The 144179-nt window shown below is 45.0% G+C and overlaps 2 protein-coding genes, 1 long non-coding RNA gene and 1 other non-coding gene across 7 annotated transcripts; 3 read left to right on the top strand and 1 right to left on the bottom strand.

Moving 5' to 3' along the window:
* Positions 1-6614: 6614 nt before the first annotated feature.
* Positions 6615-7749, top strand: RPS20 (ribosomal protein S20). The gene is made up of 4 exons (XM_022556899.3): positions 6615-6764; positions 6940-7039; positions 7307-7380; positions 7532-7749. The coding sequence occupies exons 1-4, from the start codon at positions 6762-6764 to the stop codon at positions 7712-7714; spliced, it is 360 nt and encodes a 119-aa protein (XP_022412607.1). The 5' UTR covers positions 6615-6761; the 3' UTR covers positions 7715-7749.
* LOC115803740 (small nucleolar RNA U54) lies at positions 7174-7240 on the top strand. Its single transcript, XR_004024517.1, has one exon. It is a non-coding gene; the product is annotated as a small nucleolar RNA U54 (small nucleolar RNA).
* A 118-nt stretch (positions 7750-7867) lies between the features above and the next one.
* LOC111165867 (uncharacterized) lies at positions 7868-41521 on the top strand. Its single transcript, XR_016388565.1, has 4 exons — positions 7868-15243; positions 26892-31162; positions 33632-33706; positions 36485-41521. It is a non-coding gene; the product is annotated as an uncharacterized LOC111165867 (long non-coding RNA).
* LYN (LYN proto-oncogene, Src family tyrosine kinase) lies at positions 40842-118327 on the bottom strand. 4 transcript variants are annotated; one of them, XM_022556895.3, is made up of 13 exons: positions 117957-118327; positions 96846-96982; positions 93572-93617; positions 92636-92741; positions 90733-90831; positions 90509-90612; positions 89039-89188; positions 87608-87760; positions 76203-76385; positions 74072-74148; positions 52910-53063; positions 50140-50271; positions 40842-42146 (listed from the first exon to the last, which is right to left on the bottom strand). In XM_022556895.3, exons 2-13 carry the CDS (start codon positions 96975-96977, stop codon positions 41944-41946), a joined length of 1539 nt encoding a protein of 512 aa, XP_022412603.1. In that variant the 5' UTR covers positions 96978-96982; positions 117957-118327; the 3' UTR covers positions 40842-41943. The 4 variants fall into 4 exon arrangements, with proteins under 4 accessions (XP_022412603.1, XP_022412605.1, XP_022412606.1 ...); XM_022556897.3 differs by having other exon boundaries at positions 96909-96982; positions 117957-118326; XM_022556898.3 differs by lacking the exon at positions 96846-96982 and having other exon boundaries at positions 117957-118324.
* Between the last annotated feature and the right edge of the window lie 25852 nt (positions 118328-144179).

The following is a 144179-nucleotide window of genomic DNA, read 5'->3' on the forward strand; positions in this document are numbered from 1 at the left end:
TGACTAAAAAAAAGGTTAATGTTCTTTCTATAAAGAACACCTACAAATAAAAGTGAAAAATCGGGCTTCCCTGGTGGCGCAGTGGTTGAGAGTCTGCCTGCCGATGCAGGGGACACGGGTTCGTGCCCCAGTCCGGGAAGATACCACATGCCGCGGAGCGGCTGGGCCCGTGAGCCATGGCCGCTGAGCCTGCGCGATTGGAGCCTGTGCTCCGCAACGGGAGAGGCCACAACAAGTGAGAGGCCCGCGTACTGCAAAAATAAATAAATAAATAAAAAATGAAAAATCATCATGCCCTAATAAAGAAATGGAAAAAAAAAATCTTGAAAAGTCAATTCACAGTAAAGAAAACAAATTTAGGGGACAAATATGAAAAAGAGGAAAATGTTATCTCACAAGTACTAAGAACTGCAAATTAAAACTAGGGTGTCTTAAAAGTACATACATGCACAAAATTCTTAATGCTAATGAAGTTGTGGTAAAACAGGATCTTCCGTACACTGCTGCTGACACTACAGAATACAATTTTTTGGAAAGCAGTTGCAGTTTAGCAACGTATATCAAGATTCTCGAAAACATTTATATTCACTGACTCAAAAATTATGTCTCTGGAAATCCATCTTAGAAAATACTACAAAATAAGCATTTTAATTAACAGAATGTTCACTAAGGGTCATTTATTCTGGAGAAAGATTCAAAACAAGGTAAATGTCCAGAATGACTAAATAAAGTACAACACACAGTTGATTTAAAATATTATGATGGTGGTAATAACATAGAAATACCTGTACTACATTGTTAACCGAACAGGGCAGAATCCAAAACTTCGTATCAGTTTGATTATTATCTTTTTTAAATAAACACGTTTTTCTTAAAACATACAGAGAAAAAGACTGAAAGCAAAGTTTTGTTTGTCTGCGGGACTGTGGATGTCTCCTTTAGTTCTTTCTTTTCTGAACTTCTCTTTTTTTCCAATTTCTAAAAATTCTTTATAATATAAACATTTAAAAATGAATAGTTCCAAAAATCACTTGCATTTCTATAGATTAACAGTGAGCAACCTGAAAAGGAAATGAAGAAAACTCCATTTATAATACATCAAAAAGAACAAAATACTTAGGAATAAATCTAGCCAAGGATGTGGAAGACTTGTACACTGAAAACTACAGAACGTTGCTGAAAGAAATTAAAGAAGACACAGATAAATGGAAAGACATCTCATGTTCATGGATTGGAAGATTTTAATCTTGCTAAGAATGTCCACACTACTCAAAATGATCCACAAATTCAACACAATCCCTATCAAAATCCAGATGGGAAATTTTCAGAAATAGAAAAGTTCATCCCAAAATTCATAGGGCATTTCAAGGGACTCCTAATAACCAAAACAATTTTGGAAAAGAACAAATTTAAACTCCACCAAAGCTGCAAGGGGGGGGGGCCGGCCAGCAGGGCAGGGGTCAGCACCTCAGTTAATCTATTCATGGAAGTGACAGCCCAGAGCTTTCCCTGAATTCTAGTCTTTAGAAGCAAGTCCGAGGTTCCCACAATCAAGAAGAGGGCGTGAATCACCAGGACAGGAATCACAGGTGGTGGAGGCATGGGGTCGCATTTGAGGGTGTCCACCACATAGGAGCAGCACGTCAGAATTCATGTGTGGTGAAGACCAGGGGCTCCGAACTTCTCACGAAGGACGGCAAATGGTAGGAATCTTTTCTAAAAATTGTACGAATTCTATATAACATGGGAAGCAGAAGTCCGGGAAAAAGTGGCTGATAGATAAATATAGCCCTGGCTCCCCTGCATGACATCAGAATCAAAAAGTGTGGCCGCGGAAATCCTCTGCAGTTTACCTGTGAAAGCTAGGAAATGGCATGTGTAATTCTTCAGGTTGTATATTTCAAGGAACCTTAGAATCTCTAGGCCCACAGGCCTGGGAATAGGAGGATTATAGTGGGGGAGGACAGTACTAGGAGGCCTAGAGGGCCAAACATTCAGCTCCACCCCTACAGAGAATTTCGGGAGCTCGGCAGTTAAATATGATTGAAAAGTACCACCCCCATGCATGCTGCATATGGATCACTCTAGGCGAAAAGATCTTCCTGCGTCCCTGGTTCTGTTCCATTGCTCACTTTAGTGAGCAACGTTAATGAGCAAATAGAGTTAAGTTGACTGTGGGTCTACGGAACTTCAAACTCAGATTGAAAGAGTTAAGAAATGGGGATTCTATGGATAAAGAAGATGTGGTACATATATACAATGGAATATTACTCATCCATAAAAAAGAATGAAATAATGCCATTTGCAGCAACATGGGTGGACCTAGACATTATCATACTGAGTGAAGTCAGTCAGACAGAGAAAGGCAAATATCATGATATCGCTTACATGTGGAATCTAAAAAAATGAACTTATTTACAAAACAGCAATAGAGTCACAGATAGAACTCTAGAAAACAAACTTATAGCTACCAGGGGGACAGCAGGGGACGGGGTGGGGAGGGATAAATTGGCAGATCGGGATTGACATATACACACTGCTATATAAAAAATAGATAACTAGTAAGGACCTACTGTACAGCACAGGAAACTCTACTCAATGCTCTGTAATGGCCTATATGGGAAAAGCATCTAAAAAAGCGTGGATACATGTATATGTGTAACTGAGTCACTTTGCCGTACACCTGAAACTAACACAACACCGTACATGAACTAGACTCCAATAAAATTTTTTTTTAAAATGGGGATTCTACCTTAAAATGAACACATATTAGTAGCTCAGTGAAATTTCTGATCCCAACTAAAGTGAAATCTATAAAGCCCTTCTATGTCATTTTATTTAACATAATAGGATTTTAACCTCTCAGATATACTAATGCTACTAGTGATAAAGATTAGACCTAACATATACTGAGAAATAGTCTAGCATAGTGGCCAAGACGCAGGCTCTGGGGTTCAAACACTGGCTTTTCCTGTGACCTTCCTGTCACCTAAGCTCAGCTTCCTCATAGATACAAAACATGAATCCAAGGTTGACGCGAGGATCAAACAGATTGAGGTTAACACAGGTAGTCCATTTGCAACGGTGCTGGCTATCCTATGCTCTAATCCTCACCTAGGAAAGCCAATGAACTGCCTCTACATTTCACCCCCTTAGCATATGGCACGGGTGGGCACAAGAGAAAGTTCTTATTCTTTTTCTTTCTGGCTTTTATTCTGAAAGTTCACACTGATGAGTTTTCCCATCAATTTTATTTAGATCAAAAATTATACAAAAAAATAGTGTCTAAGCAGACTCATTTGACAATCTGTCTTTAGCATTTTCTTCATACACATATACATGCGTACCATGAATTGAGTCACTTTTAACTGCTGTTAATTTCCTTTTGGAAGTGTAATAGTTTGATGACACTGTCATTGCAGCGAAAGACCAGTAGATGGCTGTCCACAGAAAGACACAAATACCTGCAGTAAAAGGCTTTACCAGATACTTTTCAAAGAACTACAAAAATTAGTGAAGGAAGGATATGGATACAGATATTGAAAACAAAGACTTTGTAATGGTCTGAAGAATAATTCTTAAACAGATGTGTGGTTCCCAAGGGGAAGGGGGAGTGGAGAAGGAAAAGATTGGGAGTTTGGGGTGAGCAGATGCAAACTATGATATGCAGGATGGATAAACAACAAGGTCCTACTGTAGAGCACAGGGAACTATATTCAGTATCCTGTGGTAAACCATATGGAAAAGAATATGAAAAAGAATACATATATTATGAATCACTTTGCTGTCCAGCAGAAACTAACACAACACTGTAAATCAACTATACTTAAATAAAAATTTTTTAAAGAATATTTTTAAATTTTAAAATGAGACGGAAATTTAATTCTATTTTTCACACTGAAATCTTCACTGCACTGCTGGAAGAAGTATCTATTGGGGCGTAACCTTCCCAGAGGGCAATTTACTTAATACCAAAGTATTTAAAATATGCTTATTCTTTGATGAAGCCACCAAAGAATAAGTGTATCTAGTCATTGATCTAAGGCATTAAGGCTGGGTTGAAAGATGTGTCTACAGCAGTGGTTCTCATCTGGGGGTGGTCTTGCCCCACAGGGGATATTTGACAATGTCTAGGGACATGTTTGTCACAACTGAAGGGGAGGGACTGGTACAGGCATCTAGTGGGCAGAGGCCAGGATACCGCTAAACATCCTACAATGCATAGGAAAGACTCATGTGTCCCCAAATGTCAACTGTGCTGAGACTGAGAAATCCTGGTCTAGAAGCATGTACCTCATGGTACTGTTTGTAAGAGGTGAAGCGGGGAAAACACCTTAAGTGTCTAGAAACAGAGGACTAGTTCAATAAATCATGAATGACCCATCCATACGGTGCAGTCATTAAAAGGAATGTTGCAGAAGCATATTTATTGTGCAAAATATTCTGTGGATAAAGCTTACCAAACTGTATATACAGTATAATCTCACGTTTTAAAGGGATATGTATGTATCTGAAAGTGTAAACAGGTGGTCTATCTCTAAATGTGGGGTTCTGCATTTTATTCTTCTTTTGTGCTTATTGTTAATATTTAATTTTTCTCCAGTGAATATTTCACATCTAATGTTAGAATATTACATTTTTAATTGAAATCTGGGGACTACCGCAGTTGATAACTTTCAAGAGGAAAATATGACAAAATGTTTGAAACGAAATATATAAACTTCAAAATAGTGATCTTTTCATTGCATTTGTCTAATATCTCAACCAGCTGTTTCCTTAGCACTAGTCGCATCAATCATTTTTCCCATAAATGCTGGGCCATATCTTGCCTTTTACTATGCTGAAGTTCTTTTTCTATAATCAAGGAAACCTAAGAATAGATGCACCAGATTTGTTATTGAAAAAACCCCACAAATGTACTTCTCAAGCACTCCACCATTGAATTTCTGGCTGTCTTTTGAGCACTGGTAAAACCTGAATGCTACTCAAGTAAGCTTTCTCTGAAGATTCGTACTCGGTATTAATGCAGCCGTGGTTGATCACCGCCCAGGGAGCTTGGGCAACTGCATTTTTGTCTGTTTGTGGCTGGTAGCCATGCCAAGACGTGAAAGCCCTAAGTTTTGAAGTCTCATTGAGGTTACAACTAGTAAAACAAGAATGCTGGTTTTCGGACTTTCTGCTGCAAATTCTACTAATAAAGTATTTACAGCCAATGCATGACATTTTAAAATAACTGAACTGGAAAATATCCAAATTTTGACATTTAAGTGTTTTTTTTTTTTGCGGTACACGGGCCTCTCACTGCTGCGTCCTCTCCCGTTGCGGAGCACAGGCTCCGGACGCGCAGGCTCAGTGGCCACGGCTCACGGGCCCAGCTGCTCCGCGGCACGTGGGATCTTCCCGGACCGGGGCACGAACCCGCGTCCCCTGCATCGTCAGACAGACTCTCAACCACTGCGCCACCAGGGAAGCCCTAAGTTATTTGTTAAATGGAAGCAAAATCTAGTGGATATTCTTTATGAGCCGAAGAAAGCCAGGTATTAGCTGTGCCTGATCATCACCAAATAAGTAAGTCAACGGTATTAGTTGATGTACGTTTTAAGTATAATTCCTCTCTAAGGAACAGAAGTGAAAGGCTCAAGAAAGGCCCCTAATTGGAGGGGTCAGATCTGTGGCGCTGAACAAATAACTCTTCTGCCCTCAGGTTCACCTGTAAAACCATACGGCGTTATTTACTCTTGCTTCTGCCCCATATCAAAGCCCAACTCACCTATTTCGTCCTACGTAACCACTCCGTCATCTTTAAGGATATGTGTCCTCATCTCTCCTGGCCACCCAGGTCAGCTGCCCGCTCTCGGTCTGTCCACTGTACTTTGTCCTAGTATTAAGGAGTATTAGGGAGGTCCTCAAGGGTCTCATCCAACATCACTTTATCCGGAGATAACACGCTTTCGAATTAGGTGGAGAGCCGGGGTCTCCAGGCGGGGCCTGGGTTGCACACCCCGGGGCAGGCGCGGCAGCCCGGCGTGTTCGCCCTCGCGTCCCGGGAGGGGGAAGAACCACGCTCAGGTGCTTTTAAGAAACAGACCGCACATGCTTCTGCCGGTCTGGGAAGCCAGAAGATGAAATACCGCGAAGGAATGTTCCAGGTTATGAAAAATAACTGCTAATTTAAAGAATAAAAACTGACCCAGGTTATCAGTCATTTCCCCTAATATCCACGTGAGTTAACTCAGAAGAGTTACCCGTTTGTTTAGAGCACGAGTGATTCGGTTTGTACGGGAAGAAGCTTTGCAGGGTAGACTCCACAAGCACAGGAGTCGTTCTGACTCCGCAGAAGCCGGCGGTCGGCGCACCAGGACGGAGGAGTTTGTGGAGTTTTAGGCCAGGTCGCAGTCTCCCCATCATCCCCGCCAGGTGCCCTGAGGACCGCGGCTGCGCCTCACCCGACGGCGCTCTGACACCGCCGGGCCAACAGGGGGCGCGCGCGGCCGCACCTGGCCGCCCCTCTGCTCGCGCCTCCGCCTTAGAGCCCGCCAGGCGATTCCTCTTCCGGGGCAGCGCGGAGGGGCGTGCGGGACCCGGATGCAGACGCGAGCGCGGCTATATAAGGGCCCGGCAGGCCGCATGCGTGCCTCTTGGAGGAAGACGCGGTAGCGGCTGTCGCAGGGTTTGGGGCATTTCTCTCCGGCCCCCGCTCCTGACTCACCGCTGTTCACTCTCGCGGAGGAACAAGTCGGTCAGGAAGCCGCACCGCAGCCATGGTGAGTCGGGGCGTCCCGGTCGGGTCTCGGGGGGGTGGGTGCGGGGGGTGCCGGGCTGGCGGGAGGAGACGGGACTCGCTTGTCCGGGGAAGGGGGCTGGTGAGCGCGCTCGTACCCGGGAGGTGATAGGCTGCCTCCAAGGTGCTCCTTTATGTTTTCATCTGTGGGACAACAGGCTTTTAAAGACACCGGAAAGACTCCCGTGGAGCCCGAGGTGGCGATCCACCGGATTCGGATCACTCTCACCAGCCGCAACGTGAAGTCGCTGGAGAAGGGTCAGTGCGGTGGCTCCGGGCGGGGGGGGTGGGGGACGGGCTCGGGCGGGAGCAGCGGCGAGCTGGGCTTGTGAGGCTCGAGGAGGCCGAGCAAGGACGGCCCCTCGGCGTGGACTGCGCCCTCCCCCCGCCGCTGGCGATGAGGAGATGCTTACTGGGTTGAGTTGCGGTGATAGTCGCGTACGCTATTCTGAGCCGGCGGCCTTGGAGGCCGGTAAGGCCGCCCCTGTCGTGAGCGAGGGCCCAGACGCTTTTCCCTGCTTGTAGTGTGTGCCGACCTGATCAGAGGCGCGAAGGAGAAGAATCTCAAGGTGAAGGGGCCGGTGCGGATGCCCACCAAGGTGAGAGCCTTGGCGCTCCGGGGCGCGGGGGGCCGCCGGGCGGCTTCGGGCCTAGCGCGCAGCCCTGCTGTTCGGAGCGCCCCGCCGGGGGCTTGCGGAGCGCGGCGCTCCCGCAGCCTGGGTGCCTGGTGTTCTCTGTCTTCTGCTGCAGACCCTGAGAATAACGACGAGGAAAACCCCCTGTGGGGAAGGTTCTAAGACTTGGGACCGTTTCCAGATGAGGATCCACAAGCGCCTCATTGACCTGCACAGCCCGTCCGAGATCGTCAAGCAGATCACGTCCATCAGCATCGAGCCCGGAGTCGAGGTGGAAGTCACCATTGCAGATGCTTGAGCCGGCGGCTCTAATAAATCGATAATCGGCCGTTACGCTTCGTGGGCTCTCATTCCTGACCCTGACGGGCCTTAGGGAGGGAGTCGTACTCCGGAATTCATTGCACCTTGTAAGCAGGGTGTCGAGAAGTAGGTGGGTGGCCTGGGTTCCGCTCTTCCTCGTTGCATCTTGCAGGGCCCACTGAGTCAGTTTGCACGTGACGTTTGAACGCTGAACTGCATTAGCTACAGAACGTGTGAGACCTTGCGTTGGAGGTGAGTACGCACAGCTCTGGCCGCCTGTGGGAGCCCTTCCCAGGAACACGTGTGGGCGTTCTACTCTGGGAGACCTGACTTGATAGATACGGGGTATTGTCAAAAGTTTCTGGGGCGATTCTCTTGTGTACAGCCATGGTTAAGAGCTTGACACACTAGAGGGCAAGTAGCTCAGGGAAGGTAACACCTTAGGTTTCCAGCCCCGGCTCTGCCGGGTGGTCATGGCTCCTTTTAAACTTGGCAAATTTTGAAATGTTTTTGAAACTTTGTTGATTTTATAGACGCCGGTGCCTTGATATTTTAGATTAGAATAGAAACGATCCCAGTGCTTAGATTAACGTTGGGTTACATCTGTAGACGAGCTTTACATAATCTTCCTGGAATTATCTTTCACTGAATGTATGTAGGTCGTTCAGTAGGAGGCTACATTAACGTGTAGTTTGCACATAGATATTAGCTTCATAAATTTACGTCAGCCTTAGGCCCGAAAAGCACATCGCATAGGTCACGTTCCGTTTATTCAGGCCCCCGTTGGCACAGTAGCGGATGACACTGCTTAACTACCGGGCTCTGCTTATGTGTTACATCTTCTTGAATGTTCCCATTTTGTAGACATAGGAACTGGTTTTGAGGTTAAACTTGCCCGGCGTCCTAGGCTTAATAGCATAGCTGAGATTTCAGTGGGCCCATGGGTTGAGAATCCATCTTGATGTTCCATTAAAAGTGTTAAATTTTTGCTATTAGTTTATAATCCGCTGGATTTGCTAAATACGTGTTTTTTTGTTAGAGAAAATTTCAAGAAGTATCTCTGACAAGTATATAAGCATTTTACAAATGATAAAATTCTCCTCAGAAAATGTTCTCCTATTTGCTACTCTTAGTAGAATCACAGTAATGAGATTCCCGCCTTTCCTCTGGGCTGGGGTCTAGTCCACTTTGGATTGCCTTGTCCACTGGCTTCAGTTACCATCTGTGCAGTGTTCAGATTTCTGTATACATCCGGCTGTGTGCCACGCACCAGCGCCTCAGCGCCCACAGACCCTCCTGTTGTGTCTTCTCTCCCAATGCCTGGCCACCACGTGCCACACAGCCGCTCAAAATGGCACTTCTCATCCCTTAACCCTCCCCCTACTGTTCTTTCCAACATCCAGGTCCTTTTGATTCTAATTTTTTCTCTTAGCAGGTCTCCACAAAACATGGGATTTTGAAAAGGGATTTCAGTGGCGCAGAACCTGGGAAGAACTATGCTAAGGTTAACCATTTGTAACAGCGTTAAGCCAGATCATCAAGTTTTATTAAACTAATTAGCTTGGGGAAACAGGAAGAATTGAAGGTTTCATTGTAACTGTTCTATAGACATTGGGCTGTAAAGACTTCAGTAAGAGTTAGACAGGAGTCTGCTTCGGTCCCTCAGGCCAGCGGCGATCCATTCTCCTTTTCTAGAGAAGCTGGTGTTCTGAGTTTAACTCTAGAAGTTGGGAAGAAAATGATCAGCCTGGCAGCGAAACAGTACGAACTTGTCCTCTAGCCCAATGTTAGGATTCTTTGCACTAGAAGTGCAAAGAGAGCTGTTATGGTAGTGGTTAAGATCATTGTAAAATTCAAGTACCTGGTAACGTGTGGCCCCAGATGGAAATTCCAACAAGCTTGTTTCAGTACTCTTAAGGGTATTGCAACTCAGAAGTCTTTGGAGTATGTGATCAATATCCTGAGAACTGGTTGTAAAAAGATCTCAGTTCTGTGAAAACCAAGCTACTTAAGGCTAAAGAGTAGATTATTGTGCAAAATATGCCATCATTAAGTCAAGGTATTGAAAGAACAGCCTGAAGGCTTTCACACAGTTCTGGAGTTTAGCCGATGGCATGCCAAAGTGACTGATGCTTCACAAATTGTAATTTATCACACTCAAATAGTTGGAGTTGTATTTAAGCTGTAAGCAATACTTAGGGCCTTTAATACAGCTAAAATACGGCACTTAAGATTTGGGGAACTATTACCTTCAATCCCTTAAACACTCAAAATGCCTGCTTGGAAATAAAACCCCTACAGGGCCTTCAAGTGTTACTAGTAGCAAACCAAAGTAAAGGTAGTTTACGTAGTGGCGACGATGCCAGTGATTCTGTGTCGTAGGCCAGCTTGTATGGGTTAGGGAGGGAGAGGAAGGTTGAAAATGGGAGGCCTCTGCGGTCCTTACCTCATTCCCTTTAGGGTCACAGAGTACTTCGCTTCTAGACATGGTGGCTACACGAAACGCGGCAGGAACATAAGGCTGTGCGTTGCTAGATCAGATTTTTTCACCTGACATCCCTAAGTATGTATGTTCAGGATCTGGGATGTCAAGTGAATGGGCAGGAGTGTAGAATTCTTGGCCATGCTGTCAAATCTGTTCCAAAATTAATTGCCTGGATATGTGGGCTTGATAAGATACCTCTTGGAGCCTCAGTTCTCATGTGCAGAATGAAGGTACTTGTATCTATCTCGAGGGCGTGTTGGGTGTTCCTTTGTCTCTCTGGGAGACATTTTCCAACAAACCCAAGACTGGTTTGCCAAGTGCATAGACTTCTCCCACGGGGACCTTGATTCCCACAGGATATGTGGTACACTGCTGACCAGTGGTATTGGTCAGATTACTTACAAGGGCATTTTGAGAAGTGTACTTGAATCCCCAGGGGCCTGGCCTTTCTAACTGCATCCTTCTTCACCAAAAAAGTGACTAAGCTGGTCTAACTCTACCGGAGAACCTGGCAGAGCCAAAATTTCAGCCTTTTGAAAGTAAGGAGCTAAGTCCGTTCTTAACTTCCTTCATTCTCTGGACAGTATATTTCACTTTCTTAGCAAATTAAAGTTGCAGAATGAAAGAACTTGATCCTTCTGTACATTCTGTCCTATAAAGTGCTTTCCTTTATATAGAACCCATCCCAGAAGGTATTGTTAATACTATATTCAGAACTTTTCACGTGAATATAGTGTATGTGATTTTTATCTATCTCCTCTTAGCTATATAAAATCGACCTCCTTTTTAAAAATACAAATGAGAATACTAAGCATTCTGCAAGTTATTTTGTCTTTACGTGTCTGGGAGATGTTTCTATATCTGCACATACCTCATTCCTTTCAGTGAGCACTGCGTTGTATGAGGGCGCCTCAGTTCATTTAACCGGACTCTTCTTGACGGACTTAATAGACACTTGCCGCTGTTTTGCTATTAAAAGCACTTCAGTAAATACGTTTTTAATATTTGTTCACTTGTACAACTATATAAGATACGTTCCTGGAAGTTGAATTTCTGAATTTTGATTGAATTGTAGATATTTATATATAGTGGCTGATATAAAAGAATTAGAAAGTCATGTATTAAAGAACATTTACTGTGGGTGTGTATATGAATGTTTTTCTAGGTTAGATAAGAGAAACTTTAAGATACTATCAAATGGATGCCCTCAAATGACTGCCCATTTATATTCCTACCAGTAGTGGAAATGCAGTAATGTCCATCTGCTGGACAAAAAAAATCTCATTATTTTAGCTTTGCCCTCCATTTGTTTATTTTCTCTTTCTGAGGCTCCTATTGATTGGATAACCCTTCTGGAGGTCCTGTGTGTCGCTTTCTTTCATATGCTCTTTTAGTCTTTTATTGTGTGGGACATTTCTTGGACTTTCTCATCTAGCACTTTCATTGATTTTTTTTCATGTTGTCAATTTTTAAAAAAAAATTCCCTTATTCTGGAAAATTACAAACGTATGCAGAAGTAGAGGGAATGGTATAATGAACCCAGTCGGCTTTAAGAACTGTCAGCTGATGCCAGTCTTATTTCATGTATAACTCCATCCTCTCCCCCAATCAACCCTCAAATTATTTTGAACTTAATCCCAGACATATTTTTGATGCACATTTATTTTTCAGTGTGTTCACTTCGAAAACATAAGGACTCTTCTTTTTTTTAACGGTTCAGTAGTGTTGAGTATATTCACACCACTGCAAAAGCTCTCCAGAACTTTCCACCTTGCAAAACTGGCTTTTTTTTTTTTTTCAAAACTGGCATTTTATACCCAGTAAACAACAACTCCCCATTTTCCCCTCCCCCTAGCCCTGACAACCACCATTCTAATTTTTGTGTTTCCGACTTCATGTAAGTGGAATCCTGCATAATGTCCTTTAGGTTCATCCCTGTGCCGTGAGATTTTTTTCTTTTTTTAAGGCTAATTCCGTTGCACACATATATATACACACACACACGCATACATATGTATACATACACCACATTTCTTTATCCCTTTATCCCTCGATGGACATTTGGCTTGCTTCCACCTCTTGACTTGTGAATAACGCTGCAGTGAACACAGGAGTACTAATACTCTCCAAGATCATTTCAGGTCTTTTGGATATATACCCAGGAGTGGGATTGCTGGATCATAGGGTGTAACTGTATTCTTTTATTTTTTGAGAAGCCTTAATGTTTTCCTTAGTGGCTGTACCATTTTACATTCCCACGAAGGGTTCCAGTATCTCCACATCATCATCAACACTTATTTTCTGATTTTTATTTTTGTTTGTTTTTGTTTTTTTTGTTTTTGCAGTACACGGGCCTCTCACTGTTGTGGCCTCTCCCGTTGCGGAGCACAGGCTCCGGACGCGCAGGCTCAGCGGCCATGGCTCACGGGCGCAGCCGCTCCGCGGCATGTGGGATCTTCCCGGACCGGGGCACGAACCCGTGTCCCCTGCATCGGCAGGCGGACTCTCAACCACTGCGCCACCAGGGAAGCCCTATCTGTGCTCTCTTTTAGCTCATCGACCACCTTTTATTATTTTGAATTAATTGGTAATTCATAGATCTCTCCTTCTCTAGGGTTGGCTTCTGGAGATTTTATTCTGATCAGGTGGTTGGGCTGTGTTTCCCCTTTTCTTTGTGTGCCATGTAATCTTTTATTGGGAATTGGGCATTTGGAAAAACAGCCACCTCTCCCAGTCTCTGGACTGGCCTCGTATGGGGGAAGTCATCTCAGCTAGAGATTTGGGGGACCTTTCAACCCTTTTCTGGGGATGCATCTTCTCTGGGCTTGTGTGTATGATTTCCTAGTTAGACTTGCCACTGTTTTCTTCTCAGGAGCCTGCAGTCTCTTACTCCCTCTGGTGTCTGTCTGTGGTACTGCATTCCCCACGGTATAACTTGGACAGAACATGACTGTTCTCAAGGGCCCCCCAACCTGGCATCCTTCCCAAATCAGTGTCCTGAGTCAGAGAGACAGAAACTAGTCTCTTAGGCAGCCCCTCAAAAAGCCAAAACTTTGGACTCATGTGTCACTCTTTTTTTTCCCTCCCAGGAGAGAAGCTGGGAGTTTTCTGGTCTTCTGTCCTCACTGGGGGAGTGGGAGGGACTAGGGCAGGCAAAATGCGAGCAACGTTCTTACATCCTGTGTGGCTCTTCTTGGCTTTGTGCTCACCTGGTGCTGCAGCCTCTTACCTGGTTTCTGGAGTTCTCACAAGGACACTGGTCTGTGTGTCCCTGCTAGGTCGTTGTCTCTGCGTGGGAATGAGGGTCTGGAGCTTCCTATTCCTCTGTCTCGCTGACGTCACTCTAAGGACTCTTGCTGAAATATAATCAAATATCGTTACCACTAAAAATAGCAGTAATCTCTTAATATCCTTAAATATCCAGTAGTAGTCAAATTTCCTTGAATGTTTTTATTGCGTATTTATTTGAATAGGGATCTAACTGATTGATGTGTTCCTCAAATTTCTTTCGATCTAGTGGTTCCCCTTCCATCTAAGAAATCATTTAAATACACACAGGCCTCACTTTGCATGGGACCAGAGAAAGTAAACACGCAAGCTGAAAACATGGAAAATGGTCCTAATAATCAATAGGAAAAAATTATGATTGTTCTGTGCCTGTAAAACTTTACAAAATATTAAGTCTTTTGCTTTCAGTTATAACTGTAAAGGGAAATGTAAAATAGTAGAACTTATATTCAATATACTATCACCTAAAACATTAGTAATATTGAGAATTAAAGTATTCTGTGTCTTTGTGAAAAAAGAAGAAAGCAAAAAACAAAAACTCAATAGTAGTTTGAACAGTGCTTACCTTCTCATCACATAACTTACAGGCATTTTTTTCTGTGCCTTGGTGAGTTGTCATATTTCTAACTTTGGTCATGAGACATTTCTGGATTCTTTTTAATGTGTAGCTTTTTAATGGTATCCCTCCTCTGGGACATCATCGTCCTTCTCATCACAGCAGCTTTCCTTATTCATCTCAGTAAGCCTGTCTTCACTAAGTCCCTTTGGCTGCATCTCTGAGCCTCTCAATGTCGCACTGTCAACACGCCCATGGTCCACTGTTTGTTCCGTAACGCCATTTACATTTGATTCAAACTTCACTTCCATCGTTCTCACACTTTGTTTCTTTGCTGTGCTTTTGTCTTTGTTGGCCAATTTCCTGTTCTAGCTCTCCATTTTTGTAAAGTGTCACATGGGTTTATTGCTGGGAGACACAGCAGCAACACAACTACATGCTTTGTTGTCTTTGCTGCCTCTGTGAAGACTGAATAACATGTGCTTGGTGACCAATCACTAGACTTTGAAAGAAATGACGTTCTCTGTGTGTGTGTTATTTACTCGGTGAATTGTGGACTGAAGAGCTAGCCACAGAGTTTATCCTCTGCAATTATTCACAAATGATACACTGTAGTGGCTGTTAACAGGAGCTGTGTTCGTGGGGACTGCTGGTGTCTCCCTCAGCTGTGATAACCAAAGCTCGTGCTTACCAGAACCTTGCAAAGCCAAGACAGCCTGCACTTGTCTTAGAAGCATCTCTTATTTCTTGGGGGCAGTTGTCTATTTATTTTGGCTTTTCCTTTTGAAACTGTGGGGAGCTTTGTTTTCTTTTATTCATAATTAAGAATTATAATTAAGCTTTTCTTTCTGGTACTGGTCTGGATTTTCCCTCATACGTAGATGGACCTGGTCCTCTGATATGCCTTTCTTCACCATTAGAAGGATGTCCATGGACTGGAATTCCCAGTAGGGTCCACCTGTAGGGAGTCAACTGCTATACTGGGGACCCTCACAACAGACACCCCTTAAGTGAAGAGCAACAGTTGGTCACACTTGATACTTTATCTTTTCCCAGGCGTCATCCGACTTACAGATTCTTCCTCATCCAGGACACACCTCGTTAGCAAGAGAGGTGGAGTAACGTGGTGTGGGGCAGAGGCTCCTAAGCAAGGCTGTCTGTCCTCAGCAATTGAATCTGCTCTTTCCTAGCTGAGACTGTGAGTTATTTATACTTCTGTATCTTAACTTTTCTCATCAATGAAATAAGAGCAGCAGTAGAAAATGCCTCATGGAATTGTTTGAAAATGACATGAGTGAATAATATACATAGGACAATGGTTGGGACAGAGTAGGAGCTGTTTAAGTGTTTGAAAATGAATAGCTTTGAATTTCAAGAAATGAAATGGATCTGAAAATATGGCCCCTTTAATTTCTTGTCTCCACATCTGGAACAGTTCCCTGAATACAAGGAGGTTTAAGAAATTTTTTTTCCTGATTAAAAATCAACTAGGTTCCGTGGTGACTGCTTTTGCAGTTAAGTAGGCGGTTAATAGGAAGTAAATGTATAAGTTTGAAGGACTAAGTGTGTCCCTGACAGGCCACACAGGCATCGCAGTAGCAATTAAAATGAATTTATCGTACAGCCAGCGAAGAGAGGGACAAGACACAGCAAAGGCAACTCGGTGACACGATTCCAAACATCTGTTTGCTTCTATTTTGGGTAATCATTGCATTCTCACAGTACTTCAGTCAAAGCTGGAGGAAAGCAAGAACACTACGTATTTAAAGCCCAACAAAGAGACCATAATAAAACATTCAGCAAAAGTTCTAACGAGGCTGTATTAAACAAAAAAAGAACTATGGACATTGTTGTCCTGTAAGTGCTTATCAGGTGTTTTTAATCATATTTATTATTTGTTCACTTATGATTGCGCATATTGTATATCATCAAGTGTCTTCATTTCTAAAAGCATCAACACTGAGCAGGAATCTTTTTCAAGGACAAATCCCATAAAACTTTCCTTTAAAGAAAATGAGGGAAAACCCACGAGAGCAAGAAGTAAATTGTCTTTTAAAACAGGAAGGAGAAATAAACCAGTTACACTAAAATTAGGAAGCCTCACTGATCCCAATTCAGTCAGTTGTTGCCATGATGTCAGAAAATGATGTTGACAGATGCATGGTCCTTAAAGATGTTGTTTTTCCTTTGAAACAATCTCAAACTTGTATGAAAGCTGCAAGAACAGTACAAAGAACATTCCATCAGCCATTTGGGTGACAATTATCAACATGACATCATCATCCAAATACTTCGGTGTGTATTTCCCCCGCACACAACCGTAATACAGCCACCAAAATTAGGACGCTCACCTTGACCTCATCCTCACGTCTCCTGCAGGTTGTGCCAGTTGTCCTAATTTTGCTCTTTAGAGCACAGTATCCAGACCAGAATCGGGCATCTCGCAGAGTTAAAGGCCTCTTTAGTATCATTTAGCCCAGACCTGTTCCTCAGTCTCCCTTTGACCTTCATGACCTTGGCACTTGTGCAGGCTACAAGGCGGCGTAGTTTGGACGCCTCCCTTACCCTGCTCAGGCTGCAGCACCACTCAGGACTGCTTCCTGCAAGTGTGCCCCCCTTCTGCCCTGAGACCTTCCCGCGCGGGCGCGACACGCTGCAGCAGGCCACTGCTCCCGCTCCCTGGGTGGAGGGTGGCACCCATGGCTGAGTTGCTCAGGGAGAGAGGGATAAAGGGGAAAGAATAGAAGGAAGAGCCTTAAGTAGTCTAGAGAAATTGGTATTTGTCTAAACGTGAATTGTAGCAGACAACTTCGAACCCAGTTCATGAAGGCATTCCAGGCAGAATCACAGATTTTAAATACCTTTCCGTTTATGTCATGAATCTCAGGACTATTTTGAAGGGTTAAAAAGTGGTCATATTTGACTGATTATTCACTCGGTCTTAAACGTTTTATGTGTGTACCCCAAAATGATATTCAGTCTCTTGCCCAGACTGAAAAATGAAATGGGTAAATTGTATAGAACATTTAAAGTAGTTATAGGTTATTATGAAATTTGGGATTATATTCTGTAGTGATGTATTCAGGGTTCTCCAGAGAAATAGAACCAATTATATATATATATATATATATATACACACACACACATGTAATATGAAATTTATTGAAACAAATTTATTGAAATGTATGAAATGCATGATAAATTGTCTAGTGTGATTGTGGAGGTTGCCGTGTCCCAAGGTGTGCAGGGTGAGTCAGGGAGCATGAGACCGGGGGGGGGCTGATGGTGTAGCTCCAGTGTGAGCCCAAAGGCCTGAGAACAGGGGAAGCAATGGTAGAGTTTTAGTCTGAAGACCAACAGGCTGGAGACCCAGGAAGAGCCAATGTTTCTGTTCACGTCTGAAGGCAGGAAAAATCCATGTCGCAGCCCAGAGGCAGGCAGGCTAAGAGTCCTGCTGCCAGGAGAGTCAGGCCTTCAGCTGCCTGGATGAAGCCCACCCACATTAGGGAGTGCAATCTGCTTTACTATCTACAAATTTAACTATTAATCTCATCCAAAAACAACTTCACAGAGACCCCCAGAATAATGTTTGGCCAAGCACCTGGGCACCTCATGGCCTAGTCAAGTTGACACATAAAATTACCATCACAGATGGCAAACTGCATGTTCCCACAGGGAGTCCTCCTGTGACCCCTGTAACTACTAGCGCATGCCACCATCACTTCTTTGTTGTTTCTTACACCTGTAACAAAATTTAGCATCTTAACTGTTTTTTTTGTTTTGTTTTTTTTTTTAATTTTTTTTATTTTTCGGTACGCGGGCCTCTCACTGCTGTGGCCTCTCCCGTTGCGGAGCACAGGCTCCGGACGCGCAGGCTCAGCGGCCATGGTTCACGGGCCCAGCCGCTCCGCGGCCTGTGGGATCTTCCCGGACCGGGGCACGAACCCCCGTCCCCTGCATCGGCAGGCGGACTCTCAACCACTGTGCCACCAGGGAAGCCCATCTTGACTGTTTTTTAAGTCTATGGTTCAGGGTGTTAAATATATTCACATTGCAATGAGGCAGATCTCCAGAACTACTTCATCTCGCAAAACTGAAACACGATACCCATTAAACAGCAGCTTCCTTTCCCCACCCCTTCCTCAATCCCGAGGCTACCACTCTGTTTCTCAGGGTCTGACTATGTTAGTTGCCTCACATAAGGGAAATCAGACAGTATTTGTCCTTTTGTGACTGGATTATTTCACTTAACATCCTCCAGGTGGTTGTTGTAGCATGTGACAGGATTTTCTTCCTATTTAAGGTTGAATAATATTCCATTGTACCTATACCACATCTTTATCTGTTCATCGATTAGTGAGCATTTAGCTTGTTGACTTGTTTCCACCTCTTAGCTATTGTGAATATACTGCTGTGAACATGGGTGTGCAAATATCTCCCAAGACCCTGCTTTCAATTCTTTGGGATAAGTATCCAGAGGTGGTGTTGCTGGACCACGTGGTCTAGCATCACTTTTTTACCTGGGCTATTGCAGTGGCCTCCTTGCTGCTCTGTCTCCCTGCTTTCACTCTCGTCCCCACCCCCAGGTTCATTGTTTTTTTCATGAGTGTTAAAATTATTTTTTAAATATTTAAAACAGATCATGTCATTTTTCTGTTTCGACTTCTCTAATAGAGACTTCCAGTTTCTGCTTGGGAGGTACAGGACTAGAAAGTCACTCCCGCCCTTACAGCAATAAGTAAAGCTAAACCTCAAGTTCATGACTTTTCTCAGATTCATCAGGGAGCTGAAGTCTTAAGGCAACCAACTAACCAAATCTGAGGAGAGACGGGTGTCTTCTGGCAGAAACAAGATGCAAGCACTTGCTTACCTGGGGCAGATAACAGCTGCCACGAAGAATCGCACACTTTTCGTCTTATAATGTCTTATTTACTTATTAATTTGACTGCGCCGGGTCTTAGTTGCGGCACACAGGATCTTCGTTGCAGCATGCGGACTTAGTTGCAGCATGCATGCGGCATCTAGTTCCCCGACCAGAGATCGAACCCAGGACCCCTGCAGTGGGAGCGCGGAGTCTTACCCGCTGGACCACCAGGGAAGTCCCCTTTCATCCTTTATAATTTCTGTGTTTCAGAAATACCTCAATTAGAGAATGTTGCATTCAGAAAAATAATTTGACAGATAAAGTTTAATCCTTTAATTTCCAGAGCTTTTCTTTTATTCATTCTTGGTGGAACTCTTCTAAAATGTGCTATACTTTCCCCTGCTTTATTAAATAGAATATATCAATTGTTTAGGCGGACCGCTCTGTACCTCAGGTGCTAGGAGACCATCTGTCCTCAAGGGCCACTGCACCACGAGGGGCTCTTGAATTCACTTAAAGAGATGCTGCTCTAGCTGTTCTCTTCTTTCGGGAGAGCTCCTCAAGGCTGTCTTTCCAGTGGCACAATGCCTACTGGAAAAGCTACTCTTTGGAAAGAATAAAGCCAAAGTTTAATTACCCTAGCTCTCAGATGGAAGGTACCAGTAGGCTGAGTAGGAATGGACTGGAACCCATCTAGGTCTCTGGTCGGTCTTGTACCCATATGATTGTATCACCTGCCCTTCCAAGGCTTTGAGAGCATATATGAGGTGCTATGCACCCACTAAACTCCAGAGAGTGTGCCCGCCCATCTAGGTCTGGTTATAAGGCTTTCCTGGAATTCTGCATGATATTGTACCATGAGCTCTTATTTGACAGAGAGCTCTTTGCTTAGGAGCTTTGGATCTCTAGACATCTGTGGATGGACTCCAGTGAATTCAGTTTGAAACTATAGACAGAATTTTGCATGTGCTTATGCCTGACCTTTCTGGAAAGAAGATCCGACAGTTTCATCAGATTCTCAGAAGGAATGAGATGGGCTGAGATGTTACCCCTCTTACTCCTAAGAAAAAGAAGTGATGAAGTGAGGTAATTAGTCTTCTGGACAGGCTCAGTCTGAGATGAGCATCTGGTATAAACAAGCCGATAGAATAAATTGCCAGGGTTACCTCTGTAGAATGAGCCCCTGAGGCACCCAAGTATGTACATCACACTCAAGCTACAGTGCTCTCTGTGCCAGGTCCTGCACCTGGCTTTCCTTCACTTACGTATCATAGACATCATTCTATTTTTGCTTATAGAACTATTCTAATATTTAAGAAATAACCACATAAGATTCCATTGTATGGCTATACCACAATTTATTTATCTGGCACCCCACTGATAGATATTTAGATTTTTTATTCTAGTTATTCTGGGTCATAAACTGCTGCCCTGCATATCTTTGTACATATAATTTTGCATAACGTACAGCTGTGCCTTTTTGCTCATTCCCTTCCAGTGCAGGATATTATGCTTATCTTTTTTTTTTTTTTAATAAATGTATTTATTTTTGGCTGAGTTGGGTCTTCGTTGCTGTGCGTGGGCTTCTCATTGCGGTGGCTTCTCTTGTTGCGGAGCATGGGCTCTAGGCACGCGGGCTTCAGTAGCTGTGGCTCGAGGGCTCAGTAGTTGTGGCGCACGGGCTTAGTTGCTCCGTGGCATGTGGGATCTTCCCGGACAAGGGCTCGAACCCACGTCCCCTGCATTGGCAGGCAGATTCTTAACCGCTGCGCCACCAGGGAAGCCCCTATGATTATCTTTTGAACATTTTCCTGAATGATAGGTGAAGGCTGTGTCTTTTAGTTTTGCTATTTATTCTCTTAAAGGTTTTCATATATTTATGGATTATCTGTACTTGTTTCTCCATGAAATGTATGTTAACATTTGCTGCAATAAATGCAGTCTCTCTATAGTGTTAAGTGTTATAAGTGCAAAGCCCAGAGTGTGAGGGGAATGGCCCCCATTCACCAATGGATGTGTCATTCGATCCTGCTCTAGAACAAATCATCCATGTCTCTGCTTTCTCTTTTCGATTATTTTTTGCAGGATCTGTTAAGGACAGCTGGAAATCTGATAGAAAAGTTAATCGCCAAAAGAGTAACAATGCACTGATGCACTAAGTAAAGATTTATTAATATCCAAAGTGATATTACAGGATGTAATAGGAACGGAACAGATTAGGAGGTAAACAGTTCCATAACATGACCCCAACTGGAGCTGACTATGAACCTTCTTAAGGAAATGCTCATAGCAATCGTCATATTACTGGTTTTTTAAAGGTAATGCCTTGTTGTAACCATAGATCTCATTAGTATCTATAGAAAAATAATTTTATGTCCTATAATGAAAACTTATAAAACTTCAAAAGTGTTGTGATTTTTAAATGCAAACTTTGAAGTTTTATTCCTCGAGTAATCTCCCTGCAGGTTTTTGGAACTTGGTCTGTTTCTTTTAATGCAGACTTGCTTCTTTAAGAGTATGTTAAGACTTTGGTTCCCTATGAGGAAGAGGCCTGAGCTCTGTGCCGAAGGCGATGCTTGGTAAATCCTGTGCTTTTCTGTAAATTTCAATGTGGCTCTGATAAAATCGTGGTTTCAATTCAGTAAGTATTTGTTTTATTACCTGCACAGCTCAAAGCTAGATGTTTCACCTAATCAGATTTTAGAGTTTGCCAGGAGCCTGTTAGCATGTGAAATAAACGTCAGAATAAATTAGATTGTAGATAGGGGCAGCAGGTAGGGGGAGTGGGGGAAGTGCCAAGGAGGAGGAAGAAAATAGGTGAAGGAATGTTTCAGGCAGAAGGACTAGCTCACAGCTGAGAAAGAGCATACGGTGTGGTGAAGGGACGGAGAGAAGTTAGGTGTGGATGAAATATCTAGTCTGGGGTTCATGTGAGGAGAGAGGTAAGGCTGGCGAGGGAAGAAAAGTCAGGTCATGCAGGGGCTTTACTCTGTGCTAAGGGATGTAGACTTTATTTTCCAGCAAAGGGTAGAACGTTGGAGGGTTTGGTCAGAGGTGTAAGGTGATGAAGTACACTGTTAAGAATGAGAGGGAGAGGGAAGCCTGAAGGCTGGCAGACCATTCCAGGTGTCCAGCCAAGGCACGAATGCAGCTTGAACTAAAGTAGAGGGACTGGGACTGGAGAAAGTTCTATTACTATGAGGATTTTCAGAAGGAAGACTCTCCTGTAGTTGTGAACAGGTTGACTAGGAGGAAGGGTAAATCAAAAGTGAGGCAGTGTCCTGAGCATTGAATAGCTGACAGAGTGCTTACAGAGAACACTGAAGGAGGTTTGCAGGGCTGGATCTGACATGCTGAAGTGGCCATGTGACATCCATGTGCAGATACTTGGTAGATAGCTGGGATCTAAAGATTAGGAGAGGGGTCTGAGATGGAGAGGCAGACGTGGGAACTTCAGCACGAAGACGGTAGTTGCAACTATAGAGATAGGTGAGATGGTCCAGGGAGCACGAGTCAAGTGAGACAAGATGGGCTGGATGGAGCCCTGGAGAAGACAAGTCCTGAGAGGAGGGGAACCCATAAGCATGGTCAGGAAAACTAAAGGACCATAATGAGGGAAGCCAAAAAAAATTATTTCAGGAATGAGGGAGGTGTCAACTGGACTAAATAAGACACAAACCAAATAAGATGAGTCCATTAGAGTTAGCAAAAATAAATAAACGATAGCTTCACAGATGTATGGGGATGTGAGGCAGATTATAGAAGGTTGAAGAGGGAGAGTGTGAGAGAATGGAGACAGTGAGCACAGACAAATCTGGAAAGTTTGGCTCTAAAGGAGATAAAACAGAAAGAGCAAGAGGACAGCAGTGGTGGTTGAGAGTGGACTGTTGTGGTTTTTCAGAAGAACTTAAGGTATGTTTAAAGGCTGCTGGGAAGGAGGCAGTAGAGAGGCAAGACCTGAACACATGGGATGAGAGATGCTGGATGACATCATGGGAGGAGATGATGGATGACATCATCACGGGAGGAGGAGATGATAGATGACATCATGGGAGGAGGAGGTGATGGATGACATCATCGTGGGAGGAGGAGATGGTGGGTGACATCATGGGGGAGGAGATGATGGGTGACATCATCATGGGAGGAGGAGATAATGGAATGATGGTCCTGAGAAGGTGGGTGGGAGGGAATTCAGAGACAGGTAGAGGGATTCGAAGAGGAGGGGGGACACCTTACTCCTTTTCTATTGTAAGTAGAAGGAAAGAGGTAAGGACATGGTTTATTGGCAGGTAAGTTCACTTGTTTAGTCCTGAAGTTCAGTAATTTCTCAAACGTTAATTCCCAGTGTCTCTGTGACTTGGAGAAAGAATCATGAACACATGAGTAAGGAGGGAACTGGTGGGATCCAAGACTGGAAGGGAAGAGAAAGTGAAAAAGCTTGAGGGAGACTAGGAGAGAGAGAGAGCTGACCAGAAAACAAAGGATTACTAGGGTAGTAGGACCTTGATTTTATAATGACACCAATCTGAGTCATTTTATTACTTTTTCTCTAGTTTCCCTTGGTGATCAAGATTTTAAAATGGGGAAAGCAAATGGTTATGTTGATTCAGGATTGGGGTTTGTCAGGTCATGACAATGGTGGAAGACATGACAAGGGAGTGGAGAATAATAATCAAGAATATCACCAGTAGAAAAAAACCCTGATAACCCAATTTGAAAATAAGCAAAGAACTTGAGTAGGCATTTTTTTCCCAATGAAAACATATAAATGGTTAACAGGCATATGAAAAGTTGCTCAGTATCACCAATCATCTGGGAAATGTGATTCAAAACCACAGTGAGACACCACCTCACACCTGTTAGGATGGCCATCATCAAAGAAACCAAAAGACAGCAAGTGTGGGTGAGGGTATGGAGAGAAGGCCACCCTTGTACACTGTTGGTGGGGATGTAAATTGGTGCAGCCGCTGCGGGAAACAGTATGGAGATTCCTCAAAAAATTAAAAATGGAACTACTGTAGATCCAGCAATTTCACTTCTGGGTGTTTATCCAAAGGAAAAAAACCCACTAACTTGAAAAGATATCTGCACCCCTATGTTCATTGCAGCATTGTTTACACTAGCCAAGATATAGAAGCAACCTAAGTGTCCATCAATGGATGTGTGGATAAAGAAGACATTATATATATTATACATTATATATATACACACACACAGTATATTGATAGTATGTATATATATACATACCATCAATCACATCTTCTTTACCCATACACACACACACACACACACACACACACACACAGGCACAATGGAATATTAGTCAAAGAAAAAGAAGGGAATCCTGCCATTTGCAACATGGATGGACCTTGAGGGCATTACACTAAGTGAAATAAGTCAGAGAAACAAAAACACTGTGATCTCACTTGTATGTAGAATCTAAAAACAAAAACAAAAACTGAATTCATAGATACAGAGAACAGATTGGTAGCTGCCAGAAGGTGGGGGTGGGGTTGGAGTGGACAAAATAGATGAAGGGAAACAAAAGGTACAAACTTGCAGTCATGAAATAAGTAAGTCAGGGAGATGTAATGGATAGCATGGCAACTATAGTTCATATACTATATTTTATATTTAGAAGTTGCAAAGAGAGAAGATCTTAAAGTTCTCATCACAAGAAAAAATATTGGTAACTGTGAGGTGATGGATGTTAACTAGACTTACTGTGGTGATCATTTCACAATAGATACATCGAATCATGATGTTTTATATCTGAAACTAATATAAATTTCTATGTTAATCGTATCTCAATAAAAATCTGGTTCCGGCCCTCCTCTCCAGCCATCAGCTCTGGTCAAGTGACCTTCCCTGCTCCTGTATCCTATACTTATGTCTCTCTTTCCCATCTGAGTCTGTTATAATCCTATCACTTCTTCGAGGTTTGTCTCAAAGAACACCTTCTCTGTGGAGCCCTCCCTGATTGCCCAACGTCGCCCTGTTCTCACCCACCTCTGAATCCCCATAGCACTGCTTGCACCTCGCCCCTCCAGCCACAGGCACTTATGAAGCACTTGTTTCTGTGCCAGGCAAGGATGCACAGACATGGCCTTGAGGAGCTTGTGTCTGGAAGGGAGAGAGACACTTGAACAGGTGAATTGTATGACAACCTGATAACTGATGCGTCAGAACTGAAACGCTCTCTCACTGAACCCCTGATAGCACTCTTGGGTAAATGGCAAATTCAGTCTGGTCCTGAGTTAACTTGGGTATCTCCCACACCTCCTCCCGCCAGTGGACCGCAGCTGACTGCTTTCTCCGGGCATGTGTTTTACTCCATCTGACCCATGGCAGCAACTCACGCAGTGCCTGGCACACAGACATTTTTTGCATTCAAATGAGTTCCAGTTGGAATAGAAGGGACAGAAAGTCCTGTTCATCTCCAGTGCACATCCTGCTAGCATCCCCAGTGGCCTAGGAGACCCGGGTTCACCTCGTTCTCCAAGCAGTAGAAACGGTAGGGCTTGACCATTTCTAGGGGTACTGGATAGCCTCAACCACAGCTACATCCCTGTCTGGATGTGAAAAGCTTCCCTCACAATATCAGACTCTACTAGAAACGATTTTCCGCAAGCCCCAAGGCCTTCAAGGCCTTCAAAACAGGAACAGGTTGCAAAAAATGAAACACGGGAAACAAGGAACAAAACTAGATAATCACGTCGGAGACAGGACATAAAATATTTAAATTCCACAATACTGGCATGAAGTAAAATCAGAATAAAAATAAAAACAGTCAAACGCAGGGGAGAAAAGAATTGTGCCTGTTTGTGGATGTGGGGAGTGGGAAATGGAAGTTGCTAGTGAAACGTATAAAATGTCAGTTATGCAAGATGAATGCATTCTGGAGATCAACATTGTGCCGATAGATAATAATACTGCATCAGACACTTTAAAATCAGTTACAAGTGTAGATCTTATACAGTCTTTTTACTGTAATTAATATTACCAAGTGATAGACCAAGAAATCCACAAATGAAATGGAAGATGTCCAAAAAAGGAAGATTCTGGTCATTACATTCCAGGCAGCATGAAAGCCAGAGTCTGTGATGAGAATCTCACAGCAGTGGGCACGCCGTGACTACGTATATGCAAACATGCACACACCGTGGAGCTGACAAGTGCACAGGACTTAGTATCGGGAGACGTGGGTTCCAGTTCTGCTATTCCTTCTTGTTTGTCCTTGAGCAAGTGATTTGACCTCTCTGGGACTTAGATGCCTGGTATATAAAGGTTGAGACTAAGTGAGATCTCAGCTTTGAATTCTAGAATTCTATGATTATATTAAAGAGAAATAGTTTTTCCCTAACCCTAAATGGATGTGATGCTAACTTCCTCCCATGACTATACAGCACCATTAGTAGGAATGGTGTTCTACTCCATAATTATAAGAGGACTCTATTGTTTTAATCCTGACTAAAGATCTGAGAATACTGGCGTTGACAAGCTTGGAGAAGTGCCAGGATTTTTATTTGAAAGTGGCTCCAGTAAAGAATCTAGTAACACTCAATAAAACAAGTTTTTTTTGTTAGAAAGCAGCTCTAGCAAATAACAGATGCTAACTTATTTTTCATCTTTAAATAAATGTACACAGTACTTAAAATCCAAGGAGATGCACGAATTTTCCCCGTGTAATTAATGAAACTGCTCCCTTTTACTCTCAAAAATGTCTGAGTTTGGATGCTAAATTACAAGGTCACCCTACTGTTAGGAGATTCCTTTCTGCTTTGCTTAATTCCAAATCCACTTCAAAGATATTCTTCATCTGGTTCTCAAATGTTTCTTCAGATGGGCCTTATGAAAATCAATTGCAACCAGAAGAGTAGATTTTCCTCTTTCTCTCTTTCTAATTTCCTAGCTGCGGCCTTAGTTAAGAGCTGTGTTTGCCAAGGTGATCCAGAATGCTGATGTGATTTCTGCTCTGACAGGTGAAGAGTTCAGAAGTCGTTATTCCCCTCCTATGACAAGAAAAAGCTGGACACGTGGCAAAACGAAGACTTTCCTTGCACCCATCTGAGACATGCAGCCACAGGGCAAACCGTCCTCCCCAAATCTGGAGAGTTGGTCACAACCAGAAAGATCCTTGGGGCAGAAGCTACGGGATGCCAAGGTGGCGGGAATATTTAAACCAGCCCTCAGGACCCTCTTTGCCCTCTCTCCCCACCCTGCTTCCTGGAGAACGTCCCTTCCGTTCTCCAGAAGGTTCCAGAACACACAGCACAATATATCTTTATGTGTTTTTATTAATCCCAGGGACTCAGGATTGGCATGAAACTTATTAGAGCGAATTTAAAGCATTGCAAAATTTTACTGCAACTTTGAAGAGATTCCTGAGGGATTTTTTTTTTTTTTACTTGAAAATTTAATAAAATAACCCCTTGGTCATGAATCTTTCCCCGGGGAAGTTGATGGGGAATTGTGTTCACACCTGCAGTGACGTGTACTCCAGACTCGATTCAATCATAGATCTCTGTGACCTCAACTCACCTACAGATGGCACTGAAAGGCATGAAAACGGTTCAAATCTATTCTAATTACAGTGACGTATGCAATTCTGCAAAGTCAATGAACAATTCCTGAAGCTGCCACACAGCAAAATGGCGAGGAGTTGCACGAAAACCGAAATCCTACTTCATTCAATCAACAGGGAAATGTTTTTATTGTCTCTAATTTTCATTTATTTTAAAATCAACTTATAAGCATTGTGAATGGACCTCTCTCAGAGAAAATTCAACTAAACTCACCATCCCTTTTGCTGTTGGCAGTTTTAGGGAGGGGTGCACTCTCTCAGGAGGACACAGAGGGATGCATTCTGTCTTCCTAACTGAGGACCCACTACCCTGCGAGAGAACATCTTAGCGCAGCGAGAGGCTGTTCCTTCCCAGCACCACGAAGACTCCAGCCCGCTCCTGTTAAAGCCCCGGCCAGGGTCATTCTGTGTCTGTTTTTGCTGGAGGTGATCTTGGAGGCAGCCCCTCCTCCCGGTGCTTTGTCCCGGGAAAAGCCGCCTCTCCTCGGCCTGTCTCCCACCCTCTCAAAGTCCCGAGACTCTCATGCTAGGAGACCCTTAAATCTGTGAAAAGCAACACAGTGCAGAGCATTCACGGTACAGACCCTGAAAGGAATGCACGGATTCCCAGCTTTTATTAGACAGGTAACAGCAGCTCCAGTGCTGTCTTTGTAACATCCTAGAATTGGAGGAGAAAACAGCAAAATCTTCAGAATCATAAAACCTGTGTTGCCATAAAATAAACGCCTGTCCGTCTTAGATCATCGTAAGACCCAGGCTCTATTCTTCCTCTAGGGCCTGGGTGTCAAAGGTGTTTTCCTTCGTGTAACAGGGGCCGGTCTTGTCTCCCAGCTGACCTTGTCCCACTTCAGCCATGCACCCAACGTGACGGTTGTTCTGATCCGTTCCTGTCGTGAAAGGAAGATGTGTCCGAAGGACTTCAGGTAACTGCCCAGAGCGTGTTGGCAGGAGGAAGCACCCGGCCCCTTGGGCCAGAGCTTCTGGGGCCTTCTGCTCGCCACCCTGTCGCGGCTCACCTGTTGGTCCTGGGTCTCCTCTTTAGCCAAATCCCCTCTGTTTGTTTAGAGCCCGGTGGGCAGGTGCCCAGCCCAGGCCAGAGCAGCTGTGGGATCAGGCCTCTGACTCTGTTCCTAACTCCTGGTTTCTGCTCCAGACTCATCCCTGGGTGAGGCAGCTTCGCGTTCTGTTCATTTCTCTCGCCAGGAAAAGCGTTCTGGACCAGGGGGAGACCGCCTCTGTTTCATCTCCTGAGTGTCACCGGGTTAGATGCAGCCCAGGGAACATGGTGTGGGCTCAGGGCATGGGGAGGCTCCGGCTGGGCCTTTGCAGCCGGATCCCAGGTGAGGGCCCCGCACAGGAGCCACGGTGCCCGGCGGGGCACACACGCTTCCCGGGAAGAGGGGGGCAGTTCCCAGCAATCACAGGGCCGACTGAGCCTCAGGGTTTTGCCCGAATCCTTGTGCTGTGCTGTATTACCATGCAGGCTGAAATCTCTCTTCAGGAGAAAATAACCCACGCCTCTCTGCTCTGTGTTTTGCATTTCACTGTTGGGTTTTGTTTGTTTGTTTGGTAGCTGGTTAGTTATAATATTCCCAGGGGAAAAGACATCAGCTATTACGATGGGGTAAATTACCAGCTGTCGCATCACACCTCAGGTGCCATCCTTTAAGGTGGACAGTCAGTGGCTTGGTGTCAGGAAAATGATTAAGCCCCAAAGCTCAGGGAAATTTCTGTGTGAAAAAACAAACGGAAAAAGCTAGAATCAATTATAACCTGGATAAATTGTTAACAGGCCCTTTAAGTTCTCTCTTAACTAAATCTTAGTGAAATCTGAAAAACAAAAGCAAAAACTAATCTTAACTGGAAGGTGACTTCTTTTTTATTTTTTAAATTGAAGTACAGCTGATTTACAATGTTCCAGGGTGTACAACAAAGTGACTCAGTTATATATACATATTCTTTTTCAGATTCTTTTCCATTATGGAAGATGACTTCTTAACCCAAGGACATACCTCTTAATCTAAGGTATGACAGACAGAAATAATCACTTCAGGGGCCTATCTTAACATGCCTTTGTGGTCAGAAGAGGGCAAAGAGTGTCAATCAAATTGATAAGTGAAGTGGAGTTTTTCCCATCTATTCTGCATGCGAAGCACATAGGAAATTAGGGTGGGGAATAAACTTTGGTCGTTTATATTCTAGGCAAACTGCTACTTCGGTTATTTGCAGGTGAAAGGTGCCAGTTATCTCAGCTGTGTTTGCTATGACACATTTTGAAAAAACATTCAGGTTTAAAACCAATATCTGTTAATTAACCATTTGAGGTTTTTTCCCTTGAGACGTTTTAGACCATAATCGACCCCATTTTTCCTCTTTTACTATTTATTCTTAATAAAGGTATAACTTTATGAATAACAATTTGATATTAATATAAGCATGGACTTATTAAACAAGGAAACTTTATGTAAGTGTTGGGTTCAATGACACAATATTAACATATACCTTTATGGTTTTTAGAACTGACACTTGGAATTGAGAGCTGCTATCTTATAAAGCTTACTTTGTAACTTTTAAAAGCAGCTATATTATTACACTTTTTCATCAGTTTGTATTTCTGATATGATCTCTTTCATGCTCATTATTAGTGGACTGAAGTTTTGAAAATCAGGCCTTTATCTTATAAAAAAAATTCTAGGCTGAGGTTATAAATGAAACCAAGTTATTGCAGTTTTATTACTCAAGTCATTTGGTATTAAAAGGACTTATGGGAGGGATGGGGGAAATGTGCTTCCATTTCATTTATCTTTTCAGTTTTGAATTCGGATTTAAGGTAACGTACAGCCGACGAAAGAGAAGTAACCAGAACCACCACTGGTTCATTCATGTGACAGAACACTAGGTGGCGCTGTCTTCCGCAGGAATTGGCTAGAATTGACCAAGCGTTTCTTTAAACCCATTTGTCAGGGATATGTGTGTTACTTTGTGTTTTCCAGAAGTCAGATAAAAATACTCCCTTCACTTTCTGTTCTTAATGAAGTGTTAACTTTATGAATAAGCACCTACACTTGTAACAAACTGGACTTCTTGAATAACGCAACTCTGAGTAAATGACAGGTTGGTGACTATGGCTTCCGGGTACCAAGACTCAAGGAACTTGTTTACCTTTCAGTTGTTGTTGCTAATAAACTTTAGAACAGTTTTAGATTTACAGAAACATGTCAAAGCTAGTACACCTTGCATCCAGTTCCTCAGTATTAACATCTGGTAACACTTGTCACAGCCGATGAACTGATGTTGATAACTTACTATTAACTCAAGTCCAGATTTTACCCCGATTTCCTCAGTTTTTCCTTAATGTCCTTTTTCTGTACCAAGATCCCATGCAGGTGACCGCAGGACACGTGGCCGTCCTGTCTCCTCTAGTTGATCTTGATGACCTTGACGGTTCTGAGGCTACTGGCTGCGAATATTTTAAGATGCCCCTCGGTTTGCATGTGTCTGATGCTTTTCTGGTGATCTAGCCGGGTTACGGATTTGGTGGCAGAAGACCACAGAGGTGCCGGGCTGTTTCATCACCTGGTGTCACGCAGTTGATATGACCAATCACTGTGCATGTTGACCTTGGTCACCCGGCTGAAGGGGTGCTTGTCGGGTTTCCCCACCATCAAGGTACCTTTTCCCTCACTTTCTATACTGTTTCCTTGGAAGCAAGTCACTTTGCATAGTGAGCACTTAAGGGGTGTGTGTGATGCTTCACCTCTTTGAAGGCCAAGTATCTACATTAATTGTCTGGAAATCTTCTGCATGGGAAAAATGTCTCTTCTCCTCCATTTATTTACGGAATTATTTATTGATACCAGTGTAGACTCATGACTATTTATTTTACCCTTTGGTTTATAACCCAGTACTACTTTATTTATTTTGTTACTCAAATTGTTCCAGCTTTGGCCCTTGGGAGATCTTTCAGTTGGCTTCTGTGTCCCTTTGACATATCCCCATCAGTGTGGTTTTTTTCTTTTAAGCAACTTTTAAACTTTTAAATAGATTCTGTTCAGTCTACAAATAGGATTTAGCTCCGTTATTCTGTGAGCATGTCTCTTTTCCATTATTGGAGTAATATGTTAATAATGAAAATTGAAAGATACATGAAAGTAGAAAGGAAAAAGCCCAATTCAATCTTTGTTATTCGTGTGTTCCCTTAAAGTGTTTCTTTTCTCATTTTTATTATTTTGCATACTTTTTTTTGCGGTACGCGGGCCTCTCACTGTTGTGACCTCTCCCGTTGCGGAGCACAGGCTCCGGACGCGCAGGCCCAGCGGCCATGGTTCACGGGCCCAGCCGCTCCGCGGCATGTGGGATCCTCCCGGACCGGGGCACGAACCCGTGTCCCCTGCATCAACCACTGCGCCACCAGGGAAGCCCGCATACTTTTTGACATTTCCTCCTTAAAAAACGGCTCTACTCATTCTTTGTAAATACTTTCGTATTCTGATTATTTCTACTTAACAATGCGTCATGGATATCTTTCTATCTTATTACGTACGTATCACTTTAAAAGTCCTCCATCGTTTGATTAACCTTGGCTTTAGCGTTGAATTGGCTCGTAAGTATCTTCAGTGCATAATTCTGGATGCAGAGCAGGCCTTTAACACATAGGGACTGAATAAGTTATCTAGTGAAATGATCTGTTTCAATATTTTGCACTTATATATAGCGATGAAATGAGTGCACTTGAGCCTATAAGGTCTTTAAGCACTTTTACATTATTCACGTATTTAAGAATTCTAGAAGTTGAGCTAGGTCCGATAAGAGCAGCAATATTTTTGAAGCCCTTGATTCATAATTAGATTTTACAAAATTGGGCAAATTGTATGACGCTAACCCAGGGAAAGAAAGGGGAAGATATCGTCCAGACTATGCAAATAAGGCAGGGGTCATTGGTTGAGAAGCTAAAAAAATGAGCCGATTATTAAGAAATAAAGCTTTTCGTAGCAATGACGTCTGATTCAGAGCCTGGGTGTCACCCTTCTCAGCATGAATTCTCACTGCTTTACTGAGAAATTAGGCAACCGACTTAACTCAAGAAAGGACGGGAGGAGGGGACTCCTTATCCTGAGTGGCACTCGTCACCTAACCCTCTCAGGAGCTCTCGTAAGTGGGCAGAACAGTGAGAATTCATACTTTTCCCTAAGATCTCTGCTTAATTACACTACACTGCTATCCAAAATGTCCATTAAAAGGTTAACACAGGTACCCGAAAACACCAGAAGCTAGACTCCTACATTTGAAAGGAGGTTGTACATTAAAAGAATGAAAAGAAATCTCTCTCTGTCACTCTTTGTTTCAAAATGATTTTCCTCTCAAAGGAGAGCATCCAGCCGTTGTTTTGCATTACATGGTGTAATAAACATGGGAGTTTCATTATGGGGATTCGCATTCAGATGTTAAGCCTCATGCACATTGTCGATGGGGCCGTGTGTCTGGCGGGGAATCCTCACCCCTGATTCTCCTGTGAGGAGCCTGTGGGGTTTCCACTTCTTCCTGCTTCCGTTTTGTCCTCCTGGAGAGGAAACCCTATTTTCTCATCCACAGCTCTTGTCCCAGAAATTTGTATATGTGTGAATTCACTCCTCAAAGGGGCTTCTTTGGCACACTATTGACTAACAAGGAGAAAAATATTTATCCTGATGTGATTCTTTTTTTTATATAAATTTATTTATTTATTTATTTTTGGCTGCATTGGGTCTTCGTTGCTGCGCGTGGGCTTTCTCTAGTTGTGGTGAGCGGGGCTACTCTTCGTTGCGGTGCACGGGCTTCTCATTGCAGTGGCTTCTCTTGTTGCGGAGCACGGGCTCTAGGCGTGCGGGCTTCAGTAGTTGTGGCACGCAGGCTCAGTAGTTGTGGCTCCCAGGCTCTAGAGCGCAGGCTCAGTAGTTGTGGTGCACGGGCTCAGTTGCTCTGCAGCATGTGGGATCTTCCCGGACCAGGGCTCGAACCCGAGTCCCCTGCATTGGCAGGCGGATTCTTAACCACTGCACCACACCACAGGGAAGCCCCTGATTTGATTCTTTGGAGTTGAGAGTTTTCTTCTGATTTTTAAGTTTTTCACACTCTCTTTTTCTTTATTTCCTACTACAGGCCCGAGCAGCCCTTTGGAGTGTGGCTGGGACATTTTCAAAGCTGTTGACAGATGGGGAGCTGCTCTTCAGAGAGGTAAGTGACAACGTAAATGACTGCGGGGTGGGGGGATGTTCTGGTGAGCGGGGTGGGGGGATGTTCTGGTGAGCGGGGTGGGGGGATGTTCTGGTGATCGGGGTTGGGGGCTGTTCTAGTGGGCGGGGTGGGGGGATGTTCTGGTGAGCGGGGTGGGGGGATATTCTTTCTGGTGAGCGGGGTGGGGGGATGCTCTGGTGAGCGGGGTGGGGGGATATTCTTTCTGGTGAGCAGGGTGGGGGGATGTTCTGGTGAGCGGGGTGGGGGGATGGTTCTGGTGAGCGGGGTGGGGGGATGTTCTAGTGAGCGGGGTGGGGGGATGCTCTGGTGAGCGGGGTGGGGGGATGTTCTGGTCCGGGTGTCCTCAAAATGAAGCACATTCCAACGAGTCCAGCACCCAGCATGGTGCCCGGCACAGGGCAGGTAATCGATAACTAGCCGTTGATTGAACACGTGAATGAAGGGCTGGTGTTTTATTGGTATACGTTTCCCATAGTGGAGATTAATTCATCCTATTTCCCATCCACGAGTTCTGGCTTCTTTAGGAAAAGGAACTCATTTTAAATGATGACATCAACAACAAAATACTACAGTTTCTGAGGACTGTGGCAAAAAATAATAGGAAAGTGTTCTGTCTCCCAAAATAGCTATGTTTCGAAAAAGAAAAAACAGCTTGGCATACTTACACGTCCCTTGGAGTAAAGATGCAGTGGAAGATGACGGCTTCCCACGATAACTACTACCTGTGTGTGTGCGTGTGCACGTGACCGTGGACAGAAACCCACGTGCTCCTTGCGTTTTCCCATCACAAGAAGCAAAGATGCCCCGAGGTTATCACCTTGGCTGCAGGGCCCACTCTGTCCAGTTTGCTCCTCCCTCTGGGGCTGTTGGGCCCTGGGTGGGCTCAACGGGCACTCCCTCACCTGGGCTGTTCCTCTCCTGCCCTCTCCTGCCCTCTCCCGCCCTCTCCTGCCCTCTCCTGCCAAGCCCCACACCCCGCGTCTTGGTAAACTTGGCTCACAGCGTGGTCTGTCTATGCAGTGATTCTGGTGACAGCCTTGCCTGCTGACCCCAGCACACAGTCCACTGCGGACTGGGATGTGCTCGCCTCCATGGCCCCGTGCTCCCGGCAGGGTAGGACTGGGGGAGCCAAGGCTCTGAGAGGCTTGGGCGTCCTGGGTTAGGTTGGATGGGCGGTGCCAGCCGCCAGGCCAGGCTGTGCGGGGTCCTCGGCCCCTTGGCAGCTGCAGGAAGGGCCCGCGTGGTGAGCCAGCTTTGACGTGTCCCAGGGAAGCCTGGGTTCATAACCTGCCTCCGCACTGGGTGCAGCTGGGTGTCATCTGTTCTCCTTTCTAGCTCATGTTCTCTATTTCCCAAGACTGAGTGTTATGGCTGGTTTGTGTCCCCCGAAATTTCATATGGTGAAGTCCTAACCCTCAGTAACTCAGTGTGTTTGGAGATGGGGTCTTTACAGAGGTAACGAAGTTAAAATGAGTCTGTGAGGGTGGGTCCTCATCTGATGTGACTGTTGTCCTTATAAGGAGAGGTGATTAGGACACAGATGTGCACGGAGGGAAGCCGAAGTGAGGACATAGGGAGAAGGCGGCCGTCTGCCAGCCCAGGAGAGAGGCCTCAGGAGGAGCCCACCCTGCCGACACCTTGATCTTGGACTCCCAGCCTCCAGAACTCTGAGAGGTGAATGATTGTTGTTTAAGCTGCCCGTGTGTGGTGCTTGTTACAGCAGCCCTGGCAAACTAACCACTGGCTTTGATAGAGGTCCCAGAAGATTCCGGGCCGGGGCAGGAGCGTCCCCAGAGGTGACCAGGGCACAGCTTCCGGTGTCAGCAGGTGACCAGTGCAGGCAGCTCTGGGTGATGCTGTCTCCTCCCAGGGTACCAGGAGGACCTCCTGAGGCCATGAGAAAAGCTCTGAGCAGCCTCTCCTTGGCTTGCAAATGCCGTGTTCCCAGGTGTCTTCACGTGGCCCTCCCTCTGTGTGTGCTCTGTTTCCTCCCACGATGGTCTGGTATTAGGGCCCTACCCGGGACACCATCTAAGCTTAACTGAATACATCTGCAATGACCCTGTTTCCAAACAAGGTCCCATTCTGAGGTCCTGGAGGTTGCAACTTCAACATACCATTCTGGGATGACACAAGTCAACCCATAACTGTTGCCAACCCCCAAATCTAATTCCCTAGTTTAGTTTCTCAGGGTTATAATTTGAATATTTAAATCAATATCACAGATGGGAGAGGTTGCTAAAAATTAGAAAAAACCCACCCAATCTAGAGAAACCCGATCTCTGGGTGCCGGGCAAGGGTCAGGGGGGTGGTCTGCGTCCATAGTGCCCCCAGAGCAGCCCTGGGGAGTCTGGGAGCTTAGCCTTTCTCCACTTTCCTGCCGTAACAGCCTCCTCGTGGGCTTTCCTGTCCATCCATCCCTCACACTGCTGGCCGACTGGACTTTATCACGTCTTTATTTCACGAACACACTGACTTCACTGTGTGCCTGACTCATAATGAGATGTTACTGCATTCATTTCTTGTAGCAACCACAGGAAGTGAGTTCTGATCTTACACCTATTTGGGAGCTGAGCTCAGTGAGCAAAGCTGGGCCAGGAGGGAGGCGGTGTGGCCCCGCAGTCCACGGGCACCGGCCACGGCACCGGCGGCAGGCATCAGCTCAGAGCTGGGCCCCGCCCCCGCCCCCGCCCCCAGGCTGTCAAATGCATAGTGCAGCCAGTATGGCTTACCTGGGCCTCCACCTTCTCTCCTCAGGGGGCCTCATCCCCGTTGACTGCGCCACCACCCCCCCACCGCCTGCAGAGCGAAGGTGGCCCAGGGCCAGGCGTATCCGCTGCCGTTCTTGGGCCCCTCCCCAGACCTCCAGCCCAGAACCGGAAGCTCAGCGGGGGATGAGAAGGCAGGGATTTGTGATAAGGAGGTGATTCGGAGACACTCTCAAGTTTGAGACTCGTGCCTAAGCTCCACCCATCTGGGGGGCTCTGTCCTTGAAGCCCCCCGACGTCCCTGCCCCACCTCCCCCTTCGCTGCAGCCTTTCTCTGAAACTCCCTGCGGCCTCTTCTTCCGCTACCGGCGCTCGGCCCCTCTTCAGAGCCAGTCCCGAATGTCACTTCTTTATGAAGGCTTTTTGCTTTATCTCCATGCCTGTTCTTGTAACCAGCCCTGCGGTCTCTCCTCAGAAGGACCTTCTTCACCTTCTGTACCTACTTTTTTCTTTATAATAGTTTTCTTGCACCTGCACTTGTCCCCTTAAAGCCAGCCATCTGAGACTGTGTTCAGGACTGTGTTCAACAAAGCACTGTATTGAATGACTACTATTAACCCATGGAAAACCTTCTTTAAAACTAAGTACATGGACAAAAAAGAGATTAGGAGTGATGATTCACTTTGGGAAAAAAATGTCTTACAAAGAAGGATTCAAAAGATAATCCTTTAACAGGGCAATTGTTTGAAAATGATTTCTCTCTCCCATCAAAACATCTGGGCTCTGGCTCCCACCGACAGTCTGAAGGCTTCCGTGTCTGATGTGTTCCCAGTTCTGTCACATGTACCCGCCTGCCCACATCAGAGAGACTCTCTCAGGGCACTTAGATTTGGGAGTCTGCCATCTAGTGCTCAGAGTTGAATGGAACGCTCCCGCGTGGTCTGACTTTCGTGAAAGCGCATCTCTTTTTGTTCATGGTCCTTTGCCAGCTACTTCACTCTTTATTTCAGCAACCACAGCTCACTGGCGGCTCTGTGGGCAACTAAAACCACCAGACGCCTCTCCTCACTTGAACTGCGAAGTCTCAGACCGCCCTGACGTGCGTCTGATCAGAGAGTATGTTAATGACTCTGTTGTTTCAAACAGATGCATAAATACTTTGCATCCTGGAACATGGCTGCATCAAATGAGTTTTGAGTGACCACAACCCCCACGTCGTCTATTTGAACTGGACTCACCACTGATGCTGAAAGGTCCTGAAAGGTCTTGCCTGCCCTCCAAGCCCTCTGGCCCGTCCCCTTCGCCACACAAGTGCAAAATACTCCAAACCACGTTTTTAAAGAACTCATTTGGTGGTAAAACCTGATCCAGAGCTATTTATAGGCTATATTCATCCCACTTCCTATGAGTTCGGGCATTTTTCCCTGCAGAAATGTTTTATTTGATTAATGGTTTCTTCTCTAGTGTTCACTGAGGGTTTGCCACCAAATATTCATTGTATTAACCTCTTAAATAAAAAACAAAAACAAAAAACAAACCGTAAATCAAAAACACATCTGACCCTGAGGGTGGCAGATGAGGGCGTAGGGACTTGTCTGAGCCCCAGCATAAGTGTAATTTAAAAAAATTCACAGATTGTTTTCTTGCTTTGTGGCACGGTATTGACTTTTGGTGCTGTAAATAGAGCCACCTTTGGTTCTAGAAGTTCTGTATTAACATTGCACATTGGCCAATCCGGATTATATCTGACAAATCTCTCCAACGGCCTAGAGATGGAAGCCACCAAGACTGCCCCCATCATTTCCAGATTTAAGGGAAACATTCACTATCACTTGGTGACCATCTTGGGAGCCTTGGGACATTTCTGGCACTTGCTCCTACTCAAAGAATTTAGATTCTTAAGAACACAGGAAATTAAATTGGAAGGCTTGCCTCCTACACATTTATCATATTAGAACTTTCTGGGATAAAATTTTATCAGTTTAATACAGCTTCATGACATGAAATGGAGCACAAACGTTATCAAAGCATTTTATTCAAAGGCGTGGTCTCTGTAAGTTGTCTTTTTAAAAAGTGTGAATGGTGAGTTAAATTATTGCGTGACTTTTCTCCCCAAATTAAAATTTTTAGAAGAAATTTCCTCTCACATCTGTGTGGACTCCAGTGGGGCATTTTTAAAGTAATTCCTTTGCCCACTTAGATTATCCAGCTGAGTCAGGATTATTCCACGGTAAAGGTATTTCACTTGTTTTATTTTGCAAGAAAACACGAAGAGAAGCCAATCTATTCCTTTCGTGGCCCTGAATGCCTCTGATTTCTCAGCCATGCAATAGTGACAGTACCAGTCAGAACTTCAGGAGTGATTGTGTGAGTTCAAGGTAACTTTTTTAAGAGCCAAAGCACAGAAGAGAACAAGGAGAGAATGGTGGGTGTATGGGTATCTTTGTGTATTTATAGTCATCATTCCCATCAGGAAGAATGGCCAGGTGTCCTCAGTTCATCAGGTAGTCAAAGTGTAGAGATAGAGAACTGAAGTCTCATTCAACCAGCGGAAGTAGAAATGAAGATACAGAGAGGAAAGGTGGGTGGTGTGAGCGCATCTGAGAGATGCTCTGGGCAGAGGACACAGGAAGCTTGGGTGTGGAACATGGCAGTTAAAATCATGAGGGTGGGGGGCTGAGCAATTGTTTTAATTCAGTGAAGCCTGTCAGATGCTGGTGTTTTGCTACTGAGTACCTTTCAGCAGCTACTGCCCAGGATGTAGTTTGTTTGGGCAAAGGGAAAGCCTTCACCACAGGCAAAATGAGAAATGAGCTTATACTTGTGTTTCAGTGCCCTTGATCTATCCCACTGTGTAAGCAAGTAAATACGGCTCCTCCTTTAACTGACCCCCTTCTACACTCTTGGGACAGGAGTCAAGGCGTCTGTGGTGTACGTAGAGTGTCCCCTAAAAGAAGGCCTGGACATGCTTTCCCAGTGGGATTCTGACAGCACCTCGGGAGGCCTTCTTGGAGGGGCTACAGAAGTACCAAGTGTCCCCTCCTCCTCGGGACACGTGTCAGGCCTCCGAGCTTTACCTTAGGTTCTGTGAGCTTCCCGTACCTAAGGAAGGAAAAAGGCACATTTCTTCCTCCTTCTTCCTCCTTTTTGACTACATCGTCCTCAGGGAAACCGAACTATCTGGGGAAAGAGAAGGTTCTTTTGAGCAGATCACTTTGCAATATGGGTCAAAGCTGGGGGGTGGCTCTCAAGCCTGGGCATGCATTATACTAACCTTAAATTCACTGGGAAGCTTTTCAAGTACACTGACACATCCCCTCCCCGCTCCCCCAGGGCAGAACAACAGAGTCAGTGTCTAGGGGTGGGGGGGAGGATTCCGGTTTTCAAGTTCTCAGTGACCTGGGACGTGAAGATGTAAGCCAGCCTGCACGCCTCTGCACACCGAGATTAAACAAACACCTACCCAGCCCCTGATTCTGCCTGCCAGGAACCCTAACGGTGCGTGCTGTCCACCGAGCACCCTGTGTATGGGCACAGGCTGAGAGTAAGCCAGGAGGCCCGAGGTGACGGAGGAGATGCTGGAAGCAAAGGAGCACAGACTTGACCGAGGGGGACAGTGGAAAGTAAAATGGCCAAAGGAAGCAGAATTGTGAGGAGAAAAACACGGTGAAGATGAATTTAGTAATTTCTTAGAGACTTCTTTTTGCTTTAGGGATTCCTTACACTTTCTCTCCACGCTGGGTCACGTGTGTGATTCTGAACTAAAGCGTGAACAGGTGGGTGTTTGTAGAAGATGCGCCGTTGGCGAATCAGGTGACCAGCTATGCAGGCATTAGATGACAATAGTTCACCTGTGTGGAGATGGCTCTTGTGAGTTGAGAATTTTAGACCGTTTTTTTGTTTTTTTAAAAAAAAGATCACACGGGAAAAGAAGTTAAAATTTAGGGAAAGCAAAATATTCCATCCCTTTCCCCAGGCACCCAACATCTAGGCAACACCAAGTGAAACTGTAATGGTGCTTGCTAAGCCTGTTTGAAAACAAATCCTGTTGGGCCCCCATAAAGGGATAATCAGCTGTCCAGCCCAGCAACTCCTCTGTTCTTCGATCTGAAAACACTCAAAAGATGGAGGTAGAACTTGTACACAATTTTTTAAAGGATGTATCCAATGGAATCACCTCTCATCCCACCCCCACCACCTGGTACTCGTTTTTATATTGATGACAGTAGGAGATGTTAAACACCAGTGAAAAGCTTCACGTTACTGGGCCGGGTGTATTAAAATAAAATCAAAAATTGAAATATTAGGTATATACACAGCAGCATAAGTGAAACGTGATGTGATATAGCATTTTCCATTCAAAGCTTTTACAGTAGAAAAATTGAATAAACAAAACCTCTCGTCTCTCTTGCTCCAGTGGCTCAGTTGAGCCTCCTGACTCATTTATTTTCCATCATATCTTCATATAAATAGTCTCACACAGACCTTACACAATTTAGAAAAGATTGCTGAATCACAAAAATAGCCCCCAAATATGGCATTGTTACTTTCTAGAGTATGACTAAAATGAATACTTGATCATTAAAACAATATTCAAAATCACTTGAAGCAATAAAGAAAATTCTGATGTTTTGTAAGGCCCTAGAAGTTTCTGCAGAGATCAGAATCTTATTGTTCTTCCAAACTACATTGTCCAAAAAAGTCTGGATACAGGAAATTGTGGAGCTGAAAAGCTGAACCGTTAAAAAGTATTCCTTCTTATGGCAGAGCAGTTTCTAAAGCTCCTTTCCAGGGTGGTCTGGGCAAACCCCGGCTGCTGCGGGGGGCGGTCCATGTCGCTTAACACGGCTGCCCTGTCTGTTTGCAGGTGACACTTTCAAGGAAAGAGACCCCCTTTTCCCAGCTGGGGTTCTGAGCGGCCTCCACCAAAGGAAACTGAACAGTCTCAGATTGCAGGGGGTGGGAGATCACTGAAATCTGGGAACCACACTGAAGCTTCTGACTTCACCTGCAAAACCTAACAGGTTGGATTAGTAAATTTTTTTTTTTAAACAAAGAAGCTAAAGCATAGAGAAAATACAAAGAAGCGTCATGAAAGGCATATGGTTATTTTACTTTCATAAATGAGTTTAGCTGTGCTCCTGTCTGGGATTTACTGAAATGGCCTCTGAACCTCTGAGTCACACACCCCCTTGTAAACACGAGGCCGATATGGGTGCACTTTTGGTGGGACAGGTGTTGTCTTCTCAGAAGCCCGTGTCCAGAGGTTGGTCTAGCGAGGCCGGACTGCCCACGGGGAGCAGGCCAGGCCACGCACTGGTGGGCAGTGGCCCTTGCGAGCAGAATCCTTTCCCATGGGGGGGGTGTTCTTCCTGAGTGTTAGCCTTGTGTGTGGGAAGCAGGGGTGGCCGGTGACCCCAGCCCAGGAAATAACTAGTGAGCAGGGATTGTTACGTTTTTCTTCCTAAGGAGGCAGCCGTCCCGTGAGTCGCCTGAGTCCCTTGCGCCCTAAGGCTGCTGCTGGTACTGGCCCTCCGTGGCCGTGTAGAAGTCGTCCAGGACGCTCTGCAGGTAGTCAAACGTGGGCCTCTCCTCGGCCTTTTCTTTCCAGCACATTTTCATGATGTCGTAGAGCTCGTCCGGGCAGTTCTCCATGCGGGGCATCCTGTAGCCCTGCGACAGGGCGGTCATCACGTCGGCGTTAGTTCTCCCTGAGGCCGAGAAACCACAGGTACCATTTAGAAGCCTGACCCAGGCTCACGCGCTGCAGTGGTACCCACCTCCTGCATCTGTGGTTGAAGCAAAGCTTCGGAGGCTGCCACGGGCTGAACTGTGTTCCCACCATGCCCTCCCCTGCAAACTCCTATGTTGCACTCCTAGCCCCCAGGACCTCAGAATGTGACTGCATTTAGCGCTAAGGCCTTTAAAGGGGTGATCAAGTCAAAATGAACCCTTTAGGGTGGTTCCTAACTGCCTCTGACTGGTGTCCTTGTAAGAAGAGGAGATTAGGAAAGGTTGGGGGAGACACGTGGAGAAGACGGCCGTCTCAAGCGAAGGACAAGCCTCGAGAGAAAGCAAGCCTGCCGACACCTTGATCTTGGACTTGCGGCCTCCAGAACCAGGAGAAAATAAATTTCTGTCGTTTGAGCCACTCAGTTTGTGGTATTTTGTGCTGGCAGCTCTGAAAACTGGTACAGAGGCTAAGGACATTTCTGTAAGCGATGAAATAAATGTTAGTACGAAGGCGATTAAGGTACCATTCAGTTGCCAAAGTGAAAACAGGCAACCGTGGTAAATGGAAGACAAAGTGAGTTCTAATGACAAAAGGACACTGGACTTGACAGACCTTGTGAATGAACAGCCCAATCCTAACACTTAATCTCACTTTCTTTTGTAGTATTTTTTTTCCAGCTTCTACCTGTAATACCAAAAAGATCATTTTCCCGTACAGTATCTCCTACCAGTACTTTTTCAAAATTAGCTTTTCATCGTAAGTGTACTTAAAAAAGTCAGGATCCTCAAGTCAGCCGGACCAATTGTTTAATCCCCACTCCTCAAATGGTCCCGGCCGTCAGTATAGTAAGAGGCAGAGTCCGCCAGGCTGTGGGAAAGAGCACATCTCAACAGCCGGCGAGGGAAGCAGGCTGTCCGCTCTTCCTACGGGGCTCTGCAAGAGAGCTGACCACGGAGGATGGCTTTTACTGTGGTCACATGTCTCAGGGCAGTTCAGATGCTGAACTGTCCATCTTTGATACTGAGAATAGCTTTAAGGAAAAAAAGGTCATTTTAATAACATTTTCCTCCAGTGCTAAAGTGGGATATCGAGACATGCTCATTTGGCAGTTCTAGCAGGACTTATCCACAGCTGGGTGTTTGGCCTATTTTGTGGCTACCTCATTCTGTAGGGACATGGGCTCCTCTAGTGAGGAGCTGTACCTCTTGTGGAATATTTTCACGCGTAGAATACATATAATATCTGGCACACGGGGAGCTCCATTCACCCCAACCATTCCCTTTCCATAGTTATCTCCTTTCCATAGCCATAGATTTTACCACTAGTGGTCACTGGAAAGATCCTAAAAGATAACTAGACAGTTTAGGGGAAACGTCTTTGACTTGATTGGAAACAGACCCTTCTTTTGAATTTATTCTCAAATCCGTGTTTTTCAAATTGTGCGTCACCACCCATTTGGGATCAATAAATTGATTTTGGGGGAGCTACCAGTATTTAAAAATATAAATTACCAATATAACAGAGTAAAATAGAAAAGATCAGAGTGCGCTGTACATGGCAAAAGTCAGCGTGGTGTTGTGAAACTTTTGTTTTATATATGGAGCGGGTTTCTGTCTATTTCTTACTGTGGGTCATAATCAGTGACCTCTGAACTCCTTTGCCCTTAGCTAACCTTTCTTCTTCTAAGGACACAGTGACTGAAGGGCCCTGCCTGGATTTAAACTCCTGAAAAAAGACACGATTATTTCTGTCTTGGAAGAGCCCTTGTTTTTGAAATGGGAAGATCCAAGCCAACCTTATAACTGTTAAGATCTCTTGAAAGTTGTTTACACGGTGAATTAATTTTGCTCAAGTCTACTTCTACAACATCATCTTCAAATATTTGTGTAACGGGAATATTCTAACTGGAACACTTCATTTGCTTCTCATTGCTTGAAGCCAAGGGGCTGATTTGCATCGCTTACTTTAATTGGGCTCCTGGTCTCCATAAATTATGTGGCTTCAGCATTGCTCTGGCTTCTGTAACTAGCCAAGCTCACTTGGATAAATTTCTGAAGAAATATCCGTGTTTACTTCTACATGGGCGTTGGGGAAAGTTCTGGGGTCCTGGCAGGAGGATTAATATCCAGGATAAAGGAAACATCAGCTGGACCTGCAAGGCTGGGTAGGAATACCTCTTTCACCTCCTTCCTGGAGAAGCCCCAGTTGCATAAAAGGTCAGAACGTGCCCACAGAAGATAAATAAATCTTTCTAGGGCCCACGCTGCTGCACTGCAGATTTTTTTCTTCCTTGTTCTTATATGTTCTCCTAACTCCGAAGAACTCTCTCAATGATGCAGAGGAAGGCCAGGCACGCTCCAGCCTGCCTGGGGAATCTGACTTGATAAGAGGAATAAAAAGAAGGAAATCTGAAGTCTGTCTTTTTATGTACAAGTAAATCTACCAACAAAATACGGCTATCAACGGACAAGTCTGATGGAAGAAAGAAAGAGAGGAGAGAGACCTTGACCGAACCCTAAGATTAAACCCGGTGCTGGTCGGTTGTTAGGTTGAAGAAAGCAAACACCCACTGGCTGGTGATCTTTAAAGGCAAAAGCAACTTCATATTCCATCCTCCCTCCTTTCGACAAGCGTGTAGTAAGTACTTCCTACCGGTCATGAGCTGGCACTAAGCTCTGAGAGGTACAAAGACGACTAAGGCAGAGTCCTGTCCTCAAATGGCACACAGCCCAGTGGGGAAGCCAGCTCAGGAGATGGAGCTGGGGGGTGGGCAGGAGGTGACATCTGGAGTCGGTGGGAATTGGCAGAGACTAAAAGTTGGTGAGGGAGCAAGGGAGGGAGAAGAACGCAGTAGAGCAGAGCTGAGAAAAGGGACGGGGGTTAGCGACAGGAGACAGAAGCCTGGGCGCTCCAGGAACCAGGACAATCTTTAACGACAGAGCGAGCCTGTATGTGTGAGCAAAGGAAGTACAGCCGGCCCGGGACCGCAGGCTCCCGCCCAGTGGCAAATTGTTTTTTTCTGAGCGTTGCTTGTGATGGAGCGTTTGCAGCACGATGAGTTTCCTGATTCTGGTTCACATATAGCTTAACATGCTACAGATATACCTGGCAAGAAGCAGCCAGAAAAGACACGATGCTTCCGAAAGCTTCGTCTTTTTCAAACCTCCTTTCTCTTTATAAGAGCGAAGCAAAACAAACCCCCAACCACAAAGGTCCCCTCTAGTTTCTTTAGAAAATTGCTACACAAATATGACTACAGTGTTGCTTTTAAGATAGTGAAGGATCTTTTTGCCCCACCTCCCTTTTTCCCTTTAATTCATCCCCAAACAAAAAGAGAACACGAAAGAGAAGAACGGCGTCTCTGATGTAATCGGGAGACACCTGTCAGCCAGAGGCAGAAGTGGTCTGAGCCCAGAGGAGGAACGTGACCCGAGCGCCCGCCAGAGAGGAGTCAGCAGTGGATGTCTGGTCACCACGTCTTGGGACGGGGCACTCCCGGGCTGAGGTCGGTGCTGCAGGCAGGCCTGGACCTGGAACCCGCCTCACAGGTGCCCAGGATAACGCCGGAGGGATGGAAGGAGAGAAGCTCCAGGCCCAGTGGACGGGGTGCAGGGGGCGCGGAGGACACTGGGAGCAAGGAGAGTGAGGCGCACCTGGCCCGGGCCACAGCCGGGCTGCACCTGAGGATGCCAAGCTGAGTGAAATGAACCCGGCACAAAAGGACACATACGGTACGATTCCACTTACAGGAGCGCCGAGAGCAGTGCAATTCCTAGAGACGGAAGGTAGAACAGAGGTGACCAGGGGCTGGGGGGGCAGGCGGAATGGGGACTTAGTGTCTAATGACCCTAAGGACCACAGTATCAGTTTGGGAAGATGAAAAAGTTCTGGAAATGAATAGTGGTGATGGTCGCACAGCACTGTGAATGTACTTAATGCCACTAAACCATACACTTAACAATGGTTACGATGGTAAATGTTATTCTGCGTTTCTTTTACCACAATAAGAAAACCCACAACAACAGCAAAGAAAGACGCTGATGTCCGCTCCCCAGGGCACCTCCGGAACGCTGATGGCCAGGCGGTGCTCCCACCGGCAGGGCCTGGAAGAGCCTCTTCAGGAGGAACTAAATAGTCCCAGAGAACAGACCTGAAGATACTGCCGGGTGAGGATGCTGGCGGTGAGCCTGGTGGTCCAGAGGCCCGTGTTCCCACAAGACGTCTCACCGAAGCAAGGGGGAGACGGTAAGCCTCAGAGGAGGACAGAGGACAGGGACAGAAGCGTAGACAGGGGGCTCTGACGATCACCCCAGGAGGTCTACTGTCCTACCAGTGAGTGATTTGGAAAGAGGCAAGGAGCGAATTTTCAAAGAAGCAATATACGAAAACTTCCCAAAATCTATGGCTACAAGTTTCCAAATCAAAAGAATAAAACAGGTACCGAGCATGACATAAAAATGACAGAAGTTTCACACCAAGGTACATGGCCATAAATCTCAGGGACAAAGAAGGATCTCGAATGCTTCCATAGAGGAAACGGGATCCTAGGGAGGAGATAGGTACAGAAGCCATCAGCCTTCAGGGCAGCCACTCGGAAAGCTGAGGTCAGTGGAAGACGTTGCTTAAAATTCTAGGTGAGGACGTTTGGTGAACTAGCATTCATAATATAAACAAATTTGGTAACTGGACTTATTTAGCTGTTTAAGTATATTTAGGGCACGAGTCTCTCCAGAAGAAGTCCTATTTGGAGCGGAGTCTATCTTCTAGGTATGAACTAGAAGGATATTATCTTTGATGCCTCCAATTTTCACGAGACAATCTCCAAAGTCGAGCACGCAACAATCATGATCTGTTTAGTCATTCGGTGTCCCCACCCATGAGGAGAGAGTGCTTCACGGCAAGAGCTTTCGGTCTAGAGGCTGCACATTTAAATTCATAACTAGGGGCTACACATTTAAAAACATAACAATAAAATATGGTTGAAATGGACTAACAGTAAACGAAGACAAAGGAGTTTTGAGATTTGCCCCAAATACAACGACTAGGTGCAAAGCCCTTTCCTAAAAAGCAGGTGACGGAAAAGCCCTTTTCTGCATTACATCCCATGTGCACAGAAGTTCGTGGTGCCAGCTGTGCCAGTTCAAAGCGTCTATTCAACGAGTAGGACTGCAAATGGGAAACGACACTCTCGTGCTCCACTAGCACTTACTTCGTATTTGACGACCAGAGTTCTGATAAGTTTATTAACAGCATTGTACATTTTATTCTCACACTCCCAGGGTCTGTTTTCTGTGGCTGCTATCCGTTTGGGCATCCAGTCACTCTGTGTACTTGGTACAGCTCTAGTTATATACGCCTTGATATTCCTGGGATGCCTCTGACGGATGCACCAGAAATTGAGAACAGTGGCTGCCTTGGGAGCAGGGGTTGCGTGGCTGCAGACAGACGCACCTGTCACCTTATACCTCTTTGTACCTCTTGGACTTAGAACCGTGTGACCATATTCTTATTTAATAATAACTAAAATGGAGGAAAATCTTGACTTAGGAAATAACCATCTGCGTATAATATTTAGAACTATGAACAGCAAATGTTAGGATAAATAGCCAAGATTCCTGAAAGCCAGTGCGTCTCAGGAGCCGACAAGAGTGAGGCCCCGGGGGCAAGTTTCCATCAGAAGCCTTTTGCACTACCTGATTTTTTAAATATATTTTTTAGACAAGAAGTAAAATATTTAATAAAAACATACTTGTAAAAAGTTAGCCGCTTCAGGAATTTATCAAGAAAAAAATAATGTAACCTGTTATTTCATTGCTCAAGGATAGTAACATTTTGATATATTATACCTTTTAGTCTTTTTTTTTCCTCTGTTCATTTTATAGGAGACTTTCTTATTTCTTTTCTGTTTTTATTCCCCTTTTCTTTCTCTTAGTGCCTTTTTATTTTGCAAAGCTAGGCATATAGCTTCTAAACCACAAAAAAAAGAGACATATCCAGCACTTTTCCGGGTAAAGAAAGTATTCTCCGATAACTTAATTGTCAGTGGGCCTGTCGTAAGCAGTTTTATAACAGTGATGGAACTGGCATGTACTGTCTATGTTCACCAGTTTCCACGCTCTCTATGGATCGAGTCCTCTGATAATTAAGTAAGTAGGACTGTCCGCTCTGTTCACATGTCCTAATGCTAGAGGCTCTCATAACATACAACGCTTGTGACTGGGAAACCTCATCAACCCAGAACTCCCGAAAGGATGACACATCCCTGGTCCTATCAGAGGACAAGAGGCTGCAGAATAGACCGACTGATGCTCTCTGGTTGGTCCTATCAGGTCTGTGTGTGTGTGTGTGTGTGATCCTCACTGCTTTTCTCCTGGTTATTTTATAATTTTTATGGTTTTTCACCCCAAGCATTTTCTAATCGTGGGCATTGAGCACAGCAGGTCAGACTGAGAAGGCCGGGATTCCGCAGCGGCTCTGCCAGGAGCTCGTGATGCAGTTCTGGGCAAGAGTCCCCTTCTCAGAGCCTCAGGGCCTCGTCTAGCACATCACTGTGGAGCATGCGGTGCATACCACACAACATGTGTGAGGCTGTATGTTTATCTGATCAGATGTCATATATATATATATATATATAAAATCTTTCTCTATAGGTTATAGATTATAGATATATAATGTCAGATATCCGGGCTGATCAGGAAATACTGTCCCCATTTTGCAGGGGTGCTATTCATGAACTTCAGTGTCTAGAACAGAGCGGCCGTCAGAATATGAAATGCGGGCACCAGAGGGGTTTCACGGTACAGTCAGCCCACTGCGCAGGCACCACTGAAGGCCTTCCCCTCCGGCTGGCCCCCCGGGCCCCAGCCTCTCTACGGCTCAACCCCGAAGGGCAGTGAGGGTGACGAGGAGTGCAAAGACCGTGCGACTGCTCTGTCCCAAAGCTTCCGGTCTCCTGGAGTCGGGGCCGAAGCCCCTGCGTGGCCCCTGAGGCTCGCATCCGCTCCCGCCCAGCTCCGTGCCTCCAGCCCCTGATCGGGACCCCGTGGGCCACCCAGGCCCTTTTGTCAAGTCCCCGAGTTCCCTGCTGCTGCCGGGATCACTGTTTAGAACCTGCAGCCCTGCCCCACCCCCCCGATCCCTACACCACCGTGCCCCCTCCATGGCGCCCCTCCCATCCTATGCACTGGCCCTATTACCAGTGATTATTATTAGTGATTGTTATCAGTCTCTCCCTCCTCAAGTATTAGCTCTCAAGGGCAAAAGCTGGGACTGCTCCATCCGGGCACCTCGTGAGTGCCTGGGCTCCCTCAGATATTTTTTGAACGAGGGAATGACTTAAACATTAAAGATTTAATTTAAAATTGGCCATATCCATTAATTTTGTTAAAAGCCAAACATTAACAAGAATGTGACAGCTTGGGGAAAAATCCCTCTTCTTGCACATTCCAGCATGGATCCTGGAAAAAGGGAGAGCTGGGACAATCTGGCTCCGAGGAGGTTAGGAATCCGGAAATACTGAACGATGTCCCCACGTCCAGTAAGTCAAAGATCTGAAGAATCTTTCACTCCCACACAGAGGTGGTTATTTCCTGACGAGGCAGAGACTCCAAAGTCCCTTGTGTGAACTTCTGTTTCAAAACTGACCGAGAAAGAATTGTAAAAGCCTTATCTTGGGAGGGGCACCTGTGTCTAATCCTCTAATGCATCCTTGTGATGGTGCCAGGCACGTTCTAGGCAGCAAGGGGTGGAATTGATTAGCGAAGCAAAAGAATATGCACTCAATCAGGCAAGAAGGCAGAGAAGTTTCTAAGCATATCTTAGGACACCTTCCAGTAACGACAGTCAAAATAAAGTTCTAGCACCGTGGGCTTACTTTACTTTTGGATATAAGTTTATCTTTTTATGACTCGTGCCACTTGGCTTTTTTCTCATATATACCAAGTGAATGGAAATAGGTAAGTAACTGATACCTGGGTAGGGAATTTTCCCATAGGTGACGATTTCGTACAGGAGAATTCCAAAGGACCACACGTCAGACTTAATAGTGAAACATCCAAAGTTGATTGCTTCTGGAGCTGTCCACTTAATGGGGAACTTAGCACCTAGAGCAGAAGACACAGGTGTTTTACTTGGGTCTCTGAGCTGAAACAAAAGAGTCATGGGCGTGTGACCCTCACACTTTCCTTTGCGGGGAAAATGTTAATGAATTATTTTGAACAGGTTAACACATACACACAGTAGAAAATAGAGATGGTACAAAATGTCATACTAAGAATGTTTGCCTCCCTCTGTTTCCCTCGCGGGCATTCCCCTCTTAAGAAGCAAAGTTTCTTGTGTATTGTCTTAGCGAAATCACAACTAGCACACTTGAAACATGAGAACATGACACCGAATGGAAAGGCATCTATTCTTAGCCTGTACACCTGTCCCAACACATCAGCCTTCTAGAGCGTGTATCCTTCGTGTTCACATTTTCTCTAATGACCCAGAGCATGTTTAGACGGAATATACGTATCTCGATGTGTATATTCTTGTGGATAAATCTCTTGAAGCCTGTACCAACGGGGATTTTAGATGCTACTCCAAGCTTTCGTTTGACGGGACCAAACATTACTACTCTTGTAGGAATTGCGTAGGTTGATGATCTGCCCGGAGTGAGACGACGATGAAACTAGGTTTCTCACGAGAAGCTGGTGAGGCTCAGGTCGACTTAGCCGCCGGGTCACATTGGGAGGCAAGCCTGGCCCCGGGGAACTCGCAGGGTCACCTCAAGGGAAGCAGGGGACTCGGGTACTTCTGCACCCTGGAAAGGCAAGGGCTTTCCACCAACTACTATAGAATTTTTAAAATACATTTGCCTTCACTATGTCTTTGCTTTAGACTTTTCTGTGACGTCCAGACCTAGCGCACAGGGCAGGGCCAGGAAGGGCGGGGCTGTGGTTGGGGCGGGGCCAGGGGCGGGGCCTATGCGTGGGGCGTGGCTGGGTGGAGCCTGGGGTCCAGCATGGTCTTGCGGGGGCTTGACTCCCGGTTCTGCTGTTTCCAGCCAGGTATGACCCCGGCAAGACACTTACTGTTTCTGCACCTTCTTGGCACTTCCATCCATGAAATGAGTAAACAGCAGAACCTCCCCTGTTGCCATCAGGGTTAAGTGGGTGGGTCTGCATGCTTGGCACAGAGGAAATACCAGTGAGGGTAAATATCCTTACTTTTGCCCTGAGGTGACCTACTGTTTTGTTCTAGGACCCGAGCTCTCTGCATTAGGCCACCTGTTTCTCGTGAGAATGGTTATTTCTGTGAGACTCTAGGCTTGTCAAATTCTACAAAACCGATGTAATAAATTCTGACTCATGCACTTTGAGGCCACATCTCCTGGGTTTGAGTCCTGGCTCTAGCACTTACTATGGGTCCTCAGAAGCTTCTGAACCTCTCCTTTTTTCTCATCTATAAGGTGGAAACAATAATACTACTTATCACATAGGGTTATTGCAAAGATAAATGAGATGATGTATGGAAAGCACTTAGAATAGTGCTTTTAGCTACTTCTCCTCAGACTATTTTCCTTGATCTGCCACTTTGCTGAAGATAATTAAGGCCAAGGATAAATTATAATCCACCTAAGAGAATGCAAACTCGAGGCAGGAGAACTACCGTAAGTATGACGAATGCAGGAGATGCTAGACAAATCGAATCAATCAAGTTTCAATTTGTTTGTCACCTCTATAAATTCTGTGGGTACCTTCCAGAAATAACACACATGTAGTTAAAATAATCCTTGTTTAACAATTCTTAGGAATGTCAAGAAAGTGCTTGGCTCTTTCAGAAGAGAGAAAGCACTGCAAAAAAACCCACTCAACTTTCACGAGTGAGACCATCAGAATCCTCAGATCATAAGCAACAGAGAAGAATCTGCAACAGGAAAGGTCAGTGCAGCCCCAGACAGGGCTGGCCCCAGAATGACAGGCCAGGAGCTCGAAGATTTACTCTGTGCGTTTTTTGGTTTACATATATAATATGGAAGGTGGGAAAATAAAGGAGTGTATTGTTGTAGTGTTATATTTACTTCTGTGTGTGTGATAATTTCCATGGCTTAATCTGTAGTTAAAAGGCCAGAATATAGAGTATAGACTTATTGTTACAAATATTTTCTCGATAGTTAAGGAAAGTATACTTCACTGTTCTGGTGAAAAGCTCTAACAAGTAATATGAACAAAGAATCATGATCCTGTCAAATCTCATTTTGTTTTGCCTTGCTTAATCGAAATACAAACGACAGCATTTGTAAATTTTATAAAAGTACCTTGCAGAGCTAATCAAGAGAGTAATTTTTCAAAACAATTATTAGAATAAACCGCAAACAGCAACTATGGTACATTTTGAATATTGTACCGAGTGAATTCTTTTTCTAATGATGCCTATTGTAATTACTTTGTTAAAAACAGGCAAAAACGAGCTTCCCTGGTGGCGCAGTGGTTTGGAGTCCGCCTGCCGATGCAGGGGAGGCGGGTTCGTGCCTCGGTCCGGGAAGATCCCACGTGCCGCGGAGCGGCTGGGCCCGTGAGCCGTGGCCGCTAAGCCTGTGCGTCTGGAGCCTGTGCTCCGCAACGGGAGAGGCCGCAACATTGAGAGGTCCGCGTACCGCAAAAAAAAAAAAACAAAAAAAAAAAACAGGCAAAAACAAAATAAAATTAAACAATAACCAAACACCTAAGGGTCGTTCCGGGAACGGAACGGTCGTACCTTCCCTGGCTGTGTACTCGTTATCCTCAATCACTCGAGCAAGGCCAAAATCTGCGATTTTACACATGAGGGCCTCGGAGACCAGGACGTTAGCGGCTCGTAGGTCCCTGTGGATGTAGTTCTTCCTCTCAATGTACGCCATTCCCTCCGCGATCTGGAAACAGAAGAAGGCTCTCCTTTAGATGTTCCATTTAGGCCCATATAGGGACATATGGAGGAAAACCAGAAAACTTCTGAGTTCCTGAAATCCTTTCACGTACGATATTCTGATCATTCAAAAATTTAAAACAGTGGGTAAATTACAATCGCCATTTTAAGTCCTTTCTAAAATAGCTGCCCCCAAACCTCCAACGATGGTAGTCACTCTCAACATGGTTATTTAAATAGCTATATGTCTCATCCTTTTTTAAATGCGTGGAGACTTTTTTTCAGATCCTACTAAATTCCTGCATGTAGATACACAGATGTTTGTATCCCAGTTTTTCAAACGAGGAAAGAGAGCCAGGGAAGTGCCGTACCAACACAAATACATTATTGCGGTGTCAAGAACAGGCTGTCCCTGGTCAGCAGCATCCTTGCTGTCGGGTCAGTCGACTGCCCACAGGACCCGGGCTCTAAGCTCTCTCTGCACAGTCCCTCCAGGATGAGCAGAGTCACCCAGACATAAAGCTGACAGCAGGAGAGAAGCAGGGATAAAATGATAAAGCAGGGGAGGTGAAACTGCTACTCCTCGCTTGCTAGGAAATCGGGTTTTTAAGGAATCAAAATAGGATTATTAAGGAAAACATTACCAAATTATAAAGATAAGAATCAAGAAGGAAGGAGGAAAGGTAGGAAGGAAGGAAAGAAGGGAAGGAGGGAGGGAGGGAGGAACCAAGTAGCTGTGTCTGGTGAGCAGTTAAGAGGGAAAACTAATTAGGACTGTGTCACACAGGAATGAATGTATTCTGCGGATTCTACCTTGAATTCCAGGTGGCTCAGCGTGGAGGACCTGAGTACTCCCACACCCCATCCTCAACAGCATCCTCCGGGCTCAGTCAAACGCCACTGTTTCAGCCAGGCCCTGTGGCTCAGCAAAAGCTTTTTAGCTCCTTACTATGGGGGGTGCTTCTCCTGACCTCCGCCTGGAACGCCTTGCTTCCCCTCTCGGCCAATCACTAGGCTTCCTTCTGGCCAGAGGGCCTTCCCTGAACTCCTCTTGGATAATTTCACTCTACACCCACCATCAATGGTCAATTTGGACAAAAACCATTTGCACCTACTGACCACAGCTTTGCCATTATTTTGAAGCTGTTTAAGGTGCTCACTGCCGTCCTGCCATCCAGACAGCAAACAGCACCAGGGAGAAGCCACTTTACATCTTTCCTGTTCTCACGTGCATCTACTGGAAGCTTCAGCCATGTCACTCCCCTCCTCTCAGAGCCGAAGAAAGTTCTTTGGTAAGCGTGCTGGGTTTTTAATATTACCAGGATGCTACGCAGTTTGCTCTCTGCTGCAGGAATTTGCCAGCTGCTAGTTCTGTGGCCAGAAAATCTGCCATATAATAATCAGAATACAGCAGCTCAGTCCCAAAGTCCTGGCAGCCCAGGGGCTCGCCTGTGACTCGCCCCAAAGTGTCTTGAACAGGTAACATCATAAATCCGAAAGCATAGAAGAGGTCTGAGCATCTTCTTTAGTAGAAACGACAATGTGACAACGTACACCTTGACTATGGCCAAGAATAACGTGTGTGGCACGCAGGCTGGGCCGGTAGAGCGGAGAAGACCCAGGCCACGCGACACCTGCTGAGTGGACTCGGGGTCCAGCCCCTGCCTGGATGGCTGGGCCAGCCTCACACAGCATCCCTCGACAGGAATACCTTAATCCTTTGTGCAAGACCACCCAGGTCACTCCCTGCATAAAACTAGCCTCCAGATAACGTCTGAACCCCTTAGCGCTGCTTCCAAGGCCCTGGGTGACTGGTCCATTATCCTCCACCTTCCACCACTGCCTCCCTCCAGGGTCCTGGCTCCTGCAGCCCCTGTCGCAGGGCAGTTCATCCCGCAGGTCTCAGGGGAGATGGCCCTTCCGCTGAGAGGCCTTCCCTGGCCCTCCTTCTCCTCCAGTGTGTGTGGTCCCAGGGCCCCCTGCTTACCTGGGCATTGCAGGAATGTAAACCCCTTAGGGCACACTCCTGTTCTTGAGCCCGCATGTAACATCCCAATGATTCTAGACAAACTGGGCCAGGAACCGGGAAGAGCCGAAGCTGGCTGCAATCCCAACACGTCCACGTGTCGCAACTACTGAGCCCACGAGCCGCAACTACTGAAGCCCGTGCGCCTAGAGCCCGTGCTCCGCAACAAGAGAAGCCACCGCAATGGGAAGCCCGCGCACCGCAACGAAGACCCAGTGCAGCCACAAATAAATAAATAAATAAATAAATAAATAAATAAATAAATAAATAAAAGTGTCCTGGGAACTTGTGGGTAAGGCTTTTATCACACTCGCCCGAGTTCTGCATTTACACAAACCCGAATGCATTTTTGAACATGATTCTCTGAGATAATAACAGACTTGCGGCAAGCCCAGCTTAGCTTGGCTTTCTTTTCCACGTCACAGTGCTTTGAGGGGCTCGTATTCCAAACAATAATAACAGCGTTCACCAAGACCAAGTTTCTAAACAACAGTGCTTGCCAAGTGGAATAAACAATAGATATGAGAGCAAAATAAAAGCTTTCGGAGAGGGCTGGCTTTGAGGTCACAAAAGACTACAATTCTCTTCTTATATAAAAAGTATTATTTCCCTGGTCTATATGCATTTTTCTTTCTTGGTTTCTTTCTTTCTTTTTAAAACCTTAATCTTTTTTTTTTTGTGGTTGTTGTATTTACTTTGGCTAAAGTAAATCCAACTCTATTTCTCTATTTCGCAACAGCAGGAAGAAATCATAGGCCACTTTGGCTAATGGGATCTAGGATCAACTTCGCTTGCACGAATACGTTCTTGCTTCTCCAGGCCACTTAGTCTAACCGCTGTCAGCACTGCAGAAAGAGCTGTTGCATAAATGCATCCCCCCAGGCTTAGCCATCCTCGGGGACCCGGGGAGAGGGGAGCGCTCGCCTCCTACTTTCTTTTTAACTAAATTATGGTTGACTTACAATGTTTCAGGTGTAGAGCAAAGTGATTCAGTTATACATAGGTATATATGTGTTCTTTTTCAGGTTCTTTTCCATCACAGGTTATTACAAGATACTGAGTATAGCTCCTTGTGCTCTACAGTCGGTCCTTGTTCTTTGTCTACTTTATATATAGTAGTGTGTATCCGTTAATCCCATTAGCTCAGAAAGGCTGATCTGAGGGCTTCCCTGGTGGCGCAGTGGTTGAGAATCTGCCTGCCGATGCAGGGGACACGGGTTCGAGCCCTGGTCTGGGAGGATCCCACATGCCGCGGAGCAACTAGGCCCGTGAGCCACAACTACCGAGCCTGAGCGTCTGGAGCCTGTGCTCCGCAACAAAAGAGGTCGTGACAGTGAGAGGCCCGCGTACCGCGATGAAGAGTGGCCCCCGCTCGCCGCAACTAGAGAAAGCCCTCGCACAGAAACGAAGACCCAACACAGCAAAAGCAAAAATAAAATAAAAAAGAAAGGCTGATCTGTGAAGGAGTTATGTGGAGTCGCTCCAGTCTGGTGAGGACACAGTCTGACTCAGGAGATTGCTGTGTGCCCACAGATATTTCACTTCGATGATGATGGTAACAGGTAGGTGGCTGATTGATAGGTAGGTAGGTAGATATATAGATGGATAGTTAGACATTAATAACCACTACTTCTCCCGCCACTAATGGAGCACTTTTTATGTACCAGATACTGTTTTACATCCATTACACCCAATTCACGTTTCATCTGAATAACAACTCTATCCGGTAAGTTTTATTTCCATTGTACACATGCAAATGAAGCTTAGAGAGGTACAAGAACCTGATGCAAGCCAGGAGGAAAGGAGAGAGCCAGGACTGACACCCAGGAGTGTCTGACCACCAGGTCACATTCCAGAATGTTCCATCAGCAAGAGAGCTCATAATTAGATGCTTCTGGAACTCAAATTTTTCATCGAGAGAATATTATTTTACTGAGAAGAGAGAAAAATGCTTTTGAAGTTTCCTCCTGGAATTCATTGTTGTTAAGCCCAAATTTCACCTCTCAGAAAAGCTACCACAAACCTTCCCCAGGCAGAGCTCAGGATACCCATCTCAGGAAGGACATACAAGCTTGGTTTGGATTGTCGTTGTCTAGAACAGGGTTTCTCAACCTTTTTCCATTATCATCTCCTAAGGAGAAAGTTTTAATTAAATAAAAAATTTTAAATTAAATACAAAGAAATAGGATTTTGTCAGGTAGGCCTGAGCTCTGGAGGGCCACAAACTATCGTAATATCTAAGATTTTCCCATCTGCCAAGAACCAATTTTCACTCCCTTGGGGGCAACTTGCCCCATTTTGATTTCTTGGTCTAGAAGAAGCTAAACTGAGCAAAGAAGGTGTAAAGCCCATTTTGCCCTATGACTCAAAAGAGAGAAATAAGATGGATGATGATCTATTCTGGGCTTGAATGAGGTTAAGGCTCTGTCAGAATGAAAATAACCAGGCTAAAATTAAGCAGGACAATATTCTTTCATTCAAATAGCCCTATATATATTGCAAGAAAAAAGCAATAAATGTCTTTCCCTTTGGAAATTTGATGGGGCTAAAAGGAAATTACTTTCCTAGGGTCACACCACAGGTTAGGGCAATGGTTTGGAAGTGACTTCAATTTCCCTTCTGTGTATTTAGCCATTAAATGAAGTTTAAACCCTTACACCAGTATTTCTTAACTCTGGCTGTGTACCGGGCACCTTATCTTAACCCGGGTCTCATCCTAAATCAGCTAAACATGGATCTCTAGGAATGAGGCCTCCCTAGGTGGTTGTGACGTGCAGTCTGGGTGGAGAATGGCCCTTGTCCCTTATCACCTTCTGGGAGCTTGATTCTGACCCTGATTTATTCGATCAGAACCCTGATTTTAACAAGCTCTCTGGGTGATCTGTATGCACACCGAACTTGGAGAAGAACTGTGGTAGATCCAATGCTTTTCAACTTCAGCTATTTTAGGATTTAAAGTTCTAGACAGATTGGAATGAAATCTCGGTCTCAACACCAAGAGTAGATGGACTGTTGTCCTCCTAACGCTGGGGAAAGGAATTCCCCAACAACTCAGCTGAAGAAAAAGAAGGAGCAAAGATGGGCAGAGCCAGCAGGAAAAAGCCCAGGCGGGGAGAGGCGGGTGCCATGCTGAAGCTGGGGAGGTGACGGGCCAGATAACGGGGATGCGGGCTAGTCCTCGTACATCAGCAGCTCAGAACGTGTGTCCTGAGCTTTTGTTTTTCTTGTAACTAAGGGAGAAGGACTCCAGCCTTACAGCTCAGAGGCAGGGAATCCGGAAGCGCTTTCTCCACATCATGGTTCTGGGGCCGGGCCGCTACTTAGGGGGCTTAGGAAACTGGATTGAATCTTTCAGCTTTAAATAACCTGAGGGGATTCTCTACCTCTTGGGCCACGCCAGCATCATGCCAGCATCAGGCTCAGTGATGCACAAACACGAGAAAACCTTGACTTTCTAAACCACCTGCCAGCACTAAAGAAGAACTAAAAATGTCTCGTCTCCATGTGCTAATTTCCAACTCTGTATTAGAGAGTCTGTGTGTGAAGCTACTGGGCATTTGAAGTAGAAAAGCAGCCCTATTACCTAAAATGAGAATAATCATACAAGGAGATAACTTTAGTGATGTGTCTGTACTCCTGGTTTAAAGCTACCTGATTTAGGGTTACATGTGCTTGTCGTTTCTTGAGCTCTTCAGCCCAAATAGCGTGGCGGGCGTACATTTCCTCGTTCCTCTTTTTGTACCTTCAGTGGAAACATATGGTGACATGTTCTCTGTTTGATGTTTCTACGTGCATGTGTGTGTGTGCATGTGTGCGTGTACACGCATGCACTGCTGTCCTGGGAGGACAGACAGGAACTACTAGGTAAGTGAGTGACCCACTGGGATCCCAACCTGAGCCAGTAACACAACGGCTTCTGGTGAAATCCCAGGCATCTAGTACCCAGTGAAAGTTCTAGGCACAGAGGAGATATTAAAAATGATGCTTCCTGGGCCTCCCCGGTGGAGCAGTGGTTGAGAATCCTCCTGCCAAGGCAGGGGACACGGGTTCGAGCCCTGGTCCGGGAAGATCCCACATGCCGCGGAGCAACTAAGCCTGTGCGCCGCAACTACTAAGCCTGCCCTCTAGAGCCCACGAGCCACAACTACTGAGCCTGCGAGCCACAACTACTGAGCCCCTGTGCCACAGTTACTGAAGCCCGCGTGCCTAGAGCCTGTGCTCCACAACAAGAGAAGCCACCACAATGAGAAGCCCACACACCGCAACCAAGAGTAGCCCCTGCTGGCCGCAACTAGAGGAAGCCTGTGCGCAGCAACGAAGACCCAACACAGCCAAAAATAAATAAATATATATATATATTTTTTAAATGACACTTTCTGAGTTAGAGGCCAACCTCATCTTGTCAGGTGCGAAATAAGCCACCCCCCAGCCTCATGGACATCCTCCAGGGAGGTCTTTCAAATGTGCTGTGAGAAGGAAAGGCATGACCATCGGGCGCCCGCCAATCAGCTTCCCAGCCGGGGACCTGAAGGGCTGGAAACACACGTGTGACCACAGAGGACACTCTGACCTCAAATACTGGGGATTCTGCCTCTCCCACTGCTGGTGTGAAGGCGACGCGCCAACCTTCCCACGGACGCACCCTCAGGGGCCCACAGGCACTGCCTCCTCCAAGGGGAAGAGACCCAGCCTCACCGGTTGGCGGGTGCACGGCATCCGTCCCCGGCATCTGAGATCCCCGGCATCTGAGATTCCCAGCTGGTGGGGCACCTCGGAGGATCACCACGGACACTGCCTCTCTATGGCAGTGTTGCCAGTGTGTGTCTATTGTTCAGTATGTCAGTATCCACACACGTGATTTTACACCCACCCCCATGCATACACACCACGCAGATACATACAAACTTCTGGGAAGTTTTCAGAGCCCAGCATTCCATAAAGCATTATCCTTCTGCTTCCTCTGCCTATCATTTTCTACCCAACCCCCCAACACGCACACTTACATATGCACACACTTATGATGGGCAGGGTGGTGACAGAACGCAAAATGCTTTGCAGATGGATATTTCCTGGGGTATGAGGTCAGAAACGTTAAAGCAGAACAAAGTTTTCAGAAGCATCTGAGGTGAGCATACTCCTTTAAATTCCCTCTCCAATATCGACGTTTAAGTAAAAAGTCTGTGTTCCCGTTCCCCAGATGAGGACTTGGGAGCGGCCTCCGCAGACATCTACGCGCACCCCTGCCGCACTGCCCTGAGGAAGGCAACCCAGGACCCTCCTCTCTGGTCATCAAATACATTTACTGAGAAGGGAGTTGCCAGGGACCATCTGGGGCTCGCAGGATGGCGATGCTTGGGGCAGGAAATACCTAACACCAATGCCCGCTGGGTATATACAAGACAGACTTCTTTTATGTGGAATACAATGCCGGAGAAGAAATCTCAATCAAGTTTTACAGACCAAGGCAGACTCAAATAATCCTCCTTGCAAGTGACTTTCCCTGCTAGCAATGGCCACGGAGGTCACGCATCTTTTTGTGTTTTTCCCAGAAGCCCAGTTAAAGCTGTGAGCTCGGCATTCCACCCAGCCTGCCCCAGCCTCCAGCAGGCTCCCTCCATCCGGGGCTGAGGCTATGAGCAACAAGCCTGTTCCCATGCATGCGCTCAGTGCACGGACCCCGCAGGTGTCACCAAGGACCACGAAGGATGCTCTGGACACACCACGGAGTGTTTGCATGGATGACCTTGCCGTGTGAATCTTGCTTTAGCGTTCTGTGTTCACCCGAATTCCTACCGCTGTTCTGAGAAACGGGCAAGTAACAGGCTATCCTGCTTAGTGAGTGATTTTTAAAATTTTAATGAGAAGAACCCACATGTGAGTCAGACGACGGAGGGAATAAAGGCATAAAGGAACCTAATTGAGGGACTCGATGTGATCTCTCAAGCAAAGCTAAAATCTGCCCCAGGAAATTCCAGCCTGAATGAGAAACTGGAACCGAAAACCCAATCTGTCTTAGAATTGGCCAGTTGGAAAACATTCGTCACTTAGACAAGCAGTGAGAGAGATTGAACAAGAAACCTGCCAGAAAGCAGGAAAGACTAAATTTTGTTTTTCTTGTGGTTCTACGTGTTCCATTAGGCATTGTTTGCCTCACTCTCTAGATACGTATTTCCTTCCTACACTTGGGGAAAGTAGAATTCAAATAATTAATTACTTTCAAAAGCCTTAGGAAGCTTACAAAATAATAATAATGCTAATATTAATAAGTTGGAACCAAACAAATGGGTTAAACCTACAGTGTCTCTGATGGGGTCTCAAGCCTCTCTGAAAGGTCCTCTCTATCACCCCTGGGGTCAATCCCAAACTGACCTAAAAAGACCATTTAATTACAACACAAAAATAAAATGTAAAAAAAAACAGGGAGTTTAAAGTAAGAACACGCCTCCTCGGTACTCCAAACATGATAGCATTTGTTTTGTAGTACTTGGTAGTTTCTATAGATGTACTTTTCCATCTATTAATATTCATTGATCCTCCATACTGGATCCCTACACTCTTTAATCCATAATTTGGATAGAGGAAGGGGTGGCATAGAGCTCATTCCTTGCTATGTTTGGAGGTCAAATTTCCTAGTATGTTTTAGCTGTATTGGGTTATTAAAATATTCTTCTTTATTCCTCTTTTCAAAGCAAAACTTCTAAGAAATAATGGAGTTTATTGCTTTGATGGTGGTGATGGTGGTGGTGATGGTGGTGGTGATGGTGGTGGTGATGGTGGTGGTGATGGTGGTGATGGTGGTGGTGATAATGACGATGACGACGATGATCACAGCTACCAGGTACTGGCTGCTTACCCTGCCCAGGCATCTTGCCAGGCATTTATAAGCCCTAAAACAAGCCTATGAAAGTAGCCAATATTCATAGTAAAGATGAGAAAGCTGAGTCTTGGAGAAGTAAAAATTTTTCCTAGATAGACTTGGATTTGAATCCAAATCTGGCTGGTCCCACCTCCTGTGCTCTTAACTATTTATCTATACTAGCTTCTTCCTTTAAAAAGAGCTACAAACATGGGCTTCCCTGGTGGCGCAGTGGTTGAGAGTCTGCCTGTCGATGTGGGGGACGCGGGTTCGTGCCCCGGTCCGGGAAGATCCCCCATGCCGCGGAGCGGCTGGGCCCGTGAGCCATGGCCGCTGGGCCTGCGCGTCCGGAACCTGTGCTCCGCAACGGGAGAAGCCACAGCAGTGAGAAGCCCGTGTACCGCAAAAAAAATAGATAAATAAAAAGAGCTACAAACAGTAGAATGTTTGCAAGCTGACATCAGGAAAAAGGAGAGAAAGGAGAAATAATAACTAGATCATTTAAAAAGTGGCCATGTTAAAGTCTGCAATCTGTAATACCTTCATAGCTGAAAGATGAGGGCAGAGCTTGACACATACAAACTTAGAGCTGGTGAGGTTTTTGTGACGGACCAAAATTCAATCAATCCAAAAGCATGCAAGGACCCACAGAGTCTCGGGGAGACATGATTTCCACGTAGAAAACTGCACTGAATAATCATATTTAAACCAGTAAGTTTCCATGAAAGAGGTTTACCTTCATTAGCGGCAAAGGAAGAACCATTTGTCAACTAATTCTCATAGACTTACTCTTGCAAAAATTTATTGGACCAGTTCACATCCATTAGGATGGCTGTTATAGAAACAAACAAACAAACAAAGCAAAAAACCAGAAAATAAACAGTGTTGTTGAGGAAGTGGAGAAATTAGCACCCTCGTGCACTGCTGGTGGGAATGTAAACTGGTGCAGCCACTGTGGAGACCAGAATGAGCGATTCTCAAAAAATTCAACATCGGATTACCATGTGGCCCATCAATTCCACCACTGGGTGCATACCGCAAACAACCGAAAGTACACACTTGTACACTATCTAACAGATATTTGCACACCCCTGTTCATAAGAGCATTATTCACAAAAGCAGAAAGTGGAAGCAACTCAAGCGTCCATCAATGGATGAATAAAAAAAACAAAATGTGGTCTCTGCAAGCAATGGCATATTATTCAGCCATAAAAAGGAATGGAATTCTAACACAGGCTACAACATCGATGAACTTTAAGGACAATAGGCTAAGAGCAATAAACCAGTCGCAACGGGGCAAATACTGTATGGCTGCACTCATACGAGGTACTTGGAGTATCAGATTCACAGAGACAGACAGTAGAGGGTGGCTGCCAAGGGCTGGTGGGAGGGAGGATGGGGGCCTAACGGGTTTACAGTGTCAGTTCTGCAAGATGAAAAGGGTTCTGGAGATGCTGGTGGTGATGACCACACAACAACATGAATGTACTTCATGCCACTGAACCGTGCACTAAAAAATGGATGAAATGTATGTTATGTGTATTTCATCACAATTGAAAAATAAAACTGGGCGCTTCCAGTTGTAGGATAGCAGGAGCAGAGGTGGTAAAGGATGCTGGCCACAGGGAGAGCGGGCGACGCCCATCACCCGCCCATGCGCCGTGTGCTGACGACCAAGGAAACGCTTCGGGCACCCTGCGTGGGGACGCCCATGCACAGCTGGGGGACCAAACCACACTAGGCAGTGGTCAAGGCCTCCTCCCGCATCACTTCCACCCTGGGCCACTCCTCAGTCCACCCTCAAATAAACCCGGCCTTGACGTGAACACACAAGTAGGGATTAGAAGGAAGAAGACCAATGATGCCTCAGAAGACAGTTGGACAGTTGTGACCGTGGATCAGAGACTTACAATGAGTCATCTTGGATTTTATACAAAACGGGGGCAAGTTTCTTCTCAAAATCTCAAGTTTTCCACTCTGCAAAGTGGCGATAAGAATAGCATCAACCTGGTAGAGTCCAGATGAGACTGAAAAGGAGAATGCAAGGCTGCTCAGTGCATGATGGAGATGAACGATCACTATGACTAATATTAATACCGCTACTATTCATAACAAGAAGACCCACATCCAGACCTGGTTCATCATGGTGAACTGACAGAAGGGCTGCTCTCTTAGAGCCGAGGGGCTGTAGGTGGGAGGCTGCCCACAGGTGTCCGAATGCAGCCTCAGGCACACTGCTTCCCCTCTGCTGAGTGGCTGCCGCCACCCTTAGGAGAAGCTGGATCCAGACTCTGCATCCGCTGACGGGGCTCCCTGATACCAGCTGCCTGAGGCTGTAAAGGGATGCCCCCCACCAGTCAGGGAGGGGACTCCCCACTCTGTACCCCCAGGACAGGGCAGTCAAGAACCTACACTAAGATTAGAAATCTCCTTTGCTTATTCTCCCCTCTTCTGCATCAATTTCACTGCTACTACTGTCACCTAGATGACCTACCCCTGGATATCCCTGGTGGTCCAGTGGCTAAGACTAAGTGCTCCTGATGAAGGGGTCCCGGGTATGATCCCTGGTCAGGGAACTAGACCCCGCGTGCATGCTGCAACTAAGAGTTCGTATGCTGCAACTAAAGATCTGTGTGCCGCAACAAAGACCCAGCGCAGCCAAATATATAAATAAATAAATATTTAGATGACCTACCCCTGATCTGCAGCTAACGAACCATGCTTATCACCCTGGAAGGAGAAGAAGGAAGCAGAACGTTCTCAACTTATGCCAGGGATGGAGAAACAAGAGGAAAGCCATTGGCACTTCTGTCCAGTCTTTTGCAGGAGAGAGGATGTGTGATGGCCGGATCAGTGCTGCCTCTGAGGAGGAATGTGGCCTGACTGGGTATGCCCCACACACCTCCAGCTGAGGAACAAGTCACTGGGCACAAACGTGCAATTCTGCTCAGTGAAAACAAGCTGTGACTGTCAAGTGACTCAGAAACATTCCTACTCTGACCTTTTATCTGGCTACTGGGGCCTAAGGACATACATGCAGAAAGTAAAGTTTTGTCCACAGAAATGTTTTGTATTGTTACTTACATTAGTGAAAAAGTAGAGATTCTCCAAATGTTCATCTACCAGGGAATGGTAAGGAAATCACGATACAGTCACAGGAATAGAATATTATATTGTAATAGGTACATACATGTTTATGGAGAGTTTTCGATAAAATGAAAAGCTGTAATATTCAGTTCAATACGTACAAAACAGCACATACGGTACAAACCTAACGTGTAATGAAAAGAATAATTAGAAGGGATGGATAATGATGAACTAATAACAAAAAATGGGTAAAAAGCTTAAAGAAACAGTTCCCAGAAAAATAAACTGCAAACAAAGAAGGAATATAGGAAAAGATGCATGACCTCATCTATATTAAATAAACAAAAATTACAACAAGGAAATATGAAGTTTGACCTATCAGACTGTATTAGAGAGTTAAGACTTATGTCTTAGGGGTTCCCCTGGTGACGCAGTGGTTAAGAATCCGCAGGCCAGTGCAGGGGACACGGGTTCGAGCCCTGTTCCAAGAAGATCCCACATGCCGTGGAGCAACTAAGCCCGTGCGCCACAACTACTGAGCCTGCTCTCTAGAGCCTGCAAGCTACAACTACTGAGCCCGCGAGCCACAACTACTGAAGCCCACAAGCCACAACTACTGAGTCTGTGCTCTAGAGCCCACAAGCCACAGGTACTGAAGCCCGCGAGCCACAACTACTGAAGCCTGCGTGCCACAACTGCTGAGCCTGTGCTCTAGAGCCCACGAGCCACAAGTACTGAAGCCCGCGAGCCACAACTACTGAAGCCTGCGTGCCGCAACTACTGAGCCTGTGCTCTAGAGCCCACGAGCCACAAGTACTGAAGGCCGCAAGCCACAACTACTGAAGATTGCAGGCCACAACTATTGAAGCCCATGTGCCACAACTACTGAAGCCGCGCGCCTAGAGCCCGTGCTCCGCAGCAAGAGAAGCCACCGCAGTGAGAAGCCCACGCACCGCAACGAAGAGTAGCCCCGCTCACCGCAACTAGAGAAAGCCCGTGCGCAGCAACGAAGACCCAACACAGCCAAAACTAAATAAATAAAACTAAAAAAAAAAAAAAAAAGAGGTCTTAGAGCAGCTCTCTGGCTGCTGTGTGACAGACGGGCTCTGGAAGAAGCAGAGCTGAAGCCCAAGGCTAGTTCGGCAGCTACAAGGTCATTCGTCTTGAGACAGTGTTCGACTTGGGTCAGTGTGACAGCGGGGAAGGAGTTGGGGCCTCTCAGCTCGCGCCGCGCTTCCAAGCCCAGGCACCGCAGTGAAGTCCCTGGCCCACTGGGACATGTCCAGCTGGGTGTCCCACACTGCAATCCCCACAGCAAAACCGACCCCCGCGGCCCCCAATCCCGGCGTCCACGGGGCCAGGCGCTCGGCTGCCCATCCAGACACCGGGCGTCGCCTTCGCTTTCCGCTCCTGCACACCTGAGATGGGCGGGGCTCCGTTCGGCCCACCCCCCTCCCGGGACCCCGGGCTCCAGACGCGGTCCCTCCTCTAAACTGCTGTGCCCGGGGCAACGCAGGGCGTGCGGATCTCAGCGCATCGCCTTCCTGCTTAGACGTTCACGGGTCCCCATCGCTCCCAGGATGAGAAGCAAGCTGCCCGCCTTCGCAGCTGGGCTCCCACAGCCGCCTCCTGGGCAACGCGGGGCAGCCTCCGGGTGGGGGGGGGGGTCAGTTCTCTCCGGACTCAGCCTCTTCAGGTTTCAGGCTCCCAGGCCAAAGTGCTCTTTGCTTTGGGGACACGGGGGTGGGGAGGAGGCCGGGGTGCTGAGAAATCTAGCTCTGCTGGAAAAGCTTCAGGATGGTTCCTGCCCACGACACGGTGTTGCCTTTAAAGATGAGCTTGGTTGGAGCACAGACACGCCCCCGCCCCCTCCTTCCACCTTTCCCGGTCTCAGGTTTACGAAACACAGCGGACCAAACCAAAGTCGGCAACCAAAGAGTATCTTCGGAGCAGAGCACCCTGTGGTTTCTACAGCGAGCACGGGGTCGGGGGTCGGGGGGTCGGTCAGAGGCCAGCGGGGAGGCCCAAGTGCACGTTACGGTAGATGCAAACAGCACCCTCGGACTCCTCAAAGGTAAAGTATAACTCCCGAGAGGCCATCTGCTGAGTATCATCAGTTTTCGCTTTTCTCCAATACGTACATCTCTTCGGTCACCTACCAAGCACTTCGCTGCCCCTCCCACAGAACCCAGGGCTTGGCAGTGCTTCCGCTTTTCCTTAACGTCCGCGTCTAGCTCTCAGGGCCCCACTCCCCGTCACCCCTCTCCTGCGCCCTTAGCGCCAAGTTCCCTCAGCCACAAGCGCCTCCCCACATCCGCCCCTGCCCGGCCTGGCAGGGCTGGCCCTGTCTCCGAGGCTCACCGCCCAGGAGGCCTGCCCTCCTGCCGCCCCCGCCCCGCTTGGCTTCCACCCTGCGCCTCGGGCTCCGAAGGCAGCCGGCAGCGAGGCTCGCTTCGCCCCGGCCATGTCCGCAGCGCGCTGCCCGCTGTCTCCCCGCTACTTCTCCTCCTGCACCAAGCCAGAAGCTCCCTGAGGCAGGCATGCGCCTTGCTCATCCCGTCCCTGGCACACGCCTGGCTGTGCGCAGCACGCGTTGTGGTGAAAGGGGGGGGGCGGTACCGAGAGGGTGAGGGGAGCACGGAGAGTGCGAGCCAGGCGCTGAAGACAAAGAGCAACTGAATTGACTCTGCATCCCCCACCCCGGTGCGTTCACGTCCACGTTTAAAAGCGAGCAGCTGGTGGGGCTTCCCTGGTGGCGCAGTGGTTGAGTCCGCCGGCCAATGCAGGGGACGTGGGTTCGTGCCCCGGTCCGGGAAGATCCCACATGCCGCGGAGCGGCTGGGCCCGTGAGCCATGGCCGCTGAGCCTGCACGTCCAGAGCCTGTGCTCTGCAACGGGAGAGGCCACAACAATGAGAAGCCCGCGAACCGCAAAAAAAAAAAAAAAAAAAAAAAAAAAAGAGCATCTGGTAATGAGCCCTGCCCGCTCCTAAACTACTTTGGTTCTAGCCTTGCAGGCTTCCAAAATGACTATTTGAAGAGGAAATTATTTTGTGACTTATAGTCATGCTGACCAGAAATCGCCGCGCCTGGATAAAATCATTCCCAGATAAGAGGCAGGGCTGGCACGTAGACCAGAAGTCCCACCACCTCCCCCTGGACATGAGCTGAAAGCTTCCTATTGGTGCTAGAAAGCTTTCCAGTCAAAATTAAAGCAAGAATAACTTCTTCTGCCTTTTCTGCTATGTTAAACAACCAGTCGTGGTTCCTCTGTTTAAATATGCCAGACACCCCAACTGCCTAACAGAAAAAAAAAACTGTTCCTCTTTTACGCTATTTTATTTTATTTTTAAATTAATTACTTAATTTTTGGCTGCGTTGTGTCTTCATTGCTGCGTGTGAGCTTTCTCTAGTTGTGGCGAGCGGGGGCTACTCTTCCTTGCAGTGCACAGGCTTCTCATTGTGGTGGCTTCTCTTGTTGTGGAGCATGGGCTCTAGGCTTGCGGGCTTCAGTAGTTGTAGCTCAAGGGCTCTAGAGCACAGGCTCAGTAGTTGTGGCTCGTGGGCTCTAGAGCACAGGTTCAGTAGTTGTGGCGCACGGGCTTAGTTGCTCCGCGGCATGTAGGATCTTCCTGGACCAGGGCTCGAACCCGTGTCCCCTGCATTGGCAAGCGGATTCTTAACCACTGCGCCACCAGGGAAGCCCTTACGCTCTTTTAAAATGACAGCTTCCTATTCTTCCAACTTTTTCAGAAGGAAGCTGCGTATGATCAGTTTTGCAATGCTGACAGTAACTCCACTTTCATTTGTCCATCTTGTAAGTTTTCATGGCTGAAGTTTAAGTCTTAGACATAAAATTCATTATCCAGAAAAGATAATAGAGGATTTACATGCCTGTCACCCGGGTACTACATTCGTATGATGCATTCATATTCCTTTATTTAGAGCAATGTCAAAATCTTATATCAGCATCCTCTGAACATACTCAGAAGCATTCATTTTAACTTTTAGGTGATAATCGACACAGATATTTTAAGTAGGAGGAGATTTTCTTAGTCGTAGAACATCAGAGCCGAGGCAACAGGAAAGCTGACTGGTGACCCCCTATCACAGAGGAGGACCCCAGGGCCAAAGGGATGATTCTCCCCAGGCTGGAGCAGGTTTTCCAACTCTCAGCTCAATGCTTTCTCCACCAATAACATCATCAATGGCTCCATTCACAAAATGACACTGATACTTCTCATATTGTGTAGAAAGAGAGAACCGCCGTGTCTGTAAGACGGTTTACATTGGGAATGGCTTCCAAGCAGTGGTTCCTCAATGATACGCAGCGAGGGACCACCGTGTCCTGATGGCCGTGTGACCCCTCAGCAGGGCGGACCCGGCTCAGGCGATTTTGTGGAATTAACTGTCTCTGCAGTGCTGGCCGCTTCCCCGGGAGGAGGGTCTTGTGGTTGAAAGAAGAGCTGAGAACGTGGCCTCCCTAGAGTCACGTATGAGAATTCCCGTGTAAAGAGGGGAGATCAAATATGAGGTGGAGAGGGGACCCAGCCTCCCGGATGAGACGCAAACCAAGTCTGTCACCTGAGTTTCCACATGCCACTGAACCTGATCCAGCGCTTTGATGTGATTCTTCCTCCAGCTTAGCTAGATTAAATGTGATGACACTATTAATTAGAGGTTAATACCAATAAAGGTTTTGAAAATAACGTAGTTGCTTCATTATGACATTATTTGTGGGTGGGGGGAGGTATGGAGGGGAGCCTTGAGCTGGCCAATGAGATCCTAACTTATCTCTTAGATTCTTTACAAACAGACAGAATGAGGAGACCCACTCATTGGCAAGTACTCCAGAAACTTCCCCAGGACAGCCCCCTCCAGACACTTCAGACCCCATTTACCGCCAACAGACTGGTGGGTTCCAACTTAGATTTATTACAAGGGATCCCCAGGCTATATGCTGTTTTCTTGGTCAGTAGATACCATAATGAGGGCAGACCCAGAAGCTCTGATGTCAAAGGCCTTTGTACTAAACTGGCCGAGAATCACATGATGGTAGACTGAGGTATCCTACCTGCCTTGCTTTCCCAATTTCCAACTTAAATGTGGCTTAAACTTTAACACTAAGGGGCAAACTGTATCTTGAGCGTGACCACTTTGTGATAGAAAAATCTACATCTTGGTAATAGAGATTTTTGGGGAAAAAAAATGCTAAAGACGTTATTAATTCTGATAATCAAAATCCATAAAAGGGGAAAGTGCATATCAGCATAGTGTCAGGTGCAAAATCATCATAGGGGCAACTCTGCTCACGGAATGACAGTGGGGCACAGAGGAAAGCAGTTATTTACAGTCAGAGGAACCAGGATGGAGCCCAGCAATTCTACCCACTTTTCTGTAACCCTGGGCAAGTCCAAGGTAAAATGTATTAAAATGTATCCTCATCTGTAAAATGTATTAAATAACAACACAAATGCTTTAAGGTTGTTGGGCTCAAATTTAATGATGGAAGCAGAAGTGTTTTATTATCTAGAAAGAGTTAAAGAAATGTTACTTGCTGCCATGATTATAACAACAACTTTGATTCTCCCGTTTTTATTACGGTTTTACTCACACCTAATTGTTCATTTCGTTTTTGGTACTTTTTATACGTCAGGGATGTTGCCTCCAGAGACCAAGAAATGCTTTGGTTCCCTGGCCTGAATTACAACATCATTTATCTGACTTCCATATTGCAAGTGTGAATTTCCCACTTTTCTTCCTCTCCGTTTGACAAGTCTACGATTCCATTTCTGCCTCTGCTGAAGGGAATTCCCACAGATTTCACCCCCTCCTCTTTCCAGGTTCATTTTTCTTCTCTCACATGAGGCAAGGGCTGGAAGGGAATTAGGCAAAGTCTCTCTGCTCTGAAGTTATCAAACTTGCTTTGCAAAGGGGTCATTTTCCTACTTGAGTGCAAAAAGGCCAAGATGGCTTCATTTAATACAGGAAGGAAGGCACTGGATAGGGCTGATTTAGTTGGGATTTCTTAATCTCCATTAAGTGGAGAGGAAGGCGGGTGTGGCCTGAGACGTGGCTTGGGGCGTGTGGATTATACTGGGGCTCCGAAGAGCCTTTCAGAACTCATCCTGAGACAGGAAGTGATGAAATCTGCTCGCACGTGAACGATCACGTGCCCTCACCTCCTTCCTGTCTGGATGGGCCCTCAGGGAGAATAGGGAGGGGAAAGGAGCATGGGGAAGTAGGTGGTGGCCAGAGCGAAGAAGACGCCAGAGGAGAGGCTGGGAAAAGTCGCAGCGCTGCCCCTCACATACCCCTCCCCCCTCCCATCTCCCCCATTTCCTTATTCTTCTGGAGCTGGGAGTCAGTCAACTGGTTTATTTCTACTCTCAGTCTCCCACTGGGAAAACCTGCTGCATTGAACTACAGTTTCTTGTGAACACTCAGTTTCCCAAATCTCTGATGCTACCGACAATGCAAATGGAAAAAGGAAAGTGTAAACGTATTTTACACTTTGTCAGAGTTCAAACACCACATGGACTCAGCAATTCTTCTGCTTTACCCTACTTCCACTCTGAATAGTCAAGTGGAGAAAAGGGGTAGGAAAGGCTGGATTATTAGGTATCTGGGTGTCCTGTGTCACCTTCTTATTTATTTATTTTTTTGCCACACCACGCACGTGGAATCTTAGTTCCCCCCCAGGGATCGAACCCACGCTCCCTGCATTGGAAGCACGGAGACTTAACCACTGGACCGCCAGGGAAGTCCCTGTCCTATATCACCTTGGGCCAGCTTTATTCATGTTTACTATTCTTGAGTTATTCACTATGGGAAAGCTACAATGTTAATTACCGGCACAGGACGGAGAGGAAAAGGAGAAAAAATTCAGAGATGACTTTCTTTGTATAGAGATCATTTCAGAAAGGCACACGAAGACGGAGGAGTGTTGGTTACTGCCAGTCATAAAGGGAACAGGTGGTATCCCAGTGGGATGGGGCAGTGGGCATGGTGAACGGGCAGCAGATGTGTGTGGTATATGAGCTCAGACTGAGACCGGGCGCACAGGTCCCGCCCTGGTTGCCAAGGTGCAGGCCCCTCCAATATTATAATAAGAAAAGCCACAAGCAGATGAAACATGATAATTAAGGGGCAGCAGGTCTCACGCGCTCCCCCTTGAAGGAAGGGCTGGGGAAGAGTCTGGGCAAGGTTTGCACCGTGAACAAAGACGGACTCGAAAGGACACGGATTCTGTTGTACAGACCATGAGTTTCGTGCTGACCCCACCTGCCAGGGCCTTTCTGAGTGCAGCTGCCTCTCCACGGACACTCAACACTCCTGCACTTAAAACTAGATGTTGTACCCGGCAGTCACCCGGCCCTTCCTGGAACCTACAACCTGAAAGTCACGGTCAGTGCCAGGCCCTGTGATAACTGACTTTGCGAGTTACGAAGGTTTAAAAAGCAACTTTCCCCCCCCCACCTCGTTTCTGTTAGAAAAAGTTAACCTTTGTAGTAATAGAAGTAATTTAAAAGTTAAAGACTAGAGTCGGAGGCCTTGACTTGGACCTTAAAACCTCCAGAGATGTCAAGGTTTTATGAGATAAGCTATACAAAATCAAATACAAAATGCTCACATGACAAGATGAAGTCCTACTCAGGTGTAGCACATGCCCCGACATGCTAATTTCCACCCTACAGAACGGTAGGCACAGATCAGACCCTTAGGACTGGGGCGGGTATGACCACTCAGGCCTCCAGGCTACGGGCCCCGCTCCTGCACACCCCTGTCAGCCCCTTTCCCTTTCTGGGGAGCCTTTACCACACCCTCTCAACGCCCGCATCCAACGGGGCGAGCGGAGGGCCTCGTTCATCGGTGCCAAGAGTGACCCAAGCTTTGACTTTAACCCTCAGCACATCCCCTTGAAGCAGCAACGAGCGTGCCCCTAGGACAAGCGAATACACTGACGCAAGGAGGCAAAGGCCTTCCTGACAGTGGCTACCAAGTGGCCGAGCCTCGGCACCAGCTCCAGTCCAGGACGCTGGGCTCCGGCTCCGCCCCTGATACTCTGCCACACAGCATGTGTTCTGGGTCTTCCTCAAAGTGCTTTACCCGTGGACTAACTCATTCCTTCAGCCTCATCTCCCCAAGAAGGCCTTATCAATTTCCCAAGTTTTAAAAGAGGGTCTGAGGAAGAAATGGGCACAAGAAATGTAGACCATAACGACCCCCCCTTTCCCAGAACTTCTAGAAAAACCTCTCATATGCTCCTTTGGGCTTTATGGTACGTGGTGTTCCCAGCATGAACCACCCATGACCAATATCAAGAGACAAGCGAATCGCTGAACATGACTGACGGACACAACGAAACCCTGCAAAGTCAGTAGCTGGCAACATGCAAATGTGCATTTCCTTGCGACGCCAGGCACAGGGCTGGGTTTCTGGGTAACTTCCCTCTCCTCTTAAATACACTTCAGAAAACATCATGTGATTCTAAACTAAACAAATCGGCAACTTTTAGGCTAGTACTAGAAATGCTATAAATGAGTATTTCTCAGAATCCTAAAGACACACCCAACAAGAAGGAGTGAAAGGGGGCAGAGAGGGAAGGAAGACAGTTCCTCTGTTGTCAGGAATACTGAGGACTTAAAAGCGTCAGTACTTTAGATCAGTAACTTAAACACCACAGATGCAGCACTTGGAAGGTGCTGTGCTTCCACCCTGTGGAGTTCTTCTCCAAAATGCCCGCAAAGTGATCAGCTCAGTCGTGCTGTTCCTATCTCTCGTGCAGAAATGAATACAAGTATAAAGAGGTGGACCTGGGTCGGAGACAAGGGCATCCAAGTCAACACTCGACACGTGCGCACACACATTCCAAGGGAAACACCCATTGCCGCCTCTAAAGACACATCCTTTGGGAGACCTTTTTGTTATCACCGCTGCTGGGAAACACGACGCTAAGGCCTTCTCCCTGGAAGTCCAATTCCATCCCGAGTCTGAAATAGGGAGGTTGTGCAAACTTACAGCATGCCGGTTTTTTCATACTTCACCTGAGCAGAAAAGTCGATCAGCTTTGGAAGCAGTACTTTGCCCCCTTCGTCACTCTTCAGGAAATCCAGCAAACTGCCTGTTGGTAGAGGAAGGTCGTTAGTGTAGTTCAAACACACAAGAAAAAAATCCAAACAAAATTCAAAAGATCATTCCTACTGGCAGGGCAGGGTGGGGCGAGAGGACCACGCAAAACGACTGCTTTGTAAATCTGTGTGGTCACAGGCGCCTTTTCCTGACGTGGGTCAAACCCAGTCCCCTTTAACCTGTCTCCTTTGACCTGATGTGAAATGTACCTGAGCTCCAGGTAAGAAAAGGTGATGGCGGACGCTGCTTTCTTGCTACTGAGCACTTCGTACCTGCCAGCACGCTACACGTCCTGCAGCACCTGATCTCCAGAGCTTCCCTGGGACAGAAACCAGCCAGTCCTCCCAGGCGGCCTGCCTGTGTCCACAGCAGCCACTCAGCTGGGCTACTGCCCTCCGTGTCCAGCACGGATCTCAGCCATGCCCCAGGTGCCCAATGAGTATTTGATGAACCAACTGCGCTTTGGAGGAAAGAGACCTTACTTAAAGGGGCGCGTGCCCACAGGCAAAGTCTCCTGCTTCCTGGGGCTTTATCTCTAAAACACGACCTCCTTCTTCTTCTGGAACTTATAGTGCCAACCTGAGAGTAGGCTTGGGCAACTTCTGTACCTCATCTGAGTCCGTGTCAAGAGGGTAGGTCCCAGGAGCTCCATCAAAGTCCGCGGGAGGACAGGTTTAAAGCACATGCCAGGGGGCTGGCAGGTAGCAAGCGCTCAATTAATCCACAACGAACACTGCTATATTTAAAATGGATAACCTACTGTCCAAGGTTACAATGGATACAAGGACCTACTGTATAGCCCAGGGAACTTTGCTCCATATTATGTAACTACCTAAATGGGAAAAGAATTTGAAAAAGAATAGATACGTGTATATGTACGATATAGCTGAATCACTTTGCTGTACGCCTGAAGCTAACACAACACTGTTAATCAACTATCCTCCAATATAAAATTAAAAGTTAAAAAAAATAAAAAAAAAATCCACAACTCAGAACAGTAGTACTTAGCCCTCAGACTGCTGGGAAGATTGAGTGAGATCCCCCAGGGAAGACACCAAGAGCAGTCTGACATATAGTAATTGCTCAATACAAGGTAGGCACTGTTATCCGGAGAAACTCATGTTTACATTTATGATTAAGAAATATTATTAATTAATTAATCCAACAAGTATCTACTGAACTCCTGCTTAAATGTCTGATCCTGAGCCTGGTTTCTGGGTTGTAGCAACCTAAGCCACAGGCAATTGGGCTTTTTTAAAAACAATGTTCTTTATTGGAAGGACTCTGAGGGACTAATGTTCTGAAATATTAACATATATTAAATAAGAAAATGTAATAATCACCTATCTAACCTATTCAGCTATGACATACACTGTACTCTCCATTCTGCAGGAGAACATTGCTAATTCTGGATTATGGCCTATGTGTCTCTTCTTCCTTCATTCCTTCTGAAGATTCTTTAGAAATCACTTAGCAGTTTATTAGTATTTCTACTGAACTGGAGGAAGAAGGATGGTGATTCAAGATCCTTCATCTGAAGGTGACAACAATGGGAGAAAAGATGGTAGCTTGAAACCTCTTCCTCAGGGATTCTGTGATGACACAGGAATTTGACCTTGACAAGCTTTAAAAATATTCACATTTTGAAGTGACATCCTGAACATTTAGATGACGCTAAAGAGGAAATGGAACTGGTTTTGAAATTTTGAGAACTCACATTTTGAACCTATAACAATAATACTCTTACTTGATATCCATATTTACTTATCCTGGGGGCTGACTAGGTATGGGGTACGACTCTTGGAGCTAATATGTATGTGGAGACAAGCGCAGAGAAACTAGGAAGACGACAGATCCATTTTGTAACAGATGACTTCCAGTGCGGTGGTTTATGAAAAGGCTTCATTTTCCTATATGGGCTGATGCTTTGGGAGTGAGCCTGCTGTTTTACAATTGGAAGTATCTGCGTCTTCTCAGAACGTTTAGGTGTTTTCCTTTTTGAGGGTCCGGCCTTCACAAGCATGGGTGCCGGCGGGTGGCGCTCACCCTTGGCCATGTACTCGGTGATGATGTAGATGGGCTCCTCCTTGGTGACCACGGCGTACAGCCGCACCAGCTTGTCATGCTGCAGGGTCTTCATGAGGTTGGCCTCTTCCAGGAATGCTTGCACAGACATTGTGCCTGGCTTCAGGGTTTTTACAGCCACTTTGGTACTGTTGTTATAGTAACCTAGGGAGAGAAAAGAAGGGAGGCCGTGATTTATCAAAAACTTCATGCAGACTTAGAAGAATATTTAGTTATAGACAGAAGAAACTTCTATGAACTCTACAGTGTTAACATTATCTAAAACCTGTATATGTAACATTAGGGGCAGCTGAGTAAAGGGTAGATGGGAATTCTCTGTACTATCTTTACCAAAAAATCCCTAGGATGATTCTGAAATCAAAAGGTTTTTTATAAAACAATGGGTAAAATAAAGCTCCATCTATACACTGCACCATTTTCTCTAATTAATAAAATGTTCTTTATCCAAAAAACCACACACACCAAAGCTCTATATACTCCTACGTACACACAAACCCTGACAGTGGTCTGGAAGAAAATACACCAAAATACACCGAGGACTGGCTTAATTATGGGTGATTTAAATTTTGTTCACCATACCTTTAACTCTTTACCAAATTTACTGCAATGAATATGTATTATTTTTATAATCAGAAAAGAAAAAGCTTTGCACTTGAAAAAAATGTACTAACTTTAAAGTACAAACAATACACTAGAGTCAAATAAACATTTCCCAAAGTTTTCAAAGAGAACTGGATTCTGCGTGAACGAAGGGCTCTGGGCTCAACTGTCTGGGGACCACGGCCCGCCCCACCCGCTGTGCCAGGAGATGCAGCGTGAGTGTGACAGTCCATCAGGGAAGATGCCTGTCTGAGTCGATTCACTGCAGCATTCCCCACACTTGCTGACCCCGGAACACTTCTTCGTGTACCTTTTCACACCCCACAGAACGTACTTCGGGAAATACTGCCTACTTAACCTAGTTCCCCCAAGGCACCGCTTTTCTGGGACCTGCCTCAATGATGTGCTTACGTTCAAGCTTGATTTTCTCCTGGGAAAGCTTTTTCTCAGTGGTTGGGAAAGCTTTTTCTCAGTTTGGAAAGCAGAAGTAGAGATAATCACATGCCCCTTTCCTTTCCTTTCTGTTTCCATAGTTCTCTTAGAAGTACAAAAAAGGGTGAGGAGGGAGGAAGTGGCAGCTGGTCACCACCACGAGTCATCCTGCAGTTCACCTCTACTTGGTGGCTTACAGCCTGATAGCACCTGCCCCAAGAAAGACACAAGTCTAAGGAATGGTGATGTGAAAATGTCCAGTCCCTTTTCAGGTCACACGATTATTAGCAAATACACAGCTTACGCTCAGTGAAAATCAACAATGGTGATTGGTCTTTGGGTGGCAGAATTTGGGGCAGCTTTGACTTTCTTTTGTTCTCTTTTATTTTGATTAAATTTGTGAATGAGTATATATCTTCCTTTTTTTTTTTCTTTTTTCACAAAAGGAATTATTTTTTAAAAGAAAAGGAAGTATGTTTCTATTTCCACACCTTCCAATGGGTAAAAAAAAGTATTAGTTTACAGCTAACAGTCAACTCTAGTTAGTGATTTTTCTTCTTATCATTAATACAGCTTTTTCTGCTAAAACTTTTCCTTTTATATTCTCCTTTGATTTGTACTTAGTAGTAGCTTTCCATGCCTTACAGAAAAATGAAGAATGCAGTATATAAAATAAAGTAAGCGTGGGAACATGTGGATAAGACAGTAATATAAAGCTGACAAAATATTGTTCTAGTTCATTATCACAAGCCACAACCTACACAAAATAATGGAATTATGAATATATTAAACCGATTTCCATCTCAATGCATAATTACAAACAGTACGACCTTTCATGGCTGTAAAGAGTAAATTTAAAGTAAATCCCACCAACAAAAGTCCTTTTAGGGGCTTCCCTGGTGGCGCAGTGGTTGAGAGTCCGCCTGCCGATTCAGGGGACGCGGGTTCGTGCCCCGGTCCGGGAAGATCCCACATGCCGCGGAGTGGCTGGGCCCGTGAGCCATGGCCACTAAGCCTGTGCGTCCGGAGCCTGAGCTCCGCAATGGGAGAGGCCACAACAGTGAGAGGCCCGCATACCGCAGAAAAACCCAAAAAGTCCTTTTAATATTACATTTGAATCAAAAAGTTTCCATTATAATTTGTTTAAGAGTTCATAAATAGGTCTTCATTTACATCAATATATCCATGGTAAAGTACAGCAAGGCGTAACAAGAAAATATACCCTCTTTGACATATAAAACTGACAAAAGACTAGTGTCCAGAATATATAAAGAATTCCTATAAATCAATAAGAAAAATAGGCAAAAGCTTGGATGGGCATTTTAAAAAGAAGAAATTCTAATGACTAACAAACTTGTGAAAGAAACTCAATCTAATCAGTAATCAGCGAAATGCAAATAAAGCCACAGGGAGAAACCACCACCCAGCAAGACAAAAATGACCAAGTCTGACAATCTTGAGTGCTGGTAAGTGCCGGTCCCTTGGCAGGGGAGCTGGGGCAGTTCCTGCAGCTCCTTTCCTGGGCTCTTTTCTGAGCATCAGTGAAATTCAGTTGTAAAGCTCCTGTCTCCAACAATACCCTCAAGGTCCCTCGGAGGATGTAGACAGAGCAGACTCCTTTCTAGTGCAGTTGTGTTGAGTGACCACCCACCCGGGCTGTGCCGACCTGGGGCCCACATCTACCCAGTACCACTGTGCTGTCAGGAAATGGAACACTGCCGACCCTTGTACGTTGCTGGTGAGAGTCTAACCCGGACGAGAGCTTTGGAAATTAAGTCGGCAGCATTTCGTGGAGTTGAAGATTCATACACCTGTGATCCAGCAAAGCCACTCCTGGTCACATCTAGAGAAACTCACGTACCCTCGCACCAATCAGCACAGAAACGTTCCCAGTAGCCTTGTTCATAGTAGCCAAAATGTGGGAGTGACTCCAATGCCATCAATAAATAGTGAGAAATAGGTAGGATTCCTTTACATAAAGTGCAAAACCTGGCAAAACTAAACTATACTGTGGACACACACCCCGATATTCAAAAATAGCAGAACTACAAAGAAAAGTCAGGAAATTATCGCAAAGTCAGAAGAGCAGCTGCCTTCGGGGGACAGGCGGGGTTGTGAGTGGCAGGGGGTGAGTGGGCGCCTCGGGCTGCGACCTCAGTGGTCACCACACAGGTTTTCATGTTGCCATTAGCTACGAAATCCAGCATTTGTGTGCTATGCACCTTTCTGTCTGCTTGTTACATTACATGGCAACCAAAGAGAAAGGAACAGAACTACTCTCCCTTCGTTGTCATAAAAGCCATGGGACTCACTCAGACTTTCACATAAAATAAAATGATGGGTAAAGGATGAAGAGAAAAATGCTTTCCAAGCGTAGGGGGAAAAGTTAGCAGGAAATCCTGCAGCTGCTAAAGATATTAAAAATGCTGATAAAGAGTTTGAGATGAACAGTGAATAAAACAGCCGTGTCAAACGCAGCTCCAGGATGGCAACAGCTTCCGCCCTGCGGCCTCTTAGGGCTGTGACATTTGCACGATACGGCAGGTTTCCACCTGCACTAAAGGCATGATTTTTATTCAGCGCTAAGGATCAAATTGTACTTTACCGAGATATTCCCTGGTAGTGGCAGGTTCACACCAGTCACAGAGATTTGGATTGTCATTACAGATGGAAACATGCCCATTACTATGTATAGAATAGACAACAGGGACCTACTGTATAGCACACGGAACTCTGCTCAATGGTTTGTAATAACCTAGAAGAGAAAAGAACCTGAAAAAGATTCTTATATGTAACTGAATCGCTTTGCTGTATACCTGAAACTAACACAACATTGCAAATCAACTATACTTCAATAAAAAATAAATAAATTTTTAAATAAGTAAATAAATAAAAAGGAAGTTGCAAAGCGATTTTAAAAAATCTGTTGAAGGTAGTAAATAATTTCGTGTGGGTACTGCCCTCTGCCACAGGTAAGGAAAGCCGAGAAAGCTCCAACTCCAGGTGTGACTAACTTGCACAGAAGAGCCGAACGACCACAAAATGGATGGTGGTTTTACAAGATGCATGGAGTTGATTTTAGAAGGTGGCTGGTGATTCATTTCAATGCAGCTGGCTCCTATGAAAATTGATCAAGCAAATTTCAACGCAAAATCAGCTTCCTTTCTTTCCCAAAGTCTCTTCAGAGACCAAGTGGCAACAGGAAACATCACCCTTCGTGTCACAGATGGGTCAGTTCCCTGGGAATCCAACAGCCCACTGAGGAAAACGTGTCTCCAAGCTAGATGTCAGAGGATCACCGGGACAAGAGGAAACAGCTTGAGGGAGAAACTCCTCTCTTTTATTCCCCACCCCCTGCTTCCCCCCCGCCCCCCAACAGACCACTTCCTCGTATTTGTCTATGGTGCTTCGGACCAAAAAACCCACACAATAAAGTGTGCCTGGGAGTCTATGAGCCACTTCTCATGCTTGACGAAAATATTCACTTACTTAGTTAACAGGGTTACAATTTTTAATTTGTTGTCCTTTTTATATCAATGAGCAAAGCTAGCCAGCTTATTCCTTGAGAAGTAAAAACTAAATTCTGGCAGCTCTAAATTGCACAGACCTTGCTCTTAATGGGTCCCTCGGTCAGAATGAGACGTGCGGACACACACGGGAGAGGGGCATCCTGTGACCTGCTTCGCAGCACAGCACCCACCAATATTCTTCTGGTTTTATTCCCCAGCATTCCTCTGCTAAATGCATTCAACAAATTGACGTAATTTCAGTGGCTAAGGAAGAGCTCCCTGGCTGGCTGCCAGAATCACAGACCCATGCTTGCATGAGATCCCAGATCAAAATTTTCTACTGTTTTCCTTTTCTCTTCTTTCTTTTCCTTCCTTCCCTCCCTTTCTTCTTTTCTTTCTTTAATACAAAACTAGAAGGAGAAAGGCACAATTAAAAAACAAACAACTTTCGATCGCAATATCCTGGCAGTGATATTATGCCATAGTTTTGCAAGATGTTACTATTGGTGGAAACTGAGTAAAGGCTACATGGGACCTCTCTGTATTATTTCTTTTATATATACGATAGCTTTATTGAAATATAATTCATATACCATATCATTTTCCCATTTAAAATATACAATTCGGGGCTTCCCTGGTGGCGCAGTGGTTGAGAATCTGCCTGCTAATGCAGGGGACACGGGTTCGAGCCCTGGTCCGGGAAGACCCCACATGCCACGGAGCAACTAAGCCTGTGCACCACAACTACTGAGCCTGTGCTCTAGAGCCCGTGAGCCACAACTACTGAGCCCGCATGCCACAACTACTGAAGCCCGCGTGCCTAGAGCCTGTGCTCCGCAACGAGAAGCCACTGCAACGCGGAGCCCACGCACTGCAACGAAGAGTAGCCCCAGCTGGCTGCAACTAGAGAAAGCCCTCATGCAGCAACAAAGACCCAACACAGCCAAAAATAAATAAATAAATAAATTTAAAATATACAATTCAGGACTTCCCTGGTGGCCCAGTGGTTAAGACTCTGCACTTCCACTGCAGGGGGCACGGGTTCAATCTCTGGTTGGGGAACTAGAATCCCACATACCGCATGGCATGGCCAAAAATAATATTAATATAATAAAATTAATTTAAATAATTTATTTTAAATAAACAAAATTTAAATAAATTTAAATAATGACTTAAAAATAAAATATACAACTCACTGGCTTTTGTATATTCAGGTTGTGGTACCATCACCACAATCAATTATTAGGACATTTTCCTGGCCCTAAAAGAAACCCCGTACCCATTAACAATCACGTCTCCATCCTCCCATCCCCCCACCTGAGGCAACCACTCACCTACTTTGTCTCTACAGATCTGCCTATTCCAGACATGTCACATAAATAGAATCACATGATACATGGTCCTTTGTATCTGGTTTCTTTCCTTTATCATCATGTTTTCAAGGGTCGTCTACAGGCTAGGTTCTATTATAACCCCCATTTCAAGTGAGCCTCTGCTATCTCTCCCTTTTCAAACATTATTAGCAAATCAAACAAACAACCTAATTTTAAAAATGGGCAAAGAACCTGAACAGACATTTTCCCAAAGAAGATATATATACACATCACCAATAAACACATGAAGAGATATTCAACATTACCAATCATTAGGGAAATGCAAGTCAAAACCACAATGAGACACCACCTCACATCCACTAGGTTGGCTACTAACAAACGAACAGACAAACAAAAAATCCACCAGAAAATGAGAAGTGCCAGGGAAGATGTGGAGAAACGTTGGTGGGAGTGTAAATTGATGCAGTCACCAAGGAAAACAGTATGGAGGTTCCTCAAAAAATAAACATAGAACTACCATATTATGTGGCAATTCCACTCCTGGGTGTGTACCCCACCAAAAGTGGCAGCAAGGTCTCAGAGAGATATTTTTGCACTCATGTTCACGGCGGCATTATTCACAACAGCCAAAACAGTGTCCATCAGTGGATGAACGGGTAACCGAAATCCATTGTTTATGGATTACTATATGGTAATCTATATTACTGTATAATTAATACTCAATGGAATATTGTTCGGCCTTAAAAATGGAAGGAAATTCTTACATACACCTACAGTAGGGATGAACCCGGAGGACGTTATGCTCCGAATGAAATAAGCTGGTCACACACACACACACACAAATAACTGTATGATTTTACTTATTCGGGGTCCCTAGAGTAGTCACGCTCTTAGAGAGTAGAGCGGTGGGGTTACCTGGGGCTGGGAGGAGGGGCAAGGAGAGTTGTGTTTAACGATGTTAGAGCCCCAGTTCTGCAAGATGAAAGTTCTGAAGATTGGTTTTACAGTGTGAATGTCCATACCAGTCCTGCACTATACACTTAAAAATGGCTACAGTGGTAAATTTTAACACACACACACACACACACACACACATGATCAACAAACCTATCCAAATGCTGAATCTTCCCAAGATTTTTAGCCTCTTTCAAACAGTCTAAATAAAAAGTAGCACTCTGGAGAGACCAATTATATCTTTTCCATGGTCCCATTCTCCTCTCCTCTAAACCTCAGTTTCTCCCAGGCACCACCTGGGTACATGTTAAATAAAACTCCTCTAAAATCAGCATCGACATTGAGCACGTGGAAGTCCATGAATGGGAGAGGGTGGATGGGCAGGGGGATTTAGCTCATCTGGAATTGGAAGCAAAGAGGTTTTCTCCATCCCAGAAAGGACCAGTGGCTTGAGCTCCAGGTGACAGTTTCAGCACAGCCTCAAGCCGCTGAACAGAAATTGGCTCAGGGGCTCAGAACCGGGCTGAGAGCAGGTCTTCTCAGGCGTGGGCCCTCCCTGATGCCTTGCTGTGAGGGCCTGTGAGCTCACACCCTCAGCGTCTTTGGACTGTACGAGCTGGGCTGGCACATGGCACCGGTGGGCACCCCCATGGTGGAGCTGGTAAAGAGCTTACCATTCCACTTGCTAGTAGCCCTTGGGAAAATTTTAAGAAAACACAAGAAGGCTATCACAATCTCTTCCCCCTGAAACTGGCAACTTCTCAGACCAGCCGATCTGATCTCTCAGGTGCACAGAGCGTGCAGTTGAATGCCTTTATACCACTTCACAGCTGAACGCAAGGAGGGTGGAACAGACCTCCACACGACCACTCCGTACGCAGGGTTACTGTTTCAGAGCAGACGAGGACACCCCAGCAAGCTCCCTCTACTTTATCCTCAAGACAGATATGCAATTCCTTCATCACCAAATCTCCATAGGAAGGTCTAACTGGGTTATTTATAGTTTGAACTCATAATTAAAACTGGGGGAAAATCCACTGAAATATAGCTTCTAGTGACTATAGTCAAACATGGTAAGGTGCAAATAATAATAAAAATAGAGCACACGGAGAGCCGGACTCTACGGCAAACACTTCAGGTGCATAACCTCGTTCTTCCTTGCAGTAACTGATGAGATAGTTGTTTGCCCATTTTCCTGATGAGGAAACTGAGGCCAGGGAGGCCCAACTAACTTGTAGGTAGCTTAGCAAGTGAGCGAGTCCGAGTCTCTGGGAGGCCGCAGCAGCGGGCTTCTTCCCCGCCTTGAGTGACTCTGGGTGAGCTGCTTCCCTGCTTCTCAGGGCCCTCATTCATCGATGGTGACGGTGACTCCTCTCTTCCAGCCCTACTGCTGCGAGTGTGTGAGACAGTGGAGGAAAATGCACTTGGAATGTGTAGCTGGGACATTCTTTTCTCCCCGCCTCCCCCTGGACACTCATCTCCTCCCCAGTCACGTGCAGAGAGGCAGGATGGACTTGGAGACCTAGAGGGCAGTGAAATGTAATCATGAATGTGCATTTTCCTGCCAATAAGCTCACTAAAGACACAAGTCTGGAAAGGGGAGGCGAGGGACGGAAGGCAGAGTCCCTGGTTCCTGGCCTGAGCCGGAGGTTGGAGTCGCCGTGTTTAGGGGAGGGTGGTCAGAGGACAGACGCCTGCAGCTTTCAGAGAAGTTATGGCCTCTAAGAGGGATGAGAATCCAAACGAGCAAGTAATGCTGAAAGCGTCTGGGGAAAGCGCTTTTGGATATTTACACAATGTTAAAGACTCTCCCTACAGATGATTCATTAGTTACAAGAGGGAATTAAAAAGTCACATTCATAATGGAGAAATCTGGTGGTCCTCCTTAAAATGAAACAGAACATTGGCAATGATGGGACCAACCCTCATTCTGCGCCGCAATGGACGCAGGAAGACACGGCATCGCTTAACACTTAGATGCTATTCGTGCCCAAGGGCGTAACCTGGACCAAATCACGGGAAAAATCAGAAAATCCAAACGAGGGGCAATTCTTCAAAGTGACTGACCTGTCATGAACGATGGAGGTGGGCTGGGGGACCGTTCCAGATTCAAGGAGACTACAGACAGGTCAACTAAATGCAAACACACGATCCCGACAGCCATGAGCACACCACTAGGACAATGGGGGGAATTCGGATGTAGACTCTACACTAGACAGTGTGGACCAATGTGGAGCTTCCCGAACGTGACCACTGTGCAGTGGGAGTTGATGGCCTTCTTAGGAGACACCTGTGTAAGTACTTAGGGGTGAAAGTCATCACCTCTGCACCTTACCCTCACGTGGCTCCACAATAACAATAAAATATGTGTGTGTGTGTGTGTGTGTGTGTGTGTGTGTGTAGAGGATACAGCAAAATATTAAGTGGTGAATCTAGGTGAAGAATATACAGTGTTTATTATACCTGCCCCTATTCTGTGGATTTGGAAAAAACATATTAAGAAGTAACTTGCAAATACCTCGGGGGAAAAGTTGCAATTAAAAAAAAAAAAAAAGCAGATACCAATTTGACAGTTCCTTCAAAAGTTAAACATAGAATTACCATGTGACCCAGCAATTCCACTCCTAGGAGGATGTATATAACCAAGAGAAATGAAAACATTTGTCCACACAGTAATTTGCACACGAATGTTCAAAGAAGCATTATGCATAATAGCCCAAAGGTGGAAACAACCCAAATGTTCATCAACGGATAAATAGATAAGCTGTGGTATATCCATATAATGGAATATTCTTCAACCATAAAAGACGAAAGAAATTCTGACACAGGCTGCCACGTGAGTGAACCTTGAGGACACCATGCTGAGTGAGATAAGCCAGACACAAAAAGACGAACATCTGTATGATTCCACTTACATGAGGTCCCTAGGGTATCACAGCCATAGAGAAAGGAAGCAGAAGGGTGGGTGTCCAGGGGCCGGGGTCGGGGGGGAAGGGGAGTGTCTAGTGTTTCCTTCTGGAGTGATGGAAGTATTTTGGTACTAGATAGAGGCGGTGGCTGCACAGCCACGTGAAGGTAGTAAATGTCACTGAGTTGTCCACTTTAAAATGACTGATCTTATGTTACATGAATTTTACTTCAATTAAAAAAAAAAAGGTGGACAGAGCAAGGAGGGGCAGGAGGTGACGATCTGGGCCGCAGAGGGTGGGCAAAGACACACCTAGAGCAAGATCACGCCCCCAGACCTGCGGGCCCGACCGGAAACAGAGTGCCAGGTACACACGCAGACCCCAGTGAGCAAGGTGAGGTTGTGTACTCATGATTTACCTGAATTCCGTTATCATGTTCCCAAAGACTTACAGCGCAGTAAGAATGCAGAGGCATATTTAAAGGATACTTTGGCTAAAGCAGTGACAACAGGAGAAAATGGGCAAAGCTGTGATCCCAGGGGCTGAGATTTTAGAGGGAAGCCTCTTCCTCGCAGACCGGCTGGGCTGGGGCTGGATGGGTTTTAAAAGCTGTCTGCCCCTTCTCTTTAGAAATCATGTTTGCTCTCACTCACACAAAGCTGGCGTGGAAGCCACGATGCAGTAAAAGATCGTTTTAAAAAATTCTTTTTACAAAAGAACAAGGAATTCACAGTCATTATAAAAGCTTTAGAAAAGACAGGTGGGCAAAAAGTATCTGCTGGAGAAAGCCACTGTTATCATTTTGGTGCTTTTCTTGCCAGCCTGAGAAGGCAGTACTTAACAGTAAGGAACGATTCTCTAACAGTGGAATTTTGAGTTATCTTTAGAAAGTTTCTTGATGAGAAACAGCAATACCTGTGAGGCTTCCTATTAAGCCCACTAGTAAGGATGGTCCTAACCCAAGTGTACCCTTCCCTGAGATGCAAGCACATTCCTGTACTTAACTTGTGTCCAGAGAATCTGGTGATGAGAGAATCACGGAAGAGTAGACAGAACCACCAGGATAAATGCCCACTGTCCCCTTCCTTATAAACATTCAGCCTTGGGACTTCCCTGGTGGCGCAGTGGTTAAAGGTCCGCCTGCCAATGCAGGGGACACAGGTTCGAGCCCTGGTCCGGGAAGATCCCACATGCCGCGGAGCAACTAAGCCCGTGAGCCACAACTACTCAGTCCGTGCACCACAACTACTGAAGCCTGCATGCCTAGAGCCCGTGTTCCACAACAAGAGAAGCCGTCACAATGAGAAGCTCACGCACCACAATGAAGAGGAGCCCCCGCTCGCCGCAACTAGAGAAAGCCCGTGCACAGCAACGAAGACCCAACGCAGCCAAAAATAGATAAATAAATAAATTTATGAAAAAAATTCATCCTGACAGAGAACTACTAAGTTACGAGGAAGAGGAAGAGTCTAATCATGTAGGTTGTGTAGGCTAGTTCTTGGCACAAGTGGACAGAGGAAAACAAAAGCACCGATGCTTCTGAGAAAACTGATAGAAATCGGCCGGAGCCCTTATTTCTCCTGCTGTTGCCCCCAGGAGGGACTCTGGCTCCAGAGCCGCACACTCACCCATCCAGACTTCCCCGAACTGCCCAGCGCCGAGCTTCTTCACCAGCTTAATGGATTCCCGGGGGATCTCCCAGGCATCTTTGTCCCACGGCTTCTGTGGTTTGGGACTAATGCATGCCTTCTCCAATCTTCTGCACAAGCCATCTGACTGCTCTAATTTGAAAGAGAAAATAAACGTGGAAAAAGTCATCCCTTGTATTTTACCAGTATCTATAGGGAAGTTTGGACTACGAGTCTTATATTTTCAACTTGCCAAGGTCTACGAACCTAAAATGCTTATAGGGTTATCTTCTGCGTAATCATGACTTTTGAAACTCTTAAATGAAAGACAATTTAAGACAGACTTGATTTTATTCATTAGTAATGCTAACCTATAAAAATAAAAACAACAAAATGAACAGATAAACAAAGGCTGACATGTTGTCATACTTAATAGAATATAATTTTAATTACAGAGCCCATGTAAGCTCTCCAGGGCACAATGGCGGGAACTTGGTCACGTCACCATGGGGGCCCAGTGCCAGAACAAGCCCTCAACACATGTGCCAGATGGATAAATGGATGGGGGTAACAGAGAGGGAAGGAGGACTCCACAAAATCTGGGGTACTTGCTCTCTCCATATTTTGGGACCTAAGCAAATTTTATGTGTAATCCCTTGGAGCAGGTTGAAGAAATAAGCGGTAACAAGAGTTACCTACTACAACTGGCCTCAAACACACAGTCATGGGTTCAGCTTAGCCAGGCTGTAGAGCAGATTGGCGACAGAGGACCACTGACAGGCCACTTCTAAATATTTTGGTGTTATTGTTATTTCTGTTTTCTTTTGCCAAGAGTAATACACACTCATGGTATGTACTTTACACACACATAGACATGTATACACTAGGACACAGTTCTACAAATTTGCATTCCTATTCCAGATATTTAAAGATGCGTTGTAAAAATATGTACTATGCGAAAATAATATCCATTTTTCTCTTTGCAATTCTGGAATATTAACTGTTAAACAGCACAGACTAGGTGGGAAGGACTAGGATAATTATTCACAAAGATCAAATCTGACTTTGAATGTATACTTATAGATTAATTTAGAACCAATTATAGAATATCATCCTCCAACTTTATCCAAAAGAAATATAATACATAAAACATTTTATTCAACATAGTATTGGAAGTCCTAGCCACAGCAATCAGACAAGAAAAAGAAATAAAATGACTCCAAATTGAAAAGGAAGTAAAACTGTCACTGTTTGCAGATGACATGATAGTATACATAGAAAATCCTAAAGATGCGACTAGAAAACTACTAGAGTTCATCAATGAACTCAATAAAGTTTCAAGATACAAAAAAATTTAATATAAATGTTTGACACCATATATTTATCATAATAGATGTATCTTTTCTTGTCTGACCTTGCATTTTCACTTACTTTGGTAATGCTTAATCATGTCACTGATACAAGGAAAAGTGATTCGTGGGGAGATGTAATAACCCCCATTGTCCAGGCTTCTGATTTTGTAGTGCTTAATAACGTCACCATGCACGGGGTCATAATCTCTGACAGACAGAGAGTAACTTCCTGTGGGGGAAGAAGTACAAGCGAAGATTACACTTACATTTTGTAAGTAAGATTGGCATTATGGGGGAGGGGAGGATTGGGAGTTTGGGATTAGCAGATGCAAACTAGTATGTATAGGATGGATAAACAACAAGGTCCTACTGTAGAGCACAGGGAACTATATTCCATATCCTGTGATAAACCATAATGGAAAAGAATATGAAAAAGAATATATATATATGTATAATGGAATCACTTTGCTGTATAGCAGGAATTAACATAACATTGTAAATCAACTATACTTCAATAAAATATTTTTTAAAAGGTTGGTATTATACACACCATGGACACATTTTGCCATAAAAATATGCAAAATATAAATTGAGCATGTATATAGTGCATAATTTTAAAGTCTTATAAAAAGTCTACTTGACAAAGCTAGTGTTCTGTTTGCTGTGAAGCTTACCAACACACTTTTTCTTCTTTGTGATGGGTTTTTTAAAAAATTATTTTGCTGAATTGAAAAGTTATTGTGATTTTCTTTCTCTTAAAATTTCAAGTTTTATACTAAATAATAATTTAAGAGGCTCAGTAAACATAAAGCATGGTAAAAAAAAATAGCCATAATTATGTCTGCTTTTATGTTACTTTTAGTAGCAAAACTAATAATTTGAGCTTGTTATTTGTTATCAAACTATAAAACTTTCACTACCAGAACATAGTACAGGCATATCTCAGAGATATTGTGGGCTCAGTTCCAAACCACCTCAAGAAAGCAAATACCCTAATAAAGGAAACCACACAAACGTTTTGGTTTCCCAGTGCATTAAAGACGTTATGTTTACACTGTACTGTAGTCTATTAAGTGTTCAATAGCATAAGTTTAAAAAAACAACATATATACTTTAATTAAAAAAAACACTTTATTGCTAAAACTTGCTAACCATCATCTGATCCTTCAGTGAGTCATAACAGTAACATCAAAGATCACTGATCACAGATCACTCATAACAAATATAATAATAAAGAAAAAGAGTGAAATACTGCAAGAATTACCAAAATGTGCCATAGAGACACATTTGCTCATGAAGTGAACAAATGCTCTTGGAAAAATGGCACCAACAGACTTGCTCGATGCAGGGTTGCCACAAACCTTCAGTTTGTAAAAAAATGCAGTATTTGCAAAGTGCAATACAGTGAAGCCAATAAAACGAGGTCTGCCGGTAATTGACTTATTTTCCAAAAAAAAATTCTTTTTTTTTTTTTTTCAGGATTCTAGAATCGTTTCTAAGAATGATTTCCTAAACAGTGTTTTATAAGAGGCCTTAGGTCACTTCCTACCTTTTAATGTTTCACTTTCTCTGATAAGAAAAGCTCCAGCGCTGTTCCCTGGTGCCAGAAGCTGCCTTTCTGCATCTTTCCTGGTTATATCCTTGAAAAACCACCTGAGAAGACATATTAACATTTCATGGGTGTTTTAATCCCAGGAAGGAAAAAGACGAAAATAAACAAGAAACCCAGAGCCACAAACAGAACTGTCCCAGACGACACGGGAAAGGACTCACTCTTCCGTTTCCAAGGTGTTGACTTTGGCTACATAGTTGCTGGGGATGAAGCCTTCTCTCTTTGTCGAAAGGGATTTAGCTTTCCACCATTCTCCATGCCTGGAATAGAAACACACATCCAAAAGGGTTTGTTTTCAATGACTCAAGAACTACAAGAGCAATTGTCTTAATGTGTCTGTCTTGCAGGGTGAGGGAGGGCGGGGAAGACCCCTGGAAACCCAGAATCCAGGGAGAAAGTTCATACTTCTTGCTAAAACATAAATACGTTTAGTGATGGAAGCAAAAGAAAACAGTCTCACGACTGAAGTGTGGGTCGCTGTGCTCCGAGCTGCCAAACGGGGGTTGGTGAAAATGGTTCCCATCTTGCAGAAACAAAAAGTTCACATCTAAGAAACGCTTTAGGGTCCTTACAGAAATGGGAGTCAAGGGAATAAAGGGCCATAGTTCCTATGTCATAAACTCCTTTGTTAAAACATCTCATTTCCACAGACACAAGCCATAGGAAAAAGAAATAGAAAACCATAAAATAATCCCAAGCAGCTATAGGCCTCGTCACCACACTCTCATCTTCTGTGGGAGGCGTGGGGCTGGGGAGGGGGCTGGGGAGGGAGGAACGGACGGGTCCCTGTGAGAGCCTCTACTATGTTCCCCATCAGATTCCCACACCCAGACGGGACCCTCGTCTGCAAGACGTGAAGGACAATTACAGCTGCCACTAGGCTGTGGTCCACTACATGCCTGTGCCATGTTTATATATATGTACACACATAACCTTCACATCAACCCCATGACAGAGGTATTGCTGTTCCCGGTTCATAAGTGAAGACACTAAGGTGTAGAGCTGAAGTGACTCGTCAGGGTCACACAGCTATCAGGTGGCAGGGCCAGGATCTGGCTCAAGTTCACACTCAGCCAGGAACTGACAACTGCTCTCAGCCACTCAACACCATAAACTTAATCAGGGTCTCCCTCCTCCAACCAACCAAGGGTGTCCCAGTTGGCAGGCCAAGGTGACACCATATGAAAGATTACTAGAATTCTTGGAGTTTATTATTCCCAGCACAGTGCTGAGCGCTGTGGTCTGAGCAGGGCCACAGGTGTGTGAGCCAGCCTGGAGGGGTCAAGGAAATGATGTCCACGCATCTTCACAGAAACCCTAAATGCTGAGTGGGGACTCTCCCGGGATGACCACTGCTTCAGCACCACGCCCTGAAGAGTCACACCCAGTTGGACCCATACACCCAGTCTTAACGTGAGTAAAATAACGAAATAAAAATGGTAAGGGGCTTCCCTGTTGGCGCAGTGGTTGAGAATCCGCCTGCCAATGCAGGGGACACGGGTTCGAGCCCTGTTCTGGGAAGATCCCACATGCCGTGGAGCAACTAAGCCCGTGCGCCACAACTACTGAGCCCGCGCTCTAGAGCCCGCGAGCCACAACTACTGAGCCTGCGTGCCACAACTACTGAAGCCCACATGCCTAGAGCCCGTGCTCCGCAACAAGAGAAGCCACCACAACGAGAAGCCCGCGCACCGCAACGAAGAGTAGCCCCCGCTCACCGCAACTAGAGAAAGCCTGCGCGCAGCAACGAAGACCCAACACAGCCAAGTAAGTAAATAAATAAGTAAAAATTGTTTAGAAATGGAATTAAAATAACATGCAAACTCCACATAGACCCAAACCTCTTAAGAAAGCACTGATGGATAAGGAAAGAAAGGGAAAACCCTTGGGAAGTGTTTGCTTGGGAAGCAAAGCCTAAGAGGAAAATCTCTCTAGCCCTGCTCCTTCGGGCAGCAAGGAGGCTGGGGGCCCCATGTCCACCCCAGAGGGGTGTCTGCTGCATTGTGCTGCTGGCGGCCAAGCCAGGGCAGCAGGCGGGGGTGGGGGATGCCTGGGCGCACTTACTCCTCCAGGACTTTCATCTTCTCTCCTTTCTTGAAGGACAAGTCGTCTGGGTGGATGCCATCATAGGGGTACAGTGCGACCACGATGTCTCCTTGCTCCTCTGGATCTGAAAATGAAGAATGCAGGCGAAGACCTCTGAGAATCCACAGCAGAAATGTTGTAACAAATTCACGTGTCATGGGGCACAAAGGATGCAGTGAGGCACCGAGAGACGCGCAGCTGGAATAAAGACCTGCTTCCTTCCTAGTGGGGCTCGGGGCCCACACGGTCCATGGTCGGTCATATACTGCACACACCGGTACAGTGTTTGTTATCTCAAATCACATAGACCTACGACCACAATAACTTCCAACTCTAGGTTTACGAAATGATACACCCATGCTCATAGCAGAGTTATTTACAAAAGCTAAAAGGAGGAAACGATCCAAACACACTGTGATGGATAAACAAAATGTGGTCTATACATACAACAGAATATTATTCAGCCTTAAAAAGGAGGAAAATTCTGACGGATGCCACAACATGGATGAACCTTGAAGGCATGACGCTAAGTGACAAAAGCCAGCCACTAAAGGACAAATACTGCTTGATTCCACTTAAGCGAGATTCCTGGAGTCGTCCAACTCATAGAGACAGAATGCAGAATGGTGACTACCAGAAGCTGGGAGGAGGAGGGACGGGAGTTCCACGTTTGATGGGCACAGAGTTTCAGTTTGGGATGAAGGAAAGTTCTGGAAATGGATGGAGGTGATGGTTGCACAACAGTGTGGAGGTACTTAGTGCTACTGAACTGAACACTTTGATGGTTAAGATGATAAATTCTAGGCTATGTATATGTTTTCACAATAAAAAAAAAAATCAACAGAAACATCCAGGACAACTACTTCACAGAGGCTCTAAAAGTAAAGAAATGTCCAAGATGCCGTGAAAACATACCTTTATTTTGAAACCTCTGTCCTGGTAAAAGCTGAGAGTCTGCAACCTACGAGAGAATATTTGTTAGAAAAATACATTTTTATGTTTAGCTTTTGACGCTTACATTCGTGTTGAATGTTGCATCATTTTCTAACAGAAGCGAATGGGGTTTAGATTTGTTAATTCATTAAGCCAGAAAGGAGTACCGACGAGCAGTCCTGTGGAGCTGTGTCCTGACCTCCGCAGCCCAGGGAACGGCTTTTCCTTCTCCAGCGGCCACGGGCCTGGCGGCAGGAAATGACCAGGGCTCTGGCCAGTGGCTGCGAGCTGCTGACCCAATCAGCACCCTCCCTCTGATTTGGTACCAGACCCCTAATATTATTGGGGGAGGCAATGTGCCCAGCTAAATGGTGATGCTTTCTGATTCTCTAGCATTCTATGCAGATGTGGAAGGAGTTTATCTGCAAGCAGGTCGTGTGGGGCTTTGGGCCTGACTCTCGTAGCCCCTGGCCCTCTTCTTTCTGCCTAGAAGAAGGTGACGAACGGGGGTCTCAGCAATATGGAAACCAGTCACCAGAGACAGCAGAGAAAAAGATAGAGAGGGGCCCTGGGGGGTCACCTGGGGCCCTGGTGACCTTGTGGAAGTGCCACCGGCCCAGGACTGCGGATCTTCACAACTCCCAGACTTGTCTTAAAAACTGCAGTCAGGGCTCGGTCTCTAGCAGCTGAGAACAAGTGCTAACAGATCCAGGCTTCCTGTGGCCGACCCTGATTCTGTTATGGGGACAGATGGCATCCCTGTTATTTTAGTTGAGAGATGAATTATCAGGAAGGGTCTGGTGGCACAAAGCCCACCTCAATCACCTTTTAAATCAAATCCCTTTTTCCCTCAGTGACCGTGGGGAGGATGTGTAAAGACCTCTTGAGCTTCTTTTAGAGAAGGTACTGTCAGAGGCTTACACCCACAAATCATGTTTCTCCTTGATTAAAGTGATCTGGTGGAATGCGGACCAAAACAGTTGGTACTGAAACTTAAATTTCTGATGAAAGTCAGCCCATAATATCTCCGGGGGTGGGGGGGCATTACGTTCTTCTGGTATCAGAAAATCTTGGGTCCATATTATCCTTCAATGCTGATTTCAAGAAGCTTTACACCGATTTTTAAGCTCATTTAGATGTGCAAAATTAGGATGCATGATCAACTTTAAATGAGTTATTAGAGGAAACAAGATGAGAAACTGACTAAATCATTTTGAAAGCAGCAAGCTGATTTTCAAATATCAAAGAGTCCTTAATTGACAAATGTTTTAACACACTTTTTATAAGACAAAAACACGTGTATGGAACTCATCTATCATCACTCTTTTTCTTTAAAATGTCTTTTCCTTAGCGTTGTTGAAGTTGCATCAGTTCAGCCTTGATGTCACATCACACCGCCTGTAATCAATCCAGGGGTGGATTTTGGACACGTCTGGCCGGAGCTGAGTGTTATCTATGGAATAAGGCCAACTGTCTGGTTCATAAACAAGGGCATCTGTGACCACAGAAGGCACAAGGAAGCGCTCCCGGTGTGTGGGACGGAACTGAGAGGCTTCAAACATGTTTACTACTTCTGCTTTCTAACTTAATTTTTAACCTCCTTTACTCTTAAGAAGAGGGAAAACGGTGCATAAGTTTGTACTGTTTTCCTTTGCTTTTCTGAATACAGGACATCTTCTTTCATCACGTAAGAAAAATGGGGGTTTTAAAGCATGTAAAATCTATAGCACATGATACCAGAAAAAGCCAGATCCTTTTTATGAGAACTTTGAAGTCTGTAATAAGAAAACTATTTGTGAGTCCAATTCCTATATCATTTCACTTTCTATTAGTCATATTTCCATAGAATAGTTCCACATCTATACCTATTTATGCGATGTTTTTAAATATTACATTTACATATTTATGATCACTAAATTATTAAAGTTATCAATAATCTTATACCTTTTGAGTTTCTATATATAAAATTACAATGTTAATGTCTAGAAATATCAAGTATGGTAATTAATAGCATAATGTATTCGCTCTTCATCTCCACTTCTTTTTTTTTTTTTTTTTTTGCGGTACGCGGGCCTCTCACTATCGCGGCCTCTCCTGTTGTGGAGCACAGGCTCTGGACGCGCAGGCTCAGCGGCCACGGCTCACGGGCCCAGCCGCTCTGCAGCATGTGGGATCCTCCCGGACCGGGGCACAAACCCGTGTCCCTTGCATCGGCAGGCAGACTCTCAACCACTGCGCCACCAGGGAAGCCCTCCACTTCTTTTTAAGAAGGCCAACAGTGACTGATCAATTTCAATGGTGACATGTGACTTTGGCACACGTCAACCTGCAGTATAATGGGGAATGAGGGGGAGAGAGCTGGCAGAGAGGCCGTGACAACAATAACATACTTCTGGAATGCCAAGGCATTCAGAAACATGTCAGATTAGAGGAACTATGAAAACTCTTAATGAAGGCATTTGGGCTAACGTGGAATAAGCTACTTCCAGCTTAAATGCTGAGGAATTCCATAAAAACCAGGCAATGGGAGATATACATACATACATATAGTGAGTGAATAGATGGAGAGGATATAAAATCTGAAATAAAGTGCATTTAAGGTTGTAATTATCCAAAACTCTGTTCCTCTCTCCCATGAAATGCGGCATTAGTCCTTCATTTGCCAAGCATTTCTTGGATGCATCAAACAGCACATCACTCATATAAAAATGTTGGTACAGACATCTGTGTGAGGTTAGAAGGCAGAATTAGTCGTGCGTTTTTTTAAAAAACAGTCTTTTAATCCTTTGTAATAAGTCATGACAACTTCAGTGTTTGTACTATTTTGAATTAATTAAAGAACAACGAGATGGGATAAAGTATGATACACCAAAGGGCCTGTTTTGGCTTCTGACCTGAATCCAGCATTTCCTTCTAGTCTCACTACCTATCCTAAGTCGCACCAGCTCAGATACATATCTTTACGTATAAAGAATGGGTCTTCACACCGGGGATAGGAAAGGCGATTATCTCCACACATAAGAAGGTGACCAAAGCCCCCTTTATTGTACATTAAGTGGCCCGGTTATCCTGAAAATATTTATAAGCTCTTTAAAGGATTCAGTTACAAAGCATATCAAAAATTATTGGAGGCCCAAGTAATTGACATGATTTCTTTTTTTTTTTTTGCATGCACATGGTACAGATTTGGTGTTTAAATTACGCAGCCATGCTTTGATCCTGCTGTGGGAATGCTCCCCTGAGACTATCTACTTACTGGCCTTTGCTGTTTATTGGACGTTGGATCTCTCACATAAATAGTTCGGTCAGTATTACGTACTGGTTGAGTCTTCAAATCTATTCCATCGTCTTTCAGATTGTCTTTCCTTTTTGATTTTATACATCCCATAGTTCCTGTTGGAATACAAAAGCCATGGCATTGTTTTACCATTCCAGATCTGGCTTCAAGACACCAAAATCTCTCCATTAACGAAGAGTTAAAAAAATACGCTTTTATTCTTCATTGCGGATGGTTTAACAAACTCAAAGGTGGATACTGTTCACAAACTGGCTGCTTGTTCATACATTTGTTCATTCATTCATTCAAAAACTATCTATTGAGCATCAGTTTTATGTCAGCAAGATATAATTCCTGCCCCAAAGACACTCATATTCTTGCGGCAAAGATGGGTGAATTAAAATTACAATACAATGTGGCAAGTCAATGACAGAGGCTGCACAGGACATAGGAAAAGACATCGCACTCAGGCAAGAGGAAAAGGATGTGGGCAGGGAAGTGTCATGAAGGAAATGCTCTGTGAGTCAAAATGGGAGTGATGTCAGCCAGGTGGCAAAGTCAGTAAAGGGATTCCAGGAAGAAGGAACTTCACATGCAAAGTATTGGCCCTGAGATAACAAGGTCCCTTCAGGGAACTAGTTCAAGCTGACCCCTTAAGGGAACTAGTTCAAGTTGAGCCCTTCAGAGAACTAGTTCAAGCTGACCCCTTAAGGGAACTAGTTCAGGTTGAGCCCTTCAGGGAACTAGTTCAAGCTGACCCCTTCAGGGAACAAGGAGGGAAGTCCGGGAGTTGGGCTGGAGAGGGAGGCAAAGCTGAAGACAAATGTCGCTGTGCAAGGTGAAGTGAGGGGACCTGTGGCTTCAGAGGCAAGCGTGAGTAAGAGGCAGAGGGCATGGAATCTGGCTCTAACCAAAAGCGGCTTGGGGCCTGGGGCAATGGAGGTGGCCTTCACCAAGACTGGAAATAAGAGGAGGCACAGGTACGGAGAAAAGATGCTTGCAGGAACACCCAAACCATCACATCCTGTACACCTCTCAGTGAGACTAGTGAGCCTGGAAACCAGGAGAGACGTCCGAGCCAGAGGCACAAAAGGGGCCATCAGCAAGCCTAAGGCTTCAGGGAAGAACCCGACAGGGGCTGGGGGGGGGGGGGGCTTGTGCGGGCAACCAGACAGGCGGAGCCACCCCTCTAAATGCTACACTCTTATTCGTCTATTCAGTTAACACTAGGATGTGTAGAGCGCCACCCAAAGCACTCTGGGGACTCCAAAGATGATTTTAAAACTGGAATCGGATATGAATATTGCCGTACAGTACAGCCTCATGGTCAAATTTATACATTGAAAACAAAACAAAATCTGTTATGAGCTCCATTAGAAGGTCTTAGAGGGCAGCGTTCCCAAACCTGAAGGCACACCAGAATCGTCTAGGCTCACAGAACAGATTCCCTGGACACAGTCCAGGAAGTTCTCCTGGGCCCGGGGAGGGGGGCGAGGGACGGGTGCTCCCCAGTGATCTGTGCCATTCTGAAACACTGCCAAGGCGGACCCCTGCCTAGAACTTTAGAGGACGACAGATGGATGGTTCCGCGTGGGGAAGGCGGGCGGTGGGAATTCGGAATACCTCCTGTTGTACAGAGAAACCTCAGGGGCTCTTCTCTGAACTGTCGTCCTCTCTGCATTGTCGCCCTAGCTCATCCTGCGTTTGGTCCTGCAGGCTTCCAGGAGGTCTGCGAACTTCACCTTGTTTATCATTTCATTGGTTGACGTAGGAAGCCTCTAAGGACAGTCACACCCCTTTCTGAAACTAGCGAGCTGTAGTTCCCAAAATAAAGGGGAAGCAAGTACTCCTCTGACTCAAAATAGGACAGTTTTTTGTTTTTTTTTTTTCATTTGCTAAAGCTTCTGAAATGGAGATGGGTTTTCTAGTTGATCTGTAAATAAACAGGGGAGTTCTCTTCGGACCAGTCCCACCCTCATCCTCCAAAGAAGCTGTGTTTAAATCATCCGCATTAAAACGGTGATGCCTGAAAGAGGGAACTCGGTAGCGGAAAAGGCCACCCCGCGCGGACCCCCGATTGCGCCCCGAGCTGCGAGAGGAGGAGCCCGGCGGGTCCCCGGGAGGCACGCGCACCCGGCCCAGGCAGCCCGGCTTTCCCCGAGCCCGCTTTTCCACTCTCTTTTTTCCAGATCTGGACCCAAATGTTACCTCCCCAACAGGTCTTCCCAGCCACCCTACTGAAAAGGTCACCCCTCTGCCCACTCCTCACGCTTTACTGCCACGTGCCTGCTCAGAGCAGGTGCTCCGAGGGTTCACGGAAGGAATGGAGGGACCAACAAGCACTCGGGGCTTCCAGCATGCTCATCCCAACCACTCCTGCTCAAGGTGGGCGAGGAAAAGGAAAGGAGACGCCCCCGCCCTGGCCGTTGTGTTTTTATTAGAGACAGAGGGACAGAGACCTCTAGCACTAACTTCTAGTTTATAGGAAACACAGAGGTTAGAGGAACAAAACGATCAGACAAATCCACGATATGCCAGAAGCTGGGCGCCTCAAAAAGGACAGGGGAGGGCTTCCCTGGTGGCGCAGTGGTTGAGAGTCTGCCTGCCGATGCAGGGGACACGGGTTCATGCCCCGGTCCGGGAAGATCCCACACGCCGCGGAGCGGCTGGGCCCGTGAGCCATGGCCGCTGGGCCTGCGCGTCCGGAGCCTGTGCTCCGCAACGGGAAAGGCCACAACAGTGAGAGGCCCGCATACCGCAAAACAAAAAAAAAAAGGACAAGGGAGGAGAAGGGGAGGAGCTCTATCTTGAATGAGCTTTGAATGAATGGGGGGGAGGGGGAGGACACGTGGCTGGATCCTTGGGGAAACCTGAATACGTGTGAACGTGATCGTGGGCAACTGCGCGCTTTAAAGGCGTGATGACGGTACTGCGGTCACACAGGAGAAGGTCCACATCAGAGGAGAAGCGCGCAAGGCGGGTAGGGATGCAAGCTCAGGGTATCTGCAACTTTCAACACTTCCGCCAAAATGAAAAAGAGAAAGGTGGCCAGGGGAACAAGAGGAGGGGACAGATGTGGCAAAACAGTAAAAAAAAAAAATTAGTGAATCTAGGTGAGGGTATTCTTTCTTTTCTGTAGATTCGAAATTTTCAAACTAAAAAGTCGGATAAGGGAGAAAATAGGAGGATGGTACGAACAACTTTATGAAAAAAATTTTTTTTCCAAAATATTAGGAACCCCTGTATTGTGTATGTGTGCGCGCACGCGTTTGCGTGTGAAGGCAGGAGATGAGATTAGAAACGCGCTTTGTGGGTCTTCGTTACAGGGCGCAGAGCGAGGAATCGGTGACCCAGACCTCTGAAGGGGTGACGGCGATTGTCCGAGGGCCCGCTCCGTGGGAAGGAAGACGGAGAATGAAAATAAAAAGCAGGTGGATGTGTGAGGAGGTGATATAACCTGCAGATTATCGTTTATTTACGCTTATGTCATGATTTCCCCTCCCCCATCACATGGATAATTGAGAACCAAAAGTACGTACTGTAGAGGAAGACCCTAACCCACTAGCACTGAGCTTTGAGTTTGGGTCCCTGCAATTCAAACACTCCAGCAAAAAAGCTCAGAGAGCATCTTGCTGCGTCAGGGGATAAACACCACCAGCTCACACCAGGTCCTCAATTCTTTTCACTGTACGAAGGTACCAGAAAAGCACAAAACACATGCACCTCCAACAAAAACTGAGAGCACAGTTATGTGTTTGCAAGTGACAGGAGCTACGCTTTACAATGATTCACACCTTAGTATTTTTCAATTAAACATTTGTAATTTTCTGAGCATCTCATTTAATCCTCGAAGAAACCCCATGACCCAGGTATTATTAACCCCACTTTACAGAGGAGTAAACTGAGCCTTGCAGAGATTAAATGGCTGGCCTAAAGCCATTGCACAAGCGAATGGTGGACTCACATAGTTTTAGCCTAAAGTCTGTGCTTTTTCTTTTTTTTAAAAATTACCATGTTGCCAAACAATGGCTATTTTGAAACATGCATTTTATCTCCTTATTAATAATGCTAAAGAGATTGTTTTTATAGCCTCTTCTTTCTCAAAAGGATCTGAAATGCTTTTACAAAAAGTGAGTTTAATAAATTGGAAACAGAAAACTCGAGGCAAGGAGAAGAGGAGGATGCAAATGTGGAAGCAGGTGGGCACCAGGTTTGCGGGGTAGCAGGCTTCCTGGCAGGAGGAGCCAGAGGAAAGCCCGCAGCATCGCGCTTGCACCAGGGAAAGGGGAAGCTGACCTGCCTCACCAGACAGGGCGGCCCCGGCATGAGAATTCTAAAGTTGTGTATGAGGGGCTTTACATAAAGTGCTGTGGACGATGTAGATGACAACGTCTTCAAATTTTTTGTTTGTTTGTTTAACAGTAAATGAAGGCACATTTTACATGTGGAGACTCTAAGTTACTCATAATAATACCTGAGTGTCTGACATGCAAATACAACCCTGGGATGTTCACACATAAGCCCGAGTAGGTGATCTAATGAGACAGAGACAGTGGGCAACCCTCTGTCACAAAGGGAATATAAACGAATGTTCATATCAGTCTTATTTATACTACAGACAGAGACGAGGTGTCCATCAATAGGGGAGAGTCCATTAAATGAGACCAAACTGACATATTATGAGACTGAAGTGGGGTAAAAGGAGAGATTTGTATAATTTGAATGTTCTTGACCACCAATCATTATTGACTGAAAAAAAATCATATCTATCAATCAATTTATATAACCAATCAGTATATACACATATATACGCACACACACATGCCCATATATATTGAATGTCCACAGAAAAAAGCCTGAAAGGATACCCACTACCGTGTTGGTTGGGTTCTGAAGTCCACTTGTAAGGTGCCCGATCGTATACAGAAATTTTCTCTTAAAAATTCCTAAGGAAGACACCACAGTTTGCAAAATATTTTGGAGTAAAGGACTGTGAAGTTGGATTGCTAAACTCAGATCCTGGGTCCCTCAATTATTAACTGTGTGAACCTGGGCAAGTGGCCTAACCTCTATGCTTCAGTTTCCTTCTGAAAAAATGGAGATAACTTCATCGAGCTCATTAGGTTGTTATGAGGATTAGATGAGTTAAATCAGTTAATACCTGTAAAGTGCTTAGAAGTATACTTAAAGCAGCACACAGTAAGAGCTAGATAGATCTTTGTTAACTACATAAATAAATGTGGTCCAAATGCCAGTTTTCCCTCCAACATTGGAAGAGAAACAATCCCATGATGAGAAGCACAAGGAAACCCCACCTCACCCCAAACAGGGAACAGCAGAAGCACATCTCCCATCTCAGCCTCAGGCTGACACATGGGCCACTTGCATTTTCTCCTTCTCTGCCCCCTCCCCTCTTCGGGGCAAGGCACCCTATATGCCATGTTACTCTGCTGTCCACTTTTATAACATGATGACCTGAATGTAAATGTGTGTATTACTCTGTCATTAAGGAAGAAGCGAAGGAATTGTGTAGTGAAAGAGGTTCCTGAGTTTGGATTTGTATAATATACATTTTGGGTAATATTTTGTTATTCATCGTAAGTTTCACAAGTTTAAAAGATATTCCATCATGTCTATTTCAACCTGAAGTCCATACAAATTCACCTCCCTCTCGGCTATACAAAGATTTTTAAATCACCAATTTCTCATATTCTGAGAGCTTAAAGAAATCAAAAACAGGAAATTCGATGCCACTTCCCCTATAAAATCTGAATCCACGTTTTAACAGCTATTTCACACAATCCTAGACCTTAAAATTTAAAAACAAAGGTACTAGAATATAACCCCCGAGAACCTAAATTTCTTGCCTTTACAAAGTGCTACAAAGAAAGTGTTTTTGTTTTTATTTTTATTACGACTCACGCATTTTGTTTTTTGACGACTGATGCATTTTCTGCCTTTATCCTAGCAGCCGAAAAGAAATTTAAAACATTTTTTTTCCACTTCACTGCAATTTCCCAAGCTGAGTTCGTAAATTTGCATTGCGTTTTCCCAGCAGCAAGTGAATGACTCATCCACAGGCTCTGAAGTATCCATCCTGTCACCGCCCTTCTCTTGCCTGACCTTGCAACATCAAGTGGTCGTGTTCTGGAGTAACCAGAAACATCTCTAGGGTAGGAGACTGGCGGCGCGTGGGAAAAAAAGAGAAGGAGGTGGAAGTGCTTGCTCTGAGCCTGGCACAGCGCATACCAGGATGCTACTCCGACAGATGGACCTGTGCCTGGTGATCAAAGGTCCCCGTTAAAGTGGACCTTGGCCCATCGGCCTTGAAGCTGCACTTCTATCCACCCAAGCCTCCTGCATGACTGTGGAGGGAGCTCATCTCCAAAAGAGTTTTCTGAGTTAGGGGGCCTAGAGAGAGACAGGAAGCCCCAAGGCCGTGGAGATGGGTGGTAACAATCCCCCAGACAAAAGTGGCCTTGAGCTTCCAAGTTGAGTTGGTTCAAGGGTCATTCACAGGGACTCGTCCTAAAACAATTCTCATCCATGCAGTCTGCAACCAGTTGCATAACTCAAGAGATGTACTTTGCCCACCCAAAAAGAAACCTTTTAGACACACTTTGATTGTTTTCCTTCTTACTTTACTTTCAAGGATGAGACTTTGGAGGCATTTTTAGAGAAGCAAAGTCCACGGAGGAGTTGCGATGTTTTCTCCAAACTACTTATCAGAAAGAAAAGGGGTCAGAAAAGACTCACAGGTGTCCGTGGGAGGGCAGAAGAGGAGAGAGTGCCAGAATTAACTCCACGACCAATGCCATCAACTCCAACCTAAGTAGTTGTCTTTCTTTTGTCAATTTTCCTAAATTCCTTTTGCAAGAGATAGAATTGAAAAGGGTATAGCCAGACTCTCTTTACTTAGGCAACTAAGTAAACACCATGGTAATCATTTTCTTATACACCATGGTAATCATTTCTTATACACCATGGTAATCATTTTCATACATTCTTGATATTTTTCCTCAATAAAATCACCCAGAAAGCCATTATCAACACAGTTGGAAAGCTGGTAACCCAGGTCCACCTGGCTCCAGAGCCTGGCTTTCTTTTTTTTTTTTTTTAAAGGAATTTTGCCTTTTTTAAAAAAAATTTTATTTATTTATTTTTGGCTGTGTTGGGTCTCGTTTCTGTGTGAGGGCTTTCTCCAGTTGCGGCGAGCAGGGGCCACTCTTCACCACGGTGCGCGGGCCTCTCACTATCGCGCTCTCTCTTGTTGCGGAGCACGGGCTCCAGAGGCGCAGAGCCTGGCTTTCTTACTTGACCAGCCTCTACTATAAAGCCCTCCCTAAGGTCTAAATACCTTATGAAACAAGAACACTGTCTTGGGGCAACTAAGTCAATGTCATTTCGGTACTTGGCAATCCCCAGCTCCCAGTTCTCCTTGAGGTTCCATACCAAGAGCAAGGCTTTGACGACTTGGCCCACAGAGCTGCTCCTGTGGCATGAATTTCACCTCCAGTCTGTGACTAAGTTTGAGCCATCGGGCTCCCCCTTGAAGGAAGGGCGATGTGATTTAAAAGAAGTACTCTTGATTTACAAGAATGAGAAACAGGAGTCTGAAGAAGAGAGCACTGGAAAGACTAGGACTGGTATTGAATCAGTGTCCAAGGGGGCAGCCATCCCCCATCCACGTTTTTTTTTTTAACTGAGCATCTCTGGCTTTCTTGCTTCTATGTCATTTCTTTATTACTATTTTTTTTTTTTTTTTTTTTTGCAGTACGCGGGCCTCTCACTGTTGTGGCCTCCCCCGTTGCGGAGCACAGGCTCTGGACGCACAGGCTCAGCGGCCATGGCTCACGGGCCCCGCCGCTCCGCGGCATGTGGGATCTTCCCGGACCGGGGCACGAACCCGTGTCCCCCGCATCGGCAGGCGGACTCTCAACCACTGCGCCACCAGGAAAGCCCTCTTTATTACTATTATTATTATTTAATTAATTTTTATTGGAGTATAGCTGGTTTACAATGTTGTGTTAGTTTCCGGTGTACAGCAAAGTGAATCAGTTATTCATATACATATATCCACTCTTTTTTAAATTCTTTTCCCATATGGGTCGTCACAGAGTATCGAGTAGAGTTCCCTGTGCTCTACAGTAGGTCCTTATTAGCTGTCTGTTTTATATATAGTAGTGTGTATACGTCAATCCCAATCTCCTAGTTTATCCCTCCACCCTTACTCCCTGGTAACTGTAAGTTTGTTTTCTATGTAGGAAACATCCACTTTTGCTATTAAGAACCAGCTGAGTAAGGGGGTGGGGTGGGAAGTGGCTTTAAGACTATCTAGATGGTTCCAGGTCCCCTCCCTGCTTTGGGTCTCCCACACGGTGGAGCATGAAGGAAAGGAGATGTCAAGACAAGCCTCCCCTCACCCAGCCTGTTGAAGGTTTGAAGGAGATCCATGTGTTTCCCACTGTCCTAATGTGATCCATTTGCTTGGGGGGCGGGTGTCAGTGTAACATTCCCCCCTAGTCAGCAGTGCCGGTCCTATTAGCAGGCACACCAAGAACATGGAGAGAATCTATGGCTTCTCTCTCCCCAAGTAACACAAGAGAAACCCGCATCTACCTACATCTTGGAAAGGAGCAGAAGAAATGTGAAGGACCAAGCTCTTCTCTTAAAGGAATAGAGTCGTGATGGAAAAGAGACTATTTAAAATGGAAAAGATCTGAATCCACTTGGCAAACTGAAGGCCATTTTTCCACCTGCTGCTACTCAGAGCACTGGAGACAGAAGAGTTAGACAATGTGAAGCTTGCTTTCTTGCTTTCTTTGCACAGCTGAGTTGTAATTGTAAAGTCTGCATGCCTGCTGCACACAAGATGCAGTAGCTTCTGGAATTAGATAGTGGTGATGGTTTTACAACTCATGGATACACTAAAGACCACTCAATTGCACACCTTAAAAGGGTAAATTGATGGTATCTGAAGTGTATCAATAAAAAATTAATTTTAAAAAGCTCCCCCCCCAACCAGAAATGAGAGATCCACTGCAGTATGGCTGATTTCTTCTTCATTAACTTTTCTTTATGCCTTTGTGATCAAAATCTGATACATTTTAATTTATCTCGAGTTTGCTGATGTCTTTATCTGGTTTGAAACCATTTCTTTATTATGTGCTTTAAGACACAGGCACGGCTGCAGGAAGACCCAGGGGTTAGGAGTGAACTATAATACGAATGTGTAGCATAAAAATGTAAAGCCAACCTGACACGAAGATATTTTGAAATAATGATGCGTAAATACAGCAACTTGACTGCGTTTATTAGAACTTTAATAAACCAGTACAGTTTTAATCACTACATGTATTAGAATAAGTCCAGAAAAGAAGTGCAAGACAACTCCAGAGATAGATGAGGTTCAAACACCTGGAGGTTTGGTGTCCAGGACAGAGAAAGTGGAAGAGTAACTCAGCTCTTGCCTGGAAGAGAGAGTGGAGAGGTCACGAGAAGTGCAGGGAAGTTAGGAGTTGGGACACCTGACTGCTGGGTCCAGCCTGGACTGTCCTATAATGATTCACAAAACCACTCCCATCTCTGGCCTCTAATCTCCTCACCATGAATTGAAATTGCTGGGCTTGGCGGGAGAGAGTAAGTGACAGTCTTCACCTTGACAACACTTATCAAGGTCTTTAAAATGTATCCACTTCCCAACAAATCCTCACCTCCATAAATAAGTGATTTCTAAGAAAATAAGTGGGCAGTTACACAAAGCTCTGTAGAAAAGGATTTTTATTGTGAGACTGTTTGTAATCCCATCCAATTAGAAATAGACTTGCTTGACATGGAAGCGACCTAAATGTCCATCAACAGACAAATGGATAAAGAAGATGTGGTACGTGTAAACAATGGGATACTACTCAGCCTTAAAAAAGAAGGAAATAATGTCACTTGCAGTATGGAGAGATTATCATACTAAGTGGAGTAAGTCAGACAGAGAAAGACAAATAGCATATGATATCGCTTATATGTGGAATCTTAAAAAATGATACATATTTTTATCATATACACCTGAAACTAACACAACATTGTAAATCAACTGTACTTCAATTAAAAAAAAATTAAAAACAGAAAAAATAGACTTGTTTGCCAAATAATAGGTCATTGGTTAAATAAATGTAGAACAGTTCTCGAAATTCATTTCACCCAAAGCCAGTTTTCTGAGGATTTTCATTTTACAAGATGATCAGTTTATCAAAATTTGTATCTTTTAACTATTTGTGAGGTGTATATAATTTCATATTTGATGGGATGTTTTAACAGCTTAGTTTACTGACGGTTTGTGTTAGTTTTCATCAGCTTAAGGGTATAACAATTCTTATCAAATGTAATTGTTTTAAAAGCTTTTGAAGATTTCTGTGATGCTTTTTTTTTAACATCTTTATTGGAGTATAATTGCTTTACAAGGGTATGTTAGTTTCTGCTGTATAACAAAGTGAATCAGCTATACATATACATACATCCCCATATCCCCTCCCTCTTGCGTCTCCCTCCCACCCTCCCTATCCCATCCCTCTAGGTGGTCACAAAGCACCGAGCTGATCTCCCTGTGCTATGCAGCTGCTTCCCACTAGCTATCTATTTTACATTTGGTAGTGCGTATATGTCAATGCTACTCTCTCACTTCGTCCCAGCTTACCTTTCCCCCCTTCCCCGTGTCCTCAAGTCTGTTCTCTTTGTCTGCATCTTTATTACTGTCCTGCCCCTAGGTTCATCAGAACCTTTTTTTTTTTTTTTTAGATTCCATATATATGTGTTAGCGTACGGTATTGGTTTGTCTCTTTCTGACTTACTTCACTCTGTACGACAGACTCTAGGTCCATCTATGATGCTTTTTTAAGGAATGATCTATTTTTAGAAACTAAGGATAGTTGAGTCTTCTTAGAACTATATTAGCCTTAGTTATTAGTAATTAGTAGCCTAATTATTAAGAATAATTATGAGATAACCGGAGAAATTTGATCATTTACTGAATATTTGATAACAGTAGGAATTATTGTTACGTTTAATAATGGTATTAAATTTATGTTGAAAAATGATTCTCTATCTTTTAGAAATGAAATTAAAATGTTTATGGATGTAATTTTAGAAATAGTAACTAGTAGCTTAAATGTAATATGAGATATGTTTGTTTCTGTAGTTTCCTAGCTCATTTCTTAACTTTATCTTTACGTTTTTAGGATTTTAAGCTAATTTCTAAAAATTCTTTGACCCTAGTAACATGTTTTTGGTTATGTTTGAGGCTCAAGTCTTCTGCTTCTTTCTAGAAATTCCTCTACACACCTTCACTTCCTTTCTGCATCTCAAAGCTGTTCCATCCTTTCATATCAAATGATTTTACAAACAGCTGACAGATCAACACAGCTTCATTTCTCTGTAGAATCCAGAGTTTTAGCATGCTATATGTGTTGGGAATGTTTGATCACTTCCAATTTCTTTCTGATGCTTCTAAATTTAAATCTAAACTTAAATTAAAATTTTAGGGCTTCCCTGGTGGCGCAGTTGTTGAGAGTCCGCCTGCCGATGCAGGGGACACGGGTTCGTGCCCCGGTCCAGGAAGATCCCACATGCCGCAGAGCGGCTAGGCCAGTGAGCCATGGCCACTGAGCCTGCGCATCCGGAGCCTGTGCTCCGCAACGGGAGAGGCCACAACAGTGAGAGGCTCGCATACCACAAAAAAAAAAAAAAAAAAAAATTTAGTTTTTTAATTGCACAACCCTCATACTTGATATGCCATTTGAAGAACTAGCAGGAGAACATTAAAAATGCATAAAGTTTCTTTAAAAAATAGAAATAATATTCAAGTAGTTAAAAGAAACACATCTTCTGGTAAATTGAAACATTTGATAAATTCATCAAATTGGCCTTTAGGCAACTGGCCTTTGTAAAATTGATCTAGAAGATGTTACCTCAACACGAAAGAGTACTATTGGTCACTAAAATATTGTACATTATATTTGTTGACATAAAAAGATATTCACAATATATTTAAGCTAAGAAACAATACATATAGCATAATACCATTTTTGTGAGGGGAAAAGATATAAATAGGCAGGAAAAGAGTCTAGGAAGAAAAATCCTAAAACATCACAATGTTCATCTACAGGTGATGGGGCTGCAGGTATTTTGGGGTTTGCCCTTTTCATCTTCCTATCATATATATATCTGTGAATAGGAAATTATATATATACGTTATATATATTTAGATATATACAATTATATACATATACACATTTTATATACATATATATAATTTCTTATTCACGGATATATATATATGTATACACACACATATCAGAGTCGGAAGGACCTTAGGTCACATTATTATATAAGGGTAATTAACTACCCTTATTCTAAAATTTTAAAAGATGTTTTTCATTTTGTGTAAATTATATATATGTATATATAACACACACATATATACGTGTCTTTATTATATATATATGTATATATATAAAACATGTAATATACACACACATACATAAACTTGTACAAAAATGGATAAAAATTTTAAGACAAGAGAATCTGAACCCATGGCCTAAGGTCCTTCAAGCCCTGTTAATCTGTGAGAGTAAAGAATCTGGGGAGGATGTAGCTGGAGCCGTCGCCTTTGCTAAGATTGCTAGGAAAAGAAATGTCAATCATGAAGACGGTTACAGACCTCAGGAAAACGGCTCAGTGTCCAGGAGATGCAGCCAAGTGCACTCTGGATGGACAGCAAGGGCCTGCTGGCTGACTCAGGAGATAACAAGCACTCAGGTCCCCAGGTGTACACAAGAGGCAGGTTCAGTTGATACCTACAAGCCCCCTTCTCTTTGACTCCAAGAATGTTGGAGGGTCGTGCCCAGATCCATGATGGGAATGAGGTGAGGGGCAGGGAAGGAGCTGGTGAGGCTGGGGGAAGGCTAGGGGCTGAACTGTAAGAGAGGAGGCCAGGGTCCTGACGCTCTCATGACAACAAATACACCGAAGATGCAGTGACGCCCCCGGAATCAATGTGCACAAAGCCGATCTCCATTTGCATAACTCTTAGTTGAGCAACTCCACACAGAGGAAGACACGGGGGATTGATGAAACAAGCAGGGGATTTTTGGTTTTGTTTCTCTTAAAAATAAAAGGGAACACTATGAAAACAAGATGAGCTCATGGAAACTTAGGTATCACAGGGAAATGTATCATTTAAAGGACCAGAAGAGGAAATTCAAAGCAGAGTCTGAATTATGTACTACAACCCAAGAAGTGGAAGAAACATCAACCCTGTTTCCAGCCTCAGATTTTTATGATCAATGATCCAGCCACCTATCTTTAGAAGTATATAAAATGATATATTTAAATTTTACTTTAAGAGGTCAGTCAGGTTTACATAAATAGATTTAACAAAAAATAGAAATGATTATGAAATTGAGAAAAAGTGAAACTAAGCCCAAGACAGTGAAAAAAAGCTGAAGGTTATATCTTACCATAAGTTTCTGCACAATTGCCAGATACAGACCACAAATCTCCAAAAGTTTAGGCTTTCTAGAGGCTAAACCAAAGATGAAAACATGCCGTGGATAAATCTGCTTCTCTGCAACAGGCTTTCTCAGCCTCAGTACTATTGACATTTTGAGCCAAAAAATTATTTGTTGTGAGGTTTGTCCAGTGCACTGTGGGGTACTTAGCAGTATCCTTGGCTTCTACCCACAAGATACCAGGTATGACAACAGAAATGTCTCCAGACATTGCCAAATGTCCCCGATGAAAGCTGCATGGCAGGAAACCTGATGTTTCAATTACTGGTAATGATCCTAAGTATAGATGTTTTCTGTTACAGAGTGGGGCAGAACAATATGCTTTGTCACTCATCAGTGAAAGGTAGGTTTACTATTCCATTATAAAATGTAAAGGGCATAGCCAGAAATCTTGTTCAATAGATGTCTGCCACTCTGCTTACACACACAGAAAGATACAGACTCACAAAGACACACGCACACAGACCTGGTGTTTGTTGGACTAGACCCAGAAACTTTCTATGAGAAAATCATCACCCTGACGCTATACTTAAATACAGACAAACTAGTCTCCTACCCACCCCCTCTTATGAAGAAACTAAGACTCAAGGAAGTCAAACCAAGATTAGTTACTAATAGATTTTATTTTCACTGAAGGGAACAAAAATAAACCCTCATTTAAAAGGATAGTAAACAGAATAAAGAGTCCAGAAATATAGTCAATTGATCTTTCACAAAGCAGAAAGGCAATTCAACGGAGAAATGACAGCCTTTTCAACAAGTACTGGCTGGAAAAACTGGACATCCACATGCAAAAAGAAAAATTAATCTAGACCCAGATCTTACATCTTTTACAAAAGTTAACTCAAAATGCATAACAGAACTAAATGTACAAATGCAGAACTATAAAACTCCTAGAAGATAACATAGGAGAAAATCTAGATGACCTTGGGCTTGGCGATGACTTTTTAGATACAAAACCAAACGCATGAGCCATAGAAGAAAAAAATTGATAAATTGGACTTCATTAAAATTAAAAACTTCTGCTCTGCAAAAGACACTGTTAAGAAAATTAAAAGACAAGCCACAGACTGGGAGAAGATCTTTTCAAAACACAAAGGACTAGTGTCCAAAAATACACAAAGAATTCTTAAAACTCAAAAACACAAAAACAAACAACCCAATCAAAAAATGAGCATGAGATCTGAAAAGACACCTCGCCAAAGACAGAGAAATGGCAAATAAGCCTATGAAAGATGCTCCACATCATATGTCACGAGGGGGATGCAGATTAAAACAATGAGATACCACCACACACCTATGAGAGTGACAAAAATCCAAAACACTGACACCACCCAAGGCTGGGGAAGAGGCAGAACGAAAGGAACAAAAAATGGTGCAGCCACTTCAGAAAACAGCTTGGTAGTTTCTTACAAAACTAAATATACTCTTAACATATGACTCAGTAATTCTACTACTTGGTATTTACCCAAATGAACTGAAAACTTCGGTTCGCACCAAAACCTGCCCACAGGTGCTTATAGCAGCTTTATTCACAATTGCCAAAACTTGGAAGCTACCAAAACATCCTTTGGTGTGACTGGAGAAACAAACTGTGGTCCATCCAGACAATAGAATAGTATTTATCAATAAAAAGGAGTGAGCTATCAAGCCATAAAAAGACATGGAGAAAACTTAAATGCATATTGCTAAATGAAAGAAGCCAATGTGAAAAAGCTACATACTGCATGATTCCAACTCTATGACATTCTGGAAAAGGCAAAACTATGGAAACAGTTAAAAGTTCAGTGGTTTCCAGCAGTTGAGGGAGAGGGAGAGCTGAATGGGTGGAGCACAGGGGATTTTGGGGGTACTGAACTATTCTATATGACACCGTAATAGTGGACACATGTCATTATACATTTGCCAAAACCCACAGAATGTACAGCCCCGAAAGTGAACCCAATGAAAACAGTGGACTTTTGTTCAGCATAATGTATTAATACCGGCTCATCAATTGTAACAAATGTATCACACTATGCAAGATGTTAATAATTAAGGGAAACCAAGGGGGTGGTGAGTACTACATGGAAAACCCTCTGTACTTTCCACTCAGTGTTTCTGGAAACCTAAAGCTGCCCTACAAAATAAAGTCTATTAATTTTTTAAAAGTATATTGTGATAGAATAGGCATCAAGCCACATACTTTTCAGTGAGTATTTCAGAAAAACGTATCCTCAACTTTGAAAAGGCTATTGCCTTAAAATATTTCTGCTGAGAAAAGTTGTACACAGCTTCCAATGTGCCCCTTCCAGGCACCCAATATTCTCTGCAATGATCAAGGGCAGGCTGTTACCTGCTCTGCCTTAATCATTGTGATGTAAAACACAATCGAATTTCATTCCATCTTCTTGACTGAATTCCCAAACGTCTACAATTTTAGCTTGGAAAAATAACTGGCAAGAGGTAGAAGTTCTATTAATGTTTAATAATAAAGTGGTATTCCTAACAATATGCCTGTAGCCATTTACGATAAATGCAAGATACGACTGATTTAGACATAAAAAACAGCAGGCAGAGACGATCTGATAATGCAGCCCTGAGTACACATACATATTCGCATAGTGAACAGGATTCTATCAGAAATTAGTAATCCTGCAGAAGCACCGCTGTCAACCAGTAGTTCAGTGAGTCGATTAAGTAAAAATAGGATGGGTGGCAGATGCGTAAACTACATGGTACCATTCAAGGGACTATTGTAGAGCCACTGAAATTGAGGATAAGAAAGTGGTTGGACCTGGTGACTAAAACTGGATCAGGGATGCTAGGAAGGAGGGGTAGGTGTCTGATGTTTCATGTTAGAGCTTTTTAGTTGTTTTGCTTTTTAAATTATGCGCAAGTATCACCTTGAAAGTGATACGCACTCATTTTTAAGGATGGCTAAAAGAATTCTGTGACTAAATTTTTAAAAAATGTTTATAATGTCATTTTTTAACAAAGAGAGGTTAAAATTTAACCTACATTGTGATCACATATGTAGAAAAGAGTTTAGAAGGGAATATGGAAATCAAATTAAATCAAAATGGGGGCAGAATCAGTACAGTGTTATGATATGTGGTGGGTTTTTAAATTACAAATTAAAAACAGTTGCTTATTACAATAAAAGAAACTAATTTTTAGAAATTAAAAGAAAAATTATATCAAAGGTAAAATAAAAACACTTTCACACTTCTATGGTCAGTTTTTATTTTTCTCCCTCTCCATTGCCAACAGTGTAGCTATGACAAGCTACACTGTTTTACTTTCATAAAAATATAGTGGTTGAAAAGAAAAAAAGGGACTTCCCTGGGGGTCCAGTGGTTAGGACTCTGTGCTTCCACTGCAGGGGGCAAGCGTTCAGTCCCTGGTGAGGGAACTAAGATCCCACATGCCGCATGGTGTGGCCATACATTAATTAACTAATTAATTAATTAAAAATACAGTGGTTGAATTAAACATGAAACACAGAGAGCCACTTACTTATGCCAGCCATCTCAATGCAGTATGGCCTCGTAGACTCTGCATGAACTGGGAGGCCAGCGGCCCCAAAGGTGCTTCTGTCCTGCTGCCTGGATGGCAGGGCCGCCTCACTTTCCTCCGATGCAGTGGGGGAGGCATCGCATCATCCCCACGGGGCTGGGCTGGAGTTCAGGGGCGTCCAGGGAGACAAAGGCACAGAAGGCCCTTCCTTCCCGTGGCCTGGCTCCCACTCTCATGCCCCGAGCTTGTGGTAAAGTGTGATGGCTAAAAGCCCGGCAACAACTCTAACCTGGGAGACCAGAGGTCACGGGGGCCAAGACTTCTTTAAACAGAAGAAGTAAGGAAGAGAGAGGACTGGAAACCATTCCCTGGACTAATAAGCTTGAGGACAAAGCCCTGACTTACCCAGAGTAGCGTAGGGTCCCAGATGCCGGCAGAGAGGATCACTGCACGCTCACTCCAGCAGTTTAAAAGTGCAAAAGAGGAAACTGAGGCCAGGGCTGGGTCCACAGTTACTTTCTTAAAATGGGTGTGGCCCAGAAGTATCATAAGCTGGAGGAGAAGAAAGAGAAGGCGGAGAACAGGCCTACACCATGGTTCCCAAACGGTGTGCCGAGGCAGCACCCCAGGGTGCCGCGGCGAACCCCCCCCCCCCCCCCCGCGTTCCTGGGGGATAGTTCACATTTTCAAGGGAATCACAAGGACCTCTGCTGGACACTGTGAGAACTACTAGCTCTCCCTTAGATTGTGCTGCACCCCCTTCACCCACTCACATCTACCTGAAAGCGGATTCTCTGTGGTGGCTGTGATAAAAAGCAGCTATCCCAGCTAGCGGGAAGCAGCCGCACGGCACAGGGAGATCAGCTCAGGGAGATCAGCTCGGTGCTTCGTGACCGCCTGGAGGGGTGGGGTAGGGAGGGGGGGAGGGAGGGAGACGCAAGAGGGAGGGGATATGGGAACATATGTATATGTATAACTGATTCACTTTGTTATAAAGCAGAAACTAACACACCATTGTAAAGCAATTATACCCCAATAAAGATGTTTAAAAAAAAAAAAAAAAGCAGCTATCCCATGAAGATAAACCTGGGTCAGAAAGTGAGGATGGTGGGATCCAACTAAGATGCCAAGAGTTGAGAGGGCGTGTGGCACAGGTACACACCCCCCCTCAGTCATGTCCATGTGGGAGAACAGACAACTGTTCTGTCTTTGCTTTCGGTGGGTGTGTATCATTTTTGCAAACGGTACTACGTTGTTACAACAAATGCAGGTGAAGTGGTTTGGACCCACCTCCCTAGTCACTGGAACTCTTTGGTGCCTCTTCTGCTCTAGGATTGCTGTGAGAAAGTTACTGCGAATGTAATTTTCACTGGCTGTGAACCAAGGGGCTTTGGGAACCTATGAGCCTGCGCCTTTAAAAAGGGTCTAGCTCCAGGAGAGCACAGAGCAGGTGGGTGCTGTCAGCTGCAGCTGCCAGGCTGAAAGAACAGAGGGTGCGGCCCCTGCAGGTGCGCTTGGGGGGCAGGGGGGCGTGGCGGTCTGCCTTTCACGTTGCCTACCCTGCTCCGAGGAGAAACCACTGATTCCCCGGAAGTGCTGACACTGGAGAGGATGCCCCTGGTCACTTTCGGAAAATTTTACACCTCTTGGACAGCATGATGGCTCTTCTGTTGAATTTCCATTATTCTTAGTGCAAATTTCACATTTTTCTCACCACCCTCATCACCCAGGCTCAAAAGCTCTGTCATCTCTGTGACATCCAGGTCCCATCTTATCCTCTGGAGTCAGGTCTCCATGAAGCCCTGTCATCTTCACAATGTAACCATGCTGGGTTTCTAGACTTAGGGAAAGGCATGGACCAGATAAACAGTGTCATTCTGACAGTTTTCCCCTACCTTAGTCTTCTTTCTCTACTTTATGATATAATTGACTCAAAGGTCCACTTTAAGTATAACTGTCCTGGGTGGTGTGGTCACCTCCTAGCCGGTCTCTGTGGCATCGGTCTTTTCCCCACTCTTTGCTCGTTTGTGAATTATCATTTCCTCATATCATTGAGATTCAAAACCCTTCAGACTGCCTTCTACTATTTGCCTGATTAAATGAATGAATACATACATATACTCAGAGGCAAGCTTCAAAACTGATTTGCCTCTCACTCACCACCTCCCTGCCCACCTCTCTATATTTACACGACATGAATGTAGATGACAAGATCTACTTTATCATCTGTCTGTCTCTCCTTGCGGGGCTGCAAGCCCCATGAAAGTAGAGATTTTTGACAGGTCTGTACCCTGTTGTATTGCCAGCCCAGAGAACAGGGCTTGGCGCTTGGAAATGCGCTATACATGTTCATCATCACATGGAATGCCCAGTAGAATAAATGCTCAAGCAGTGTTAGGCACTATTATCACTACTATACCACCACCTCGAATTCTGCTACCAACACCTCTCCTACTGCCAACAGGATAAAATCTCAAATATTCAACCTGCCCCTCACAGCCCGGCTCCATTCCACCTCGACACCGACTGTGTCCAGGACAGAAACTTGTATTTATTGACATGGCGGCACCACACTGCCTTCCCCGTATAGGCAAATCCAGCTGATCCTCCAAAGCCGCATTCAAACCAAGTCTTGTCTACATTCTTCTCTCCCAGGCTACTTCTCTCCATAATCGATTCGGGACGTAGCCGCCAGCCCCGGGATGCCTCTGACGGTCCTGTTTCGTGTGGTTCTGTAACTCTTGCATTGGCTCCTGTTAACGTGTAGGTGGCTCTCTCCTCCATGGAGACTGTAAACTCCTTGAGATACTATATCTGCTCTGCCTCTCACCCTGCTTCCACCGCCGAGACACACGCAGTCCCCCTACCTGGTCACCATGATGCAGCAACACACCTTTGTTGAATTAAAGTTGAACTTGGAAACCCCATGGACTACAGTTTGCGGTCAGAAGCAGTTCTGTACACAGATCCCATTCTTTTTATTAGCCACAACCTCTCTGGTTTATAACAGATGATCAAAAAATGTTAGTGCCCCAAACTGTTTTAGTTTCAGACATATCTAGACCATGACAGCCACCAAGATGCCCCCATTCACTGAGAGTCTGCGACCATTTAAAGAATTTGGGCTGAAATCTCTACTTAATAATTTTGCCCAAAATGAAGGAGCCCAGGGCTTTAGGATGAGGAAATTTGGGTCCAATCTGGTTCCTGCATTTATTAAGAGCCATATAAACATCAGCAAGTTACTTAATTAAACTTCATTCTACTTGGGACTTCCCTGGTGGCGCAGTGGTTACAAATCCACCTGCCAACGCATGGTCACGGGTTCGAGCCCTGGTCTGGGAAGATCCCACATGCCACAGAGCAACTAAGTCCGTGGGCCACAACTACTGAAGCCCACGTGCCTAGAACCCGTGCTCCGCAACAAGAGAAGCCACCGCAATGAGAAGCCCGCACACCGCAACGAAGACCCAATGCAGCCAAAAATAAATTTAAAAAAAACAACACGAAATCTAGCACCAATGGGACAATCTGTTTTTAAAAAAAAAGCCTTCATTCTACTCATCTGTACAATGTAGATAACACTCCTCTTTCAAGGGTTATTGTGAGGATTAAACGCAGGAGCCTAAGTTAAATGCCCCGCCTCAAAAAAGGGAACAATCGGTTACTTCCCGTTTTCCCTCCCTGTCCCCCAAAACAGCGAGAGCCAGATTATAGTGACACTATCGCATGTAAGTGAAGAAAGGCTCATGTGACTTTTGGCACACAAAAAATTGCTAAATAAAAATTGCTAAGGAGGCTTTAGCTCTATACATGTAGCTGAGGAGTGTGGGTTCCGCTGACAACTAAAGCACTGCAGTTTCCACAGCACTGCAGCCGACCTCTAAGGAACCCCACCTCCAACTCCGTCCCAGCCCTCTGTTCCCGTTACTGAAATGGAAGTGGTCCAGATTTCAGACCTCTCCCCATCTCACACTGGGCTCCCCTCAATGAGTCCGCTCAATTCTTTGACTGTCTTTACAGCCTCACTCACCTACTTGGCAGGCAAACGAGTTCCGTATCTGCAGATCTTTCTTTTTCAGTTGGCTTTGAGTCTTTTCTCGGATTTTGTCACCGACAGAGTAAAAACCTGAAGGATTCTATTTTGGGCTTCAAGGCGGTTAGGCTGAAGGACCAAGGGGAACAAAGGAGCAAAGAGCGGGAACGCAACTCAGTCCTGGGTCCTCCACTCCCCAGGTTTACACCAAAGGATAAAGCCACCTCTACCCAGCTTCGGCGCCCTCAGAGCCGAGGCCCAAGCCTGTCAGTGCAGCCACCGTGTCCCGAGTTCCTCCAGCAAAGTGGCCGTTCTCCGCCCATCACCCCTCCGCCTCCGGGATGCCCTCCAGCCAGTCTCACGCTGAGCGGGAGAGTCAGGACGGGCACATTCGGCCTTTCAAGCAGCCCCAGGAGGAGGAAGTTTCTTGTTCCCACGGGCCTGGGTTTTTCTCTTTTGGGTGTGTTTTCTCTTTCTGAAACCAGGAAGCTTGATTTGCCTAATGGTCAAACCCAAAAGGATTACAGATTCTTTCTGCAAGAACCCACAGTCCCGTGGTCCATCCCCCACTGTTAAAAGCAGTCTCTTTCCAAACCACCCCGACACAGGGGGGGCTTTCTGTTCTCCCCAGTGAAGCCTGTTCTACGCCATTATTTTGAGGAAAAATACCATATTAACAGATCACTCATGTTTCTGTTTGCCCCCTCTCACCAAAACACTAAAAGTGCAAACACTAAATTATATCTCAATTCCCTAAAGAGACAAAAATCACACTTTCTTTTCCCTCTGCCTCTCAGTGCACTCACTTGGAAACTGAGGCCACTGCCCCCTACCCCCAGGGCCACAGTAGGGTGAGCTGAGCTGGTCCCCAGGGCACCCACTCTGGGAGGGCTCTTGTCAGCATCACTTATGTGCGGTTACCCACAACTGCCTGATTCTTCCCAAAGAATCCTTTCTGCATTTGTCACTCTTAATTCTTTTAAACGTATTTTCAGTTGCGCCGGCGAGAGCAGTATGTCCTGTATTTGGTCCTCGATGTATTGATTAGGCCACGATTCCTAACGTGAGCTAAACATTATAACACCATGGGGGCTTTTAGGGGAAAGGCCCCGGCTCTACCCCAGACCATTTAAATTAGCATCTCTGGGGGTCAGGCCTGGGAGGCAGCATTTTAAAGTCTCCACAGGTGAACAAGTAACTCTAAGACTCTTAGGTAGTGGTGAGTGCATTGCAGAAAAAGCAGGGTAGCAGAAGAGGGAGGGACGGATGGTGGGTGAGCAGGTCTGTGTGAGAACATGCTTAAGCTGAGGACCCCGTGGAAGGAAACGGCCCCGCGGAGTCCCGCATGCGGATCAGAGACGGAATGGGCGGTGCGCTGGGCTGACACAGCATCAGAGGCGGGAAGTCGGCGAGGCGCCATGTCCCCCGAGCACCCTGGCTGCTTCCCACTGCAGACTTGCTTACTCAGCCCTCCCTTCAACTCGGGGCAACTTTTGTGCAATCCCTCAGCTTCCTTCCAGTATTTCCCCCTTTCTGCTTACTATAGCCAGAGGAGGTTTCCATGGAAACCCAAAGAATTTCTACTAATGCCACAGGTTATTCAGTTTAAATTCATCTTACATATGGAGTCATAGTTGACAAACATGGAGCTTCACATCAGGAAATCTGGGGGAATGTGTTACAGCCTAGACCACCGAGTATCCCAAATGGATTCCTCTACCTTGTCTGGACCTCCGTCTTCTCCTCCCTTGTATATCACGTGGGTCAAACTAAACACCCATCTCTTCCAGCTCAAATTCTGTGCATCTGGGGTCATTGTCACTTGTTGAATCTAATGTAGGAAAGACATAGGAGGCACAAATACCTGCGAGACACGGGCCTCTCCCCAAGGAGCCGAGGGGATTAGTCCTGGGGTACGTGGAGGCTAATTTCCCAGGATGCACATACTCGGGGAACTCTTTTCTTCCCTTCTTTCTTCAGTTCATGTCACCAGCTCATTCACACCATCTCCCCCTCCCACACTCCCTCAACTTCACAAGTCTGATAAAATATTATTAGTGTGGGGCTTCCCTGGTGGCGCAGTGGTTGAGAGTCCGCCTGCCGATGCAGGGGACACGGGTTCGTGCCCCGGTCCGGGAAGATCCCACATGCCGCGGAGCGGCTGGACCCATGAGCCATGGCCGCTGAGCCTGCGCGTCTGGAGCCTGTGCTCCACAACGGGAGAGGCCACAACAGTGAGAGGCCCGCCGCGCACCGCGATGAAGAGTGGCCCCCGCTCGCCACAACTAGAGAAAGCCCTCGCACAGAAAGGAAGACCCAACACAGCAAAAATAAATAAATAAATAAATAAACTCCTACCCCCATCATCTTCTTTAAAAAAAAAAAAATTATTAGTGTATGCACTGTGTAGAAACATTTAAAGAGCAGTTTCAAAGCATGACTCTCCCTGACCTCAGTCATCACCCCAAATTACCAAAACCTGGTCTTTTATTTTTCTGTCTGTACACACACACACACACACACACACACACACACTGTTACCATCCCCACATCTCTAGTTTAGAGCCAGACAGAGGTCAGTGTGTGCTCGTTTCTCAGGGGTGGGGCATCGTGACATTCAGCACACGATGAGGGATTTATGTCTTCCTTCACATCTGGTGCTCAGGAATCACATCAAAGGCAGGACACCCATTTGGAACCACTGTTCCAGTGTAAGTGTCTACACCGCTGCCCTCTGATGTAAACGCACGGCTCCATTGCTCTATGATCTACACTCTGCCCATGCCTTCCTGAGTGGTGTCATGTTTGGAAATCAGGCATAAATCTTTCAAAATCACCCAAAGTAATCTGATAATGTCCAGAAGAAGCAGAAAGTTTCTCCTGAGAAGCACGATTTTTAAATGAGAAAAGAGCATCCGATGGGAAACACAGCCTCATCAGTTCTAATCTACTGGCTTTAAATAGCTAACGTCTGTTAACTCTTACTGTGTACCTGGTACTGTGTCAGGCACTTTACGTGGACTGTTTCATTCAGTACTTAGGACAATCCTTCATATACTACTATCATCTCCATTTAACAGATGAGAAAGTTGAGGCTTAGGCAGGTAAAGTAACTTTTCCAAGGTGACGGAGGCAGTAAACAATGGAGCCAGAGTTGACCTGCTCGCTTTCGGGTAAGCACCATTTGCCCAAGAAATCCCGAGAGTCCACATTTGAGCACACGCGGTGAAAGCGAGGACCCCCGTGCCCCACTGCCCACCCAGAATGGCTGCCCTCTGGGAGTGCGTGAGACCGGCTGTCGGATACTGGCAGGTAGAGGGATCCTTAGTGGGTGGGGTGAGGCTGGCAGAGGACAGGAGCAGGAAAGAGCGATTACAGAATACACCTGTTCAGGGCAGAAATGGGCGGATACAAACATCTACTCAAGAAATGTTACAAGTCCCCTCCTGATGCTTTACAGAAGAAGACAGAGTCAACATTTCTGAGCTGGAGAGGACTGAAGAAGTCATCTAGGCCAGCGACCTCAGCATCTCCTGGCAACGGCTTAGAATGGCCAACTCCCAGCTGGACCTCGGGCATCACTGTCTCGTCTCTAAAACAAGGAGGCTGGACTAGTGAATCAGTGATTCTGGAACTTCAGCAGGTGTAAGAATTGCTGGAGGGTTTTCTCGACCTCAGGTCGCTGGTTCCACCCACAGAGGGTCTGATTATGCAGATCTGGGGTGGGGGCGGGGAACTGGCGTTTCTAACCAGAGGCTTGAGGATGTCTGGAACGGCAGAACGAAATCGTAAAAGATCAGGCAAAGAACGGTAAGAGTTGCAGTGGAAAGAAGGCTGCGTCCAGTTCTAGAATTCAGAGAGCTCGGACAGCCACAATGCACTGTGATGGAAACACATTTCCACAAGGAAGAACAGATAACTGACTAGGCTTTAAGTCAAGGTACAGCCTCAGTCAACCCATGTTTAATATACGAATTATAAAATGGATCTTTTCATCTAATTAACAAACCCATCTCTACTCCCTGTCTATTTGGACGTCATTCAATTATCGCAATTCAAAGCAGGAGAAACCTCAGGCACACAGAGGGCTGAGAGCCCCTCCAAGTCCAGTGGCCCTGGATCCCCCGACACGAATCCACTGCCACTGTTGACCTTCTCTGCATCTGTTTGAAACAGCTCCTCTGTTACAAACAAAACGAACAAGGTCAGGGGGTGAAACAAACAAAACAGCAGCTGCCTTGATCTTTCTTCCTTCACCAAGTAGGTACATCTTCGGGATTTTGTTCTGAGATGGCTTTTTCTCATGTCTGGGAGGCGAGAGGGAGGCTGGCGGGAAAGAGGTACAAACAGCACAACCACCACGGAGACTGTTGTCTGGATTCCCAGTAAAATTCTGGAACGGAGGCCCCAGGGCCCCAGGGCTTGGGCTGGTGGCTGGATGCCTGCAGATGGTCTTGGCAGGGCCCAGTCAAGGCTGCTGGTCGGCCTGACCCATGCACATGGTCCCTCCCTCTCTGAGCCCCAAAGGGGCCTGACACTCTCACACGTGGAAACAGGGGCACTCTCGCTTTTTCTTCTCCACTGTCACTTGAAGGGAACATCAGCTCCCTAAGGTATGGGCTCATCCCAGCAGGTTTCAAGTTAATACATAAAACACTTACAGGGAGCAGAGGGCTGGCCTCCTGAGGACACACTCAGTGTTCCCCGAGCCCCTGAGAATTAGGGCCTGGACCCCCCGACTTACCTCAGAACCCTACACTACCAACAGAGCTGAACTGAAAACTCTCCAGGGGCTTCCCTGGCGGTCCAGTGGTTAGGACTCCACGCTTCCACTGCAGGGGACACAGGTTCGATCCCTGGTTGGGGAACTAAGCTCCCGCATGCTGTGTGGTACGGCCGAAAATAAAGGAAAAAATTAAAATAAAAAACCTCTCCAACCTGGCTTTCCTTCCTCTTGCTTTCCCTTTACCATTCTCCCGCCACCCCCTGACACACACACACACACACACACACACACTCACACAGACTCACACTCAAGTACACACACACTCGCACTCACACACACACCATCCGCCATGCTGCACGCTGCTATTTCCAGTTACCTTTCCAAAAACAACGACAGCTCTCTCCCCCGTTTCCTCATTCCTCACAGGACAGAGCTTGGCAAGAATCGCCCTTCACGACAACCTACATCCTGGGCTTCATAAGCCGCTTGCATCACCCCGACACACCCTGTGGACCAGCCCCATGGAAACCCAATCCTGAGGCCTCCATCCTCCTCTGAACCATCGCACCTGCTTCTTCCTGGAATAACACCCGCCCTCCCCCGCTCCGCCCGCCCCATAAGGAGCCTCCTTCTTCTTGTTTCACATGAAGCATTTCAAATCCCACGTCCTGTGTGTAAAGCTGTCCTGAGCTGCCAGGCAGAACTGCCCATCCCTCCAGCCTCATCTCTTATCCACGTAGCACCCTCAGTGCCCAGGACGCTGCCAAGCCCATCAGCAAACACTCAACAAACTTTGATGAACTATTTAACTAATACAATCATTTATGTCCAATTATTTCCCCTTCAGCCTCTCAAAAGGCTCTTTCACTCACACCTTCAAGATAGTTGCAATTCAACAATTATTATTTTTTTTATAATCAATTAATTTATTTTTGGCTGTGTTGGGTCTTCGTTGCTGCACGCAGGCTTTCTCCAGTTGCAGCGAGTGGGGGCTACTCTTCGTTGCAGAGCACGGGCTCTAGGCATGCGGGCTCAGTAGTTGTGGCTCGCGGGCTCTAGAGCACAGGCTCAGTAGTTGTGGCGCACGGGCTTAGTTGCTCTGCAGCATGTGGGATCTTCCCGGACCAGGGCTTGAACCCGTGTCCCCTGCACTGGCAGGAGGATTCTTAACCACTGCACCACCAGGGAAGTCCCAACGATTATGTTTTAATTCTTTCACTAAAGCCAGTGTTTTCCAGATTTGCTAGTTCACAAGAATGACTGAGATTATTGTTAAAAATACAGATTCTTGGGCCCTGCTCTAGGCAGACCCCTGAATCCGAATCCACATGGAGAGTGTGGGCATTTGTAGCAAACAGTACAGGTAATTCTTATACTGATTTTGACTAAGGGCACATTTTGCCCCCCACTAAAATGTGAGCCGCTTTGGAAAGAGAGGAACATAGTAAACTCTATTGACTATTCATACCTTAATGTGAATCTCTGGTAAAATGCTTTATTAAAAGATTTAAATAGAAGGGACGGAGAAAAAGAAAAGTCATGGGATAGGCCCGGTTTTGATTTTTGCAAAACATCCTCTGGATATGAGGCCACTTTACAGCCAAACCCTCTGTAATCAAAATACTTATCTAGTCAAGTGGCTTCTTCCTATATAAGAATAAAGTCAAGATGAATGAACTTTTTACAGGGGCTACTTTAAAAGAAATTATAATACTTGTAGCCCGTTTTTTTAAAGATGTATCTTTTTAAATCAGGAAATGTAATATCACAGCTCGTGTACTCTTGTTTTCCCCTCATAATGATAGAATTTCATGTTTAGGCTAAAATTTCAGAAAATACTTAAGTGCAGCCATGCACTTAATTGTAATGTTGGATCTTATCATTGTAATGTTGGGTCTAATTGTAATGTTGGGTTTTATAAAAGTTGCAACTAAGACACTTTTGTGTCCGGTTTACCTCGGCTGTCCTTGGTCGCCCACATAACCACTTCATTGCAAAACCTGTCTTGTTTCATTATGCCTATCGATGGATCCTTAAAGACACATTGCAAAAGAGGCACACAGAAATCTGTTACATAATGAAATAGAAATATTCTTTAGTCCAATTCCTAGGAAGTACATTTCTTTCTTCCACTGTTTCTCTTAGCAGCAGCTTAGCTGGGGTCTAAATATTCATCTAGAAAATAGCTTGTCCCAGTCACACTGTGTCCTGAATTGCCTATGTCTCTCTTCCATTGGAGCAGAGAACAGGGGAGGGGGAGGAGAGACGGCCGGAGGGGTGGGCCTGGACGGGGCAACAAGAAACGTCCACGTCTTCCTGTTTACACGCCCTTAAATAAGGCTTGTCGGCCTCACAACGCACATGCTTCCCTCCCTCATCTTCTCCAGCCCAGTAAAGGGCCCCCCAGGTGCTGAGGTTGGAAACCCAGAAGTCACCCGAGGTTCCTCTTTGTCTCCCCAGATCCAGCTCATCAGCAAAGTCTCCCCGTGGACATTCACCACCCGTCCCCAGTCTCCCCACCTTCTGCTCCGCCACCATGGCCTTTCACTGCCAGAGGAAATGCAGGACATCCAGTTACACTGGCATTTCACGGAAATGGCTAATCATTTTTTAATATAAGTATGTCCCCAATATTGCATGAGATATACTAAAACTTCATTCATTGCATACCTGATATTTAAGTTTAATCTGGCACTCTGTATTTTTATTTGCTAAAGCTGGTGACCCTATCTGCCCCCACATTCCCTACAGGGCCAGATCTTTATCTGTTGATTAAAGTCCTTCCACAGTTTTGTTCAGAAATAAGATTTAAGCTCTTTACCGAGGGCTTCAGGGCCCTTGGCTGGAGAAGGCAGGAGAGGTTGGAGACGCCCTCTGTCTGCCTGTTTACCCTCTCTCACCCTTATGCTTTGGCCATCAGAAACCTCGTTCTTCTCTGCAGACACCCAAGCTCATCCCCACCTCAGGTCCTTTGCACTTGCTGTCTCCTCAGCCTAGAGCCCTCCCCCGCTGGGTGTCTCCCACTCTCTTCATCACAGCCCAGAAACCCCACGCTCCCCTGGCAACCTAGCCAAAGCAGCACCCCTGACCCCCGTGCGCCCTCCATCGCAGTACTTAAACTTTCTGCAAAGCCCTTCATCCAACCTGGAAGCAGTTACTGGTGTCTGGTCTCTTTGTCCTGACTGGCAATGCCTGCACCTCAAGAGCAGAGCCTGTCTCTTGTTCCCTGTCTCCAGAGCACCTGACCTGAACCTGGCATTGAATCGTCCCTCTAAGACCTATTGCTGATGAATGAATGAATGAGTTTCCCGCCTGTGAAATGAGATTTCCTTACATTCTAAGCAGTCTTCACTTTGGCATGTTCAGCTTTCATAATAATATGCTGACATCCCTAAACAACCTTTCCTGCCCCAGACTCAGACTTTTCTCCATCAAAAAGCGAATGCACAGTTGCATGGTGTTGCTGCTTTGCCCCTCCAAGTTCAGTCACCAGGAGCCCTGTCTCAGTCAGTACCCGGTGCAGTGCGTTACTTGGGTGTTTCATTGTATTTTAAACCGGTAATTAAAAAAAAATTTAGCGGAAAGCCAGAAGACCGAGGTGTTGATATGAATGCTATAAAAAGCGACAAGATGAAAATTACAAGATAGGTTGAAAGCAGGGACTCTTCAGCCTTAAGCAAAACCCTCTTTTTGGTGCAAGCTCGTCGCCTTATCGTGAAGAACGTGCACGCAACTTGAGACCATGGGTGAAATGCTGAACGTATATTGATAACTGAGTCTAAACAGGACTATGTAATTTCGAAATGGTACAAATTGTTCAGATGTCCGGGAATGGAAGCCCTTATCACATACGACTCTATTTCTGGCTTTCGGGCTTAGGAGAGGGCAAAGGATCTGCTGCGGACCGTCTGCGGCACAGCTGAAAAGCAAGGCAGAGGGTCCTCACGCTGCGGCGTACGACGACCCCTCCTGTTACTTTGTAATCCTCTTGATTCCTGGCAATTGTTGGAGTCTCTGAAGAAGAAAAACCTGAAGTTTTCGTTTGGACTCTTCCGGGCTGCTAGAGGAGTAGAATGTTGGCAGTGGTCATCCAGGCCCTCTGGGCTGTTTAGATCGGCAATTTGAAGGCGGGCCAGGAAACCACAGGACACAGGAGGCAGGGAAGTGCCTAAGGCCCCGTGTTGGGTGGGAGAACCCGTGAGCTGACTCCAGCAAGAAGAAAGAAGACACACAAACACACACGCTAACCAGAAGCAATCGTTCCAGGAAGTCGTGCAAAATGCTCCCCATTTCAAGATTCTGAATGCTCACAGGGTTTCTTTAACCGTCTAACAGAGTTGTGAGAGATACAGGCACCTGTTTTCTTTGAGAAAAGCTTGGAAATGGACCAGGCCGAGTCCTCACACGGGGACCACTTGGCGTTCAGCACACGTGCACGAAAGCCTTCCTCCCATGGATGCTGGGGGAGGGCGATGTGTAAGACCGTCTCCATCCTCGGGAGCTCGGGGCCAGTGGGAGAAGCAGGCAAATCGACACTGACTCTGATGGGGCAGGTGCCCAGCCGAGGTGTGTGCCGTGCGCCTCGGGGCCGCAGAGGGAAGTAGACGGTCCTGCGCGTCCAGGCTGGCTTCCCGCACGCATGAGGCCAACGCCTCAGTTCCAGCTGAACTGACCTCACCATATGACAGTGTTTTTAGTTTGCTTTTCTTTCTGAGGCAAAATGCATACAGAATGTTCTGGAGATGAATGGTGATGATGGTTGCAGAACACTGTGAATGTTCTTAATGCCACAGAACACTTAACAATGGCTAAGAGGGAATTCCCTGATGGTCCAGTGGTTAGGACTCTGCGCTTTCACTGCCGAGGGCCCGGGTTCGATCCCTGGTCAGGGAACTGAGATCTTAACACGCCGCACGGAGCGGCCAAAAAAATAAAAATTAAAACATTTTAAAAAAATTAAAAAGATAAATATGGTTAGGATGGTAAATGTTGTGTTAGGTCTATTTCACCACAATAAAAACAAACAAGAAAAATAAAGTTTAATTATTACCCCCCCAAAATGTGTACACAGTGAAATGCACAGATCTTAAGTACTGTACGAGATGGGTTTTGGTAGATGTCTCCACCCACATTCCCGCCTTCCAAAACAAGACACAAAACAGCACTATCACCTCAGTCCCCTTGTGACCCTTTCCAAGTCACGCATTCCCCATGATCACTGTTTTTGACCCTCACGGAAAGGAAGTCAGACAGTACACATTTCTTTCTGTCTGACTTATTTCACTTAATATAGTGTTTTGGAGATTCAACCAGTTGCTGTATGGAGAAATATCTTTTTCTGGTTCAAGTAGTCCCATTTTATGAATATATCATCCAGATTTATTGAACCACTCTTCTGATAATGAATATTTGAGGATTTCTAGGGGTTTTGTTTTTATATATATATTATGAAAAGAGCTGCTATATACATCACTGTACACATCTTTTTGTGGACATCTGCTTTCATTTCTCTTGCATAAATACCTAGAAGTGGAAAGGCTTGGCTGTGAGGCATCGGTATGTTGAATTTTATAAGAAATCGCCTAAGGGCTTCTTGCAGTGGCTGGACCATTTCCACTCCAGTCTCCCCACAATCTCGCCAGCACGCTGGGATTGTCAGCATTTTTTTTTTTAACGGACCGTGATGGCTCACTGAACCAGCATGGATGATGCCGAGAGAAGGGTAACGGCCCTCAGACAGGGCTACTGGTTTCCCGGAGGGCTGCTCCTTCCATCCAGGCCGGAGGGCTACCACCCCTGGCTCAGCTGGAGTTTAAATGGGGTTCATTTATTTTCTTTCCTTTTCTTTTTTTTAACAAACCACTTTCGCATACTCTTTCACAACCAATCCTGATAAGAATTCTAACAGATGGCGAAAGAGCAGCTCGAAGACGGGGTAATTGACCCAGGGTTCACAGGGAAGACCTCGCCATCCCAGCCCTCTGCCTGAACAGGTGCCCCATCTCTGAGACTTTGGTCGATCTGGAGGTAAAAAGAAAAAGAACAACAACAACTGAACGAGTTATGACGGCACTATGCTACTTCCCGGGTCCTACCACGTACTACCTTCTCACTCGTGGGTGGCTTTGATGGACCCTCAGTTCTGCAGAGGTCACGAGCGACCCTTGAAACCTCCTCTGTGTCCCGGCGAGAGGTAAGTGGTGCCCCAGCACAAGGGAGATGCTCCGGGCCTGAGTATGAGGTCCCCCACCGGAGCAGGAGGGGCTCTGTGTACCGACACAGCTCACAACACAGCCAAGACATGCTGTTTTGGAGGGTGAGGCTCTCCCAACAGGTAGGGCGTCCCGCCCAGATGCTTCTCAAGTGTGGGAGGAGACTGGGGTTAGCAGGCCCTCTAATCCCAGGAGATTCGCCACCCTCCTAACTGGTACCCAGTGTGGTCGCCTCTCCTCAAGGGACGGGGAGCTATTCTGGGCACATATCGGCTCTTGGGACATCTGACGTTCTGAGATGACCATCCAAATTCACTGATCTGAACATTATCCCCTAACAGCCCACAAACTCCACAACGGCTGGATCTGGTCAAACGGTTCAACCTTGGTACACAAGCGGGGTGTCAGGAGAGCTCTAAAAAGCAGTGATGCCTGGGTCCCCCACTGTCCCCATTTCATTGGTTGGGGTGCAGCTTGGGCCTGGGGAGGATTAAATGCTCCCCCATTGACTCTAGTGAGCAGCCAGGGCTGAGGACCACTAGAAAAGCCCTGCTCTGAAAAAGAATTCACAATCCAATAGTGTTGGGATCCTTTTATCAAATACTGAACTCCTTGCCAGAACTGAAATCATAGCAATGGACGTGTCATAGATGGTTTAACTTCAGATGCCCTGTTGGCTAGCTGTGACACAAGCTATCCCGTATGTAATTACAATTCCATGCCCTTATGCCAGAGTGGCGTTGGAATTTATCCACTGCCAACCTAACCCCATACCCAACTCAAACCAGAAAAAAATGCTCTGGAGGGGGAAAAAAAAAGGCTCTGACTGATGAATGGAACCCACTATTGAAAATTTGCTAGTGCAGTAAAGTTGACCTTCCTATCATAATTAGGCTTCTGTGAACATTATTTTTGTTCTATAAACCTGATGGCCCCAAATGGAAAGTTATTCAGTCCTGGATTTGGTTACACTCTAGCCATAAAGAAAATGGTAGTATTTACAAAGTATTAGCTTTGGGGTACATTTTATGAAAAATATAATTCGCTTATACTTATCTCAGGTTTATCTATTACAAAACTATCACTATTTATTCCTTTATTTCAAGAGTCATTCTACCTTATTGTTTATAATCAGCACTCAGAGAACAAATGCTCATGATTGATAAAGCAATACGACTTCAAGTTTCAAACCCCAAGATCTACATAAAGGATAAAACACTATAAATTCTACATAAACAAACAATAGTGAGGCAATCATCACTTACAAGTGTGAAAGTCTCAATAAGCCCAATGAATTCAGATTAGACCATCAAGACAGAAACAGAAAGAACACAGAGTAAAGAACAGCTTCCTAGGAAATAATTTATCCCCTGATCTTAAAAGTAAAACTCAGAACAGCAGAAAACTTTTAACCGGTTTATTTCATGAAACACTGGCGATCAAAAACATATGTACAGTTGACCCTTGAACAATGTGGAGTTAGGGCTGTTGACTCCCTCACAGGGGAAAATCCACGGTAACTTTACAGTCAGACCCCATACCCGTGTTTCTGCATCCTCGGATTCAAGCAAGGCAGATGGCATAGTACTGCAGTATTTACTGCTGAAGGTAGTCCAGGTATAAGTGGAGCCATGCAGTTCCAACCCATGTTGTTCAAGGCTCAACTGTAATTCAATTCATTATTCTTCTCTTGTTAAGGTTTAGTACATCTTGTTCAACTTCACCCCACAAGTCTGGCACACAGGAGGCTTAGTAATTCTCCCTGTTCCCCACGAGCTCACGTTGTTCTCTTGAAGATATTAAAGAAACAGTCAAAGAGGGGCTCCATCTAACATCTGCTCTTCTGTTCGTACAAACGTGACGAGGCATCTTCTGAAATGATGACACATCGTCACTCACTCATTTGGCTTTTCTCACCCCAGGTTCATTCCTGTGTCTGTCTAGGAATGAGTCCATTACGAGCCTGGGGTAGTTTATTCCCTAAATCATGGTCCTAATGCCCTTTTTGGCTTAGGTTCTTCTCATCTGTTTCTCTTTGGTTGAGCCAGGAAGTGCAATTAGACAAAGACTTAGCACGAGCTACTCAGCTAGGAGTTCTCTCCTGCTGCATCCAGCCCGGCCTCTGAAAGATCTCAAGTTCGTGGCTGGTCCTGGATGGAGCAGTGGTTCTACGGCCTGAAGGTTCTTACAAGACTAGCAACGGGCCCAAACTGTCAAGCAACGGGCTTTATTTCAGTGTATGACCCATGTTCCTTCTGGATCGGCATGGAAAATATGGATACAAGACTCTGCCGGCTCCACCCTCATCCCCACAGAAAGCAACAATGACACACCACGTCTGCCAACGCCCAGCCTTCAGGTACCATATTTGGGGACTTCTGGGAAATCCCCAGAAGTGTCTCTAGCCAGGCCCAAGAATGAGCACAGGACTGACTGAGAGATTAAACAGCAACGTTTATGCTAAAGTCAACGTCAAAACACTTCTGCTTATACCAACTTCATCAAGACCAGAGAAAACTGGGGTTTTACTTAAAGAGTCACCTGACACCCCAGGAATGAAAGGAAATAGAGGGATCCTAATACATTTTCCGTTCTAAAGAAAAAGTTAAAGTCTTATCCGCTTTTCACTTCTTTTCGGAGAGCTATCATTCAGAAATGGAAATAGTCATTCAGGAGCCATGCAGGAGACATCGGGCAAGGGGTACCGAAGTGCCGAGTGAAAACACTGGCTGGATAGTTGACATGCTTTCCAGGGAATAAACCGGTTTAGCCCCAGCTTAACCATCGATGATCTTAAACTCATTGCTGCAAATGTCACAAAGAACAGAGGAAGGGAATGGGCCGAGTCATTGCTGTATGACTCACCTGATCTGATCCGTACATTCTTTGCCTATTATCCGACCCTTTGCCATTAGCAATCTATTAAGTACAATCTTAATAACCTTTCAAATACAGCTTTGAAGCTGTTTTTTAGAGAGTTATGAGAACGTAAGATAATGCTTAATAGGAAGAAAAACACAAGCTGGATAAGTATTGAGCAAAAGAAAAATGTGGGGTAACTTCTGGAGAAAAGGCTAATCCAATCATGATTCAAACTTAGCTCTAAAACAAATGATTTGCTTTGCTTTGACAGCAGAGGAAAATCATTCTTTCCCAACAAATGGCGACCAGGATAATAGGGAGAAATCGAGTCGCCAGCTGAAATTAATGCACATAAATCCAACTGGCTTAATCCTGATCATGCTTTAAAGTCTTAATGTCTAGATTTTCAGTGCGATTTCAAAGAATTTTTTTCTTTGTCTTTGCAAGCGGTGATGATAGTAAGAATGACACCAAGTTGTCAGAACTGGGGTGGAGTCTTTCTAGCTTTGGCTCTACTACTGGTTTTGAGTGTCAGGCCTTTCTTCTCCCGCAAGTCAGAGAGGTTGCACCTTGGATTCATGTACTAGTAGAGTTGGGCTTGAGAGCCAGACTTCCTGAGTTCAAGTTTGAGCTCCACCCCACAGAGACATGATATTGGGCAAGTTAATTAACCTTTATTTACCTGAAAAAAAGGGGATAGTAACTTTATCGATTTCATAAGGTTGTAAGGATTAAGTGAATAAAAACTTAGCAAGTGTTTAGAATAATGAATGACGCACAGCCTGTGCCCAGTAAACGTCTCTGCCCCATATTTATTATTAGTCTCCCAGGAGGAATCACATTCCTGTGTTTACATTTAAGTTAATGTATAAAGTCAACGTGATAAACTATCAAGGATATTACCGCTCTTAGATAGCCTCATCCACCAGAAGGCAGAGGGCAGAAGAACTATAATCCTGCAGCCTGTAGAACAAAAACCACGATCACAGAAAGACAGACAAGATGAAAAGGCAGAGGGCTATGTACCAGATGAAGGAACAAGATAAAAACAACCAAATGAAGTGGAGATAGGCAACCTTCCAGAAAAAGAATTCAGAATAATGATAGTGAAGATGATCCAGGACCTCGGAAGAAGAATGGAGGCAAAGACCGAGAAGGTGCAAGAAATGTTTAACAAAGACCTAGAAGAATTAAAGAACAAACACCTAGAAGAATTAAAGAACAAACAAACAAAGATGAACAACACAGTAACTGAAATGAAAAATACACTGGAAGGAATCAATAGCAGAATCAACTGAGGCAGAAGAATGGATAAGTGATCTGGAAGACAGAATGGTGGAATTCACTGCTGTGGAACAGAATAAAGAAAAAAGAATGAAAAGAAATGAAGACAGCCTAAGAGACCTCTGGGACAACATTAAACACAACAACATTTGCTTATAGGGGTCCCAGAAGGAGAAGAGAGAGAGAAAGGACCAGAGAAAATATTTAAAGAGATTATAGTTGAAAACTTCCCTAACATGGGAAAGGAAATAGCCACCCAAGTCCAGGAAGCACAGAGAGTCCCAATCAGGATAAACCCAAGGACAAAAATGCCGAGACACATAGTAATCAAATTGACAAAAATTAAAAACAAATAAAAATTATTGAAAGCGACAAGGAAAAAAATAACAAATAATATACAAGGGAACTCCCATAAGGTTAACAGCTGATTTCTCAGCAGAAACTCCACAAGCCAGAAGGGAGTGGCATGATATATTCAAAGTGATGAAAGGGAATAACCTATAACCAAGATTACTCTACCCAGCAAGGATCTCATTCAGATTCGATGGAGAAATCAAAAGCTTTACAGACAAGCAAAAGCTAAGAGAATTCAGCACCACAAAACCAGCTCTACAACAAATGCTAAAGGAACTTCTCTAAGTGGGAAACACAAGAGAAGAAAAGGACATACAAAAACAAACCCATTAACAGTTAAGAAAATGGCAATAGGAACGTACATATTGATAATTACCTTAAACGTGAATGGATTAAATGCTCCAACCAAAAGACACAGGCTCGCTGAATGGATACAAAAACAAGACCCATATATATGCTATCTACAGAGACCCACTTCAGACCTAGGGACACATACACACTGAAAGTGAAGGGATGGAAAAAGATATTCCATGCAAACGGAAATCAAAAGAAAGCTGGAGTAGCATTACTCATATCAGATAAAATAGACTTTAAAATAAAGAATGTTACAAGAGGCAAGGAAGGACACTACATAATGATCAAGGGATCAATCCAAGAAGAAGATATAACAATTATAAATATATATGCACCCAACATAGGAGCACCTCAATACATAAGACAACTGCTAACAGCTCTAAAAGAGGAAATCGACACTAACACAATAATAGTGGGGGATTTGAACACCTCACTTACACCAATGGGCAGATCATCCAAACAGAAAATTAATAAGGAAACACAAGCTTTAAATGATACTACAGACCAGATAGACTTAATTGATATTTATAGGACATTCCATCCAAAAACAGCAGATTACACTTCCTTCTCAAGTGCACATGGAACATTCTCCAGGATAGATCACATCTTGGGTCACAAATCAAGCCTCAGTAAACTTAAGAAAATTGAAATCATATCAAGCATCTTTTCTGACCACAATGCTGTGAGATTAGAAATCAATTACAGGGACAAAAACGTAAAAAACACAAACACATGGAGGCTAAACAATACATTACTAAATAACCAAGAGATCAAAGAGGAAATCAAGAAATACCTAGGGACAAATGACAACGAAAACACGGTGATCGAAAACATATGGGATGAAGCAAAAGCAGTTCTAAGAGGGAAGTTTACAGCAATACAAGCCTACCTCAAGAAACAAGAAAAATCCCAAATAAACAATCTAATCTTACACCTAAAGGAACTAGAGAAAGAAGAAGAAATAAAACCCAAAGGTAGTAGAAGGAAAGAAATCATAAAGATCAGAGCAGAAATATATGAAATAGAAACAAAGAAAACAATAGCAAAGATCAATAAAACTAAAAGCTGGTACTTTGAGAAGATAAACAAAGTTGATAAACCATTAGCCAGACTCATCAAGAAAAAGGAGAGAACTCAAATCAATAAAATTAGAAATGAAAAAGGAGAAGTTACAACAGACACCACAGAAATACAAAGCATCCTAAGAGACTACTACAAGCAGCTCTATACCAATAAAATGGAAAACCTGGAAGAAATGGCCAAATTCTTAGAAAGGTATAACCTTCCAAGACTGAACCAGGAAGAAATAGAAAATATGAACAGACCAATCACAGGTAATGAAATTGAAACTGTGATTAAAAATCTTCCAGCAAACAAAAGTCCAGGACCAGATGGCTTCACAGGTGAATTCTATTAAACATTTAGAGAAGAGCTAACACCCATCCTTCTCAAACTCTTCCAAAAAATTGCAGAGGAAGGAACACTCCCAAACTCATTCTATGAGGCCACCATCACCCTGATGCCAAAACCAGAAAAAGATACTACGAGAAAAGAAAATTACAGACCAATATCACTGATGAATATAGATGCAAAAATCCTCCACAAAATACTAGCAGACAGAATCCAACAACACATTAAAAGGATCATATACCATGATCAATTGGGATTTATCCCAGGGATGCAAGGATTCTTCAATATATGCAAATCAATCAATGTGATAAACCATATTAACAACTTGAAAAATAAAAACCAAATGATCATCTCAATAGATGCAGAAAAAGTTTTTGACAAAATTCTACACCCATTTATGATAAAAACTCTCCAGAAAGTGGGCATAGAGGGAACCTACCTCACCATAATAAAGGTTGTATACAACAAACCCACAGCAAACATCATTCTCAATGGTGAAAAACTGAAAGCATTTCCTCTAAGATCAGGAACAAGACAAGGATGTCCACTCTCGCCACTATTATTCAACATAGTTTTGGAAGTCCTAGCCATGGCAATCAGAGAAGAAAAAGAAATAAAAGGAATACAAACTGGAAAAGAAGAAGTAAAACTGTCACTGTTTGCAGATGACATGATCCTATACGTGAAGAATCCTAAAGATGCCACCAGAAAATTACTAGAGCTAATCAATGAATTTGGTAAAGTTGCAGGATACAAAATTAATGCTCAGAAATCTCTTGCATTCTGATGAAAAATCTGAAAGAGAAATTAAGGAAACACTCCCATTTACCACTGCAACAAAAAGAATAAAATACCTAGGAATAAACCTACCTAGGGAGACAAAAGACCTGTATGCAGAAAACTGCAAGACACTGAAGAAAGAAATTAAAGATGATATAAACAGATGGAGAGATATACCATGTTCTTGGATTGGAAGAATCAATATTGTGAAAATGATTATACTACCCAAAGCAATCTACAGATTCAATGCAATCCCTATCAAACTACCACTGGCATTTTTTACAGAACTACAACAAAAAAATCTTAAAATTTGTATGGAGACACAAAAGACCCCAAAAAGCCAAAGCAGTCTTGAGGGAAAAAAAACGGAGCTGGAGGAATCAGACTCCCTGACTTCAGACTATACTACAAAGCTACAGTAATCAAGACAATACGGTACTGGCACAAAAACAGAAACATAGATCAATGGAACAGGATAGAAAGCCCAGAGGTAAACCCACACACCTATGGTCAACTAATCTATGACAAAGGAGGCAAGGATATACAATGGAGAAAAGACAGCCTCTTCAATAAGTGGTGCTGGGAAAACTGGACAGCTACATGTAAAAGAATGAAATTAGAACATTCCCTAACACCATACACAAAAATAAACTCAAATGGATTTGAGACCTAAATGTAAGATGGGACACTATAAAACTCTCAGAGGAAAACATAGGAAGAACACTCTTTGATATAAATCACAGCAAGATCTTTTTTGATCCACCTCCTGGAGTAATGGAAATAAAAACAAAAATAAACAAATAGGACCTAATGAAACTTAAAAGCTTTTGCAAAGCAAAGGAAACTACAAACAAGACGAAAAGACAACCCTCAGAGCGGGAGAAAATATTTGCAGATGAATCAACGGACAAAGGATTAATCTCCAAAATATATAAACAGCTCATGCAGCTCAATATTAAAAAAACAAACAACCCCATCAAAAAATGGGGAGAAGACCTAAATAGACATTTCTCCAAAGAAGACATACAGATGGCCTTGAGGAACATGAAAAGTTGCTCAACATTACTAATTATTAGAGAAATGCAAATCAAAACTACAATGAGGTATCACCTCACACCAGTTAGAATGGGCATCATCAGAAAATCTACAAACAGCAAATGCTGGAGAGGGTGTGGAGAAAAGGGAACCCTCTTGCACTGTTGGTGAGAATGCAAATTGATACAGCCACTATGGAGAACAGTATGGAGGTTCCTTAAAAAACTACAAATAGAACTACCATACAACCCAGCAATGCCACTACTGGGCATATACCCTGAGAAAACCATAATTCACAAAGACACATGCACCCCAATGTTCATTGCAGCATTATTTACAATAGCCAGGTCATGGAAGCAACCTAAATGCCCATTGACAGACGAATGGATAAAGAAGATGTGGTACATATATACAATGGAATATTACTCAGCCATAAAAAGGAACGAAATTGGTTCATTTGTAGAGACGTGGATGGACTCTCACACAGAGTGAAGTAAGTCAGAAAGAGAAAAACAAATATCGTATATTAACGCATATATGTGGAACCTAGAAAAATGGTACAGATGAACTGGATTGCAGGGCAGAAATAGAGACACAGATGTAGAGGACAAACATATGGACGCCAAGGGGGGAAAGCGGCTGGGGGTGGTGGTGTGATGAATTGGGAGATTGGGATTGACGTGTATACACTGATGTGTATAAAGTAGATGACTAATAAGAACCTGCTGTATAAAAAAATAAATAAAATAAAATTCAAAACAAAATGGAAATTACCTTCCACATGCTATAATCATGATTTTTTAAAAAATAACCTTTCAAGGTTAAATAAAACACATCAACCTGGGAGTCAAGCTGGCTTGCATCGCATTTACTTAGTAGCTAAAAGAGCAAAGTATTATCTCTAAGCCTTGGTTTCCTTATCAATACCAAGAATATCAATAACACACCTCGTAAGGAATTGGTCACCTAACAGAGGACACACACTCAATAAATGAATGCTATTTTTATTATGTTTTCTGTAAAAGGTAATTATTGCCTGGTATGAAGGTCAAGCAAGTAATAACTGTGCAGGCGTCATTATAAGATCCTTCCGGGAATTCCCTGGTGGTCCAGTGGTTAGGACTCGGAGTTTTCACTGCCATGGCCCAGGTTCAATCCCTGGTTGGGGAACTAAGATCCTACAAGCCACGCAGCCAAAAAAAAAAAGGAAAGAAAGGAAGGAAGGGAGGAAGGGAGGAAGGAAGACGTTATGGAAAAACCCAAATGAACTTTTTCGCCAACCCAATACGATTCTTCCAATTATGAAAGAAATTGGGGACTTCCCTGGTGGCGCAGTGGTTAAGAATCGGTCTGCCGGGATACAGGGAACACAGTTTTGAGCCCTGGTCCAGGAAGATCCCACATGCCACGGAGCAACTAAGCCTGTGTTCCACAACTACTGACCCTGCACTCTAGAGCTCACGCGAGCTAAAACTACTGAGCCCACGTGCCACAACTACTGAAGCCCACTCGCCTACAGCCTGTGCTCCGCAACAAGAGGAGCCACCGCAATGAGAAGCCCGCGTACCGCAACAAAGAGTAGCCCCCGCTCGCCGCAACTAGAGAAAGCCCGCGTGCAGCAACGAAGACCCAACGCAGACCTAAATGAATAGACAAATAAATAAAATTTAAAAAAAAAGAAAAGAAAGACATTGGCTTTCCCTTCTGTGACAAACTAACCACTCCTAGCTCCTTTTCTCCTTGAGCCTCAGACATCAGTCTCTGGTCTGAAGAAAGTGAGTTCGGTCTGCATCGTGAGGCTCATCATTATCTAGTCTTCAGTAAGTAAGACAGTCTAGATTTGGGGGCCTATGAGCCAGAAAGGTCCTTTAGCTCCCTGCAGAGCCCAGGCAGTATGGAAAAGTTAAGTCATCCTGGTGTGGTCCCTCCTTCGTCCATCGTTCATCCAAACATTCTTTCCCTTAGCGACACACGGTGCTTCTGAGCTTGGACAAACATTTCAAAATGCACTTAGGGCTCAAGTCCAAGTGCGCATCTAGGTTCAGACGACCACAGCCTTTGCAAAATCTTCTCAGTCATTTCCATATCGTTGCACAGAATAAGCTCCCTAAAGACGATGATGGCCAAAAACTGATTACTTGGGCAAAAAGAAAAGCAAATAGGAAATGTTTGTTAGGCCTCTATTATATTTCAAGTACATCCACATAAATAACCACAGATGAACTTCAAAAGACCTCCTGTTATGAATCTTCACACGACACATGGCCACAGGGAGATGTCGAGAGGTCAAGTGACTTGCCCAAGATTATAACTCCAACTGTGAGAATTCATACCTGCGAAGGTGCAGCCAGGTCATGTGACCAGGTCCGCTGTCTGTCAAATGATCCCATTTCACTTGAGGCCTGTGAGAGCCCACAAGAGGCTATGGTCATGACTGTTCTCCAGGTGGGGAGCTGGGGCTCACAGACACTGCTCCCGCAAGGTAAACCTGGGGGTTAAGAGCAGTGCCATCACCCCGGGGCAGCAGGGGCGGGGTGGCGGGGGCGTCAGGCGGGGAGGCAGCAGAATGCAAAAGGGCAAATGCCCACAGTTCACCCTCAGGATTTAAAACTCTGCTTCCCAGTATTCCCTCCCTAGTAACTTCCATCCAGGCTTAATAACACCGCCCTTTCCTACCATCTTGGAAGATGCTGCTGGAGAGAACCTTTATTTATTTTTTTAAGTAGAAGAGCTAAAAGAGAATAACTACTACGAGTATCCTGTTCCTCAGGCATCTCAAGGTGACCGTGGAGCAACAGTTACACAAGCTGCTAGACTGTTACCAACACACACCTCACCATCTCCAGCAGATGGGTAAGGAAGCCGGCTACATTGTTTCCCCATCTTTTCTTTTTCTATTCTCAGCTGAGGAACACACTTCTTCACTGGAAACCTGCCCTGCTCTGGCCAGTCCCCTTGCTAATCCGCCCCCCACCTCCATCCCCAGCTTTCCCCCCCGCCCCCCCCTTCCCCCGGTTCCAATCTTCCGGGTCATCCAACGGTGAAAACGCAGACAGCAAGCATCAGCACCTGTGGCCAGAGGAAGATGAACCTGGGGCCGGAACTGCAGGCAGTCAAACCATGGGCTCAGTGACCACCCCCCCGGAGTGGAGTCATTCCCAGCCTTGGCCTCTGGACCACAACTGTGACTCCTTTGCAGGAAGATGGGCACCTCCGTACTCTGCTGCCTGTGTGCGTTCTTCATATTTCACATGAAATCGAAAGTTATACTCCTCGTCCTACTTTAAAAAATATTTTAACTTCCTGAGCATATTGGAACAATTCGACCATTCAGAATAATGGACGGGAGGGCAAGTCAAATGCATGCATATTCATGACCGGCAAGTATCCAAGAAACGTTTTCTGAATCATGAATAGATGAAGCATTACTTCATGGGCTAATGCATTCCGCAGGTCAAACGACAGCGCTCTCTCATCCCCAACAAAAATAAATGTCAAAACTACGAGAAGCAGAACAAACAGTCAGTCATAAGGGTACTGTGTTTCTTCACACCAAAAAAGAGAGTCCCATTTTATGAAGACCATTATAACTGAATTCACAAAGCCAGTTGGTGCTTTTAAATGTCTGTGTGCGCACTGGCTCTGTGTCACACAGCAGGATGTTTGATTACTTGTGGGTCACTGGAAACCACCCTTATCACACCCAGGTTTCTAAATTTGCATTTATACATTTACTGAGCTATGCAGAGATGGGTAGAAAAACAAGCTATGTATGGCGAGCGCCATCTAATTTTACTAACTAATGGTTGAATAAACAGGTATGTAAATAAGGCTCCGATCAAACCCAGTGTGAGAATTTTAGCAACTGAATAGCCAGGGTATAAAACCAGACCAGGACTTGTCCTCCTCCCACTGAACTGCAGTCATTCAACACAGAGATGCCGATGCCAGCCAAACCCACAGCTTGAAAAGCTGTTCATCTGCCAAACCAAATGGCTTTGTACTGCTTTTCCATTTCTAACACTTTATTGTGAAAAAGCCAACACGGGAAACTCAACTAAAACTTGACACAGGAATGTAGATGCCTTTGAGGAGAGAGAGTGAGGGGAGGTGCAACCGGAGATGCTGTGTGTGAGCATCGTTCTGCTTCTCCATCTGGGGGGAGTTACATGAGGGTTTGCTTGGAGCTAGGCTTACCTCTGTGTTTGTATTTTGCTACATGTACGTTACACTTAAATTAAAAGAAAAAAACCACCTCTACACTGGGAAAGCATAAAAACTGTCCTCCTCTTCACACCTATGAAGAAGAACTCCATTAGAAATATCCTTTCCTATTATGTGATTTGGAATTGGGGGTCCGTGGCTAGAAATAACAGAATTAGCCAATCAGAAAGCACCTTTCAGAGCCATCTAGTTCACCTTTTCTGAAAGGTCCTGCAAGAGAGTCACTTAGCCTGCACTTACAAACTTCTGACTTGTAATGGAGAAGGACCACTTCACACCCCAGCTGGGTCCCCTGCAGGCAGCTCTGATTGTTAGAAAGTTCCTCCTTACTCTCCAATCCCAATCCCTGCCTTGGTAAAATTCTCCATTATAAACTCACACCACAGCCATTACAAAATCTTGTCAGCCATCAATCCACTTGGCCCTGGATTAACACAGAGTTAGAGACCCTGTCCCCTTCCCTGCGAACCACTGAGCACCAGTCAGCTAGCTAGGTGCCCCAGTCAGAATAAGGGCAACTCAGCAAACTCAATGAAATGTCCTCCAGACCACCCTCATCTATTTGTACACATTTCTGCTTATCAAGCAACTTCTTAAAACTCATTTTTAAAACTGTAATAAAATACACATAATGAAATTTATATCTTAACCATATTTAAGTGTACAATTAAGTATATTCATAACCTCATGCAACCATCACCATCCATCTCCAGAGCTCTTTTCATCTTGCAGCACTGAAATTCCAGATCCATCGAACAACTACCATTCCCTTCCCCCAGCCCCTGGCAACCACCATTCTACTTCCTGTCTCTATGAATTTGATTTCTCCAAGTACCTCATATGGATGGAATCATACAATATTTGTCCTTTTATTTCTCTTAACATACTGTTCTCAAGGTTCATCCGTATTGTAGCTTGTGTCAGAATCTCCTTCCTTTTCAAGGCTGAATGATATTCTCTTGCATGTATAGACCACATTTTGTTTATCCGTCCATCTGTTGATGGATACTTGAGTTAGCTATTGTGAATAATGCTGCTATGAACATGGGTGTACGAATATCTCTTCAGGACCCCACTTTCAATTTTGGGAGGTCTATACGCAGAAGTGGAATTGCTGAATCAAAAGGAAATTCTGTGTTTAGTTTTGGGAGGAACTGCCAGACTGTTTTCCACAGCGTCTGCACCATTTTATCAATCCCACCAGCAGTGCACAAGGGCTCCAATTTCTCCGCAGCTTCACCAACATTTGTTATTTTCTGGGTTTTGTTTCTGTGTTTGGTTTTCTGGTTAATTCCATATTCTCCCTATCCTGTGATCTAACCACTTACACACTGCCTTCCTTCTTACCAGAACTACTTGTTTCTGTGCACTGATTCAGATGCCCAGGGATTTCCCGAGCAAGGTGACGGTTACACCCAGGACCACAGCAAGTTAGCTTGTCAGCCTCTGGTGTGTGAACAGCCCAGAGAGAAGGGAGCACGATCAACTCTTTAGGACAGGAAGTTCACACTTATTAAGGTTTATACCCACCACAATGACTAACACACAGTACTCAATAAATATACATTTCAAAAATCCATTGTGATTACAGAAGCCCAGTTATCAGCATTAATGCCACACCGGTCTGTGTGACTAGGAGAAACAAAGAGCAGACAACCACCTACTGTGTACGTCACAAATTAGTAATCAGGATAACCTATACTATCTTCCTTCCAATTTCCTGACTTTCACATAAGGCTTTTTCTTTCTTTATCCTTTATCCATGTCTCACTTCCCTTCTATCCTCCCTCCCCCACTCCTTTTCTGTTTGTATCTTAGGACCATCTATGAAGCATTATTTTTTTTACTGATTACCGTCCAACCCAAAGTACACCATTCATGAACCAATCACTTGCAAGAATAAGAGGCTTTGACCAATCAGGGCCACCCTGTAGATGGGGACGCAGAAAACGTCTGCAGAAACTTCAGTGGAGAAGATGGATCCTGATGTGATCTGGGTTCTGTTGGGAAGACAGGCAGAGTAATAGTGCTGGGTGGACAGGCCAACAGTCATGTCCCTACACATCCTGTACTTACAGTGGATGGATATTCAGTCAATCTGACAGCGGCTGGCTTCAACTGTGCAAAAACAGTGCAGAACTAGAACTGACAAGCAGAAACTATGGAAATAAAACATTGTAGCATGAGAGAAAAGCTTTCTAATATCCACCGCTGGACAAAAATGAAACGGGCTGCTTTGGGCAACAGGAATATCCCTGTCACGGTGCTTTTCACAATGTGACCTCCTTACCTGCGTTGGAATCACCTGGGACAGACCCTAACTTTTGAGACCCAGTGTTCAAGGGAAAGTGACTATGTGTGAGACACACTGACAAAAATCTCTTCCTTCTCTCAGAGTCTGTGCTTCTCATGCTTGATACTAAGGTAGATGGGTGATGTCAACAGCCCCGTGGTTGACACTTGACGCCAGGGGGAACACGTCATTTGTTAAATCGGGCTGTACTAGGCCGCCTTAGTTGAAGACATTAACTACAGCAATAAGGTAACGTTTGAGTCATTTACCAAAACGTCCAGAAATTTTTTTTCTACTAGACTCTTGAAAGGTTATCCACTGGTAAAGGAATTTATGGCAAATGACAATTAAATCCTCATTTAGTGGTTATCTTCATTTATTTAAAGCTTTTAAAATAACTGAAAACCATAAAGTGAAATATATGTAGGCAGCTATGAAATTCAACTTGCTGAATTTTCTTTTTTAAATAGATTTGGCATCGTTAAATTTGAAACAACTGGAAAAGTCAATGTGGTCCAGAGAGACAAAAACTAACTCGTTCGGTGCTTGTTTGATTATCCTGATGACCATGAACTGTATATTAGAAATTTCTTTGAAGCAGGGGCTGCATCCACTACCCCATGTCGCTCCTCAGATTATGAAGTCTCTTGTTCTTTAAAGATGCCTCCCTTTAAAGCCTCCGACTG

This window comes from Delphinapterus leucas, chromosome 17 (assembly GCF_059928025.1).
Source record: "Delphinapterus leucas isolate spDelLeu-1000000601 "Yukka" chromosome 17, BTC_Dleu_Yukka2, whole genome shotgun sequence".
Classification (NCBI taxonomy): Eukaryota; Metazoa; Chordata; class Mammalia; order Artiodactyla; family Monodontidae; genus Delphinapterus; species Delphinapterus leucas.

Excerpts from the sequence above, each read along its gene's own strand:
- RPS20 (XM_022556899.3), top strand. Across the intron at positions 7,040-7,306 it reads CGTGAAGTCGCTGGAGAAGG|TGTGTGCCGACCTGATCAGA; the intron begins GTCAGTGCGGTG and ends CCCTGCTTGTAG. Across the intron at positions 7,381-7,531 it reads CGGTGCGGATGCCCACCAAG|ACCCTGAGAATAACGACGAG; the intron begins GTGAGAGCCTTG and ends CTTCTGCTGCAG.
- LYN (XM_022556895.3), bottom strand. The coding sequence starts at position 96,977 with ATGGGATGTATAAAATCAAAAAGGAAAGACAATCTGAAAGACGATGGA. Across the intron at positions 87,761-89,038 it reads CATGATTAAGCATTACCAAA|AGCAGTCAGATGGCTTGTGC; the intron begins GTAAGTGAAAAT and ends CTTTCAAATTAG. Across the intron at positions 53,064-74,071 it reads TGATCGACTTTTCTGCTCAG|ATCGCGGAGGGAATGGCGTA; the intron begins GTGAAGTATGAA and ends TTCTGTTTCCAG.